General features: G+C 48.9%; 5 protein-coding genes across 7 annotated transcripts; 2 read left to right on the forward strand and 3 right to left on the reverse strand.

Moving 5' to 3' along the window:
• Positions 1–13,877: 13,877 nt before the first annotated feature.
• Positions 13,878–21,765, reverse strand: SMU1 (SMU1 DNA replication regulator and spliceosomal factor). The gene is made up of 12 exons (XM_032096840.1): positions 21,639–21,765; positions 21,194–21,404; positions 20,934–21,086; positions 20,195–20,305; positions 19,688–19,816; positions 18,558–18,677; positions 18,045–18,161; positions 17,721–17,848; positions 16,819–16,945; positions 16,269–16,436; positions 15,830–15,982; positions 13,878–15,188 (listed from the first exon to the last, which is right to left on the reverse strand). The coding sequence occupies exons 1-12, from the start codon at positions 21,662–21,664 to the stop codon at positions 15,090–15,092; spliced, it is 1,542 nt and encodes a 513-aa protein (XP_031952731.1). The 5' UTR covers positions 21,665–21,765; the 3' UTR covers positions 13,878–15,089.
• A 25,762-nt stretch (positions 21,766–47,527) lies between these two features.
• Positions 47,528–75,377, reverse strand: B4GALT1 (beta-1,4-galactosyltransferase 1). Of its 2 annotated transcripts, none has more exons than XM_032096244.1 (6): positions 75,230–75,377; positions 61,899–62,134; positions 54,547–54,734; positions 52,994–53,116; positions 51,393–51,497; positions 47,528–50,814 (listed from the first exon to the last, which is right to left on the reverse strand). In XM_032096244.1, the coding sequence occupies exons 1-6, from the start codon at positions 75,360–75,362 to the stop codon at positions 50,679–50,681; spliced, it is 921 nt and encodes a 306-aa protein (XP_031952135.1). In that variant the 5' UTR covers positions 75,363–75,377; the 3' UTR covers positions 47,528–50,678. The 2 variants fall into 2 exon arrangements, with proteins under 2 accessions (XP_031952135.1, XP_031952134.1); XM_032096243.1 differs by lacking the exon at positions 75,230–75,377 and adding an exon at positions 74,663–74,993.
• A 10,370-nt stretch (positions 75,378–85,747) lies between these two features.
• Positions 85,748–90,687, forward strand: SPINK4 (serine peptidase inhibitor Kazal type 4). 2 transcript variants are annotated; one of them, XM_032097434.1, is made up of 5 exons: positions 85,753–85,870; positions 88,227–88,339; positions 89,343–89,377; positions 89,691–89,803; positions 90,515–90,687. In XM_032097434.1, the coding sequence occupies exons 2-5, from the start codon at positions 88,276–88,278 to the stop codon at positions 90,567–90,569; spliced, it is 267 nt and encodes an 88-aa protein (XP_031953325.1). In that variant the 5' UTR covers positions 85,753–85,870; positions 88,227–88,275; the 3' UTR covers positions 90,570–90,687. The 2 variants fall into 2 exon arrangements, with proteins under 2 accessions (XP_031953326.1, XP_031953325.1); XM_032097435.1 differs by lacking the exon at positions 88,227–88,339 and having other exon boundaries at positions 85,748–85,870.
• A 7,035-nt stretch (positions 90,688–97,722) lies between these two features.
• HEMGN (hemogen) lies at positions 97,723–102,690 on the forward strand. Its single transcript, XM_032097553.1, has 4 exons — positions 97,723–97,883; positions 100,206–100,299; positions 100,639–100,910; positions 102,072–102,690. The coding sequence occupies exons 1-4, from the start codon at positions 97,802–97,804 to the stop codon at positions 102,179–102,181; spliced, it is 558 nt and encodes a 185-aa protein (XP_031953444.1). The 5' UTR covers positions 97,723–97,801; the 3' UTR covers positions 102,182–102,690.
• A 9,799-nt stretch (positions 102,691–112,489) lies between these two features.
• FOXE1 (forkhead box E1) lies at positions 112,490–115,182 on the reverse strand. Its single transcript, XM_032097429.1, has one exon. It carries the CDS (start codon positions 115,130–115,132, stop codon positions 114,257–114,259), a length of 876 nt encoding a protein of 291 aa, XP_031953320.1. The 5' UTR covers positions 115,133–115,182; the 3' UTR covers positions 112,490–114,256.
• Between the last annotated feature and the right edge of the window lie 25,710 nt (positions 115,183–140,892).

The following is a 140,892-nucleotide window of genomic DNA, read 5'->3' on the forward strand; positions in this document are numbered from 1 at the left end:
ACGCTTTTCATACTGCTTTGAAACAAAAGTATCATGAGAACTCGTCTAAGTAGCTGCTGCGTGGCAGTACATGTGTTGTAACTTGAATATCTGGAAGCTCTTACATAAAAACATCTCTAGCTCATCTAAGCGTTAACAGGCTTCATTTTATGAAGACAGCTGGTATGCAATGGGTTTTGTACCTCAAATATAGTCCCTTTTAGATACCTACAGAACTGTGATCTTTCACCTGCATGTTTCACCTACTTCTTGTTTTCTTCCTCAACAGAAATAAAATTCTGTAGGCCAAGTGTTTTTCCAAATTCTACTTGAGTGAGCTCATCAACGAGCTGAAAAATGTGACCTGCAGGCACCTGTGTGCTCTTATCACTAGGATGGTTTCTCTGAGTTGAAGGGAGAAACTGAAAGTAATTACCTTTGGCAAGGGCTGAGTCCTGCACAGCTGTCTTGAGACTTAAACAGCAGTAAAATACACTGCTTCTTTTCAGCTCAGTACCCATCCTTGTTTATTTTTTCCTTAACTATTAGATCAAAACAGCAAGGGCAAGCAACACTCCATTCACAGCCTTGAGGATGACAATGGTTTTGCTTCAGATGACTGCGTATTATAGTAAAAAAACCCCATTCCATAGACTTATTTTCTCAGGAACACTAGTTTTCCTTTCACCACACCCATAGCTGCATTGGTGCAGTTGAGGTCATATTCTTGACTTTGGCGACCATGGACAATTGTGCTTCATTCTTGCTGACACCACAGAGGATGGGCCAGGTCCAGATTCCAGGAGGAGAGTGGCTGACCAGAAGCTGCCTCTAGAAGCCTTAGCAGAGCAGTCCAGGGGAAGATGCTACTGCTAGTGCAGGAAGGGCAGCAGAAACACCACCAGGTTAGTATTCTGTTTTGAAATGAGCTGGTTACTTATATAAAATCTGTGTCCCAAACAAATACTGGCAGCAGTAGAGTAAGCTTTTGGCAAAAAGCACTGGATGGCAAGAGCTAGCAGGAAGGACCCAGGCCTTACAGCTTCAAGTACAAGGTATGGCCTCTTCCAAGCTCCTTTGTTCTGTGATATTCTGGGTATCATACAGTTAGAGAAAGCAGAGGTGCTCTATGCCCCCAAAAAATGAGGATTTTTTTTCTGACTTGTTGCTGTATGTGGGATACAGTTTCCAATTTGGGGAAATGAACCGAATGGACAGCTCTAGAAATTGAGGATACAGTAGCACAAAATGGCTGTTTCTGTAAGTACCGGTGTAGTAACCTGACCTATTGTAATCTGAGTTTGCAATTACTTCCAGTGTTTCAACACCACCTAATTCATATGATCAAGCTTATAGTTTAGTCTATTACAATTATGCTTTTCACCGTGCACCAGGCATTTAGGACTTTATTTTTCTCCCATAAAACTAGCAGCTCCACTATTGCACAGGTTGGCTGTGAAACTAAGAACACCCACTGCGGACTCATTTAAGAACCGACTCCGATTTTTGCTTCTGCTTTCAAAGCCCTTAGACTACAGGTCCTCTCCTTGCCATAGTTTTGAATACGTGCTACCCAGCAGCAGTGGAAGAGGTTGGCTCAACCCAGGGGTGTAAACTCAGTCATCCCAAATCTGCTCTGCCTTTGCAGCGTGAGGCAAGGTCAAGCAAGCAAGCAACTTGCCCTATGACTTTCTCATTAGCAGCTTCACCTGGGAAGAGATGTTTGTGACTGATTCCTGCTCAGAGCATTAGGAAAGCACGCTAAGAAAAGTGAGGTTTGATTTAAGCCACTCTTTTCCAAAACCACACATAAGCAAATGCCAGGCTCATTGTTTTCTTAGTGGGTAAGATGAGCACTGTTAGAGTGCCCAAAGAATGGGGGGACTTCAACTACCCTGTAAAGTGCTGTCAGGAAAACATAGCACAGAATACTACTATTAATACTATTAGTATTAATACTATTAATACTACTATTAATAATACAAGTATGTGGGGTATGCCCAGCCCTTGCCCTGGAGGGATTTCTGCTGAGATAAGAGATTTTGCCCAGCAGGACTCCCTGGAAAGGCAACCACGTTGGTCACAGCGAGGAAAGGCAGACCCACAATCCTTTAGGAGACCCTATGCAGATTTCGTCGTAACCCATTGGTCTGTTCCCATCTGTCTCGGTTTTGAAAGACAGGTGTCTGCTAAGGAAGGCAGAGGCCCCCCTTGAAGTGGCAGATATAACCCCTTTTCCCTCCAAGTTATTATATTTTGAAATCAAGAGCCTTTAGGCGAAGATGTGGGAAATAGGAATAACAGTTCTTTACTATATATATATATGTATATAACCAGTCAAACAAAACAACAACAACTATGGCAGTAACAGCAATCACAAACCCAGTGCCAGCCTTCTCGGCTGTCAGGCTATTTCCCCTCGGGTGCAGTTCCGCTCGCAGCCGGCAGGGGCGCTGGCGGCTCCCGGTGAGCAGGGCAGGTGCGATGGTTCCCCCGCGGCTGCAGGGGGCGCTCCGGAGCGAGCTCGGGAAACCCGCGGCTCTGGTGCCCTGGGATCCCGGGAAGGGATGGAACAAAGGCTTCACAAACCGCTGGGCAGTTGATCCCGGGCTCTCAGGGACAGCAGGCTGGAACGGCAGGGACGAACGCAAATCCCGGGTGGCAGACGAGATGTATCCAGATGGGAAAAACCCACGGAGGCCCAGGCAGGCAGGGCGAGCAGGGCTACAGTGTAGCGAAAGCTCGAAGCAGCAGCGGAGCAGGGCAGCCACAGCTCGGTCTCCAGCAGGGCAGGGAAAGCGGCTTTTGGGGTCCCGGCGTTGTTTCCAGCAGGAAGAAAGAACGGCCAAAAAGAAAGAAGCAGCAGCTCCTTTCTCTGCAGCTTCTCTCCCCGGACGCTCAGAGCGAACTGACCCCACACCCAGGTGTAGACAAAGGAGTAGCCAGGTCCGCCCCACTCCCCTTTTGTCTTTCTTAAGTACAGCTATTTGTCCCCTAGCAACATGCATATGGGAGAAAATTCCTTTAACAGAGAAAAAACAGACTAAACTAAAACCCCAACATTATCCACCCCGAATTTTTTCCCATACTAACATGTTACATGAAACTTAACTTTTTTAACCATATAAATCTATGCATTACCCAAATTATATACAAATATACATGCTGATACTGATACAAGTACAGAGCCATGGGTAGTTCACCCTAAAACAAGGTCCCCTTGAGGTAAGCATCGGGTCTCTCCATCCTTTTGCATCACCCACCAGGTGCAGCCTGGTCCCTGAGCAAAAACAACCCCACGGATGGGTTTGTCTTTGCTCAAGGCAGACTTTACCCAAACAGTTTTTCCAAGCATACCTCTCATGTGCACCACTGGAACCTTATCCCCGTCTGTTGTTTGTAGGGGTTCAGATTGGGCAGGGCCTGCTCGGCTGGTGGAACCTCGAGTGTTAACTAACCAGGTGGCTCTTGCTAAATGCATCTCCCAGTTTTTGAAAGTCCCCCCACCCAGTGCCTTCAAGGTGGTTTTAAGCAGTCCATTACACCGCTCAACCTTCCCAGCTGCTGGTGCATGGTAAGGGATGTGGTACACCCACTCTATGCCATGTTCTCTAGCCCAGGTGTTTATAAGGCTGTTCTTGAAATGAGTCCCATTGTCAGACTCGATTCTCTCAGGGGTGCCATGCCTCCAAAGGACTTGCTTTTCCAGGCCCAGGATGGTGTTCCGGGCAGTAGCGTGAGGCACAGGGTAGGTCTCCAGCCACCCAGTGGTGGCTTCTACCATTGTGAGCACATAGCGCTTGCCATGCCGGGTTTGAGGCAGTGTGATGTAATCAATCTGCCAGGCCTCCCCATACTTGTATTTGGACCATCGCCCGCCATACCACAGAGGCTTCACCCGCTTGGCCTGCTTGATCGCAGCGCATGTCTCACAATCATGGATAACCTGGGAGATACTGTCCATAGTTAGATCCACCCCTCGGTCTCGTGCCCACTTATAGGTGGCATCTCTGCCCTGATGACCTGAGGCATCATGGGCCCATCGAGCTAGGAACAGTTCTCCTTTATGTTGCCAATCCAAGTCTATCTGGGACACCTCTATTTTCGCAGCCTGATCTACCTGTTTGTTGTTACGATGTTCTTCATTAGCCCGGCTCTTGGGGATGTGAGCATCTACATGACGGACCTTCACGGATAGCTTCTCTACCCGAGTGGCAATGTCTTTCCACTCTTCAGCAGCCCAGATTGGTTTTCCTCTGCGCTGCCAGTTTGCCTTATTCCACCTTTCCAGCCAACCCCACAGAGCATTGGCTACCATCCATGAATCAGTGTAGAGGTAGAGCTTTGGCCACTTCTCTCTTTCAGCTATGTCCAGAGCTAATTGGACAGCTTTGAGCTCAGCAAATTGGCTCGATCCACCTTCTCCTTCAGTAGCCTGTGCAACTTGTCGTGTGGGGCTCCATACAGCGGCTTTCCATTTCCGGCTAGCGCCTACAATTCGGCAGGAACCATCGGTGAAGAGGGCGTATTGTCTTTCACTCTCTGGTAGCTCGTTATATGGTGGGGCTTCTTCGGCACGTGTCACCTGCTCCTCTTCTTCTTCAGAAGATAACCCAAAAGTCTCACCTTCCGGCCAGTTCGTAATTATTTCCAAGATCCCAGGGCGACTTGGGTTTCCAATTCGGGCGCGCTGCGTGATGAGGGCAATCCATTTGCTCCAAGTAGCGTCGGTGGCGTGATGCGTGGAGGGAATCTTTCCTTTGAACATCCACCCCAGCACCGGTAGTCGGGGTGCCAGGAGGAGTTGTGCCTCTGTGCCGATTACTTCTGAGGCAGCCTGGACTCCTTCATAAGCTGCCAGGATTTCCTTCTCTGTGGGAGTGTAGTTGGCTTCAGATCCTCTGTAGCTTCGGCTCCAGAATCCCAGTGGTCGGCCCCGAGTCTCACCAGGCACCTTCTGCCAGAGGCTCCAGGACAGACCCTTGTTCCCGGCTGCAGAGTAGAGCACGTTCTTCACCTCTGGTCCTGTCCTGACTGGGCCAAGGGCTACGGCGTGAGCAATTTCCTGTTTGATCTGGGCGAAGGCCTGCTGCTGTTCAGGGCCCCAGTGGAAATCATTCTTCTTGCGGGTAACCAGGTAGAGAGGACTCACGATCTGGCTGTACTCGGGAATGTGCATCCTCCAGAAACCTATAGCACCTAGGAAAGCTTGTGTTTCCTTCTTGTTGGTCGGCGGAGACATTGCTGTGATCTTATTGATGACCTCAATGGGAATCTGACGTCGTCCATCTTGCCACTTTACTCCCAGGAACTGGATCTCTCGGGCAGGTCCCTTGACCTTGCTCTTCTTGATGGCAAAACCAGCTTGCAGGAGAATTTGAATTATTCTCTCTCCTTTCTCAAACACTTCGGTTGCGGTGTTCCCCCACACAATGATGTCATCAATGTACTGCAGATGTTCTGGAGCCTCACCCTTTTCTAGTGCAGTCTGGATCAGTCCATGACAGATGGTGGGACTGTGCTTCCACCCCTGGGGCAGTCGATTCCAGGTGTACTGCACGCCCCTCCAGGTGAAGGCAAACTGAGGCCTGCACTCTGCTGCCAGAGGAATGGAGAAGAATGCATTGGCAATGTCAATAGTGGCGTACCACTTTGCTGCTTTGGACTCCAGCTCGTACTGGAGCTCCAACATGTCTGGCACGGCAGCGCTCAACGGTGGAGTCACTTCATTCAGGGCACGATAGTCCACAGTCAATCTCCATTCCCCGTCAGACTTGCGCACAGGCCAGATGGGGCTGTTGAAGGGTGAGTGGGTCTTGCTGACCACCCCTTGACTCTCCAGCTCGCGGATCATCTTGTGGATGGGGATCACAGCATCTCGATTTGTCCGATACTGCCGGCGGTGCACTGTCGAGGTGGCAATTGGCACTCGTTGCTCTTCCACTTTCAGGAGCCCAACTGCAGAAGGATTCTCAGATAGTCCAGGCAAGGTGTTCAATTGCCTAATGCCCTCTGCCTCCACAGCAGCAATCCCAAATGCCCATCTGAGTCCTTTTGGATCTTTGTAGTAGCCATTCCGGAGGAAGTCTATGCCCAGAATACACGGGGCCTCTGGGCCGGTCACAATCGGATGCTTTTGCCACTCCTTCCCAGTCAGGCTCACCTCAGCTTCCAAAAGGGTCAACTGCTGTGATCCCCCAGTCACCCCAGCGATGGATACAGGTTCTGCCCCCACATGTCCCGATGGCATTAAAGTACACTGTGCCCCAGTATCAACCAATGCATCATATTTTTGTGGCTCTGATGTGCCAGGCCATCGGATCCACACCGTCCAGAAAACTCGGTTCTCCCGTGCCTCTTCCTGGCTAGAGGCAGGGCCCCTCTAGCCCTGGTTATCATTCTTTCCCTGGGTGTACATGCTCGAGGTACCTTCAAGGGGATCCGACATATCATCCTCCCTTCTGTAATGCCTGGCAGCTCGGTCACGGGAGGCTGGGGCTACTTTCACCTTAGCGGAACCCCCTCGGTTAGTGCCTCCCTCCTTGAGTTCACGCACCCGCGCTGCCAGGGCAGAGGTGGGTTTCCCATCCCACCTTCTCATGTCTTCCCCATGCTCACACAGGAAAAACCACAGCTCAGCTCGTGGGGTGTACCCTCTCTCTCTAGCAGGGGGACGACGGGCTCTGACTTGGGGGCCTGTGACTCGCACTGGTGCCACACTGACCCTCCTCATCTCCTCCCTCATCTCCTCCATCTTCTCCTTCATCTCCTCTTTGAGGTCCTGGACCACAGCAGAGACATGAGCTTTTAGCGGGCCATTGATCATGCTGTCATAATGCCTGAGCCTGTTGGCAACAGAGCCCACTGTTTCTCGGGTATTGTCAGCATCAATCGTTGCAATGAAGGTGGTGTATTGTGATGGCCCTAGCCTTGCCAGGTTCCACATCATCTGTCCTGTGCACCTGACCTTATCGGGGTCATTATCATGCTGTCCATCCTTCCCAAAGAGTACCTCTAATATTGCCACCTCTCTTAGCTGTTGGATCCCTTGCTCGAGTGTCTTCCACTGCATTCTATGATGATACTCCTGCATTCTTTCTTTGTGAATGAACCTTTCTCTCACACTCATTAAGAGCCGCTCCCAAAGAGAGAGAGGCCCTGGCTCCCTCACAAATATCTGGTCCACACCTGGGTCCTGGGTCAACGATCCCAGATACCTTGCCTCACCACTATCCAGTTGCACACTTGTGCCCATAAGGTCCCAAACCCGAAGCAGCCAGGTGGTATAAGGCTCACGCCCCCTTCGCACAATGTCGTTTCGCATAGCACGGAGACTGTCGTGCGACAGGGACTCAGTGATGACTTCTGGCTCTGGCTCTCCTGCTGGTTGTGAGGGCCCTGGTTGCCCATCATCATTAACTGGTCGTACTGATTTGGTCTTATACTTCCTCCTTTGCACAGGGGCGACTGCTGCTGGCTGTGGTTGTCCTTGTGGTTCAGCTGAAGCCTGGATGGTTGTAACATCCGTGGGTTCCACTGCTGCACCATCGGACTCACCCTCTTTGGGGCAGGGAGAGGGTTTTTCACTAGCTGAGGAGGTGTATTCCCTTAGCAATTGGCATATCTCCTGGCGCACCTGGCCCATCTCCTGGCACATCTCCTTGCGCACCTGGCCCATCTCCTGGCATATCTCCTGGCGCACCTGACCCATCTCCTGGCATATCCCCTGGCGCACCTGACCCATCTCTTGGCACATCTCCTGCATCCCTTTTGCCAGTACCCCCACCCAGTTTGGGTAGTCCATTTCTGAGGTGGACTGTTGGGCAGTATCAGTCTGTGGGGCGGGATCTCTAGTGTCTGGGGCTGTGGCAGGCTCTGGCTCTGGGGTAGGATCTCTAGTGTCTGGGGCCGTGTCAGGCTCTGGGGCAGGATCAGGCTCTGGGGTAGGAACTCTACTCTCTGGGGCCATGTCAGGCTCTGGGGCAGGATCAGGCTCTGGGGCAGGATCTCTAGTCTCTGGGGCTGGTGTCCGGGTAGATATCCAAGCCAATCTCAACTTATCCTTGAATGCTAAATAGAGTAGGCCTATCAGCAGCAGATGGTTAGTATTCAGAGGGAATTTAAACCCTTCAAAAATTGATGGGGTGGGCCCAAAGAACTGGTTGAGGGGTTGGGAGAAAACTTCTCCTGGTGTCATTTCCTCACAGAAGGTACCATTGTTAACATAACCCCAAAAACATGTGCTCAGTGTGTGATAGCTGTTTATCCATGTGCCCACATTCCGGAGGAAGTTAAAAACCCATGAATTCCTCACCTTCTCGACCCATAACGCAAGCTGGATAACAGCAATGGTAGCCTTAGTCAGAGGACCCATATTCAAGTAAGGAGCTGCAAAGGGGAAGAATATAGCCACGGCTACATGCCACCCGAACCAGGGTAAACTAGACCACATAGTGCTGCCTAACAAGGTTCCAATATCCAGCACACAAAATAAAGTTATCGAGGAACTGTTATTCCTTTTTCACCTCTATCTCTTAATGCCCTTAGGCCCCACGTTGGGCGCCAAGATCTGTCTCGGTTTTGAAAGACAGGTGTCTGCTAAGGAAGGCAGAGGCCCCCCTTGAAGTGGCAGATATAACCCCTTTTCCCTCCAAGTTATTATATTTTGAAATCAAGAGCCTTTAGGCGAAGATGTGGGAAATAGGAATAACAGTTCTTTACTATATATATATATGTATATAACCAGTCAAACAAAACAACAACAACTATGGCAGTAACAGCAATCACAAACCCAGTGCCAGCCTTCTCGGCTGTCAGGCTATTTCCCCTCGGGTGCAGTTCCGCTCGCAGCCGGCAGGGGCGCTGGCGGCTCCCGGTGAGCAGGGCAGGTGCGATGGTTCCCCCGCGGCTGCAGGGGGCGCTCCGGAGCGAGCTCGGGAAACCCGCGGCTCTGGTGCCCTGGGATCCCGGGAAGGGATGGAACAAAGGCTTCACAAACCGCTGGGCAGTTGATCCCGGGCTCTCAGGGACAGCAGGCTGGAACGGCAGGGACGAACGCAAATCCCGGGTGGCAGACGAGATGTATCCAGATGGGAAAAACCCACGGAGGCCCAGGCAGGCAGGGCGAGCAGGGCTACAGTGTAGCGAAAGCTCGAAGCAGCAGCGGAGCAGGGCAGCCACAGCTCGGTCTCCAGCAGGGCAGGGAAAGCGGCTTTTGGGGTCCCGGCGTTGTTTCCAGCAGGAAGAAAGAACGGCCAAAAAGAAAGAAGCAGCAGCTCCTTTCTCTGCAGCTTCTCTCCCCGGACGCTCAGAGCGAACTGACCCCACACCCAGGTGTAGACAAAGGAGTAGCCAGGTCCGCCCCACTCCCCTTTTGTCTTTCTTAAGTACAGCTATTTGTCCCCTAGCAACATGCATATGGGAGAAAATTCCTTTAACAGAGAAAAAACAGACTAAACTAAAACCCCAACACCATCCCAGATCCTCTGTAACCCATTGGCCTTTATTGATCCCCTGTATCCCTATAAAAGCAAGCCCAATGGGCCCCTGTGAGAGAGACGGTTCTCGTCCCTGGCTTTCCCCTTCACCGGAGGGGACCCACAATAAAGCTACCTCTGTGCGGAACCAGCCACACGAGCCTCTCGTCTCTCTCTCCGATCTGGATTGGCCTGGAGGCTGCCCTGCAGAGCTGAGCTGGAATCACGAGCTGATAATCACTAAAGAGCTGACAGCCTCTGCAAGGGCCCTCCTGCCAGCAGCTGAGGGAAGACACCGGACCTCGGGAAGGCGATTCCTTTCGGGACCATCTCCCCGGACCAGTCACCTCTTCCTCGGTCAGAGCCACAGACCCGTCACCAGCTGTAATACAAGTAGATCCACATCTCAGACAAGTGCTAAGTGCTTTTGGTCTCTGCTGTCATGGTGGGCATTCCAGAGCCAAAGCCAGTGTGTCTACTGAAACAGCCCCTGGGAAGCCCGATGCTTCCACTCAGACAGAACTGGTGAGGAAGGAGGTGTCAGTACAGGTGGTAACTTTCAATGGATGCCCAGATACTTCTGAAGAAAAGGCTGGTACCTGCACAAAGCATGCACAGGTGGATGACCAGCTGCGGCAGGTGGCTGGATGGCAAGAGACAGTCAGTTGGCTATGCAGTACTAGAGAGGCTGAAGCAGAGATAGGTATGTGGGTTCAGAACCACATACCTGCAATGGATACCACTGAGCCTGAGGCACCTTGCACCCTGGCACAAAAGCAGGGCTCCAGTTCAATCTCCACCCTTCAACATGCAGACAAAAAATGCAGATCTGGTGCTTTAAAGGCTTTAGCTGTCCATGAGCAAGGCAAACAAAGAGAACCTCACCAGCAGTGCATGGTGATTACTGTAAAAAGAAACATCAAGTAATTTTAGTGGGCATTGAGTTGTCCATCTGCCAGCCTGATAGACAGTCACAAGGGATATCCTGCCATCCAGGAGCTGGGATCCATGGTGTTGCTGAGAGGGTATCCTGACTTGTCATGGACCACTATCTCCATCACTTTTTCATATAGGTACAAACGACACAACACACCAAAAAATAGGTGGGATCAAGGAAGATTATAAAGCCCTGGTGAGGCAGGTGAAAAACATCCCAAGTCCCATCCCAAAAACATCCCCATGCCCATCTCCTCATCTGTCCTCCCTGTTAGAGAAATCGGGACAGCCAGAGGCAGACACACTGTGCATACCAGTGGCTGCCTGCATGGCGGGTGCCATTTGAGAAGGTTTTGGCTTTTATAACAGTGGGTTGTGTTTTTGTGATTGTAGCCTGTTAGGGGGCAATGCATCCTCCTGGCCAAAACAGGGCACGAGAATCTTTGGCAGCACGCTGGCCAGTGTGGTCTGATGGGCTTTAAACTGAAGGACTCGAGGAGTGAGGGCCAAGGTGGCAATGATTGTGCCATTGTTTCCTCCTCGGGAGCAGGTCATAGCAACCACTGCAGAGATAGATATACCTTGGCTGCCCCTGAAGTTGAGGATCAAAGCACAAAACACTTCACTGGTGCTCATGGCTATGGTGAGCCCTCTCACATCTCTTCTAGGGAACCCCTTTCTTTGATAACCCCTGAAGTGTCTGTATATGATGCAGCATGGGTAATAAACAAGAACTAGAAATATATGTGCGATCACAGGGCCATGATCTTACTGCAATGCCTGCTGAGACATGGTGGGATAGCTCACATGACTGGAATATCGTCATGGATGGGTATGTCCTTTTTAGAAAGAACAGAGGAAGGTCAGAGAAGCAAGGTGGTGGAGTTTCTCTTTACGTGAAAGAGCAAATGGTATCTAGCTCTACCCACAGACAAATGAACAAGCTGAGAGTTTATGGGTGAGAAATGCACCATGTGCCCTGGCAACCAGGAGGGCCACCCGTGTCCTGGGGTGCATCAGGCACAGCATCGCCAGCCAGGCAAGAGAGGGGATTGTCCTGCTCTGCACTGGGGCGGCCTCACCTCGAGTGCTGGGGGCAGTTCTGGGTGCCACAATATAAGAAAGACATTGAGCTCTTAGAGAGTGTCCAAATGGGGGCAACGAAGATGGTGAAAGGCCTTGAGGGAAAGCCATATGAGGAACAGCTGAGGTTACCTCAACATGAGGAAGAACTTCTTTTGAGGGTGGCAAAGCACTGGAACTGGACATGGACTCTCCCTCTCCAGGGACATTCAAAAGCCCCCTCCTCTAGGTGACCTGACCTTGGCAGGTGTGTGGATTAAATGATCTCCAGCATTTCCTTCCAACCCTAACAATTCTGTGATAATCAATCCAGGAGACTCATGGAGTGCATCAATGGAAACTTCCTGACCCAACTGATAGGGGAACCAACAGGAGAGGTGCTCCGGTGGACCTTGTACTCAAAACCAAAGAGCTTGTTGGGACTGTCAAAGGCAGCCTTGGCTGCAGTAATCATGAGATGGTGAAGTCCAGGGTCTTGAGAGGAAGGACTAGGATGAAAAGGCAGTTCTCAACTCCGGACTTCAGAAGAGCAGATTAGTCTCTTCGAGGATCTGCTTGGAAGCACCCCAAGGGATAAGGCTCTGGGATGAAGAATGGCCCAAGAAAGCTAGTTAATATTGAAGGCTCACCTCCCCCAGGCTCAAGAGCCGTCCATCTCAGTGAACAAGAAGTCAGGCAAAAATGGCCAGGAGGTCTGTGGGGATGCACAAGGAACTCCTGGCTAAACTACAACACAAAAAGGAATAATCTGGAGGGTGTAATGAAGGCTGGGTAGATTGGGAGGAACACAGATGGGATGAAGATATGGAAGCTAAAGCTTAACTGGGTAACAAGGGCCTCTATAAATACAAAAGTGGGAAAGGGCAGAGAAAATGTGGGGCCATTACTGAATTACATAGGGCATCTGGTTACACATGGAAAGGGACATGGAAATGGTTGAGGTGCTGAGTACCTTCTTTGCTTCAGTCTTATTTAATGACCTCTCAATTGCAGAGATCAAGGGAGAAAGTCTGGAGCAAGAAGGAGGTACGCTTGGTATAAGGATGATCAGGTCAGGGAAGACTTAGGCAAACTGAACATACAGAGAAGCATGGACCCCAATACGATGCATCCACAAGTGCTCTGCGAGCTGACAGATGTTATTGCAAGGCCCCTCTTGATAATCTTTGATTGATCATGGTGACAGGGCAAAGTGCCCAAAAACTGGTGGAAAGTAAATGTCATATCTGTCTTTGGGAAGGGCAAGATAGCGATATCCAAAGAACTAAAGGTCTGTCAACCTCACCTCAATCCCTTGGAAGGTAAAGGTGCATCTAAACATAGAAACCATTTCCAGGCACATCAGGAACAAGAAAACCATCAGAAGTTGTCAGGAGGGCTTCACCAAAAGGAAATCATGCTTAACCAACCTGATAAATTTTACAATGCAATGATTGACCTGGTACACAACAGGAGGGAAGTGGGTATTGTGTCCCAGGACTTCTGTAAGGCCTGTGGTACCGCCTTCCGTAAGATCCATACAGAGAAGGTGTTGAGATATGGGATGGATGAAAAGTGAAATGGATTGAAAACCAGTTGAATGCGAGGCCCAGAGGGTGGTGATGAGTGCAACCAAGTCCGACTGGAGGGCAGTGCCCCAGGGTCAGTACTGCCTCAGCCCTCAGCAAGTTTGCAGATGGCACTGAAGAGGGAGAAGTAGCTGATGCAACAGCAGGGTTTGCTGCCATCCAGAGGGACCTGGAGAGGCTGGAGAAATAGGCTGGCAAGAATACCATGAAATTCAAGGGGAAGTGCAACCCAATGCAACAGCACATGCTAGGGGCCACTCGGCTGAAAACAGCTGAGAAGGAACCTGGGGGTCCTGGTGGACACCAAGCTCAACATGAGCCACCTTTTTGGAAGGAAGTCAATTATTGCGTCCTGGTTGCCAGCAGTGCAGGAAGGTGATCCTTCCCAGCTACTCAGCACGAGTGAAGACACACGTGGAATGCTATGTCTGATTTTGGGTCTTCCAATACAAAAGGGACAGAGTTGTACTGGAGAGAGACCAGTAAAGGGTCACAAAGATGCTGAAGGGATAGGAGCATCTCCCCTGCAAGGAAAGTAGTTAAAAATACTTTGTCAAGATCCTCCCCCTTAACAGAATTACTAACTGCTCAAGGAGCTTATAATATGTATCACTATCACATATTTCTGTTTTTTTCAGGCAGGAAAAATAATCACTTTTTACTATATAAAAACCCCCTCTGTGGATATATCTAAGGAAGTAAAAAACAACCTGGGAATTCAGATGACACAGCTAAACAGAGACCTAAAACACTACACTTGGAGCAAAGGTGCTGTGTGAGAATTCCAGCTGAACTTCTGCATTTCCCCACACCACTAAAGACACACACGAAATAATTAAAGTGGAACTAATTTATTAAGTCAAAGGCAAGTTATTACTGTTCAAAACATTACTGCAATAGGAAAGCATTCTACAAGATGAGGACAGAACACGGTGCAGCAGATTCAAATCTACAGGCGTTTGAGTCATCATTACAGGAAAAGCCTCATTTTTCTGCATCCTAGAAAAGACACAGACTTCAGAAGATTCTGATGTACATTCAGAACAGTGTACATTAGTCAGAATCTCTCAACAAAAAAATCATGTGCTCCAAACCGAAGAGCCTGAAAATATCTTTTTACCATCTTGTGGGACCTAAGTATAACATCAGCTAGGTCCACAGGCATATGAAATTAAAAAAAAAAACCCCACAAACTTAAAAATAATGATTTAAAGCATTATCACAGCACTAGGAACTCAGCCTATGTAAACCAACTTTTGCATGTTTTAAAATATTGATCCCCTGGAGCCTATTTCAGTTCTAGCTGGTCTGAAGACATTTTGCACTTACAGTAAGAGGGCCCCGGTAATAACTCCTTTTAGTCTTGAAGTAAAACAAAAGAAAACAAACAAAACAAAAAAAATCCCCAAACAAAATCAACTGTATCTCACTGCCACATTAGGCAGGTTTACAATCTCTAGTAAGAAGTGCTGGCAGATGGGGAAGGATAGTTTCATTCTGAGGCAGCTGTGTGACACCACTTTCCAATATAATTGGAAAACTGATAGTGAAAACTGAACACAGCAAAACCCAATGGCCTAGAAATGACCCCATCTTCAAGCTCAGGATACTGTATCCTCATCTGCACTCTAGGAAACTATTCCTGTTTCAGCAGCGGGGAAGAGACAACTTCCCCATTCCACATTTCACTCAAAAAGAAGCACTCTAGAAAGTATTCTAGAAGTCAGCAACCACTCAGAAGTGTGTATAGTTGCTGTCTCATAGAACTTTTACAAACATTATAGGAGGAGTACAGACTTCAGGAGACAGAAAAAGCATTGTCACTGAAGCTGCTTCAACTACTCTAGTAAAAATAAAAGTATATCAAATTAAGTGATGCTATATCTATGCATCAATCCACTCTAGGTAGGCAAAAATGTAGTTCTCTGAAAACCTGAACTGAAACTTGAGTAAGTATCACACTCTGCATATTTAGACCGGTGTTAAAGCACAAACACTAGTAACCTGCAACTAACAGGCATGCTTCAGAGCTCGCTGCAAAGTCCATCTATGGCTTCCAGAGCTTGAGGAGGCCGTCTTCACTGTAAGTGGCAATCAGGTTCTGGTGGGGGTGATGAGCAATGCCAATGACATCTTTTTCATGGACCTAAAGAGTAAACAGGAAGATGCATTAGGAGAGTCTTCCTTTAGCGGATTCAAGACAAATACTCTCTTCAAAAAACAACTGGAGAAAACTGGACTGAGGGTTAAGGTGCTTTGTGCATAGAGCAAAAGCAGGGGTACATAGCCCCAACATTAAATTCCAGTCACAACAATTTTTGTGACATGGCAGTTACTTTTTGTTGGGCAAAGGAAGGTTCAGTGAAGGCTTACATCCACTGAAACCCACAACACCTAAGTGTTCCCATTAAATTTAGACATTCAAGCTGGTATTCCTCTTTAGTTCAATCTAAAGCAAATTTAAACCCAACACCTTTAAATCTGACAGCTTGGTCAGGTTCTCCACCAGCTGGAGCCCAGGTCAAGACAAGCTCTCATTCACAGAAGTCTGAACCAATTCACCCTTTGCTTGGTGGGTAAATACTTCCCTAATTTTTACAATTAAATTGTTCTAAAAAACCAAAACACATTCTATGGCCCAATGCCCTGAAATTCATTTGTTACCAATCATGTCCACTAAAGACGAAAGATTCCTTGGTCTGAGATTACTCCTTATGGACTTCATAATAAACATTTACATCATCCCTGTGTTTAAAACTCTGGAAAAGCTCAGAGCTAAAAACTTACAGTCAGAGTTCTCTCCAGCTTGCCTGTCACTGTGCTGAAGCAGTACAGCACAAAATCTTCACCAACACAGTAGATCCATTCACCACGAGGTGAAAGTGCACAGCAGACAAAGTCACCACCTTCTCTCTTACCAGAGCTAAAACTTCTTACAATCTGTAAAGACACACCCCCAAAAACATTTGTCAGGATTAAACAGCAGCACATCAATACCATGTTTAGGGCAAAAATACTGAAGTATTAGGGTTGTTTAGAACACAGATGTGTCCATAGCTGCAAGAGCTTTCCTGTGTTCTATAAACTCAAGTTCAAAATAGTTTGTCATGAAAGCAAATCAGAGAAATCAGGTTTAACCCTGCTAGCTTAGGGCTATGTTTTTAACTAGGTTTTCTGCATTCTTGAAATGACAGAGACTTGAAAGGACACCAATAAGAGCACATACTTGTCCTTGCATATTCATGATGACGACTGTGTTCGATCTGTTGCAAACAACGAAGTGTTCTGGGTTTTTAGGCAGCAGAATGACACTGTTCACAGTAATGTCTGTCCCAGCAGTGCTACCAAGAGACTTGAAGGTGTTGGAACACTCTGTTGTCTTGACATTCCAAACCTAGTAGAAGAAATAAAAAAACTAAATTAGCTTTAAAAGTTTAAAAATAAAGAGCTGATACGCAATTATTTCAGATAAGGTAATCCCCACATCCTAGGAGAAGAGGTGTCACAATCAATTCCATGTCTAGAATAAAACAGAACAGGCAGTAAGCACTGCACTTATGCCCCCATTTCATGAATGCAGCAGAGACAGGCCCTGCAAGACACTGTAAGTGGAGTAAGAAATTTCATCAGTTCTCACACAAATCTGCAGTAGTCACAAGCAGACCCATTACTGCAGATAACCCAGTCTTCTCCAGTGACTGCAACAATTGTAACAAACGGGCTATAACACAGCAAGAGTCTGAAGGTGTTCTTACAAGGGGTAAATGCCATCCTACCTTCACTGTGCCGTCAGAGGATGCACTGATAATATAGTGGCCATCCTGGGTAAAAGTAGCTTCATTGACAAAGGAAGAATGACCACGGAATTCCTTCAGGGTTTTCCCAGATTTTAAACCATGAATCCTGTCAGACAACATAGATGCAAATGAGTGAGCAAACTCCACTCAGTAACCAAGGTGCAGGATCAGAGTTACTGCATTACACAAACAATGACCAGCACTTTCCAGATGCTAAGAGCTACAGGAAAATGGGTTTGATGAGGTTCCTATTGCCTGCTAAGATTATAAAAGTGTTTGAGTATTTTTCTGAGCATATTTATTCTTCTAACCTATCTTGCACTGATATTTAAAGAAAAAAAAAAAAAGGAAAAGAGAGGGGGGATATTCACCTAAATAATTGTAACACCTAAACACCTAAAAAATTCTAACTATTGGGTTACCATCACTACCCAACATGTCTTTACAGAATAAATGGAGTTACACTCCTCAAAAGGTGCACAGCTGAAGTACAAAAGGTAAAGCATACAAGAAACCCAACCCCAACAAAAAGACACCAAAAAAACTCCAGCCAACCAAAAAAAAAATCCAAAAAACACCAAAAAGAACCTAACAAAAAAAGCAGTATCAAACCAACCCAAAATATCTTTTTCTATATCCAAACAGGATTTTCCCCAAGAGAAGCAGCGGAACAACCCTGGAGATTTTGAAAACTCAGCAGGACAAGACCCTGAAGAGGCTGTCCTAACTGAAAGGCTGGCTGTGCTTCGAGAAGCACAGTGGACTAGAGACCTCTACAGGTACCTTCTAGATTACACTATTTTATGGTTAAACTGCTTAATGTGAAAAATCCGTTTTCTTTTTTCCCCACACTAAAGCTCACACATTCTCCGTTTATTTACCTGATTGTCTGATCAAAAGAAGCACTCAGAATTTGGCTGCTGTCTTTAGAGAAACTGAGGCACGTAACACCTTTACTGTGTGCCCGTTCAAATCTTCTCAGACACTGACCACTCTGGATTTTCCACACCTGAAAAGGACACAGCAAGTAAGTGATTATTTTGTTGTGAGATCACATGAGCTTAAGCATCAGAGCCAACACACACCTGTTTCTGAGCCATGCTAAACTTCCTTTGGGTTTTTATGGAATGGGAATATTACTGCTATTGCAAACTAGTCCTTTTGGTCACCACCTCTCCCAACATACCATACAAAAAAATTTGTACCTTGATCTTTCCATCTTGTGCTCCAGTTGCCAGCATTTCTGTGTCTCTACTGAAGCACATGCACAGCACTGCATCATCCATCATCATGAAGTTATCTTGTGCCTGGTACTTCAGATCCTAAACAAAAGCAGATTCATCAGTCAAAGTAGTGAAATCAATGAAATTTATTTTAAGGGAAAGTGCAAAAGTATTAACAGTTTTAATTTCAGTTACATTTTACAATCTATTGTAAATCAGACTTCACAGCCTTATAATACAGGGTACTACCATTATCACCATTTTAAAGGCAACAACAACAATGCAGGAAGGTACCAAAGTTATCACAGAGGAAAATCTGTGACAAACCGAACAACTAAACCCACATAAATATTCCAGACTGATATTTGAATCACCTAAGCAGATAACCCTCTCTGTTTCAATTTCTTAGGGACTGTGAACCTAACAATCTCAAAGAATAAATTCAGGTGCTCTGGCAAGTCAAAGTTACTCTGTGTGAAATAAGGAGTAACTCACCTTCCTAATCTTTCCAGTAGTGAAGTTCCATACTTCAATGAAGCCATCAACAGAGCCAGTAACCAGATACTGTCCATCTGGAGAAAATCGAGCACACTCCACATGTGACTTCTGCCCGAACTGTTTAAAAGTAAAATGTAAGCAAAGCTTAATAAGCAATTTAAAAGACACAACTCATCAAAACAAAACCGTAGTATTATTATGATGGTAAAAATACAGTATCGTCTAGAAATATGTATTCACAAATTTAATGCAGAGGTACAAAAAAAAATCTGTCAATACATACAGAGTAGCACTTTTTTAAAATGGTAGAACAAAAAAAGCCAAAACCTTATTTTGGTCTGCTAATGTCCATGAAACTTACAACAAACACTCCATGGTACAGGCAGGAGCTAAATTGGTTGTCTTTGTATTTTTGTTTTTGCAGTGTATTGTCTGTTAACAAACACTTTTCCAATACTTCACATTTATCCCAAGCAGACTTCAGAAATTTATGAATTCCTGAAGTTGCTTCATTTGGAGTGATGTTTCTCTAGTGTAATTTTTAGAGAACATTTGGTATTTTTTCTAATATCCGATTTTGCAATTTCTAAATTTTTATATACAAGTGGCCATGACAATTCAGTACACAAAAAAAATCTTCAGTAGCCCAAACAAAAATACAAAGTCAGCAATGACAAAAAAAACAAGTTCTAATAAAGCGTTTTTAGCAAGTTGTTACTGAACACCACAAATTGATTTCAGAATTTCCAGCTCATGACTTCTGAAAAACAGTTTAGAACACAAGGATTTCCTTGCACATACAAAGCAGGGGACTATGCAAATTCCTGTAAACTGACTGATTCTGAACTGTGGAAGCAAAGAAACTACACAGTTATCTTAACCACAAATACCATAAGCACACAAACTTGTTAAAAGACCTCCTCTCGGATTCCCAGGAAGAAGTCTTCTGATAAGATAAAGAAAGCATGGAAAAAGGAGGAAAAGACACAGGTGTGTGGGGGGAGGGGGTGCGAGGGAGGAGGGGAATGATTTACAACAAAGAAAAGAAACGTTCAGAAGATTTCCCCTTATCTCGCAACGCAAAACACAGGAAGGACAAGCACCAGAAACACAAAAGCAAACATTACCTTAATATGCCTGCTCAGCTGCGTGGGGAACTTTTCTTCTTCTACATCTTTCACAGCTGCTTTGCCTCTGAACAAGTCAATTGTCATACCGGGAGGAAGCAGGCCCTGGTGCTGCTGCCACTTCAGTGCCTTTAGAGGAGTTGAAAGCCACACCGTTAGCTATCAGTTAACACAGATCTACGACATAGAAAACACTGTCTGCATAGAGTGCCAATGAATACATTCTGACAGTCAGAAAGGGCTGAAAACGCAACAGAAAACGTGTTACAGAATGTTATTCTCAAAGTGCACACTATGTGCTGCGTATTTACTCTACTGGAAGAAATCTACTGCTGGAGTGACACGTTTTCCTACAACTGCAAAATCCTTGACACATGTGAAAAATCTTTCTAACTATACCACATTTAAACTTCAGTTTTACAGAGCTGGAAACTCAACTACATCATAACTAGTTTTATGCACCAACAACATAAAGACATGGCTCCTAAAATACTTTTCAAGACTCACCTGCCCCAACAATGCCATAAGACGAGATGGAGGTACCACACTGACTTCTCCAGCCAAAGCTTGTGCGATAGCAGCTCTCCGTTTCTCTTTGCTACTTCCATCGGGGTATGCCTAGAGAAGTTATTTTTATGAGGTTATTGTTCTAAATAATTATTTTTCTTTTCCCAAAAAGACCTCAATTGTTCTGAAATTGGAACCCCTTCCATATCAATTTTCTATTAGACCTCCAAAAGACTTTTTTCTTTAATACTAACCTTAAAAGCAAATAATCACCAAGGTTGGAAAAGATCTCTAAAATCAGTCCCTTCGCTACGTTAACCATTAACCTAACATGCTCTCACCAAAACTATCAGGCTGATGTAACCAGTCAGAAATAATGCCTTGTTATTATTGTTATTAAATAGCAGTATTTCTGTTCACACAACTCATGTTTTATTCTGCTGCTTATATAACACTGAAAAAAGCAAGCTACAGATGCCATCCTGTGGCAGTACACGGGTACAAATCCCCAAACTCCCAACTGCAGCACACTTCAAAACCACTGCTCTGCTGCCTCACAATCAAGTGTCATGTACTACTTCCCAAACACTTCACAGAAGGTGTAAAATCATCAAACTCTGAAACTACACATTCTCACTCCCAGAGACAAGAAAAAAAACCCAGTGCCGTGAGCCATCAGCAGCTTGTAATGATGCTTAGGGTCATGCAGGAGAGGTCTCTACGGAAGGGAATTACATACCTCACGAGGATCAAAATAAGATCTGGCCAGAAGATTTTCGAGGTGGATATAGCGCTCTGGCTGAGTTTGTTTCAGCATGATCATGGGATCTGTTTGTCTCAGAAGAGACCTGGCAGCACCCAGTTCTCGGAGCTCGATCAACTCCAGCACAACCTGCATCAAGAGACAAATATCTACCTCAGCAAAGGGTTAGTGGAAAACACCACACAAAGGCTTCCACACGGACCAGAAGAGTCCACAGGAACCCCGCGCTCGCTCACCTGTTCATAGAGATCAATGAGGGTCTTGTCGGGCAGTTTCAGAGACTGTATTGCCTGCAGCACCGTGTCCCAGTGCCCGCTGTTGATATCTGCCACGAAGCTCTCAATGCTGTCCACGGTGTTGAGGGACACGGTGGTCTCCTCCTGAAGGGTGGCGAGCGCCCGGTGGAGGCTGTTCTCCTTCAGGTACTGCATGATGAGCCGGATCACGCTGCGGGCGACGGCACAGCGCACGGTCAGCCCCGGACACACGGGCCGCCCTCCCCGGCCGCGGCGAGCACCGTCCGCAACCCTCCGCCCCCTCACGGCCCCGGGGCCGCCGGGTCTCGCCTCCCTTCCCCTTCGGCGCTGGCGCCTGGGCCAGGGCCGCCAAACCGCTCCCTCCCTGACCCCCCCCAGCCGCCGGGGCCGCCGCCCGTGCCTCCCGCGCCGCCGCTACACGTACTCGGAGGACTCGATTTCGATCGACATCTTGAGCCGCCGCTAGTGGTGGTAGCACAGCGGTGTCGGTGTCGCCGCCAGGCCTTCCGCCACGGCTTCGGCTTCGGCTTCCGCTTCCCGTCCCCCCCCCCCCCACGCCTGGCGCGGTGACGTCACGCGGCCGGGACCGCCCATCCCGGCGGCGGCGGGGCTCGCGCGCCCCCCGGCGGAGGAGCGGCGCCAGCGCAGGGCCCCGCGGGTGCGGCCTTGCTGCTTCCCTGTGGGAATGCGGAACGCGGGTTTTCCGGCCGGCTTCCCGCAGAGCCGCAGTACAGCTCCCGCCGGCTGAGCGTGAGCCAGCAGTGTGCCCGGGTGGCCAAGAAGGCCAATGGCATCCTGGCTTGTATCAGCAATAGAGTGACCCGCAGTTCAAGGGCACTGATTGTCCCCCTGTCCTAGGCACTGGTGAGGCCACAACCTCCAGTGTGTCCAGTTCTGGGGCCCTCGGTTCAGGAAGGACATTGAGACCCCAGAGGGCAAGGGAGCCGGCGAAGGGTGTAGAGCACAAGCCTTAGGAAGAGCAGCTGAGGGAGCTGGGGTTGTTTAGCCTGGAGAAAAGGAGGCTGTGGGGTGACCTTAGCACTCTCTACAACTCCCTGAAAGGAGGGTAGAGCCAGGTGGGGATTGGCCTCTCCTCCCACACAACCAGTGACAGGATGAGAGAACACAGCCTCAAGCTGCACCAGGGGATGTCCAGGTCAGGCGTGAGGAAGATTTCTTGACAAAACGGGTGGTTAGGCATTGAAGTGGGCTGCCCAGGGAGGTGGTGGAGTCACCATGCCTGGAGGTGTTTAAGGAAAGAGTGGATGTGGCTCTTAGTGCCATGGTCTGGTGGACAAGGTGGTGTTCAGTCATAGGTTGGACTCAATGATCTCAGAAGTTTTTTCCAGCCTAATTGATTCTGTGATTCCACCCGCTGTCTTTAATTCATAGGGATCTCCGAAGATTTCCTGTGGTGACACAGACATGTCAGGCTGCAGGTGAGGCATTCTGTCAGGGACACTCAACAGTTCCTTGGCCATCTGTTTCTTTGCACGTGCAGGTTTCCAGGTGTAAGTCTGGGGTGTTACTTGCAGTTTGCATGCCTTAAAAAGCCACTGTGAGCTCTTCATCTCAAGAGTGTGGTCACATATGAAAGAATGACAGTGCACAAACCAATACTAGTAGGGAAATTAATAGCACATCTTGGTTGCTTTAATTATGGACTAAGAATTGGAAAAATGCTGCTCTACTGGGCAGAGCCCTCCAGTGGTGCCTGGATGAGCATGAGAGGACAACTCTCCTTTAAACACACTTAAGGTGGCTCTGGCAGTCTATCCATCCTGCTTGGTCTCTGACTGAGGCCAACAGTCTTGTAGACCTGGCTAGTGCTACAAGATGAGTAAAAATGACTGTAACCCTCCTGGCTGCACATAAGGTTAGCTGGCCTTGTCAGGAAGAGAGGCTCCTTGTTCCCTGGGCAGCACTGAGATCATGCTGCTCATGCCTTTCTGGCATGCAGCACTTCCCACCTGCATCCAATGATCCAGTGACACCACCCAGCCTGATACCAGTGCTAGACTGATATATGTGGGGATGTGGAAGCCACGGTACTTGGCCCCTCTTAGATGGACTTTTCCTTGCTGTTTTTTCAGGCGTGTGCGCTTTGCTAGATGAGCCATGGAAAATAGAGCCGTGTGTGAGAAACTGCCTCCCTTTGCCAAGGAAAGCTGTTCGTTGCTGTCTCTGTCCCCAGAGTGCTTAAGAAAGTAATCCAATAGCATGAAGTTGAAAAAACAGTGAGTGAGGCACACGGCTAACATTCTGTGTTCTGTTGTTTCCTCTCTGTGAGCCCAACTAATTTTTTAACTGCTTTTACACAGGTGCAGGGATTACATCAGGAAAGTATTGTTTAATTGTTCCAGGCATATTTGTTTTCAATGACAGGTATATTTATGTTGTTAGAAGTTTGTTTTGAAAACAAGTCTGATCCAGACTTTAACAAAGAAAAGCCGTAAAATCTAAAGATGGAAGCTATTTTTGTGCTGGCAGCACATAGAAGTCTGGCTAAATTCCTCAGTAAACTCAACTGGTGCTCTCTTGCTGTTCTCCCTCCAGTGTTAATGGCCCCTAGCAGGAAAAACCCAACAGGCAGGCTACCTGGTCCTGAACTGTCCCCGTCCTCAGGATGGCATTTTTCTGAGAGGTGAATTCAGCACAGGAACATGCTAATAGACTGGATTCAAAAGTAGTCAGGTTCCTTCTTTCCCCTCCTGTATGCATCCTGCTCTTGCTTCTCTGGCAGAGCAGCTTGAGCACCCAGCCAGGCATGAGGTGTGCCTTATGCCAACCAGGTCACCAGTCTGCAGTGGCTGTGGAGCAGGATCCCCGTCCTCAGGATGGCATTTTTCTGAGAGGTGAATTCAGCACAGGAACATGCTAATAGACTGGATGCATGCTGGTTTATATAGGCCCTCCTTCTGGTCCTCCTTCCCTGATAGATGCAGAGGGAGGTGGACAGCTCAGGTAAGCCTTCTTGTGCACTCCATGAACTTCATCTGAGAAAAGGGTCTCAATGCTCCAAGTGCTATGCAAGCACACAAGAATCAGACCTTGACTTTGTGGCTGGACACAGCTACGGCCAATCTGATCTGGTGCTGGCAGCACTCCAGTGTCTGGAGACCTCCAAAGATCCTTCCAGCCAGCACTCACAGGATGCCAGCTCTGGCAGTGCATTACATAAGGGAAGGAAAGGTTTCTATTTTGGCTCCATAGGGAAGTGGATGCAAAGGGAAATAAATAGTCTTGATGCAGTTAGGCAGCACAGATATCTGCAGTACACTGGAGCTGAACCCAGTCCTCCATTGGTCCCAGGCCCATTCTTTAAATGGAAGCTGAGCAAGCACCTTGAAATCAAAATTTTTAAGGCAAGATGTTTACCTTTCTTTCTGGCAGAAAATTTAATAAAATATTTTTTTGATTCCTCCTGATTCAAAAGTAGTCAGGTTCCTTCTTTCCCCTCCTGTATGCATCCTGCTCTTGCTTCTCTGGCAGAGCAGCTTGAGCACCCAGCCAGGCATGAGGTGTGCCTTATGCCAACCAGGTCACCAGTCTGCAGTGGCTGTGGAGCAGGATCCGTGAAGCAGATGGGGTGCAGAATCACAGCCCACCCCACATCCATGAGGACGTCACATTCCCCGCCAGTCAGACATCTGACTTAATGTGCAACTGTCGGCTGCCTCACAAGCTGCAAGGCGTGTTTCCTATGCACCAGAGCTGTGCTATGGCACCAGGAAGCCACGTAAGCTTACAGTGACAGTGACGTCCTTTCGCTGCTCTCTGATTTACTCTAGTGATCTACAGTGAAGTTTGGCTTTTCTCAGCTTTCAGAGCACAAGGCCAGAAATTAGTCCTTCTGTCAAAGTGCATTTACTGTAGTCTCAAAATAAGATGCACCCCTCTGAGGCCAGCCTCTTGAGAGATGTGCAGGGGAAACAGCCTGCATAGTTTCTGTTTCTCAGTTCTTGAGAATACTTTCGTGGGTCCCTAAAGAAAAACCCCACCCCAAGACTGGTCTGTCTCGAAGGGAGAGACCTGTGAAGGGAGATTGATGTGTGGTTCCAGAGAGTTGTTAAACCTGTGCAAAACCAAGCTTTGTTTGCCATTACTGGTGAGGCAGACCGCGTGCTGGGCCATGTGAGGACACACAGATAAAGGGACATTGTTATCCCTTCTTCTAGGTATCCATTAGGGAAGGATATGGACAAACTGGAGGGGGACCAGCAAACAGCTGCAAGGCAGGAAAGGGCGTGGAGCAGCACATGGTCTGCTGGCAGGAGCTGGGCTTGGGTTGCCTGGATAAGGTGAGGCAGGAGGGAGGTTTAACATCAGCCTGTAAGTGCTGGAAGGGTAATTCCAAATGGCTGAAGGCTCTTTGATAGCCTCAGCTGACCCAAGGAGGGGCAGCAGCCACCTAGCTCTGGGTCTATTAGCCAGCAGCAGTCACCAGCAGCTCTGGGACAAGCACCAGGGAGGTAGGGGCATCGGAGAGAGGGGGGTTTAGTTGTGGAGACATTCCCTGTCCTGGAGACAGGATTTTAGTTGTGGCCACAGAAAGCCTGGAGGGGGCTGGGCGAGCTTTGTCATCAGTGGGGCTTGGACTGAGACATTTCCCCCTCCCCCCAAGAGCTCTGGTGATGCTGGGGGCCTGCAAACTGCAGACCACACTGTGTCTTTATCCGACCCTCAGCAGCACAGCAGGGAAGATTGGTAATTTAGGCCAGGCTCTGAAAGATACCCAATGAAATGTATCTTGGACTAATTAGGCCTTAGGGCTCAGGAACTCAGTTCCAGTTTGCCTGGCCTCTGTTTTGACCCCTCTTTCCTTTGAAGTTCATAGAGGAGAGGGGAAAGGAAATGAGAGGAGAGGCCCCGCTTTTCCTGTAAAATGCCTCATTCCTTATAAAATTGTTTGGCAAAAATCTCTTTCAGCTGGACAAGCTGAATACTTTAATACATGCCTGCAGTCATTTTCCACCCTTGTCTCATTCCCCTGGCTGCTCTGTCACTGTTCTGCATCAGTAAAACTGTAGATGCATAGACACAGATACTTCTCAAAGAGGTAGTAGAGAAGATCTCCAAAAGCATGTTAGAGGGCTCTGAGTTGCAGCATTATTTTATTTCCTGGGCCAGCTGGAAGTGCACAGCACTATGCAGTACAGTGGTGCCTGCTCCAGCTCAGCTCTGGGTTTTGAGACCTTTTTTCCAGGCCAGCCTGCTGGGACACACAGCTTCCAGCCTTTGCCATTCCGTGAAGAAACCATACTGAAAATCCGCATTTCCATGTTAACATTGCATGAGGAGGAAAGCAGCCCAGGGATGGTGAGGGAGAGGCACACAGTGTCTCAGATCTGTCCTAGGCACTAGGGATGTTTCAGAGCAGGGGGAAGCCCAACACTCCAAAATAAGGCAGCTGTATTCCCTGTAATATCAAATTTCCAGGAGGTCTTGGTGGGAAGGCATCTCTGGAGGTCTACAGCTCAACTCCCCAGTCCAAAGCTAGATCATGTTGTGTTCAGCCATGTTGACTTCTGCATACCTCCAAGGACAGAGACTTGACTTCCAAGTCATACCACCCTCAGTGGAGGAATTTTTTCATGCCCAGTTGGAATGCCCCATCCTGAAGCATGTTTGTTACCCATGTCCTGTCCTTGTCTGCCTCTGGAAGAGTCTGTGTCTGTTTCTTCCATGACCACCATTCAGGAAGTGGATGACCCCTGTGAGAAATCCCCAGTAGTCTCTTCCCCAGGCTGGAGAAGCCCAGTTCCCTCAATGTTCCTTCATAGACCCTGTGCTGCAGCCTCATCACCACTCTGGTGGTCACTGCTGAATTCTCTCCAGTTCGTCAGTGTTTTCCTTGTACTGGGTAGGCCCAAACTGCAGGATGCAGTAGTGAGATGAGTCTTTAGCAGCACTAAGTGGTGAGGAAGAATCACCTCTCCTGTGTGGAAATTGGCAAAGTTGCTTCTGGCCCCTTTCTTCAACCTGCTGAGATCTCATCTGGTGACAGGCCTTCTTCCCGAAACACAGCAGCCAGTTGGTATTAGTTATGGGCTTTTTCTTATCTCTCCTTGGTATGGGTTGAAATCCCCTTTCCAACAGATGTGTGTGCAATGGGTTGGCAAGGGTCCTGAGAACTGCCCAGGGTTTCCTCCACCTTTGGCCAGGGATTCAGAAAGAGCAGTCAGAACTACTATTTCCCTGGAAGGTGGCCTTGCTGCAAAAGGTGAATGGCAGAGAGTGTATTTAGAGCTGGAGTCATCCTTACTTCTCCTTTTGAGGGTGAAAAGATGGCCCAAGAGTGGTCAGAGATTTCCTACACCTACATTTAGTGCCCATCTGCAGTCCTTAGGCTGGAGGTTTCATATCCTGTTTCATACCAAGCCCGCCCCACAGCTGCAGGAAAGAGGACTGGATCCGGCCGCAGCAGGGGCTGAGCTCTGGTTTGGGTAAACAGCTGGTGATAGGGAGTCTCCAGCTTGCCTCATGATCCTCAATGTGCCTATATGGGAGTCTGCAGCAGCATGTAAAGGGCCCGTGCTCAGACTGCCCACTGGCTTCACCTGAGTTCATCTGCCCAGCTGACTCATGCCTTGGACATCTTGGAGGCACTGGCACCTTGCCCAGGCTGTGAGGAGCAGCTAGCTGACCTGAGGCTGCTTCATGCAGGTTGGTTTTCTGCTGTTTGCAGTGAGGGCAAGGGGAGATCCAGCACAGCTTGCAGATGGCAGGCAGTTGCTGGGGTTCCCAGAGAGGACAGCTTCCAAGTAGTGTTTCCACATGCAATTAGCAGAAAATGTCTGCAGAAGCCACATATGCAGCTATGCAGGGGCACAGATGCATTATAAAGCCACAAGCATCCCTGCAGAGTTTTCACAGAGGTGGTTGCTGTGGTTCTAATCTGCATGGTTTTGAAGTCCTACACCAGCTTCTGATGCGAGGACAGACAGGGATGGATTTGGGCGCATAGAGAGCAGAGGAGGCCTCGTGAAAGCAAAATGTGGCATCTTGTACTTCGGTTGTATCACCTTGGAGGGGGAGGCCACATTACAGCCTTATTTTAGAAGCTGGATTTTCCAAGCCATTTGAGTGATTTTAATGGGTGAGTCATGTCAAAACTGCTTCAAGGTTAGAAGTGAAATTAAAAATTAGGCTGAAAAGCTGTTATTCACAGGCAAAAATTGATTCAAGAAATTAATCTTTCATTTTTAAGGACTGTAGACAAGGGAGAACTGTGAGAAGACTAATTTCCATGTAACTGTAGACTAATCACGAGTAACGACACTCCCTGGTGATATTTGCTAGGATTGAGTATATTTAACTTGCAGCCTGTGTTATACTTCCAAGCTGTAATCTTGGGCAGGGCCCTTGGATGCTTTTACAAATGAGGCAAGAGGCAATAAAATGAGGAGCAGAAGTAAGGAAGGGACGGGAAATGGTGTTTGTGGCTTGGCAGGCGGCAGCGTTTCTTCAGGGTTAGCCCCAGTCCCAGTCCTTGCCTTGAGATTGTCAGCACCAGCAAGACACTCAGTCTGCACTCCAGGAGCAGTGGTCTTGCTGCTCTGTCACCAGTGTGAAATGCCTTTGCCCATGATGGGGCTTGGCTTTAGAGAAAACCAAACTCTCTGATAGCACGGCGAGGCTGAATCTGCACCCAGTTTGCAGATTTGGCGGGCTGGGGCTTGATAGCACACACTGGCCACCACAATGCCCTGTGCCCCATGACAAGAAAGCATCCAGGTGGCTGGAATTTCTTGTTCTTTTGGGAACAAGAGCTGTCCCTTCAGGCCATTTGTCCCTGGTACTCCAAACAAAAGCAGTCTCGGTGACTCAAAATGTCCAAGCTGCTTGTCCCTCATTTGGCCGTGTCTCTACCTCTGGGTGTTTCTTGCAGGCTTCAGTGCAGGAGACCAGCTGCTGTCCCTTAGGATGGGCAGTGTCCAACTGGAGAAGGGTAGTTTCTCCCAGATTAAGGGAGTGCACAACAACCACAGCTCCTCTCACCTGTTTGTGTAGAAGCCTGGCCCGGGGTGGGGCGGAACTCACCTGGCATTTTTTCCAGGATGGGCTGACAGGAGGGACTGCCACCGGGTCAGAGACAGACCAGCAGCCTGCACTGCTGCTTGGCTGTGAAGGCAGCATGGGAACTGGTGTCCTCCTGCTGCTTTGTGTGTAGCCTCAGAGTGGACAAGGTACAACTGGTTGACTCGAACAACCCTTCAACTCCAAGTGGTTTTGAATCAGGGGGATGGGAAGCAGGAGAATTAGTTTGTTAGGAACAATGCATCCAGCTTGGTCAGCATACCAGGGCAGGAAGATAAGAGACCACTGATAAGGGCAGAGGGAGTCTCAGACAGACATCCTGCCTCATCCCAAAACTAGCTCAAACCAGTCTCGAAGCTTAAACCCAGGCCAGGGGTACAAAAGAGCATGCGTAGGGAAGAAAGGTGAAAAGTTCAGGATGATGAAGACTCCTGACTTCATCAAAAAGACCCTCGGAAGACCCCTACCAAAACCGCCAAACAACACTGCGCAAGCGCAACGCGGATGTAAATGACTTTTGGGTTCATTATAATACGAAGCGAGGCTGGGTGGGGCTAGGTGATGAATATGTATAGGCGTGTTGCGAAACTTAATGAATATGGAACTTGTAACCCGGTAAATACCGAGCTGAATGCAGCTGTCGGCATGCATGATTTTGGAGGAGCGATCCCCCGTGCGTCCCAGCTGGAAATAAACATACCTACTTTACTACTTATTTAGTAGTGGAGTTCTGTCCGCTCTTCAGTTTGTTTGGTTTTTAATCAATACCTGTAATATCATCATGCAGCAGGGTGGCTGGAGGAGATCCCTGAGTATCCTGTCCCTGTCACTGGGAAGCACACACATAGACGTCACAAGGGGCTGAAGTCAAAGTCTGAGAGTCTTGGAAATATCTGCTGGCACCCTCCTCCTGCTGTTTTCACAGTCAGAACCCGCAGCCGAGTGGTGGAAGCCCAGCTCCTCCTGGGAAAGGGAGGAAAGCCAGCTATTTGACTGCAGAAAAAAACAAAGCAGTTGCCTGCAGAATACTTTCTAAGCCAAGGTGGGAACACGCAGCTGCCAGGGGGGTCAGTTTGCACCCATCGCAGAACAAAGACAAACTTTGCAGGCATTTGCACCTAGGCAGGATTTTCTTTAATCTGTGCAATGTGAGAAGCTGTAGGCAAGACCTAGTGATTTAATTTCAGTTGTGTACCATAGACCGTGTTTTACGCTTCATTGAGTAACTTAGTAAAGCACCTTCACCGCTGCTTTTATGACCAATTTGTCTCACCTGACTGCTTTCAGACCCCCAGCAGTGCTGGTGGTGGTGGAGCCTCTGGGAGTCTCCAGTTCACACCCCTCCGTTCAAACTAGGGATGAGTAATGTGAAGCAGCTCAGCTCAGAGGTTACAGGGGCTGGAAATGTCCCTGGTGAACACCTGCGGCAGCCCCCGGTGCACCTCTGTGCGCACACAACTCCTCCTACTGTCACCTGCACAGAATGGCCGGGGGCTGCAGCTGAGCCCAGCGTGACATGTAAGGTCGCATGGGGCCCAGCAGCACAAACACCAGCAGGGCATTATGAAGGTCTCCCGCCCTGGCATACAGCAGCTCTCTCCTCAGAATAAGGTCAGGGCAGCTGTGGCTTTGTGCAGCCATGTCCATGAACCACTCCCCTGGGGTGGAGACCTTCTCCCTCCCTGGTGCACTGTACATTTGCCTACCCAAGTTGTGGCAGCGTGGGTGGTGGATTTCTGTACTTGCAACAGTGGCAATAAGCACACTCACGATGCCTGCCTATGCTGAGGGTATCTGAGGAGGCACACCTTGCAATGGGTGTTGGCTGTGAGTCTGATGCTTGCACTACAAGGAAAGGAGACCTGATGGAGACCTTTGAGACTTCCCAGCTTGGCTATGCAAGTCCTTGAAGCTGTCCTTGCTATGAGCAGGGCTTTGGAGCTGGGCATCTCCAGAGCTTCCTTTCCGACCTAAATTTTCACAGGATTCTGCTGTAATGGCAGGTGCACTAAGGTTTTGTTCATTTTCCTCTAAACAAGAATTTTTTGAGAACAAATTTGACATAGTAGGAGTACTGTTGGGGTGGGAAGGTTGTACAGAGCCTTTTTCATTAACTATTAGAAGAGCTTTACCAAAAGGGCAGGTTGCCATCCAGTATCACTCCTTTGATCACCTGGGGCCTTTTGTGGTTGTTGGCCAAATCACAGCACCGCTCCAACACAGAGGCCATGGAGTTGGCAGAGGACCCAGTAAAGGTCCCAGATGGTTACTGGCATCTACAGGTATGAATCTCAAGAAAACTTTGGCTCCTGTTATGTACTTTTTTTGTTTGTTGAGTATTTTTGTATTTATTGCTTTTAGTGGAAGTATCTCTTTGCCAGGGACCATAAAAAACCAGAAGTGCAACAGTACACGTGTGCAGACAAAAGATTAAGTTCTAGAAGACAGGAATGTTCTACGTCTCTCTCTCACCACACATACATATATACGCAGATACATCCTTACATATCCTTTTTCTGTTTTTTACAGTGCTGGAATAATCATTATGAGGGAGAGGCTGACATGGTGAAAGGCAGAGCCTCAGTCCGAAGGCTCTAAATAGGAGGACTGGACCACCAGGACTTCTACAGAGCTCAGCAAGCAGAAGTGTCAGAGGTGAGGGAGGAATAACCCTGAGCATTGGTCCAGGCTGAGAAATGACTGGTGGATAGGACTTAGAGGTAACTGTTAAAAGAGCTGGAACATGGGCCAAAAGTAATTCTCATTGTGTATAATGCAAACCGCTTACTAAGCTGTGCAAGGAGGACCACAGCCAGCCCAGTGGAGGGGTGTTGGAGACTCTTGTGTAGCTGCAACTCCAAAAAGCTTTTCAAGATTATACATTACAGTAAGGAGAAATGGATAATGATGCTGGCGAAGTTCAAGAGAGATTCTTTAACAGCCCTCTGCAAAACTGCTGAGGTTACAGGCAGTCAGACCAGTGGAAACCCAAGTGTTTAAGCAGGGAGACTGAAGGCAGGCATGCTAGCAGAAAACAGCAGGCAAGATGTCTTGCTGTATGTTAGGCACTGGAATGAACAACACACAGCCTGCTGGCGTGGCCTAAATAACTCATTACCTGGATGGGGCAGCTGTGAGAGCTGTGCCAGGGTGCAGGGTACCAGCAGCACTTTCTGCTTCCTCCCAGGGCCATCACTTCCAGTATGCTGGTGATGTAAAGTTTAGGTTGAGTCTTAGAACACAGCCTGTTCTTTTCTAAGTCAAAATGGCACTTTTTTGGCACTGTCTACTCAGCTTGTTCTTATGTTTTGCTGCTGCTAGGTGGCATTTTCTCTGAAGGCCTGGGGACCTTGGCCACAACGTGTTTCCAGTGTCGCTCTTTCCAATACCACTGTGGTTCCTGCTGGATGGGTTTCTTACTATCATACCATCTCGCGTTGCATGAAGCAGGGCTTGCTGAAATGGCTGGAACAGTCTCTGCCCTGAGCTGTTTGTGCAGCAGCAGCCACAGCTTTAAACACTAGCAGAAGTTGCTTATTTCCCCTAAAGGGGAATCTTTATAGCTCTGCCCTTATTTTCTATTGTAGTCCCAGAACTACTATAACTCTGACAGCAGGGGTTAGAAATTTGATTTGTTAAGACATTGCAATGGCATTATGTCTTGGGCTTTTTCAGAGTTTCCTGGATGTTACTGAAACAGGATAATCACTTACTCATGTGCAACCAACGACCACATGGAAGCTGCTCACAAAAGAAGCAGAAGTTTCTTTGCTAACAAAGGAACTCCTTAATGCTTTATTTTTCCAACAAAAATCCCCCAAACATAGTAATTAAATTTATCCCTTTGTCCCGGTTTTTGTGTTTATTCTCACTTACAAGTCAGCCCAGTGAGGGGATGGAAGATACGGTTCTTCAGTATTATAATAAGAGCCTTGTTCTGAAGTTTTTTCTGTGGGTAATTATTCTTAGCCCAAAAATGCCAGAATGGTGAAGCTTTTTCTTCTCTGGACCCTTTTGTCTAGTGTATTCACATTACCATAGATGGAATACTTCGGAGAAGCTATGAGATTTCAGTTTAATCAGGTTCAGGCACAAATTTTGGACCAAAACCTAATACAGCAGAGCATCAGCAACATCTGTCTCCTCTCTGCACACAGATACAAGAGGACTCAAGAGCTAACTAGGCATTTTATGACAGAAAGATTTGCTTACAGAAGAACCAGCTCCCCTTTTCTCTTCTTCAGTCTTCCTCTTGTTCTCCCAAATGCAAATCAGTAACATTTATTAACACCAGGTCTGAGAAACATTTCTATGTTTGAATGTGAAGACAGATGGGTGTTTGGTTTGGGGGATATTAGTCAACCAGGAATGCATAATCAGCATGGGTAATTAATTACCCTCAAGATGTCCAACGGGTTGGGCATCCTTGGGTCAGGATTCCTAGGACTGAGACCTAAGAAGGAGTAGACCCGGGAGGAGTCAGCTTCCCAAGGGGAATGAAGCTGTGGTGAGCGGGGGTAGAGCGGTTTGCCCATGGGCATGGCTGGAACTGAGGAGATGTGGCAGGAAGAAATGCTGGTGCAGAGAGACATTGCATGGTAGCTAAGCAGGTCTCAGGGACGGGTGGAGGGGCTGGGTTGGGTCTCTGTCCCCACGTAGGTCTGGTGCATGAGCTGGACCTGTGGTGCGGTACAGGGGTGGAGAGTGCTGCCCGGGGATGGCTCAGCTTGGGTCACAGCAACGGGAGGGAGACGCCCCAAAGTGAAGGGCCAGACCCTCCTGGGGCCAGACCACTCTCCTCCTACCGTCATTCTGGAAACGGAGCAGAAAAACGCGTGTGGGGCTTCACCCAGAGTCGCCTCTGCCTATCTCCTGTGTTTTCAGGCAGGACGCAGCACCGCCAGAAGGCATCGGGAAGCAGCGAGAGTGAGGGCAGGGGCGGCATGCGTTCAGTCTTCCCTAAAGGCTGCACCTGAGGTTAATTGTATTGGGAAGTGCCCAGGTTACTTTTTCACAGCCTCAATTCCTGAAGTGATGTTTATGTGGCCTTTTCTTTCTCCCTGCACCCTCACATTTTCAGATGATTCACGGGCCCCTTGCCAGAGGCAGCCAAATCAATCAGGTGTTAATAGTCCACCTGCAGGCTGGACTTTTGCAGCCGCTGTGAACTAATTATCTTTCTGGGTCACATACCCAAACGGTGAAACGTTATGTCATCTGACAACAGCTGTTGTCCCTCTTTTGTCTCTCTGGGGAAGGCAAATATATCTAAATAGGCTAAATCATGAGACCCCCATCTCCAGGTAGGTTTGCTGTACCTTCAGCAGCCACCAGACAACAGTCACTTGAAGGACTGTTAGCCCTGCATCTTTGCAGTGTTAAAGTAGCACGAGCGACTTAACGGTGGGGCATCACAGCATCATGGAATGGTTTAGGTTGGAAGCGAACTTAACAATCAGTCCAGCCGCCCCTCCCCCCATCCCAGCCCCGCCTAGGCAGGAACATCTTCCCCTAGACCCGGTTGCTCAGAGCTCCATCCAATCTGACCCTGAACACTTCCAGAACTGGGGCATCCACAGCCTCTCTGGGCAACGTGTTCCAGTACCTCACCACCCTCACAGTAAATAAATTCTTCCTAATACCTAATCTGAACCTGCCCTCTTTCAGTTCAAAGCCATTTCCCCTTCACCTATCACTGTGTGCTCTTGTAAAAGTCCCTCTCCAGCTCTCTCGTAGCCCCTTTAGGTACTGGAAGGCGCTACAAGGTCACCTCAGAACCTTCTCCTCTTCAGGCAGAACACTCCAACTCACTTGGACTCTCCATAGCAGAGGCGTCCCTCTGATCATCTTGGTGGCCTGCTCTGGAGTCAGTTCAACAGGTCCGTGTCCTTTTTATGTTGGGGTTCCCTGGGCATACAGGGACAGCAGTGAGACGTAAGGCCACAAAGCACTGTGTGCCCACTAGGAAGGAGTCTTGGGGCGGGGAGGCATCTGTGACTCAGACTGAGTGAGGAAGTAGCAAAGAAACTCAGTACTGGAGCCTGTGGTGGGAGCTGGAGCTGAAACAGAAAAAGCCCTTCTTGAAGCTGAGACCAGCCTCGTCTGCCCTCTTACTGTGCCTGCCAACAGAGGGCTGGTGGGAGAAACAGTGGCAAGGATAGGGCTTTCTCACTTTCCCACAGGCAGCAGTGCCAGGGTGAGTCTCTCTCTGCAGTTTCAGCTGCTGCTAGTGGGTTGGAGTTGTGCCTTCCAGTCAGGGGTTTGGCCCACAGCTGACTTTTACCCTGGGTTTTAAGGGTTTGCAAAGGGAGTATGATGACATTTCAGGCATGATGACTATGGTTTCCATAGCAGCCTGCAGGCCTGAGTCAGCACCTGCCTGCTGCCGTGGCTGGGAGATTTGTTCCAGGTATGGCACATGAAAACACAACACTGGGGTAGGAAAGGGTAGTGTGTATAAGGTCTGAGCTACCCTGAGGGCAGGAAATATATCAAAGAGAGGATCAAATGAGTTTTTCTCACAGTTAAATGTGGGGATCCCTTTTGAAGAATGGGGGTTGCCCATGCCCACCTGAAGGATGAGTGCTCTCCTTAGCATGAAGCTCCTTTCAGCTTCTTCCAAGCATATCTGCTTGCACTCTTGCCATGTTCTGGCTGGGGCTGTGCAAGTGTGCAAAATGCTGCGTCCAGATACACACTGGCTCAAACTTCCTGGCTGGCAGGAGAGCTGAAGCATGGTTCTCCCTTAGGCACAGAGATAACTGTGTTTGTCTTTGCAGCTGCAATTTGAGAGCAAACACAGTGAGAAGAGATTCGGTATCTCTGCTAGGATGGCCAAAACCAATCCAATTAGAAATGGAGAGGTAACTCCCCCTCCCTGGTCTGAGAAAAGACATAACTAGTCATTTGAGCACTATCAACCTTTCTGGCATTCAAAATAAAGGTCAGTCTTACCTGTGCAGCAGAACATGTTTTCTTCTGATGGGGCATTCTTCCGATGAATGGGGGAACAGATTCAAATTACCAGCTCACTGTGTCCCCCTGTACAGCACAACCAGTGTCAAATGGCACTATAAGGATGTGGGAAAGCCCCCAGTGTTTCTCTATGTGCTCTATTTTGAGACCAGTAAGCACTTCGTAAATACTGGTGTGCTGGGAAGCAAGCTGTGCTTGAAACATGAAACTCCTCTGAGAAAGGTCATTTGCTGCCTCTGGATGCATCACAGCATTGCTAGCGGGAACCAGCTCAAATTAAGCACAGTGTGGAAAAACCTGTCCCATGTCCATCCCTCAGGGCTCATGTCCATCCCCAAACCCCTGCCTTGTCTGTCTGTACACACTGATGCACAGGACTGACACTCCTGTAATGGGGTTTTCACCTCCAAAACTACCCAGATTTGCCTGGAGCCAGGGTACATCCCTAGCCCAGCAGCCTTATTCTTTGTCCTGTGTTCCAGTGCAAGATGTCTCCGCTGCCTTCTTATGCACAAGGACCTTGCAGAACCACCTGTATGAACAGAGACACACAGGATCCTCAGGATGATGTTTTACCAGGTACAGTAGGCCCAGGGTAAGATACACAGAGATGTTCCATACGCAGTGTGGACCCACAGCACAACGCAGTGTTTGGGCAGGTGAGAGAGAGTGTAGGTATGGCCAAAGGTTTTCAGCTTCTGATCCAATTCCATGCTGTCTGGCTTTCTGGGTGCTCTGCAGGCTGTTTCCCATCTCTTTTTGCTCACCCATTTGGGTCAGTTTGCAGTTCAAAGGACTTGCTCTCTTACTTTAGGGATCTTCCATGTGGATGAAGTGCCTGTTTCTGGCTGAAGCAGAAGTCCACAGTCTGCTGGTAGCAGTACAGCTTTGTAGCAGGCGGATTTTGGGGGTCCTGACAGCAGTGCCCCCAGGCAGTCTGGCCTGTAGACATCTGCATGGTCTTTGCTGGCATGAGGTGTGCGTTCATTGTGTGTGCATAGTGACGGACCTGGGTGTCCCTCCTTCAGCCTGTCCAGGGTCTCAGAGGTGGGGATGAGTTCTGTATGTGCTGCAGCATGGCTCTGTCCTGTGCCTCAGCACATTTTGGGTCTTCTGCTCCCCAGAAACATGTCAGACAAGCCCCTGATCTGTGAAACTGATCTGCTTTCTAGTCATGCAAGCTATTGCTGGCATCAGGCTAAGGTTAAGAGCACATCTGCCCAGTTCAGTGCCAAAACCCCTTTCCCTATTGAGTCCTATTTGGGTCAGGATGTTCCCTGTGTACTTGGCTTGCAACTGTCTCTTGAGGGGATCCGGACACCAAGCAGCTGTCCAGGGCTGAAAAGCATACAACTATGCCACAGCTCCTTTCCCTCCCTTGATATTTGACTTCCGAGAATGCAGTTTTCAGCCCAAAGACTAGTCTTCCTGCCAGCATATTCAAACACAGGCCAGGAGCCCCCCCTTGTCTGTTTTCCAAAACACCCATGCTCACAGACTCACCTGTAACTGCATGTCTCCTCTCAACAAGTACAGATATGAATATTTTAGTGGGCAAAACATGAAATACCATATGGTGGCCACCAGAGAGAGCAAAACATGCCAAAGGGCTTGGCAGCAGTACTGCCAGATCCCTTCTGCTGAGCTGCAGTACTTAGGAGGTAGTTTCTCCTTTGGTTTGCACAGTCCTGAAGCCAAGGCAGAGGCTTGGAGTTGGAGCAGCAGGGTTGGAAGGAGTGAGCTGCTTTGCTGTGCCACCACTGCTGCGCAGCAAGGTGCTCAATCATAGAGGGGCTGTAAGTTATGAGACAACAAAAACAAAACCGACATCCTCAGCAGCTGCCAGACTGTGGTATTGCTTCCCCCAGACACCCCTGTGGGTCCACATGGGCAGGGCAGCCTGTCACACAGATCCAGGGTAAGTGCGACTTCTGACACTAGGCTGCTCCTGCATCCTCCAAGATTTCCAGCCAGAAACTGTTGGGGAGAGGAATTTCCAAAACAAGTATTGCTATTCAAGGAATGCAGCAGGGGGAGGAAATAATCACAACAGAGATAAGGAGAAGTTGGTTGATTTGACAACTGTGCAAGTTCCTGTGGCTCCTGGCTTGTTTAGGATGAGGCTTCAGCCCATCTCCCTCTGCCCCAGGTGACACAGTGCTGCCGTAACATCAGCTTTGCTGGTGGGGCTGGGGAGGCAGCTCTGAGGCAGATGCAAGGGAAGATGAAATACAGCTTAGAGGGGTCAGGGCAGTAGAGGGGCATCTGTTCTCATTCCCCTCTGCAAATGAGCTAGCCGAGCTCCTCTCCTTTGGAGCCATCCACTGGGCTTCCTCTGGCTTTTTGGTCACAAGGCTCTTTCATTAAGAGCACGTGCAGGTTTCAGGCATTTCTGTGGAAAGCCAAGTAGTTGTACTGCACTCTTGCAGGGATTTTGGGGGCTTATCTGCTTTTCTCCCGGTCCTGGGCTATGTTGCTCTCAGCTGCCAAGATTCTCCGTTTCACCACCAATCCCCTCAGGGACCAGCTCTGCTTAACATCTATCTGGCCACGTGGCACTCCTCTGGCAGACTACTGAAGGCTTTGTATAAGTGGTCTGCTATAAAACATCTGGGCTCCAAGGTCTTGTCCCCTCCTCCCAGGGACAGAGAAAAAGCTGCATTGATCTTGGCTTGGAGTTCAGGAAGAATTTGTTTGCTAAAACCAAATGTTTGCATCCACTTTTGCTGACCCCACACTGGGGCTTTTGCACCTGACACTTGCAGAGGGGCTGTTCTCTCACTGACAGGTGGCAAAGGATTTGTCAGAGCCAAGGTTGATATCCCAGGACTGTGCATATCTGTAGCTTGGAAAATAAATTATGTTAAAAAAAAAGGTTAACTGGCTGGACAACCTGCAGAAGGGAAGATGGACAGATAGTGCTCAGGCAGGCGGATGCATGGCATTCACCTGGCTTTCCCCAACACACTCAAGTGATGGGGCTCATACTCTACCCACAGAAACTAAGGAAATGCCTTGAGTATTGAGACAACATTAGGAATTAATAATTTCAGCCCTTTGAAGTGAAATTATCCACCCAAAGGAATGGCTTCAGATCTGCAGTTCTATCTCGGCTCATAGGTATGCTCAGCTTTGCTTGTCCACCCTGTGCCATTCAAGCATACTGCTCACACTGGTCATTTTAACTCACTGCTTTTCAAACTTGCTCAGCACTTTCATCTCTGACAAAACATTGGTAAGAATCTAAAATACAAAATGCAGTTGGCCAGAGGTCATTCTTCCTGACTCCTCCTAGTGTCCAGCTCTGTAGCCTGAGCCCTGGTTTATAGTCTTGCTGCAACATAAGAGGCACACAAGTTTCCTGAAGAGTTGTCAATGCCTGCTCCCCAGAGACATACCCCGTGTGAGGGAGGAGCACAGCAGAGACTTTATTGACCTAAGGCTAGAGGGGACTGTTACAGCCTTCTCCCTTTTGCTGCGCTGCACCTCTGAACAGGGGTTGGAGACACTCTTTCCCTCTTGCACGTGCAGCATAAGGTGAACTTTTGTAGCGCTCCTTGCTCATTTCTGCAGTTCTTTGAATATGCATGTGCCCTTGTTCTTCTGGAAATACAGACAGCAACCAACTGCTTTTCCTACCAGGGCTGTGCAGCCTGTCTGTTTCTAATGCTGTTACCCACTTTTACAGCTGGAGGTTGCGTTATCCTTATTAACTGCAGCACAAAGAGCTCATGGTGTAACCCACAGATACACTTCAATCTCTCGGCAACACTGCTTTCCAAGGCAGATCTCACATCTGACGTTATTTGTCTCCGGGTTACATTTCTGTAATTTATTAAAGTTTATTTCACAAACTGTAATGATTTGGTTCAATCCAGAGCCTCCCGGAACACAGAGACATTATTTGCCATGCCACTATGTTTCTGCCATCTGCAAACTTCTTAAAGGTTTTGTAACAGCTACTTTTTGAAAGGTCACCAGACCATTTTTAAACTCCTGTTTCTTTTGTATAAGACATGGGTCTTACCGAAGCATCATGTGATATTAAGTGAAAAAAATGCTTTGAGGAAATCCGGTTATATAACAGAAACACCGTTCCCTTTATAGGATTGAAGCAGTAATCCTGTGCTGCTTGCTTTTTATTCTTTTATGTTGGTTGTTTTGTTTTGTTGGGGGGGTTTGTGTATTTGTTTTAAGGAAGAAAAATAGAAGAAAACAAGTTTATTTGACAGTACTGTGCCTCATGGGTGACTGTGGTAGCAATCTTCAGCCTCTTTGTTGATCCTGAGTATTGACATTTGTATAAGGGGCAAACTGTTCTCTTGCCCTTACTTCTTTTATCTTCATGGAAATCCTATGCTGGTTTTCTTTATTCTTCAAGGAAAACGTTGACTGGTGTGAATGGAGAGTATGTGGGTGCAGGAGCACCTGCAGGAACAAGTGGCAGGAGCAGCCATAGGGTGGGCAGTCATGGATGGCATCTGCATTAGCTATCTACGAGTTCCAGCTGCTTTCCAGACTACTCCAAAACAGGGATGCTCTCAAATATGTGACAGCCTAAAGGAGGATATACTGAAGCCATTAAAAATAGTGTTTGGAAGACGAGACATGAAGCATCCTGATAAGGAGACAAAGAGCAGCAAGTATTTCTTAATGGTTCCCAGAAGAGGAGCAGAGATGAAGAAAATGGAGACACAAGAGACCACAATCACCATCAGCTCCTAACAGATACCAAAAGTTAAGACTCAAAAGCAGCACACATTTCCTGAGGTAACAACACAGGAGCCATCATAAGCCCTCAGTAGTGAGTGTCCCTTTTATTCTGCATCACCATTCAGTGTCCTTGGACAGGCTGCTTGCATTTTGGTGCTTGCATCCTGGACAGACCGCTCAGATGCTCTCGTCTTGAATATCCTTGTGAAAAAGGAGAAACTGGCTTAGTTTCAAAATAAGTATGCCCTCTTCCCATAGAGTCCCACAGTGAGCTTTGCTGTGTTGTTGTAAGATGAGCTTTTGCTCTGAGATTTCTGATTTGCTTTTTGCCATCTGCTGCTGTCACCTGGGGCTCCACGAGGAAGGACATTGCTGCTGCTGGTAACAGTCCCAGCCTTTACACTAAAACAGTGTATGCTCAGCATACCAAGACCCTGTTGTGGCCTGTTATACATGTTGCCAGCTCCCTATGAGCGCCTGGTGTGTGAACTGGCCTCTGGTGCCAGGTGTCTCTTGTTATTAATGTGTGATGTAAGCACGATAGCAGCAGGGGCCTTGAGAGTTTTGGAACAGGCCAGAAGCAGAGGCTCCAGGACTATAAATAATTCACTGGCAGCAGGTTAGGTGTGCAGCCTCAAAAGCTGGGCAAGAGCCTGTGTTTAGTGTTCCAAAGAAAAGCAGCGGCAGCTGAGCAATGAGAAACACATCTGAGCAACAGGGTCAGGCACCTGCTGTGATGTGGGAAAGCAACACCTGCCAGTGCTGCGCAGGAAAGGGGGTGGAGGACAAGGGCGAAGAGCTGTCTAGAAACTCAGACACCTTGAAGAAGTGCCAGGATGCTGAATGTGGTGTGATTCTGGGGGGTTCTGTGCCACAGCTGTGGGCACCTCTGCTCCACACAGCTCTGCTCTTCTGGGGACCACATGCAGCTGAGGTTGGAAGGGAAGTTTGGAGGTCATCTGGTCCGAGCCCTCTGCTCAAGCAAGGCCACACAGAGCCAGTCACCCAGGACATGTCCAGATGGCATTTGAACATCTCTAAGGATGGATATTCTCATCATCTCCCTGGTTGCAAAATGCTTTTGAGCTGGTAGTAGCGGGTGCATGGTGCCATGAGTGTGTCTGAGCATGGCTTTTTGAGCCCATCTAATGCTCCAGTTCTCAATGAAGCTTTAATATGTATGTGTCAATGTGTCTAATCATGATTTTGGGCAGTATTATAATTAGTGCACGTGGGACAGAGCACTTCCTAGCAAAATGCTTCAAAGGTGGGCCAGTGGCAGTGGTTTAGACATGCTGATTTAAAAAGCAGCAATTTTGCAGAGACCCACATCAGCCAGTCACAGCCCTGCTGCTTGCAGTAGCCAACATTGACTGTGATAGTCAGCAGCCCTTTACATGTTAAAGGCCCTCACCACCTCTGCAATCAGATGGCATCTTGTCCACCAGAAACTCTCACTGCAGTGAGATGACAACTTCAAGGACAGCTAAGTAGATCTCTCTGAGAAATCCCACTTTCCACTCCTGTTCTCTATGTTGTCTGGGCAATCCTTGTTACATCAACAAGGTGTGCTGAGGCCTTGTTTCTACAGGATTCTTGCTGAGTACCACGATGTTCATGTAAGTTAGAGGTCACCAAAACACAGTCAATTGCTGCCTCTGTAATTGTGTTTTCTAAGGGTATGATGGTGGTTTAGAATGATTATGGCAGGGAAGGATCTCTTGAGGGGTCTTGCTCGATCCCTTTACTCAAAGCTGAATTCACACTCTATCATCAGTCAAGGATTTGCCCAGTTGAAGTGCAAGCTGTATTCTTCCTCCTCCTATTGCTTCAGAGACATCCAACTTGTCCCCTTAGCTTCATGCTCCCTTGTAAAACTCCTACTTAGACCGAAGTTTGGAAAACCACCCAGGCCTGGTAAATATGTGAGGCAAATTTCTAGCAGCGGGGTGAGAAAGCAAGTTTTAGAAACACAGGCAGAAAGTCAGTGTTTTCCACCCGCAATGAGCAAAACTTGGTTATTCTGCAGAGCACCAGATACCATCTACCTGAACTTGTTACAAAGAGTTTGACCCTGTTTCACATGATGCCTCTAAAACCTGGAGACACATGGATGCCCCAGTCCTGGAAGTGTTCACAGTCAGGTTGGATGGAGCTTTGAGCAATCTGGTCTAGGGGAAGGTGTCCCTGCCCATGGCAGGTAAGTTGGAAGGTCTTTAAAGGTCCCTTTCAACCCCACCCATTCTATGCTTCTGTGACATTCTGAGGCTGTGTCTGTGGACTTGTTTCACCACCACTTGACACCTCACTCACCTGTGCCATTGATCTCCTTACACAGCCTTTGCTCTTCCTTAGGTCAAGCACATCCCCAGGCACTGCTGATTAGTGAGTGAATGCATTAAATTCATAAAGACCCCAGTGCCAGGGCTGACCATAGCACTGCCTCCTCTGTAAGAACACATCAGCCCTGGTCATACTACAGGCAGAAAGACAAAGAAATTTGGACCATGAGCAGAAGAATAATCTCTTTTCCCTTCAATGCAGATTTTCTCCAGTCCTGGTCTCGTCTCCAGCACATCTCACTCTTCCTTGGGCCTATGTATCTTTGACAGTATTTCTGGAAGTGGGGAGAACAATTACACTGCAGAGACATCTTCTCCCACAATGCTGGAACACATGCTGCTCTGGAGTGTTGTGACCTCAGATCCCAGAGCCCCTTCATCAGTGCTGCTCTTCCCTGTGAATACTTGTCAGCACATTACCCTTAAAGGGGTCACTAGATCCCATGGGAAAGAGAAATGGCGACTATGCCTTCTTGGTTTTTTGTTGGTTTTTCTTTGGTTTTTGTTGGTGGTGGTGGTGGTGGTTTTTGGGTTTTTTTTTTTTTTTTGTTTGTTTGTTTGTTTTGGTTTTTTGAGTTTTGTTTCTTTCCAGATTGTGGTTTGGTAAAAGAAAACAGGCATTTGCTGGGTCGGGTGCTGCTGGAAGGATGACTTTTCAGCCTCTTCTTCACATATGAATCTACCAACGTTTTGCATTTTTTGACTAAGTTGTTGTCAGGTTGGATGGGGCTTAGAAAGTTGGAAGATTAAAAAAAAAACAAACGGTCAGTGAGCTCTTAATGTGATGTCTTATGTGCCAACAGTCAGCAGCACCTCCACATGCTCCTAGCCATGGGCTTAGCATCTGTCTGCCAGCTCTGGATGAGTTGGACACAACCTTGGAAAGCTTCACAGCTCCTCCCTTTCTCTCTTGCAGCATGGCAGATGGTCACAGTGTAAACACCATGCCAAGTTCTGGTTATTAAAATGCAGTGTAAAGAAGGTTTGGAAAGCACAGGCAACCGTGTGACTCCCTGCTCTTTCCCTGGAAGTACCCTGCAGGCTTCTCCAGGCTTGTTGGCATTGTCCATGACCCTGGTGCAGCAGTGTCCCTTCACACAGGGACTGCAGTCCTGCTGCTCCACTGGCTCTGGCTTGGAGCTCCTGAGGGGCTGGTTTATTGCTGTGTCAGTCACACAGCCTGGGAACCACTGATCAACCCTTGAAACCTCCCAAGGTGTCAAGACCCCCAGGACATCGGTATGCTGTCCCAGGGCTACATCACCCTCCTTGGGAAGGGGTTTTTCACAGTGTCCATCCTGAATATCCCAAGCCTTCCCCTCTAGGAAGATTGGGAATTTAACTAGAAGTCCTGCTTGACTAAAAAGGGCACTTCTTGTAGCAAAACAAAAGAAAAGAAAACAAACCCACCAACCCCCCCAAAAAACACCACCAACAACAAAAAAGCAGCATGTAAGAATGGGAAATAAAATAGAAAACAAAAGAACGTAGTAAACATTGCTTGCTTGTGCAGTTAGAGGTGGTATTGAGCATGCCCAAGTTCCACCTACAACTCAGACTAGAAAGCATCATAAAAGGTAGTACAACAGGACCCTACAGGCTTTCTAGAAATTGGGGAAAATGCACATCCACTGACAGATAGAGAAAACACTGTGGTACTGGACAATATGGAAAAAAATACAGTGATCAATGGATTTTTGTAGCATCTTCAGAGGCAAAGCCTGCTCCCAGATCTCTGTATTCACCAGCTTGGTTTTGGAAGTAGGTGGGAAGACCAAATGTGGGGTTTAAGGACTGCTTAGAGAATGACTAACCCAGACGAGTTATCAGTTCATGTCAATGAAGCTGCTATCAGGCATGGTGGAATATCATGGCAACTGGGAAAAGGCTGAATGAAAAACCTAACAATGATGCCCACCTTTAGGGAGGGCGAGGAGAAAGATATGTGAAACAGCAGTAGTACCTCTGTCCTTGTATAGTAATTACAAAAATTATGATAAGCAATACCTCCATCCTTGGAAAAATCAAGGAGCAAGAATTCTTGGAAATAATTTCATGCATGTAAAAGGCAGGAAAGTAGTCAAGAAGAAGTCCACCGGTCCAGCCTTTGGACTTAACCCAAATCCCTTATTTCCCACACTTAGCTCATCACTGCAAGATCTAGTGCAGACTTGGGATGTCAGTCACCTCTGACTCTACAGAGATCTTTGTGCACTCATCTGCATTGCTGGTAGTTATATTTAGAGCAGTGGATAGAAAAGGAAAATGGGCTTCAGGAGTGGGGTTGCTGCCTTGGGTAGACAGAGGTCTCATGTGACTGCATTGTCCCTGAGTATATAGACACGCACATGGGATGTAGTCAAATAAGAACAGATCCAGCATCAACACTGCTGTGCTAAGACAGAAAGCAAGAACAAAGTACAAGCACACCCACTTCAGACTCCTTCCAAGAGGGTGAAAAGGTTTAGCAAACTCCAGCTTAGAATTTTTCTTCCTTCTAACAACAGCTTCTTTTTTGTTGTGGGTTTTTGGCTCTTTTTTTCCCCTGTCGGCTGCAGAACAGAAAGTGTAGGGTAAACATGTGGCATAAATGTAAGAAACCTCTGCTCTCCCATCCTGGCTCTTGGCAGGCAGGTGGAGTATAAGGAGGAAAAAGCTCTGCTAGAGCAAATACAGTCTCACAGCAAGAGTCATGGGATCCTTTACCAGCCACATGCTGATCTGATCCAGGGAAGCCTTGGTAACTAGTGGGGAGAATGGTGAAATCCTGCTGACACTTCTCAGCTCATGGTTTCAGCAAGGGACAAAATTTCCACACACAGCTTCTCCCAGCCACTGAGCACTCCTCCCTCACCCACTCAGGCAGTAGAGAGGAGGAATAGCTCAATACTCTGAGGGCATTAGTATTCTGCTCACAGAATACTCCTCCCTTTTGCAGGAGGAAGTGGAAGGTTGCTCTCAGACTATTTTTCTGCCTGTAGATTGTTGTAACTGCTGGACTCTGCCTAGCAGGCTGCTGCTCCCTGAAAGCTCAGCGAGGGTTTCCTAGGGCCGTGTGATCAGTCGCATCCCGGAGTCCATTTCGGACGGCCCTGCGATCTGGCTCTGGCAGCCAGCAGCGTTACAATGCAGTGGTGGTAAAGAAGGTAGAGAAGGGTCTCTCATGAGGGTTTGAGATGGCTTTAATCACATCTCGTCCCCGCGATGTTCAGAGGTAGAGAGACAGCGTGGTCCGAGTGCGGGGTGGTTTTGTCAGGGGCCCAGGGGCGGTCCCTGGGTGGGGTTGGGATACAGGAGCAAATACGGAGAAACCGAGGGAGTGGCCAGGGCTAGGGAGGGAACAGGGGGAACATGTGAAATATGAAAAGCAATGGATTAACAAATCCCCACAGCAGATGTCAAACTTGGAAGCGTGAGAAGGTAACACTCATGATTCCTGTGCAACATTTCAGAGTTCGAGTCAACAGAAGATGCTACAGGGACCACCCAAGCCTGCTGCAGTACCCCACTTTGCTGGCAACTTCCGTGTGTTGATGGTCCTGCATTGTTCCCAAAGCCCTTGGAAGCAGTTGTGAAGGGACAAAGCAGGCAGAGGCGGCTGCCCTCTTCCAGAGCTCTCTGTCAATACAGAGCACACCCACAAGCAACTGCAGGGGCTTGGGGCTGTCCTGCCCACTGTGCCAGCCTGGGCCCAGAGGCTGGTAGTTGGTCTCAGCTGGAAACAAGCCCACCTTTCCCTGGAGAGCACTGGGGAGCTCATGGCTAGCCTTAGCCACAGTCTGGCCAGAAAGATCTCTTCCACAGAAACTGTTTTTGTGAGAAATTGCCAAGGAACACAGGCAAATATTTACATCAGTTTCCCAGGAATTACTTCTCCATTTCCACACTGTAGCCAAACCCACAAGCACTCAGGGAGCAAGCAGTGGCCTGCTCCCCCAAGCAGTCACAGCCTGAGTGAGAGTTTCATCCCCTGCCTGGTTTCAGGATGGATTGCATGCTGTCCCCCTACCCAGAGGTAAAGGAACCACCCTACCCTACAGTTTTCTGGTGAGATCTGGGGACTCTTAGGTCTCTTTCTGTAATGGGGAAAAATTTTGCAGCACAGAGAAATTAATTCAGGGGGCAGCCAGAGGGAGGAAAAGCTGGAGAAAGTTAATGCAAGGAGATTAAGGCATGGTCTAGTCCACCCTTTGAGCCAGAAACCCACCCAGACAGAGGGTAATCCAGAGCAATTGCTGCCAAATGTTGTAAATGAAAATACTTTTATTTGACATTAATAGTAAAGAAGGAACATTGGATTACACATCCCTTGATATATAAATGATAAGAATGCAAAAGCAAAACCACCTATAGGAAACCCAGAAGCAGTCCAGTATACAAGTAGCATCCTGGGGAAAAGCAGCGTATCACGACACTCTCTCATGCCAACATGCAGACAGTCATCTCAAAGAATCCAAGCATTAGTGTTTCCTTTGGAGCTGTTTTTTCTGGGTTCCAACCGTTAGTTACATCAGTATCACTTTGAGTGTTTTCACCAGTAGGGGAGAGGAAAAAACACCACCCACCCTAGGACACAGTCAGAATTGGCTTCTGTGCAAGGTGTTTGTAGATGCGGCCCCTGAAAATCCCAGGGAGAGAAATTTCATGGCCAGGTCGAGTCAAGAGCATTTAATGAGTTTGACTGATACAGTTTACAGAGAGACAATGAGATCTAGAAATCACAGGTTAGCACCAAAGGGCAATATGAGTACAAAAGGTGGCTTCATTTCTTTACATGGCTTGTGGCTTTAGCACTGGAAGAGAAACTGCACAGCAGCTTCTTGCACTGCTAGTATCTCTCTGCTGAAAAGGGTTTTCAGGTTGCCTGATTTTCCAGTTTCCATTTCTTCCCTCTTTCAAGGCACATGTTGTAGAAACCTTTGATCACAACAGCCATCCCACCTCCATAACATTCAATAATTTCAGCATACAGCCAAACAGTGAGTTGTTGCACCAACTTTTTTCTAATGGTCAAAAAATCCCACTGCAAGGAATGCTCCCAGCGTCTCCCCCACCCGCCTGGTAGCAGGCAGACACCACTACAGCTGAAGGTCCCAATTCTTCAACTTACAAAAGGCTCAGCACAAAATTGAGGTGCTCTCGGCAAAGACGTGGCATTTTCAAGTACAGCCTTGATAAATTTTTGGTGGTGATCTGCTCCTATCTGTGGGAATGGGGCCCTCCTTCTAAGGCAGCTTTGGAAAAAAAAAAATAGTGCTCTCCTGTGTCTCCATTACTGTTATAGACTACACCCATGGCACTGTTTTACAGGTAGACATTTGACCTAATTTCTGTAAAACACATCTTGTACTCCCTTGCATTTTTAAGACCTGGAGCCCGATCTGCCAAAAGGACTACTATACTGTATTTTTTTTTTTAATGCAATGATAAGCACAAAGGATAAGCTCTTAATCACAAGCCTCCTTCCTTGCACTTTGCTCCTGCTCCACGCAAGCCCATCTTTGCTCAGCTCCCAGCATGACTGGAGCAGCAAGGCTAGCCAGAGCGAGCTTTCAACCAAAGGAGGGGAAGACTTTTCCAAAGTGAGACTGAAAAGGCATCTAGTATTTAAAGTCTCTATGCAGCCTGTGAGGCACTGCTGGCCCAAGAAAAAATGCACTGTTCCCTGGTCCCTGCAGGATCCCACCCCTGCAGTGCAAGGGCTCAGCAAAACCTTCAGGTCTCAAAAAATGCAACAAAAAACCAAACTAAACCAATCAAAGGGAAAAAAAAAAAAAAGGCAGTGCTGAAGATGATCCCCAATACAACAAGTGTCCCTGATTTTAACAGCCTTCAGCACAGGCCAAGGAAGTGCAAATTGCTGTGGTCAGAGCTGGTGGCAAAGTACTCACCAGAAGGAATTCAGTTCTCAGTTCTGAGAGCTTTAAGTCACTTAAACCAGCTCCCTGGGTGTCAGCACTCAAGGCTTTCATACACGGTCAAGGGGAGGAAAAGCAGGGTCTGTACAGGTGGTGCCCTGGTGCACTGACAGAAAATAGTACTGCAGAATGTGCATGCCCCTCAAGCCTGAGACAATCAGAAGGGAGGTTCCAGATAGAGGACACACATTGCAAACAGGCTTTAGGCAAAGAAAAATCATTTGGATGTCAGCCCTGCTGTGAGTATCTCAGCACCGCAGGAGATTTAATAGACAAATACGCAAACAAAATACATGGCTTATATATAATGACACACATGAAAAGCTTACTAGTCCAAAGATAAAGGAGGCTTTGAATCATATCCTATTACTGCACCCTAGTTTAATCTGGTATTAAATATACTGATTATGATATAAAAATTACTTTAAAAAGTTATTAAAATGTTACAACAACAACAAAAGTAATAAAAGATTTCAAGTTTTATGCACAACCTTGTAAAAGAAAATTTTGGTTTTAGGAAGCTTCAGACAATACTTAAATAGCGTGGTAACTTCCTACCACTGGTAACACATTAGCAAATTTTAAGGCCATAATTTAATTGTGCAATTAAATTAATCTTTATTTCAGGGAAAAAACCCCAACACCATAAACCCACCACTCTCTAAACTCCCCCACCTCCCCGAAAAAATCCCAGGTGGTGTTGTGCTGAAGCAAATAATCTCTATCATATCCAGAAGTAATGTTATCTGAAGCCAGTGGTTTTTAGAAAGGCCATCTGTATAGTTCCCACCCTATGCAGGGAACTCACCCACAAATTCTGGCAAACTGTCTCAACTCACTCAAAGCCTCTTTTGAGACTAAAAGAAATAATGACATTCATTGAATCCATACTTGATTGTTCAACACCTGCTCTGCACATAGAGGAGATGTTTGTTTTGGTCACGATGAGAAAAAAGTTGTATTATGCTGTCTCCATTAAAAAAATCTAATGCAAAGCGTAAACTTGGACAATTTTAGCAGCATTTTACAATCCTTCATAAAGTAAAACCGGGAATGAATTAAAAAGAATGCTTGCATGCACCTCATTCAAAATACCAAATGTCATGGGGAGTAACTGTTGATACATCACAGTCATAATCAGTAAAATTTGAGTCAAGCAATTAACTCAACAGGGGGAGTACTGCAGAAAATAGATCAGATTCAACATTTTCTGGCTAAGTAACTATTTACAACTCGTATGTACAGCTTCTGGACTTACAAAACAACAAGGAGCTAGAAAGTTGTGTAAAGTCAAGTTTGAAATTTTTAAGAAATTTAAAAAACGCACTTGTCCAACCAATTTGGAGACACTTTGGCATGCCAAAAGAGGCCTTTTTTTTTGGTTCATTGCAACTGTTATAAAACCAGCAGATATAATCCATCAGTGAGGCCAGATATCCTGGGCAATATAGGCAAGTCTCTGTTGTGTCTCTGATGTTAGCTATTGGGGGAGCCAATATCCACTGTGATCTTTGTATACAGAGGGTACTTGTCAGTTCTTAACACCTTGTAGGATAGTGTATTTAAGCCATCAGAATTCATGGTTTCCCTTGTGTGAGCAATTCGGTCAAACCTGCAGGAGGGGAAGAAAAAAAAGTGAGGGAGAGGGTGGAAACAACAAAGAAAGGAAAAAATGTTTAAACAATCTGATCTTTGCATGCCTCTCAGGAAACATCACAGGTGTTTCAAGAACAACCTGAGTATCAGTGCCATAAACATCCCAAGACGTGGCCAGCCTGAGCAGTGGGCCAAGGCATCCCTATGGGGTCAAATTTTAGCTAGAAGAAACAGCCAAGCTTTTAAATCACACAGGTCCTTTTCCAGTTCTGCACTAGAGCAGAGGTTTATACCCCAAAGACAAGCTGGAAACGATTGCTCGGAATCTAATTTCCTGCATTTAAGAAATAAAAACAAGAGGAGAGGCCTTCATGCTGTATTGCAATGCTGGGGAAAAGGTCTATAATCAGGTAATAAACTGGCAAGGGGAAGGTGGTAGCTTAATGGAGCAGGAGCAGAGAGCTCAGTCAGGGAGGATATGGCTGCAGCCTTTCCACATTCCACCTTTGTGCACGGCAAAGAGAAAGTCAAGCAGTCAGAGCAGCAAGGGCAGGAGGCGCCCCTAAACCTGCTGTGTGACAGGATGAGACACACCTCTCGGGGTTGGGTTCATTCTTCCTGTCCCGGGAATGCCGGATCATTCTGCACTTCCCAATGACCGCATCTGGACGCGATATCCCCATGCCTTTAAACACCAGCCTGTAGAAAGCAAGTACATTGAACACCCAATGGATGTGGGATGCTCTGCTGCACCTTCCACAAATAACCATTGGTTTTACCCACTTTTTTTTTGAGGAGGGATGTTACTCATGCACTTCCAGGCTTGCCAACACAAGGAAGGAAAGCCAGTCCTTCTCCACACAGACACTATCTATCATGGGGAGTAGAGACCTCCCCTGCCAACATCAATATAATTCACCACACCCTCACACTTCCATCTCCTCCAACCAACACCCAATGCCCACATTAACCTTGCTCCAGGCTGCAGACTCCAATTTGAGTGGGAGTCATCTACTTTTTAACCCATCTGGATAGGAGCCAGACAGAGCACTTAGTTTTCATGACGTGAAAGCTACAGCACTGGGGAAAACCAAGGTGAATGGTGGTGAAGCAGCATAAAGGAGACACATGGTTGGAGTCACAGTGGTCCCAGCTGGGACCTATTGGGTGAGGGGCAGCCCTTCTTTGTTTGCATGCTCTCTACAAAGCACCTGCACAGTTATTTCATGGATGCCTGTGATGGAAAGGTACTTGATTTCTTCTTTGCCTCTCCCTTTTCACTTCTATGTAGCATCTTCTGTTACTCAAAACCCAAGTGCCCCAAAAAGAAAGGACTGCCACCTTGCTCTGAATGCCCTGCTAGAAGGCTGTCCTTCTCTTGGTTTTTTAACAGAAGTGCAAAATCTCAGGAAGGTACAATTTTTTTTTGGAAGAGCCTTCCTGAAGCCTGGAAGAGCTCAGAAACCCCAGAGAAAAGATCACAGAGTGGTTTTGTCACTGAGAAACATGAAGGCAGCTTCCAAATACAAGCCCTTCATGATGATTTCTCTTAGTGAATGCTGTGGATATGTGAAGCTGTAAGGTACCACAACCCCATGTTCATTCTTCACCCTGGTCTTCGCAGCCTGCCCTGTGAGAACACCTTCCTCCTCTCCTGCAGTTCTGAGCCTTGCTCAGCATCCTTCCAGTCAAGCTCACATGGCTCACAGCATCATACAGAGCTGTTTACAGCCTGACAAGTGGAACTCTCCTGGGAACAAAGGGATCTGCTACAACGCTGCAGAGCCAAACAAATCATGGGCTGCATTGGGCAAGGTGGGTCAAGGTCTCATCCACCCTCCTGAATCTCCTGCTTTGAGCCAGTGCTGGGAGACCAGAAGCACACTGCTCCAGCCCATGCACTGGTGTGGATGCCTGTGAGGCTACAGGGAGAATGAACAATGGGAGGGAGAGGGCACAGGGCTGGGACTTTTCCAACCAGACCCACTCCCCACCGCATCTTGGGAGCTGAGAAATGGGGTGCCAGCACCCAGCAGGAACATGTTCTTGCTGAGCCAGCAGGTTGCCCACACACCACCTTCACCTCCTGGAGAGGTGACACCCCATGTCCCCCCATACCCAGGTGAGAGCAGCAGGTCTGTGTTCATCCCCACCCTGAATGTACCCCAGGGTGCCAAGGAGGAAAATGTATTTACCTGTTATAAATGTCATCATCTTCACCACCCCAGCCCCAGTAATTGTTTGGGAACCCATTGATCTTTGTGAACTGCTCTTTGCTCAAGGCAGACACGCCTCCAAAATACTGATTGTAAGGCAACCTGGAAGCAGAGAAAAGAGCACATTAGAGGAGGAGAGGTGCAAGCCAAGGGGCAGCCTGCCTGCCTAAAAAGGGCTTGCTGTTGCCCTTCACCCAGCCCATACAGAGCCAGCACCCACTGCAAGGCACCTTCCTGCCACAGGGATACCCTGGACTCAACTGAGGGAGGGTGAACTGGGGGCGAGTCAGTCCCAAATACATCTGAGAAGTATTTTGCAACTGGAAGTAGCTGCAACCTTTTACTAAGCAGCACGCTGTCCTCAAAGGACAGGCTGAGATGTGTATCACCTCAACAAAGGCGACATGAATGCCATGCGAGTGGCAAGAGCTCAGACAGCCATTGGATGGGCCGCAGAGCTTTCTCCTCCTGCAGCTCTACCACTCACCTCCACACTCCTTAGTGCCCCAAAAGGAAGCTTGGAGCCCAAAACTGAGCTGGCAGTGTGACCTTGCATACAGACAGCCAACCAGCTCCCACTTGAAACAGGGGACAATTCACCAGGCGATTGGGGAGAGATGAAATTCAGACCGACCCAGAGCGTAACAAGAGGGTTCACACAGGGATTACCAGGACCTAGTACAGACTTGTCTCTGCCTTAACAAGCAGTGGAATCCCCAGGGCCATGCATTTCTGTTTTAAGTTTCACCTTAGTGAAAGAAAGACCTGCAGCTGCTGCAGTGCCAGTGGCAGTCCTGCTCCAAGCAGGGCTTGGGTCTGGAGTGGAGACATGTAGGGACCCTGCCAATACCACCACTGCTATAGCTTTAGCACTACTGGCCACCACAGGGTCACAACCAGTTTTCACTTTGTAGATGAGATTTTAAACTCCCCGTTAGGCATTTGGGACAGGGAAAAAAAAAACAAAACAAAAACCAGAAAGGAAAAGCAAGACACGTTTTTGTTCGGAACAGCTTGCTGAACCCAAATGTATGCTGCAAGAAATTCACTTTGTGCTGCTCTCACATACCAGGGCAGGTCTCTCAGTGGCATGAAACCAAACAGCCAAAAAAATTTTGTCTTGCTCTTAAAATAGTGTCTGATGCAGTCTTTTTAAAGCTGCACATAATCCTCACTGTGTGAGGGCGTCTCACTTTTCAGACAGGGTGGAAACACTAACTGTCTTCCAGCTTCCAGACTGAAACACAAGAAGGGGTATGTGGCCATCTGCAAAATGAAGGGAGCTTAGCTCTTCCTCACCCTACGTTTCACCTTCCAGAAGCTGTGAATTTTAATAAACTGCTCAGCTGCGTTTCTCTGCCTGGCTCCCCTGCAGCCACCCACTCCCTGCAGGGACCTGCACGTTAAGACAGGCTTTTGGGGAGATGCTTTCCCATGCTTTCAGTGGTGGGCGGGGATGTGTAACACTGTGCCTGCCCTGCAAGGCTAGCAGTGATATTAGGAAAAAGATGCCACTCCAAAAGGTGTCTCACCGAAATCCAAATTTATCCATGGATACAGAGAGGTGCCGTGGCTGGCTGTAACATTTGTAGGTGTTCCTGTCATCCATGGGGATGAGGTCTACATCACTAAACACAAAGCAATCATAGTCATACTCCTTCAGGGCCTCTGCAAATCCAATATTCAGCAGTTTAGCACGGTTAAATTCTTCTTCTCCATCCTAATTTAAAAACAAATAAAAACAGTTAAGTGACTTAAATTTGACAGTTGATATCAGCAGTTTCTTACCTGTTGCCAGATGCTGGTGTTGCTGCAGAGGGCTGACATGCCTCCGATGGACTGAGCTCGAGCCCAAGCCTGAGCCCAAGCACTGCTCTTGCAGCACCCATGGCATGTTTGCAGCAGACCTCCCCTGACCCCAAATGCTGCCTGCAGGACAATGACACCTGGGACAGCCACAAACCATGGGGGCAGGAAAAACGGCTGAGGAAAGGTTGGACCCAGCTCAGCTCCCATCTCTTGGTGGGAGCCCCCAAGAAGGCAGTTTTGATACCATACTGAGCGGTCCCTGTGTCCTGCTCCGCGCAAAGCCATTTAAGGATTGAATTTTCTGATACAGGACAAGCAGGTGGGGCTTCCTGGAGCAGCAAAGAAAAGCAAAAAGAGGTGAGCTCCTCTGGAAGAAGAGACTCTTGCTACAGAGAGAAACACTGGCAGTGATTTATTTAGCTTACAGCCATGACAAAGGACCATGGACCAAAACCTTGCTGTGGCCAGAATTTCAGCACCCTCCTCCTAAGCTCTGCCACAACATGGCTGTGAGTGGCTGAGCAATGTGTGAGCACACGCCAGACCTGATCTGCAAAGCATGAGACGGCACCAGGAGCCAAGGTCTGATGCTCTGCTGCTCACCTCTGACCCTCTGCCAAGCCCTGGGCAGCCATGCACGCACAGGAGTAGGATGCTCCCTGGGCCCCGGGAAGCAGGTTCAGCACGTGGCTGAACACACAGCCTTGGTTACTGGATGGCAGGCCAGCACGAGCTGCTGCCTGCAAGGGGTACGGCTCAAGAGATGGATCCTGCCACTGCTGCGGTGGCACATCCCCTTCTTTGGTGCTCTTCCACTACTGTTCATCTGTCCTGCAGGCCTTGATAGAAAAATGAAATCAGGAAGGCTCTCAGCTTGATGGGAAGGACCTGAGCACAGCTGACACTACAGCAGGGCATACTCATCCCAGGGCAAGCAGCTAACAAAGGGACTGGCAGAGAGCAGGGCAGGAAAATCTCCACTTTCCTCCCCAAGCAATGAAGCACCTGAGGAGAACCTGTTTGGCCTTTTTCAGGCAGAAACATATCAAAAGCACATGTGGATTTGGGCACAAGTACAGCTCACAGATTGCTGCGTACTTTGAAAAGCTAAAAAAATCATACCCACAAACTCAGGAATACTGGTGGTTTGAGAGTAAGGATTTTCAATCCAAGATGCCACTCTGCAGCAGCAGCTTCCTACCCAAACCCTGTACAAGGGAACAGAGCAGGTAGAAAGAAACTCATAGGGCTTCGCTCAAATATACTGAAGGTTTTTGCCAGCCTGGAAACCAAGACTGCCAAATCCATTCTACCTTTAGTTCTCCACGCTCTCGGAGCACTGTCAATACAAAGGACTCCCCCACTGTGCAAGCCGTCCCCCCCACCCTGCACTACCCACACCTAACATGGGATGCACATCAAGGACGGATAAAATACTGTGCACAAGGAGCAGCACCTTAAAACACCACATCCTCTGTAAAAGCTTTACCTGGTTAATAAACAATCATTTTGGTAACTGTTTCATCCAGACTGGTTAATGGATCTGCTGCTGAAGAGCCAATTCGGGTTCTTGAAACAGCCCCAAGTATATTCCAAATGAAGGTTTTAAAATGCAAGTGTCAAACCAAAGTTTTCAAAAGCATTAATCACCTGCCTTGGGCATAAATGACTTCACAGGGAGGAGTAAGCTTTCATGGAAGAGGATCTGAGCAAATTCTCAGCATCCTCACCCAAAGCAAAAGGGTTCACATAATAATAAGGTGGTGGGTGGATGATCACCACCATGCAGAAAGTGAGAGCAATGAAAACTTGAGTACAGAAAATGAAGGGAAGTGGAACAAAGAGGCTGGGGAGAGGAAGCGGCTGAGGTCATGAGATAGGAGGGTTTTCTTTCCCCAGCAAAGGGGTTTACCAGCCCTAACTGCCCAGCACCCCTCAGGTCCCACGGTACCAAACTCAAACTTGGCTCCAAGGTTCCGAGGGGGACTAGTCCTGGTGCTGGTGCAAAGTGCTATGTGCTCACACCTCAAAGCAACCATTGGACCAGTCTAGGAACTCATTTCATACCCTTTGGCTGCTCGTTTCCTAATGAAATTCAAGGCAAAGGGCACTTCACACCGATTTTGTTACCAGCAGAGGCTCAGCTGTAATTAACCAGTGCCTTTGGGTAGCCTCTAACTCTTCCGGGTTGACACATGGAAATTAACAGTGCTATGAGGAGCTGTGTTTTTAAACCTCTCACCAAAAAACCTCAAAGCACAGAGACTTTTGCACCAAGAGCATGCGGGATCCTTCCTGCCACTTCACCCACAGGACCCTGGCAGAGTTCACACAGGAGCCCTGTGCATGGAGAGGGATGGGACACAGGGCAGACACTTCACGTGGGCATTGCCACTCTACTCCCAGATGGCCGCACAGCTCCACGCTCCGGCATCCAGAAGACTTGGAAGAAGGGAACCACAACTAATACAAGAAAACAAAGAACCCTCTCCAAGCCATTTCTTAGTAACTTTATAGCGAGCACGTAGCTCATGCAGCAAACTTTGCAAGGCTGTTATCAGCTGTGACTGCTTTGAGGGCAGGAGGGTGGTTTTCTGTCCCAGGAGATACGTGGGGCTTTACTGCACGTATTGGAACACAAAAAGACTGACAAGAGGTTTTGCTTTTTGCAGAAGCTCTGTTTCTTTACCTAAAGTAATGTAGAAGCACTGGTGTGCTTGTGATATCTGAGATTCAGATCTCTCAAAACTCACAGGCACGCTGCAGGCCGCCATCTTTAACTGATCCCAGACATTTTGGAAAAAAAACCCAAACAACAAACCAGAGCTGTGAAAACTTGCTGTGCTGACATTCCTTCCAGGTCAGCACAGAGTGCAGTACCCACAGGTGACCTTTGAGAAAGCAGATAAAGCAGAATTGGAAAAACCTCCATCCCTCACCTCTGCCTGGCAGCTTGTCATCTCATGGATGCTGCTATTTGTCACAAAGAAATGGATTCGTTTGGCCTTGCTTGGACAGAGGAGCATTATCCTGAAGAGCAAGGCAGTGCACAGGGGACTGCTGGTTTGACAATGCACTCAAGCACCAGACATAGCCTCCATGCTTTCATAGGCTTTCAGCCAGAAAAGCTGTAGTCCAAGCACATTTTTGCTATTTTCTTTTTCCTGACAATTTTTTTCCCAATGTTCTTGTTCTGAAACTTCGCCCATGTCTGAGTTCAGTGCTGGTGCCCAGCACCTGCTTCTGGCTCCTGAATTAACTCTCTCTGTCACTCCCAGAACTCACTGCTGCCTCAGTCCTGCAAGGTCTGACACCAACTCCTGCTTGTACCTGGAGGTGAATGATCAGCCTGAGCAGAACAACATCCAGGCTTTTTTACTTCCTATCCCTTACATCAGCTGACTCTGGTTTGTTGAGCCGGACCTACCAAAGGAGGGTTCCTTTTTTTTTTTTTAGTGCTAAACAGAAAAAAATCGAGGTTTTTGGAACAGTTACTCAAACTAAAGGGGATGCAAACCAGTAAGAAGCCACATGTCCTAACTTCGTTCTGCCTTCCACATCCATGTAGGAGGCAGCTCTGTGATTCCTCCTGCAGATGGCACAGATGACCTGTGCCTGCCATCTCTTCCACCCAGATCCTACACTCATCAGGTCTCAGGGAGGTGATGGTGAGGATGCATGTTACTGGCCAAGGAGGAGAGAGCCATTACTTCCAGTGGGGCTTGCTAGCTACATCAGGGATACACCGAGACAGCCTGAACCGCACACGCAATGTCCATGGGAAAGTCCTTCTTCCAGTGGACTTGACCAGGCAGAAACAGATTTCCAGAGCCATAGAGAGATACCAGGAGATACTTTGGTGTTTCTCTGTGGAAGGGTGTTTTGAGCCTCAGCACAATTACACTGGGCAGTGGGAGAGAGCAGCCACAGTGGAAACTTGCCTCCCCCGCCACTGCAAGGCTAAGCAGGGGCTGAGCACAATCCCCTCCTTTGCCCACACACCTGATACCCTCTGCAAAGTAACATGAATAAGAGTGATGCCCCAACCACTCCACACTCACACACACACACATACCTCTCTGGAAAATTGCTACCAATTCACTACAAATAGCACCAGGGGCCAGTGGAAAATGGTTGAACAACTGCCCAGTTTTCAGGAAATTGGCCGAGTCTCCCGTTTCCCAAACTTTAGTCTGGCTGCATGGGCATTTACATGGGCTGAAATGCAGAGAGAATATTAATTTCTAGACCTGAGCATCTGTGTGGCAATGGCCGCAGGTGCGGGAGGGCACACGGATAATGGTGGCAGTGAGTGAGGCTGAGGGAGATGCTGCAAATTCATCACTTGCGTGGCATTGATGGGCGCTGGGCAGAGTGTGCCCAGCTGTGTGTCCTCATTTCAGGTTTACCTGAAAAATCCTACTGCAGCTACTCCACACACCAGATTTGGGTTTTTCTAGGGGTGGAGTGTGCAAGGTGAAACATAATACATATTTTCCACTGGCTCCTGTTACATGCCAGACATTTTACAAACATTATCCCCTTGACTTCAGCCAAGTCCTACTCAGAGGCATTCAGACACACAAGAACAGCATGGTGGAGACACAATGGACTTGTGACAGAAACACATTGCGCTGAAAGGAAGAAGTTTGACATTACCAGTGCAGCAGTAGCAGGGCTCAGCGCTCCTCTTTCTTTCTATGAGATGCGGAGCACAGAAGAGCATGTAGGCAGCGTGTAAGAACCAGATCACACAGTAATTCTCCTTGCTTCAGTGACTGCTTTGATATAGACAGGATTAACAAGTAAAGGTAATATTTCCCCACTAGAAGGAAAAATAAAATAAAAAAAATAAAAAAAAAAAGGAGGGCAGATGCAAAGGGAAGGACAGACAAGAAAAAGAGAAAAGCAATTGTCAAGACAGCAGAGAAATAAGACTGTTTTCCTACTGTATTTCTGGAAGAATTAACACATTTTCTGCATCTCTCTCTATTCAGTGTTCCCCCTCACCCTTGGGAGATGCATCCAGCAGGTTTACTACCACTGACCACTCCAGTCCTTCTAGACACAGCTAATTAGAGGCATTTAGAAGGAGAATGTTTATTTTACAAATCAAGCAGTCTTACCTGCTAACCTACATCTGCTGGATGTGGCCAGGGCATATATACCCTGCATACTGCATTTCATTCTCACTCAAACTATGCCCAAGGGATAGCACCTGAGAAAAAGCATTTACTTCAAAAACTTCTGTGAGAGTTAACTGTAAAGCAGACAGCCCTAGTGCTGGAGAGCAGCACCACAGAAGAGGAGTAGCCAGCAACACAGGGCAATGCAAGCCAGCATGCACTATCACAGCAGCAGCGGGGACTCCAACCGGGCTTCGGACACTGCCTGCCTTTATGGGCACCGGCACTGCTTTCCTCACCCTGGAACACCACCGATGGGGAAACGCCGCACACAGCTGCACTGCCAGCTCTTCGCAATGGAGATGGCTGCTCTCCCCCAGGTGATGCCCCAGACGATGGGCAGGCAGCTCTCACAGCTGGCAGGAGCTACATCCGCCTGGGAAAGCAGCGGCCCCTACCGCGGGACCACTGCTGGAAGCCACACCTCACCCTCCCTTCCGAGCCTCGCTCAGAGCAGGGAGGCACTGTCCAGCCGCCGGCACCACCGGCCCCCCACCAGTGGGGACGCAGCTCAGCCAGCCCTGTGGCACCCACAACTTGCACGGGAAAATGCTGCACGTGCAAGGAAACGCAGCCCGAAGGATGGAGGGCAGCGGCTGGCCCCGCGTTGCTGCACCGCAGTGGCAGCAGCTGCTCCTTGAGTTACACAGGAAGGGTTTCCTTACAGGGCTCAATTCTAGGGCACAGTGTGCCAGTCCACATGCTGCAGAAATGCCTTGTGTCCTCACCAGTGTGGCTGCCAGGCCACAGACACCAAACCATCTTGGCTGCTGCGCTTGGAAACTATTGCTAATCCGCAGAAATCTCTTTTGTGCCGATCTCTGGCACCCTGGAAATGAGCAAAGTAAGAGAAATTGTAGTAATGGAGTACCAGTTTTCTCTCTCGGGATAGGTCTCCCCCTATTTTCAAGTCTGTGATGAAATGCATTGCTTGGGTGACCATTTTAAATATTCATGGTGTTTGATATGCCCAAACACACCAGCTGATCCAAGCAGAAGTTTAAGGAGTTAACATTTAAAGAAGCATGCTATTTCATCTCAGTTCTTACTGAGCTGAGAAAACAGGATATAAATATAGATCTCCAAGAGAGAAACTGCAGTGGGATTGTCCAGAAGGTGCTCTCTGCTGGGGCTCTCAGAACTGCATCTGCCTTTTTCACCCTGCATCCTGTACAAATGCCTGCACATTTTAAACCTTTCCAAGGGTGAACAACACTCACTTATTTAAACACCATTATGCTATAAATTAAGACAGCTTGTCTTGAGTGAAATGTGCATTTTTATGCCTTTTGTTTAAAGGCCACCAGATATCAAGGAAAAAAAAAAACCAAAACCAAAAACCCCAAGAACCTCCCCTTGACTGCTTGTTTCTTTTCTGTTCTGTTCACCGTAAGGCAACCACTTACCTGCCCCACTGCCAGAGCTTTGCTTTCTCCATCCTGACTTTGTGCACTAACATGAATAGAAGGTGCTTGATAAAGTGAAATCCGACACACTTATGGCACATCCACTACCAAACTAGGCATTAATGCCAACTTGTCACCTTAAAAACCTCTGCATGCCATTCTGGCAGCAGCTGGGAAAAAAGGACATTTGGAAAGAAATATTAAATTGGGTTGTGCTATTAGGAATTTTTTTTCCTTCTCATCAAGTGATTTCTTTAAGCAGGAGCTCTTAAGAGTGAATTGTACCTGAGATAAAGAGGGGATCTCAGGTTTTCCATCAAAAGCATAGAAGCAAATTTTTTTTTCTTTTGTTTTTTCTTTTTAAGCAACCTTATCCCTGCCTGCCAACCTACTGCTGTTCAAAGTAAAGCAACCATTCCTCTATTTTAAGGGGCATGGGCACTGTTGTGACAGCTGTATAAAAGGTTGTCTCTAGCATCTTACCTGGTTGATAACATACACTCCATAATCTAGTTGCTGCCTTTGGAGAATTGGGTGCAGGTAATAGAGCCAGTACTTCAGGTGCTCCTCTCGGTTCCTGAATGGTATGATTATTGCTACTTTCTGAAGTGCTATACAGTCCTTCGGAGCAAAACGACCTCCTGCTTTGACCTCTGGGTTTATTCTTGCCACTTCTTCCAGGTTTACGGGCTGGGAAAACTCCACACGTAGTGCACCAACTGGAACAGAGGCATAACACAAAGCAAATTAACACACACTATCTATTTCTCTGAGCACACATCCTTTACACACATTTGGGTTTTGCTTGGGTTTGGTTTTTAAGAAACAGCTTTTGGTCCCAACACAATCCCAGCAGTACATGGAAGTGCTGAAGCTTGGACCATCCATACCCAAAGCAACCTCACACCACCATTCAGAGCAAGCCCACAAACACTGTGACCTCTTGGTATCAGAACCCAGTGGAGTCACTAACACTGAGTCCTGCAAATCCTGTAATCTGTGTGGCCAACCAAGAGCTGTGCTCCCATTGGAACATGCACCGCAAAACCAGCCTGAAGTGTTGCCTTCTGGGCTCTCACCCACCTCAGGCAGCCCAAGAGTCAAGTACTTAAAAAATAGTTCTGCTCTCCTGCCAACAAAATCACCTATGGCTAGTCACATGCTAAGTGAATAAAATCCCCTTCCCATTTTTTTTCCTTAGAGATATTTTCAGTGCTCTGAAGACATGCCCCTTATTTATTAAAAGTTCTGTATTAGAAATACTAAAAAACCCGTATCCAGATTGGCCTTCAGGTTGGCAATTCCTGCTGATTGTTTCAAAAATGGCAAGTTTTGAAACTGTTGAAACAATCTGTGCCAAAACCTATGGTTAAAACTGAGAAGCCCAGGTGGCACCAGAGGGAACCCTCTCAGAATATCCAGGCTGGCCCTTCTATTTGCTTCCAGCTGCTCCAGCACCGACGGAGTGACTCACCACACACTCACCACAAAAGCCTAAGGAAGGGCCTCTCCTGCTGCCACGTCCTGCCCCCAGCACCAGCCAGTTAACAAACTGCACTTGGCACAGGCACTCATCTCTTGCTAAAGCCTCTGCAGCAGGGGGGCAGTTGCTGAGGACCCCCTGTGTAAGGCATAAAGTATTGGCTATAAATACCAGAGTGGGGATCACCCCTTAAGGATTTGGCGGCTGCACCCTCCTCCTCTCCTCCATTTGGGCGTGCTTGAGTGTCCTACAGCTACCACCTCACATTTGTTGCAGAGACCCCCAGGTCCCCAAGGGGGAGTACACTGCCCTGGGGGAGTCCCTTGAAAAGGGGCACAAGTGATTGATTTATGGAGCTCAAAAAGGCAGTGGCTGTCACCATCAACCTTGTGTATTCTGCAACACATGACTACTGAAAAAAGCAGAAATAATGCTCCACACTCATGGCTCGTTCCCTGGTTGTTTAGAAGAAGCAACTTCGGTTTGGTTGTGCTGCTTCACTGTGTGCTCACTCACACTGGAGAGGACAAGGAGGAGACTGGCCAAGCTGACAGCGGTGCTCAGTGTACCTCCAGAGGCAGCAGGGAAGCTTTGCTGCACGGTGCCTGCACAGTGGCAGGATGCAAAGGGATCTCCTCATCTCTGCATTTTGCACTGGTTAAATGGGCAAAAGTTTCCCTCTCACACGAGAAGGCAGTGATTTCTCAGACTCCATGGGCACTGGGATCAGTCTGCCCATGCTCTCAGCACTCCAGGAATTCCCAGCTGCACCGCTGACATGTCTGCCCAGTTCTGCACCCTCTCTGCCCCACGGCACAAGCTGGGCCCTGTGGATGCCTGCCCTGCAGCTGCAGGGCCAGGGCCAAAGCCTCTCTGCTCTAAAGTCTAAATGTGGCTTGCAGGGAGAGCTCAGAAGGTGCTCTGCAGCAGAAGGAAGAGGCAAAAATTGGAGGAACTGGGGCAGGAAGGAACACGCAGTGGAATGACCGGGACTGGGGCTCAGTGGTGTCAGGATCAGGGGCCAGGCACAGCCACCCTCATGCCTATGGGACAGGCAACATATCAATGAGGCCAGAGGTGGCAGGAGGGCGAGACGGTGCATAGCTTCCTCTGAATCTGGGGACTGTTTCCACACCATGGTGGTGAGCATTTTCCCAAAACAGCCTGTTGCCCCAACCCAGTTCCATGCCCACTTCCCCCACCTGTCCCTGTGCCCATCAGTGTCACCTCCACTAGGAGACCAGCACTCAGAGTCAGGATGATGCTACACTTTTGTGATTTTAAAACAGCAGAGGGCATTGCACTGGGCACAGTTCACCTAACTGGTCACAGCCAGCAAACAGCATTATGTTGGGCATCTGTGCCCAGGGACTTTATTTTCCTATCCTGCTGACACCTGGTTGCCAGCAGCAGGGCCAACCCAGCGGGATGCTGCAGGAAGCAGAGGGACAGAAGCAACACGTCCCCCCATGAGGCCCTGCCAGCCTGGTCCACTGCCAGGCACTGTGTGGCTGCTGTCCCACCAAGCAAGCCCCTTCCTGTGGGGACAGGCTGCTCTGTGTTCCCAGTTACTGGATTCTTCTCCCAGTTGCTGCTCCCAAGAAGCAACTGCGAGCCCCATCAGACCAGAGAATGCTTTCTGGTTTAACAAACAAAGGTTCTTTTAATGTCTCGAACCCACTCAGTGTAAGGCGGGAGGAAATGAAAGTCTGCCATTTAGGTGAATTTACTGAGGAAATCTCCCACTAGTGACTTGTGAGCTCCAGCTGGGCAAGGACAGCCACAAGCGTTTGGAACTGCAAACAGCATTTTGCAGGCTGGCATCCAGCAGCCCCTCAAGGCGAAACGTGGACCACTCATCCTGCCAGCACTCACTCTTGCTTGCCTTATGGAGACTGGAACATTGGCAAGGAAAAGATTGGAGTAGAAAACATATTCATTGTAAAAAGCAGCTGCAGAAGGCAGAGATTTAACAATTTCGTAATCTTGAAGGGCATTGGTGATAAATGATCTCTATTGCTCCAACCTCCTCCTTAATAAATCAGTTTTAAGGGCAGCACACCTCGCAAATACTGCCCTAAGGGATGCAGCCAACATGCAGGTCAGTGAGGAGCTCCCAGGCACCAGTGCCATCCATGTGCAGCAAGGCAGCCACTTCTGAGACAGGCTGGACACAAATCACTCAGTTAATACATTCACTGAACACAAAACCAGAAAAAAAGCTGAATAGGCTGTTTTGAAATACAGAATGACTAAAACAAACTAGACTTCATAAAGCCATGTGGCTGACACAAAGAGCAGCAACATACCACCCACTGCAAATTGACACTTTCAGTTCATTTCCCAAGCAGGACAAAGCTAAAGCCAAATCCACAAACACACAGGCTCTCCAACTGGTGAACAGAGTCACAGTTCCAGTTACTAATTTTAAATCATTTTCACTGAAATTTGACTACCTGGATAGCAAGCAGCCCTAGGGCTGTTGTTTCCCAAGGATGGTGACTCAGGATGTAATCTGCAATGCCAAGAAAACATGCAAAGTCTGCTGCAAGTGCTGTCCTGCCTGTCAAAACTGTATCCCTATCTGTGTTTACTAGGTAAACTTTCCAGCTCGATTCACTCCATCTGAATCTTTTCTGCTTCTGTTCAAGCTGACTGCCTGACATAGGAGTCACTGTATACGGAGTCCCTTATAAAAACAGACAGGCATGACAGCACTGTGTGGACTTTTAGCTCTGGTCACCCCTACAGCCTGGCATCTGTAGTCAGATGCCTGTTGGGCTCAGCATCACAAAGCTCCAACACAGCAGCTTCACGAGCCTCCACTGTGTATTTTTAGCAAAATAAAACCTCGAAAACATAAATAAAGCAACTGCAGGAAGCTTGCAAAAGAACACAAAAGCACAGCATCACATCAAAACATTTCAGAGTTTGTAAAAGGAGGCTTTAGCTGGCAGTGGCCGGGTAAGAGAGATACACACACCAAAAAAAGCCAGCCCACTCCTGCCCCTCACCTCTGACACTCAGAAGCATTTCTGCTCACAGGGAAGGTGCACAGGAAAAGCCAGGGGGCATTATGCTGCTCACAAACAGGAAGCAGCTTCTCACACAAAGCAGAAAGTGAGGCTTGCAAAAGGCCAGAGATAGTGCAGTGCTGGAGCCCCAGGAGCCTGTCCCATAGCGCTGGTCATTTTCCCGTCCCCACTTCCCAAGGGCCATGCCTGCCACAACACCTTAACCTCCGGCCATCTGAGGCTGCCAGCACACATCCTTCCTGGTGCTCATCCTGCTGATCCAAATGAGAGGACCCTCACACAAGCAGTCCAGAATCCACTCAGCCTGATGCTATAATAAATCTAGAGACTACTTGAGCCTCCCTAGACCAAAGGGAGCTATCTAGGGAGGCTCTAGGGAACATATTCCCAATACCAGAAGTGTTGGGCAAACGCAGGCAGCAATGTCTCGCAGGGCCAGAAGCATACTCATGCATCCCTACAGGGGCTGCAAACACCACACTTCATCCAAGAAGGTGGGAGCAGGTGATGCAACAGTATGGGCAGCCCTGGGGGACTCAGGCACGACAGAGTGGGGGAACCCTTTTCTTCAGAAGGGCAGTGTGGAGGAGAAGGAGATAGGAAGGAGGGAAACTGGTCTCATGGACAGGCTTGAAGTGATTCAGCCATCTGAATCACCCTCCTGAGAGCTTCACTGGGAAAACAAGCAAAATCCACCTGCATGCTTTAAGCCAGGCATCAGTCTCAGACATTTAATTTAGTGAAAATGAAAGCAAAAACATGTGTCAGCAGTTGGAAAAAGGCTCTCCCAAAGCAGAGCCAAAAAGAACATTTCCATGGCCCTGGCCGAGAGCTGGGCACTGTTCTCCATCTGCTGAGCCGTGTGCACACCCGCACTGCCACACTCAGACAATCCTCATACGAAAGAAAAGCTGGAAAAGAGGAGCAGAGCTCACAAGAGGCAAAAAAACCAAACAACCCTCTCTTTGCAGAGGCCCAGCAGAAAAGGGAAGGAAGGGCTCGTCAGCCACACCAAGCCCGCCTTGACGCGGAAAAACAATATCAGCTCCGCCCCAGAAAATGTGAGAGCAAGTTCCCCCACCCCAGGCTGTGAAGCAGAGCTGGACCCCAGCGCCACATGGCAGCTCCATGGCGGGCAAGCAGCTGCATCCCACAGTTCAGCGAAGCAGTTATTTCCTCTTAAGGTCATTAAAATAATTTCCCATCAGCTAAACTTCAAAGCTGTGCCAGCACCTTTTCAGGTGACACCAGCCAGACTCAAATAATGGCTCAGGCCCATGGTGGGGGGATGGGGCAGCCCCCATGTCCCTTGCCCATCTGGGTCTCCCAAGCAGAAATGTCCTGGCATGCAACCCACTGGCCAAAATGGCCAACTGGCTGGCAGCCGCTGCCTCTTGCTGCCTGCAGCCATCGCTCCCCTATGAGAGCTTAAAGAAAAAATTCCTTGGGTCTTTCTAGAAATATCCCAGTCACAAAAAAATGCCCTCCCAAGGGCTGGGATACATTTCATTTGGCTGATCTACACTTGTGCAGTTGCATACTCCCACAGATGTTAGCTATGCCAAGGCAAGGGAAGCCTGCTACATGGGCTCATCTCCTGTCCTGGGCAGGCTCACACAGTGCCTGGCATCTGCAACTGTGGACCCCAAGGAAACAGGCTGAAAAAAATGAGGATGCATCACATGTGCTAGCAACATTGGGTCTGCATGAGTAACTCAGCAACTACAGCCAGAGAAAAATTTTTCTTAACCCAATCCCCTGCACTGCCTGTTCTAACATAAGGTCTCACACTAGCACATGGCATCTTGAAAACAAAACAAAAAAAAAAAAGGGAGACAGTCTTGTTGATGGAGGGTACTTCTGGGAGAGAAGCAAAGTCCTCCTTGATGGCTCAAATCCAGTGCACGCTCACTGAGGCGGCTTTGAACTGCCTCCCTTCGAGCCAGGCAATCTGCATGTGATTAGCTCTTCCCACCCGCCACAAAATTAAATTCCAGGCTCTCTAACAGCAAGCTACAAACAAACAAACAGGCACGGATCAGAAAAAGGCTGAGCAGCCATCAGCCAGAAACCCCACACTGTGCAGCAGGATGGGATGTGTGGACAGGAGCTCTCCCGGGCTGAGTGGTGTCCCAGGCCCGTATCTCTGCCAGTGGCAGCCCCAACTCACAAGGCAACACCCCCAACCCCTCTCCCTTGCCCCATCCCATCCTGCCTGTGGCATGTGCACCTGGATTCCAGTGCTGCCCCGGGGCTGGGGTGTGCTCCCCATATAGGTGGGGGAGCGCCAGGTGCCAGGTGGGGTGGAGGTGTGTCTGTCTGGCTGAAAGTCTGCCAGGGTTTGTGCGCCCCAAAAGCACGAGTTGCTGCCAGCGTCGGGGAGCGCAAGAGGTGAGGATAGCAGCAGGGTCTGGAGACATGGCTGCTGCTTCATGTGCTGCCCTGGAGCACACAGGTTTGTGGAAACCCATCCTGTAAGGCCTTTACAGGGCCATTTCCAGATTCAGCAAGACAGGTTTGCAGGTAACTTGTCTCTTTGCCCTCAAAGCAAGTCCAGTGACTCCCCAGTCTGGGGAGATGACAAAAGCAACCCTCTTTCAGACAAACATCTGCAGAGGGCTTGGAGACTGAGCTCCCTGCAGCTCAGCTGCAGCTGAAAGACTGTTGGGAAGGCTGTTTGCCACGCCCCTGGCCATGGCCACTGTTCAGTGAAATCAGCACCTGCAGTGCAAATCCAATCAACACCTGGCTCACCAGGCACCTCTCCTTGCAGGCAGGGGCTCTAGGCACTGATTTGCACAAAAGAAAACACTGTCCCAGTGGGGACAGGCTGAGCAGCAAGACCTTCTCGAACCCAAAGAAACAGGAACAAGCTGGACATTGACACTGCTCCATTACGTCCCCCAACACCCCAAACTTTTGGCTGCATCACTGCAGTATTGCTGTGGACTGGTTGGTTTTGTCCCCAAAACCAAACCCCCCTTCTACCCTGCAGAGAAGGGTGCAGAGGAGGGAGCAGAGCAGTGGCTGCAGGATGCTGGCTAGAGAGTAGTGTCCACTGGTGAGGAAAGGAGGTGAGCAGTGCAGCCCAGCAGTGCAGTGGAGCCCAGCTGCCCAGCAGCTCCTGCTTGCGAGGCCATCAGACATAGAGCACCTCCCTACTGAGGACTGTGCATCCCCAGCACCCTGCCCTTTGGGGAGGAGAGGGCCCTCAGGACAGGGAAAATGTCCCCTATCTGCTGAATGAAGTCAGACTAAGATGCTCCACACCAGAGGAGGAAAGTTAAAGAGCTTAACTGAATTCTGCATCCAAGTGCAGTTTTGGAAGCTGCAAGTTAATCTGTCTCTTTCCAAACACAAACTTGGCCTAATTTCCAAAGAAGCTAGCTATTGCTTCAGATCAAGGCTGGCAGAGAAACAAGCATGTTATAAAACACTACATGCACGAGACAGAAAACTTTCCTTTTCTCCTCTGTCTATTGTGCTGTGTCCCTGAAACAGCTGCTCTCCAGCACAGCACAGTACCTTTCCAAGTTATTTTGCAAGCCTAATTACTCCTTGACCTCCACTTTCACCAGAGAAGAGGATGCTAGGGATATTCTCCTCACAGAAGCTGCTCCCTTGCCTGCCAAGAAAGCCTGTGCTTCAGAGGTATGATGTGCTCCCAGCCACACAGATAGATAGCTGTGGAGCTGTTGGTGGCATTGCCAGGATCACACACCTGCTCCCTGCCAAACATCTTAAGCATATTCTTTGGAGAAGTTTTAACAGTTTCTCAAACCCTCTTTTGAAGCCAAGAAAGCTTAAATTTGAGCAAACTGATTCATGTGTTAGCTTCCCCCCCTGCTGCCCTCTCCATGCTCTATTTTACTTTTTCCAGAGGGACACGACACAACCTCCAGCACCAAAGCAGGCAGGAGGGAACAGAGACTGGCTATATGAAAAAGGTTAAAAAAAGGCAGGTCCAGGTGAGAAAGGAAAGGGAGATGCTACATGTAAAGCAAATGTTGTCTCCACTGCCTGGTATTGAAAGTAACCCCACAGATTCAGAAGCCCTCAATTCCTGGGTAGAAACCTCCCACAGCAAGAGAGCCCATGACTGCAGGTGGGCAGCGTGACAGGATGACCAGACCCCAGGCATGCCAAAACTACCAAATCCCTCTGGCACTGCCACCACTAGAAGTCTTCCTAAAAAATGGTGGGTTTAGCATCTCTTAGGTTTTCACCCTCTTGCCCCAGTTTTGCCCTTCTAGGATTCTGCCAGTGGTAAAACATCTTCTACCTCTGCCCACACAATGTCCACATATACAGGGGCCTCAAACTACATTATTTATTAATCTCAGGCAGCACATAACCTCTAAACACTTCTGTAATACAGACACTAAGCATCACCACTGATTTTACAGGCTACCTCAAAGCATCAGAAAACCCTCATCCCTTATCTTCAGCATCAACAGTTTAGAGCACTTGCTTGTACTGACTACAGAGGCATCAGAAACAGTGCATTGAAGAAACAGCCTGTGCCATAGGTCCTCCCCTCCCTGAGTGACAGCTGCTCACCTACAAGCTGGCCAAAGGACTTTTTTTCTTTCAATCCTTGTTTTTTTAAACATGCCTCACTAACATGGAAGGGGGAAGCACCAGTTTATATCTAGAACCCTGACATCTTGGAGAAACAGTTCTTCTTCTCATATGCCCAAGATCCCTGAGCAGGACTTGGGGGTGCTGGGGGATGAGAGGCTGGACATGACCCAGCCATGGGCACTCACAGCCCAGAGAGCCAAACGTGTCCTGGGCTGCATCCAAAGCAGCGTGGGCAGCAGGGGAGGGAGGGGATTCTGCCCCTCTGCTCTGCTCTGGTGAGACCCCACCTGGAACACTGCATCCAGCTCTGGGGTCCCAGCACAGGAAGGACAGGGACCTGTTGGAGTGAGTCTAGAAGGACACCAAGATGGTCAGAGGGATGGAGCACTTTCACTATTGAAGACAGGCTGAGAGAGTTGGGACTGTTCAGTTTGGAGAGGACAAGGCTCTAGGGAGAAAACAAAGCTGGAGAGGCACTTTTTACAAGACAGTGACAGGACAAGGGGCAATGGCTTTTAAGTGGAGCAGGTTTAGATTAGATGTTAGGAAAAAATTCTTTACTGTGAGAGTGGTGAGGTACTGGAACAGATTGCACAGGGAAGTTTTAGATGGCCCATTCCTGAAGGTGTTTGTTCAAGGCCAAGTTGGATGGGGCTCTGAACAACTTGGTCTAGGTAAAGGTGTGCATGCCCATGCCAGGGAGTCGGGATTGGATAATCTTTAACATCCCTTCCAACCCACACCATTCTATGACATCCCAGGAAACAGCCATTTTTAAACCTTAGTGAAAATGAGTACATCTCTAATGGTTTGTCCCTTGGACAATGCACTGGTTCATACGTTAACTTACATTTTTGTTTTGTCAATATCCTTTAATTATTAGTGTTCAGGGTTATTTAGTCTAAGCTTAAACCCGGGCATGAAAAGCTATTAAGACAGACATCTGACTGCAATATTTAGCGCACTTGGATGAACTTTCCCAGAAGATGCTCATGGCAAAAAGGGCAAGAGCACATCTTTTATGTTTGTTATCCCAGCCACACCTGTTGTCTAAATGGGGGTCAAAAATGGCTAAGGAGACAGCTGTACTCTAAAATAACTTCCACAAACACATACACTCAGCTGGGCAGGACTTGAAAATGACATCCCAGAAATACAGATAAGCCTGTCCACGCAATGCTGCTTTGCGGACTTCTGGCTGCTTTAATATGAGCCCTTTTGGAAAGGGATCTTACAGCCAAAGAATCTGACCCCTTGTGCACACCCTCCTTAAACCAGCAGGCATGTAACTACCCCAACACCAAAATACAAAAACCACATGGAACTGGTAGAAGAAACACATTTGACTGTTTTGAAAGCGCTTAGGCCAACACACATACTACTTCTACAGAGCAATTTTTTAATTAAAAAAAACTCAACCAAAACCAACACCACGATACCCTTCTGCAGCTCCTAAAGAATGCAACAATTTAGGGAATGGACACCTGCAGGAAATACCTGGATTTACTTGCTTTTACGATTCTCAGAGAAGCCAGAATTTCTTGGAATTCTTGAAATTTTACTGCAGCAAGCAGGCTCTGCTTCTTGATACCCTGTTTAAGATACTCACTGGCATGCAACTCTAAACTGGAGCATAAATCCAAAATGCTTCTATTACCTTGTATTAGAGAATTTCATAGCTGGTAAGGACTTTCAACTCAAAGCTGAATTATAGTATTAGCCCAGTCCTGATTTATTCTTTTAAATTATAAATAATGGCAAGTGACCCATAAAAGCATATTTAAAATTTGGCAGCTTCTTGTAAGAGATTAAACCTCATTCAGCTAATGCATTTGTTGCAGAGCCAGACAGCAGGGATTGTAAACTACTCTCTGAAGACTGCTAGGAAGAAAACTGTGGGCCTCTGAAATGAGTACCTGGCTATTTTACCATTCAAAAAGCCTGAGCAGTTCAGACACACATATCCTGTGTGAGTCATCACATGCTTCCCAACAACGATGGGGGAGGGGCAGGCAGGAAAGAAGTTAAAAAATAGAATTATGTATGTTTCAATAAACTTCGGTTTATGCTCAGGAAATTGAGCTATTGGAGCTACCTGTTCCCATCAGAGCACTTCCCCACGGCTTTGGGAATACAAGAATCACAGGATGGTTCCTGCTTTTTAAGTTCATACTGATAAATGAGTTTTGAGCTGAGAAAGAAGGATTTCTGAGTTCTGGGTGGGGAAATTAAATGTCAGAAATGCCCACAAAGTGCATGCCACTCTACTCCTCACAGTGGCCTTAGAGACACATGAGATGCTGATCAGGGCAGACTCGGCTCTGACCAACATGTGAGGCACAACACAATTGTTTTACAAATGCTGTTTGCTACCAAAATCTGAAAAGAACAGGGGAAAAAAAGAACAAACAGTTTCTCACCTACATGCTGGCTATAAATCTTGAGGCTGTGACGATGCCAGGCTGCTTGTGACTGCACCACCCCACAAATACTGAAGGTAACACAGCTAGAAAACATTTGCCTACTCTACTGTAAAGAACTATTTTTTACGTGGCCCTGTAGCTCTCGACCATCTGTAACCATTACCAGTAGCTTCATATGGCCTTTGGCAGATTCAGTGAACTGCACTGAAGATGTTACAAAGATGATTTAAAATATCTTAAATGATCCTTCAGCGACTAACGCCAATAACACTTTGAATCTTGGGGTCACTAAGAGCATTTCTCTAAATTCCAAGCATTTCCAAAGCACATGACTCGCTCCTGACAGGATCGGACTAAGTGGAGACCATTCAAAGCAAAGCCATTTTCATAAAGTGCTCCCACATCCATGCTCTGAGGACAGGCTTGCCCAGCCACTTTCAACTTAAGTGATGGAGGGGAAAAAAGTGAAAGATACAAATCAAAGACTACAACACAAAACACAGCAGAGTTTCTTTTAGCGACCTCAAAACCGCCCTCCTAAAATAACAAACCAGTCATTTGTAATTTAGATGCATTGATCCATAAACAGCTGACCAGCAAGCGCCTAGAGAAAAGACGAATTTTTGGGTCGGTTTTGTAAACTGAAAACCACAGGTAGCTTCTCTGAAGTCTTCTCCTCTGTTGTGATCTCTGGTAACAGAGGCACCCATGCTAAAATGGCACACTTGGTGGATGAGGGAGATCATTCCCAAGTTCAGGGGTCCAAGGTGTGGCCAGGCTACTGTCAGCTGGCATGCCAGTAGGTCACGGTAACAAATCCTACCTACACCACAGGAGTGTCTGTTCAAAAAGCAGAAGTTACAAACAGCGAGTTGGGTGAGAAAGTCTTTTAAAGGGATGAAAAAATCTGAAATTCCCCTTGTCCCCAACTCTGCCTTGTGACAAAGCCAGCAGATCAAAACAGGTCTAGGTCATCACGTAATAAAAATGAGACCACCAGCAGGCTACAAACCCGCCAAGATCCTGCCAGCATGCCAGCACCCAAGAGGTTCGGGAAAAGACCTATGGGGAGCATAGTGCATCTACAGTGCAGATAAAACACACGCCAGGCTGCCACGTATCACGGTACTGCATCACAGGACGTACCAAATACGTAGAAAGCGCCGCTGGGATGCATAACAACTGTACTCATGACCCTGCCTCGCAGCCCATTTTAAACCCGTGCCGCTCATTCAGCAGGTCCGCGGACACAGAAAGGCTGCGAAAAGCCTGCACAGCGCAAACAGCCCTCCTGAGCCTTCTCGTGGCATTGCGCAAGAGCAGCACTTCGGGTAGAGTTCCCAGAGGAAATTACCCAACCTCGACGACAACCAGAAAGAAACCTAGCCGGGCGGGGTGGGAGCGCTTCGCGAGAGCGACGGGGCTCCGCTCGCCGCTGCCGTGCCCGGGGCAGCATCCGCGCCGCGCTCCCCCCGCGCACCGGCTCCCCGGGGATTCTCCCACAATCCCCCTCCGCCGGCGGCACACGCGCGAGCAGCCCCGCCGCTGTCACACCGCGCCCGCTCCGCGGGGAGAGCCCTCACGGGCGCACCGGGACCCGGCGGCGGCCGCCCGCGCCTCCTCCCCTGCGGCCAGGGCGGGGGCGGGCACCCCGGGCGGCGGGCGGGGAGGCGGCGGGGCCCCGTGCCCGTCCCCCCGAAACCCTGCCCGGACGGCACTCACCGAGCAGCGGGGAGGGCTCGGGGCAGGGGCCCGGCGGCGGCGGCGGCTCGGCGTGCGGGGGCCGGGCCCGGGCGGCGGGCGGCGGCGGGCGGGAGAGCGGCAGCGAGAGGTTGGCGGGCGGCGGACGGCGCGGCGGCGGCTCGGGGCTGCCCGGCGGCCCCAGGGCGCTGCCCGCCAGGTAGTAGAGCAGCGTGGCCGAGAGGTGGAGGGCGCAGAAGGCGACGAGGAGGCGGCAGGCCCGCTGCAGCGAGGTGCCGGGCAGCGACGGCTCCTTCATGCCGCTGCGCTGGCGGGGAGCACCGCCCGCCCCGCTCCGCGCCGCCGACGGGGGACGGGGCGGTGGCGGCGGCGGCTCCGCCCTCAAGAGGCGGCCCCGAGCCCCCCGCCCCGCCCATCTCCGCCGGGAGCACCGGCGAGACCGCTGGCGCCGCCCGGCCCAGGCGTCCGCCTCCCGTCCCCGGCATTCCGCCCCGGCCCCCCGCCCGTCTCCCCCGAGCCCCGGGGTGGACAGCCCCGCCGCTCCGGCCGGCCCTTGCGAGCGCACCCCGGCTTGGCTGGCTCTCTTACGCGGTGCCCGGTGGCAGTGTGCTGGAACGGTCCCTGGAGCAGCCCCCAGAAGCGCAGAAGCACCCCAGTAGCAGAGGGTGTAAGTGGCAGCAGCGAGCTGCTGCGGGGCAGCGAGGGCTGCGTTTGTATCCATGCCCTTTGGAGGGCTGCACGTTGTCTTCGCTTGGAGCAACTATGCATAAACTGTAGTTTTCTGTCAGCTCGGTGGAGCTTGTTTCAACTTGTTTCCTGCAAAGCAAAAAAAGACCAGGACCACCTTTTTGTTAAACGTATCACAGCATCCTAGCAGTGCCAGTGGCAGGGCCTTCTGGAGGTCTCCAGCCAAACATTCTTCTTGGAGCACGACTATTGCCAGCAACAGGTGAAGTCAGCTGTGGTGTTGTCCCACTGAGTCTTGAAAGCTGCCCAGCATGGTGATCTACACCTCTCTCGTGCCCTGTCCCAGAGCTGTTCACATTTCTGAGGAAGACTTTTCCTCATCTTCGTCATCAAGCCAGTAGTAGTGCCTCTGCAAGCAGGTTTGGGCACCATACGACGTCTGTCAAAGTTACATGTGTTTCTTATAACTAGTGAGTCCGTGAGCCTGGAAAGAAACCATCTTGGTCCCACAGGAAGAAACCTATCCTGCCTCAGCCAGCAGAGATGATGGGGGAAGCTTTATAGTGCTGCCCTGCTGCAAGAGCAGCGACAGTCAAGAAGCCAGTACTAATCTTGCTTTTTCCCTGGGCGCTGCGGGCATTTCACTCGCAGCTGACTGGAGAGTAATTGGTGGGACATTGGTGACTCACAGGGTGAGACTGACAGCTGACCAGGCAAAATCCTGCTCATGGTCCGGCAGACTTGCATGTATCTGGGCTTCAGAGTGCTTCAGGTACTCAACCGTGAAACACTTAAGTGGTTTTCAAGTGCAATAAATAATTCCTGCTAGTAGCCCTTAATGCTGCTGTTCACTTAGTCTCAAGAAAGCAAAGTAACTGCAGGGAGGAAGTGAACCTCATTCTTCTTACTGGTTAAAACTACTTTGTAACACTCACACACACACGTGTATGCCACTCCTACTGTCCTCAGCCTTCGTGGATCTGCTGATTTCAGCGGCCTCTGGTGCTGCCTGGTGGGCTGCCAAAGTGACGAGAATGAGCTATCCTGCTGCCAAAGTGCATGACCAGAGACATCTGCTTCCTCTATTCTGTTCACTTAGATGTTTCTCAATTCTTTCTGACACATTCTGCAAGTCAGTCCAATGATCACCTTGTGCTTTGTTTAAACCTGATGTTGTGAGCAACATGATGATATGCTGGTGTCCATGACGCTGTAGTGACACCATCACTGATGGCACTGATATTCTCAGTCAACATTCAAACAAGCATCAGCTCACTAAGTGCCTTCTTCAATGAGTAAACCTAGCTTTCAAAACCTTCAGGCTCTCCAGACATCTTTTATGGATTAATTGGGAACCCACAATGTGAGCCAGCAGAAAATCCATTCTTCAGAACTAGCAGGTCAGTCCAGAGTTTCCATGTTTTGCTACTGTCAGAAAATGCGTGTACTTGTGCTACTGAAATTTGGCAGAGTCAATTTGATTTCCCATGACACTATTATCTATGTCATCTTTCAAATTTGTCTAGCAATAGCAAAAGAAGTGACAGCACAGTGTTCAGTAAAAACATCAGAGAGTTAGGAAATGCCTAACACATTTTTCCACAGGTCCACTGTAGCTCCCCACCATGAACTTCTGCTATGTTTTATGTGAATCCTATAAAAATATTGCCATTTTTTCCATGGGACCACTGTCTCACTTGGTCTCAACATGGCACTGGAAGTAGAGGAAGGCTTTGTGATTAAAGAAGGCTCTGTTGCTGGAAGGAATCATTCACACTCTGCACCACTCAAGTGTGCAATGATGTGTGAAAGCATAAATATAGACTTACAGATCCAAGCAGGTAACGGCACTCCTATTTTTGGTAAAGAGGTAAGGTGTCCTACTGAACCCATGAACGAGGAAAGAGAAATGTAGGCCTTACAGGGAAAATAAAAATGATCATGTGCTTGTGCAAGGTCTGGCTGCTCACACTGCATGTCAGCCCTCTCCAGCTTTTCACCATTGCAGTCTACACCCCAGCCCAACCTGTAAGGAGGCCTTGGAGATCTCACTTTTCCAGTCACACCATAGTCTGCTCCAACCTCATCATGTTGGTGATGTTCTTTTTTGGCAAAGCTAATTCTTAGTCTTTTTCTCCCTACAAAAAAATTACCGCTTGACTATAATGCTTTGCTACACATGAACACATCTGTCCATCCATCATGCCTAATGACTTGTAAGTCTGGCAGCTGGAAGATATTGTAAACATCTAAAACAACTGCTGAAACAAGCCATCAGGGTGCAACAGAGTGAAAGTTCACTGGTAATGTGGCAAAACATTTGTAGTTAGGCATCAAAGTGTGAGGAGAAAGAAGGAAGTTATAACCTCTGTATTCTTAGAAGAAAAGCAAAGTTCTCAAGGAGCATGGCAGAATCCAGGAAAGGGCATGGATCAAATTGGGGGTTCTCAATCAGGCAGCTCATGCAAGGATTAGTTTCCAGCTTTCTAGGTCTGTGCTGGGGTCAGTATTTTAGCCAGAGTGATAGCATCATGTACTTCCACTGGGCAGCCACACCTCACCTGAAGAGCAGTGTGTGGTCACCACCAGCACTGCAGGGATGTATCCACATGAAAATGCGCTGCCCCACAGCAAAATATGGCCCATCTGCGTGTGTGGTCTTGTGGAGTTGAAAGTGGCTGGGACAGTGGTGGTGCAGTAGCTGTTCTAGCCCTTCTGAGTCAAACCTCAAAAGCCCCTTTCTCTGGGCCAGGGAGGGCTCAGTCCCACAGCAGCTCTGTCTGCTTATTCCAAGCTCAGCATGCATCATGTCAGCTTCTCCAGGAAGAGTGGGATTTGGGCTTGTGACTCTGCTCTTCAGTGGGGTTGTGGCAGCCCTGAGCATCTGTGGGACAAGAGTGGGCCCCACATGTGTGAGCAGACCTGGATTGTGCTGGAATGAAGCCCACAGCCCTGAGTCACTCACAAGAGCAAAAAATATGCAGTGCACATCCCCAGGGCATGAAAGGGGTGCCTGGGATGAGCACAGCTTGGGCAAGAAGGAGGCAAGAGGAGAGGTTGGAAGGTAATGTTGAGATTTGGGGCCCAGCCAGACGGAGAGGGCTTTTGGAGAGTGGTGGATGGCAGTAGAGCCATGCACCCTGCGGTGTGTGGGGGTATGTGCCAGGGTACCCTGGGTCACAGGTGTCCTCTGCCTGCACTGTGCTCCTGGGTGCTGGCAGGGAACCCGGGTGCTGTGCTGTGCAGCTCCCCAGAAAATCCCGTGCAGCTCTCTCAATAGAAATGCCTCCAGGAATGCCAGCAGGACAGAAATATGCTCCCTGTCCAGTGGTGTGGGCTGGGGGACACACACCCTCTGTGACATCTTCACATCTCACACTTAAAGGACCTATTAAAGTGGTCTGATAGCTTTAAGGTATAGCTTTCCTTAGTATCAAAACAGGAGTTTGTTTTGGCTTTATTTATTTTAGAGTGTGCTTGCAGCCCAGAAAGCCAGCTGTATCGAGGACTGCATAAAAAGATTTGTGGCCAGCAGGTCGAGGGAAGTGGTTCTCTGCTTCTGCTCTGCTCTGGTGAAACCTTACCTGGTGTGCTGTGTCCAGCTCTGGGGTCCCCAGGACAAGAAAGATGCGGACCTGTTTAAAGCGAGTCCAGAGGAGGCCATGAAGAAGATCAGAGGGCTGGAGCATGTCTCTTATGAAGACAGGCTCAGAGTGTTGGGGTTGTTCAGCCTGGAGAAGAGAAGGCTCCAAGGAGAGCTTGGAGCAGCCTTTTGATAGTTAAAGGCGGCTTTATAAGAAAGATGGGGACAGATTTTTTTTTTTTTTATCGGAGCCTGTAGTAACAGGAGAAGGTACAAGGCTTTTAAACTGAGTGTAGATTTAGACTGTACATGAAGAAATATTTTTCAGTGAGGGTGGTGAGACACTGGAACAGATTGCCCGGAGAACTTGTGGATGTTCCATCTGTGAAAGTGTTCAAGGCCAGCTTGGATGGGACTTAGAGCAACCTGGTCAAGTGAAAGGTCTCCCTCTTCATGCCAGGGTGTTGGACTAGATAATCTTTTATGGGTCCCTTTCAGCCCAAATCATTCTATGGGTTTTTTTCTGTTGCTCCCTTCAAGGCCTGAAGAAGGCCAGGGATATGCCCAGTGTCTGTCTCTCGCTCACTGCCTCTGTGTGGATGGGTGGGCGGCATCCCTGCTGCACAGTGCGGCACCATTCAGGCACGTTCCTGTTTTTCTTCTAGCGCCGTTGTGGCAGCAGTGAGGAGCAGTGTACTTCCGCAGGGCAGGGCCCCGAGGCACAGGCATGGCTCCGTGCTGCCTGCAGGTCACCCTGCTGTGGCGACATGAGCCTGAGTGTCCCAGCACAGGCCCCTGTCCTGGGATCCTGCTCCACAAGGTCACTGCTCGCTCCTGTGCTGAGGAGCTTTTCTGCCAAGGTGCTGGTTTAGGAGGAGGATTGTGAAGGGCTGACTTCATCTGGAGGGACAGGTAGCAGGCAAGGCAGATAGAGAGGTACAAGTAAAGAAAGAGAGGCAGAAAGCTCTAGAGATCCAATTGCAACATCCAGTTGCCTTTTGCTGAGAGCCCAGAAGAGTCAAACCAGGAGCAGCACTGTCTCCTTGGGAAGAAGTCTCATGAGAGACAAGGCCACAAGCTTTGTCTCCAATTTGCAATGATCATTACTTGAAATAAAGACTTGGAGACCTGAACAAAGAAACTTGAATCATCTTACAAACCTGCAAGTCTTTTTGCACAGTTCTGGTGCCAGCAGTGAACTGGTTTTGTGGGGTGGTTTTGCACAGTGCAGCAATTTGGGAGGGGTCCCAAGCAGCCCTGATACAGAGAGTGCTTACATAGACCATTTCCTAATCCTAATCTCCTTGCCTCCTGAATGGTGCTGGCCGGTCCTGTTGTGGACTGAGAGTGTCCCATACTTGTGACAGGAAAGACGCTTGAGCTTGTACCTCCTCACCCAGCCCTACCAGGCTTATTCCCCCTTTCCTCTCAGTTGCATCCAGTCCTGTAATGTCTGCATCTTTTTAACCACATCATGGTTAAGATGTGCCTCATGTCTCAGGCCCCGTTTTGTGTGCTTTCCTCAGAAGCGAAGTGACAATAATCTTCTGCATGAGGCATAGAGTCAGGCCTGCCAGAGCAAAGGGAGGTGCCTGCAAAGCTTTGGTTGTGTGTAGGTTGAGAACAAGAGAAAAAAATAGCTTCCTCTGCAGAGAAATTCATCACCAAGCAAGAAGACATGTTCTATACATGCAGCTACATTCATCTAAGTGAAGAGAAACTTTCACCATTCCTTAGTTATAGCTTGATAGCTTTCAATCTTCAAGTTTTCTTTATCTGTTTTGGGGGTTTTGGTGTCATACACATCTTTTTCTAATCACTAGAATACGGTTAAACAGGCCTTGGCAAAATTTGACTCCAAAGCCAGCTCGGATTTGGTTACTGCTGGACTTTCCCAGTTCCATGCTCATCTTCTGTTGGTTTGGGTGGCTCCTGTTGTAGTGCCTAAGATACAGCCTGATTATTTGTCACAGAAATTTAATATACAAATCACACAAATCCATTCATTATAAGGGTGCTCAGCCTTTGTCCCTATCAGCAGTGCATTTCTTCTTTATGCACTGCTTTGCCTCCCTGGACAGACAGCAGCAAAAATAGCATCTGTCCAGAGGTGCCAGGACCTGGCTGGACCCTTGGAGAGTGTATTTTCTGGAGCAGAACCTGGGATAGCAGTTATGCTCAAAGGTAGGGTTTGTAGCCACTGTTGAGTTGATTCTGCCTGATGGTTCCTAAAGGAGAAACTTCGCATAATATCTGGCTACACAAGAGTAAGCTGCTTTCAGTACTTCTAGTTCTGCTCTGATCTGCCAGCACACATCTAGATTATCACAGTGTTGGAGTGAAAAACAGGGCTTAGAGAGTTAACAGAGGTTATCGCTATCTCAATGCAAAGGAATGTGTTCCAAGAAACACCATGGGTTTGTTTCACTGAGGGTGACGGTGCCCTTCTGTTCAGTGATATTTGTTGTGGCTCCCTCCTGGTGTTAATTCATACACACCCAAGTAGTTAATAGGTCATTTGGAAAAAATTACACCTGCACAGTAGGTGGGCTCTGAAGTCAGAAGTAGCAGGCAGCATCAAGGACACACATTTCTGCTCTTAGTGTCTGCGTATAAACCTGCATCTTCCGTCTCTGGCAACTTAACTAATGCGGAAGTGCTGAGCAGTGTGTGTGCCTGCACATTCACTGGATAAACAGAACACTTAGAGAGCTTTTTATTCCCTGTTTCTTCTTCATAAGGATGATGCACCTGCAGATGTGTACGAGAAAGTGGAGACGTGAATGTTAACTGGTGGCAGTGTGGAAAGGCAGCCAGGCATGAGTGGGTGATGCCCTGAGAGGCCTCCTAGAAACAGAGACTAGACAGGAGTAGAGGATTAAAAGAAGTATTTATTTGAAAGGCCTTCAAAGGTACCCCCTGGGGACCCTGAAGCTATTCTCAAAGTGGACCCCAAGATGGACCCCGGGTCACGAATTCTTCACCCTTTTATGGGTTTGGTTCATTTGTATAGCAGGGTTAATTCTCCAATTAAAGCTTCAGTTTTCCCCACAGCTTACCCCCCCTTATAGGCCCTTTGGTTTATACTTTTGGCCTAGAACAGTCTTGGTGTCCTTGGAAAGCAGGGCCGGAGAGGCTTTGTTATGTCTACCTAGCATGAGAGAGCAGAAGTTAACAGTCTACAAGAAACTTCAGAGTCACACACCGAGCAGTACAGAATTTGAAAAATATAAAAGTTAAAACCTAAGGCATCAGGGTGACCCTGCTGTCAAAGATCTATGCAATTGCAGTGTCACAGAACAACATCCCCTCAAAATGCAAGAAGAAAAAGAAGGATTTCCCTGATTCTCTTACACTGTGTCCCTAATTACATCAATTCACTCTGGGCTATCTTCAGGGACTTTAGCAATTGGCAGACTGGGCAGAGCAGGCCTTTCCTGCAAAAGTCAAGGGACCTCCTCCACAAAAATTCACCAAGAGCAGCTGTCACTTTGAAGGGGGGAGCTGGCATATGTGCTACCCATTTTTCTCCAGTATGGTGCTAAATGCAGGGTGATGACAGCATTCAGTCCCACACAAAATGGAATTAGCAACACTGTTCTCAGAAGGTACAAAAAACTGGGGCCCAGTACAGATTTGTTCATTCAGAAACAAACTCCAGGGAAAAAGAGACTGAGAAATATACAATTTTTTGTAAATTACAGTGGGTGTGAGCTCCCAGATAAAAAGATTGAACATCAGTATGCTGGGGACAGCATACCTACCACTGCTGACAGCATCTGGGTTATCTTTGTCAGCTCAGAGCAGGAGGGGACTGTACCGCAGCAGTGAGGGAGTCTGCCTACCCAGCCCAGCCACAATGCCTCGTCCCATCCCTGGCACCAGCACTGGGGCTCTGTGTGCCTCGTGACAAGCATTTACTGGGTAGAAAGTAAATCTGTGGTTTTCTGCTGTTTTATCTGCTGCACTTGGAATTTGGTCACCTAGCCCTCAAGTGCGAGTATGTGGGAAAAGGCAGGTCAAGGCCATCCTTAAGCTGTCAAGGAGCTGCAGAGCATTTGCAGATGCATTTAGAGTGTGTCTGCCAGAACAGAGGTCTGAATAGGCAGAGGTAAACACAAGGGAAAGGGGAAGTTGCAGCAACTTCTGCCCAGCTACAGCCATAAGCTGCAGCAGGGGAAGAAGATGTACAATGGATATTCCCTTAGCCTGTTGCACTTCTGAGGTCCAGTGTACAGCCTGGCTTGGCAGGAAGCTGTAGTCTTCTCCAGATTGATGCTGCCTTGGCCTAGACTGCATCTGGTGAGAGTGTCAGCAGGCAGGATTAGTCTGTGTACTCACCATCTTGTGTACTCACAGCTGACAGTGTCACAGGGAAATTTTTCTATCATAAAAGAAATAACGAGCACTACTCACTGCCTGACATGCTGCAATATTGTCTTGGGGTGACTTTATGATGTGTATCCCCTCTCACTGCCCTATGCCCAGAAAATAACTTTGTGCCTTTCTGTGCCTTTAAACTGACCCTAAGAGTAATAAAGTAATTCACAGTATTAAAACGGAGGAAGGTGGCTAAAGGTGTGATCTGAATCCTGGAAGTCTGGCAAAACTGCTGGGAAATCGTGATGGCTGGTCCCTGCCCCAGTTACAAAGGGTGATTTCAGGTGTCGGGTTTTGGATCCATGGTATATCCAAAGACAAACTTCTGGTGGTCACTTGCTTTTCTGGTGTTGGTTTTGGTTTTTGGTTTGTTTTGGGGTTTTTTTTTCCATACAAAGGAGGACAAATTGCTTCTTCTCTCTCTTACTTGTGTGGAGACCTCAGAGTGGTCAGAGGAACAGAACAGAGACTGTTCTCTCTATAAAAACCATCTAGATGCAGGGAGTGAGCTAAAGATGACAATAAGCATGGCACTTGCCCTCCTCTTTTTGCCTTGCCCCATTGCGCAACAGGAGGGTAGATGGTGGGCTCTGGTTTGGGCTGCACAAGCAAGGCAGCGCTCTGCTCTCAGGGTACTGCAGTATTTGTGGGACCCCGGTGTCTACTGGTACACCAAAACCCTGGGAGAAGCAGCAGAACAAAAGTTAAAATATCAGTGTAGGTGCAGGATGCGGGAAGGCTGAAAACAGCCATGAAATCCAGGAAAGGCAACAGATAACAGCAAGGAAACAGCAGGTGCTGGATGGAGTGCTGACAACACCAAGGCCATAACACCGGTAAGGCCACCAGGCAGATGTGGGGCAAGAGCACTGTGGTGCAATCTGGTCTGGCCAGCTGCCCTCTGTGCCCACTCAGATGGAAAGCCTGCAAACAGAGCTGCAGTCCCCTAGGAGAGGACAGGTGTAGCAAACCTGGATGAGCGCACGGATGTGGGCCCGTGAGTGCCGCAAGTGTGGCGACAAGCACAAAGGCAGGGGCAGCACTGCAAGGGAGCAGGCCTGAGATTGGTTTTGTAAGTAGAAGTCTCCTTGCTTGTAGCCACTGTCTCCAGCAGAGTTTATGTGTCTTGCTGGTGGTGAGACTAGGTCTGCATCTCCTCAGGCAAACCCAGAGCCGTCACATCTGCCCATCCTATATCTTGAAGCCTCCTACATCACCGTCGGGCTGGTGAAAGTGCAGGGAGAAAATGGCAGAGCCAGCTGGAGCTGCACAGCCAATATGAGGGAAAGCAGCCGCCAGAAAACTTCCTGCCCCACCCACGGAAGAATTTCCCCTCCTCTTCTTCAAGGGGTGCAGTAGGCAGGACTTCCATTAGGGGCTGCAAGTTTGTGCTTGGCAGAAAGGCTTGAAAAAACAAAACTAGTTTGCAAGAGGTCATTTACCCTTTCTCATCTCTTAGTGTATCATTTTAATTTGCTTTGTGAAGGCAGTGGACTGTGAACACCACTGAGGAATGAGGTGAAGAAAGATCAAGCCTTATATCAGCCAACAGCTTTGCTACAGCACCGCTGACCTTGGTGCCTCCAGTACAGAGGGGATGCAGACATTTCCTGCCACCCTCTGTCCAAGGAGAGTGATCTGGAGCACACCTGTCCCAGCAGCACAGCCCCAGCCTGTTGCTCCTGCACTACTGCTTTCATGACCAAAGAACCAGGCCATGCTTGGAACCAGAGGCACCAGAGGTGGCACCAGAGGCAGTACAATCAGCATTTGGATGTTTTTCTTGGTAGTAAAAACTTTGAAGAAGACTTTAAAGGCCAAAGATAGCCCTCATCTAGTGCTGTGAAGTGTGTTGATGTGCGAGCAGTTTGCAGGAGGGGGCTACCTGTGTCGTTCATGTTGTTGAGTGTTGGCTAGGACCAGATTTGCAAGATGTGACTCTAAGGACATATATCCATCTGTGCTGGAGACTGACAGCTGCTTGTCCCATGGACCCAGCCTACTGGTGGCAGGGCCCTTCAGGGCTCACCCAACAAACCTTGTGCACAGCAGGGCATGGTCAGGTACATGTCCCGCTGAGGATGGAGATGTGCCGCCTCTCTGCTGGTTTGGGTTGTTCACCCTCTGGGGTAAGGCTTCTTTCCTGACTCCTGACCTGATCATCTCAAGGCTGCAGTTTGTGACAATTGCTTTTTATTCTGTCATCTGTCACCACCAAAAAGAGATTGGCTCCATCAGCTTCCCTTCCAGCAGTTGTAGGCTGCTATCAGATCCCCCTTGGCCTCCCTTGTACTAGACTAAACAAGCGTAACAGGACCCCATGTGCCTCAGGAACAACTGCTAATGCAGTTAAATATTTACTTTAGTTGAGGTATTTCCAAAGTGGAATAATAATGAAAGCCAAAGGTTATTGAACTGTGTAAACTCCGTGAAGAGGGAATATAAAACATGTGCACAGCTGCCTCAGCAGAGCAGAGGAATGATTCTGCAAGGGCAACCCTGAGCTGGTTATGTTCCCGCTTCCCAAAACCTGGTCTCAGCCCTGCTGTATTGCATGGATGGAGCTCCAACAGAAGGAGGTAAGCAGACCCCGTACCTCTCTGGCCACAGGGGATGCTCTAGCTGTCCCCTTTTGTCTCAGACAGACAGGGCCAAGGTGTACCTTCCTCTGGGAAAGAAATATCTCAAGCACAGTCATAGTCAGGTCCTCAGCAAGTGCAAATGTGAGAGCTCCATGCATCTGGAGCTCTCCCAGCCTGCTGGTGGGAGGGCACCTACCCCCTGCTAACCCCTTGTACACATGATACATCCCATCTGCTCCCCTGGGAAAGGTGACTCTCTGTCCCTTCTGGCCCAGACATTTCAGCAAGTCTGACCCAAAGGAGTTTTTAGTCAACATTGGTCTTACACTGACTTTATGACCAGTGGTCCTCTTTCCCATCTTTCACCCTTCACCAACTGATTTTGTTTCACCATAGGAAAGTGGGGACAGATGTAGAAAATTGAGCTTCTGAGAAAGAGCAGATAAGGATGCTCACACTGATATCAAGCATCCAGTCTTGCAGGCAAAGCATCTAGGATATTCTGGGGTCACGATGCTTGTTGAAAAGACACTGTTTCTTACCACTGAGGATCATCTCCAGCCTCTCTGTCACCTCCCTCCTCTGTGTGCCACCTCTGTGTGCCACCTCTGTGTATTTAATTTGGGTATTGATGCACACAGCCCCCTTCCAACACACTGAATCTTACAATAAAGATAATTTTGCTCTGTCAATCTCATCTGCAGCCAAAGTGGGGAGTGCAGTAAGGTATTAAACTGCCTCTGTCTATGTGGCTCCTCTGAGCATAGGCAGTGACTGCATCTGCAGCTCCCTGCTCCCAGGCAGATGAATTTTGTGCCCTCCAGACCCTCTGCACCCCAGCCTGTGCCATCCCACCCAGTGGCTGTGTGGGCTTGCTGCAGCATGGTGGCAGGCCTCCTGTTGTGTTTGGGATCCTGATCAGTGTATCAGGCACCTCAGTATCCACCTGGCTAGGTCTGGGATAATGCCACAGTGCCACCACCCAAATCAGCCTGAATTTCCTGGCTTTTCTGTCTAGTCTCACAACTCCAGTGGAGATACCTGTCATGTATGAAGAACAGCAGCTGCAAAGCTGAAGGGATGGTTTGGATGACATATATTCAGAAGTAGCTGGCTGGGGTAAGCAGAGAAGAGCAGCGTTGCCCAACCCTGATGTGTTGGTTTTGCATGGCCTGGTTTTTGGTAGCAGGGGGCCATGGAGGTGGCTTCTGTGAGAAGCTGCTGGAAGCTTTCACCATGTCTGGCAGAGCCAATCCCTGATGGCTCTGAAGATGGATGTGCTGCTGGCCAAGGCTGGGCCAATTAGAGATGATGGTAATGCCTCTGTGATAACAGATTTAAGAAGAAAATTAAAACAAGGGTGGGGGTGCAGTTCCACTAATTCCAGCCAGAGAAGAGGAGGAGGTGAGAACATGTGAGGGAAACAACATGGCAACACCAAGGTCAGTGGAGAAGGAGGGGCAGGAGGTGCTCCAGGAGCCAGAGCCGAGGTTCCTCTGCAGGCCGTGGTGCAGACCATGGTGAAGCAGCTGTGCCCCTGCAGCCCATGGGTCCATGGAGGATGTAGAGATCCACCCACAGCCCGTGGGGGAGGTGCCCACGCTGGAGCAGGTGGATGCCTGGAGGAGGCTGTGATCCAGCGGGAGACCTGGTGGAGAGAGAGGGCCCTGCTTCCAGGCTGGAGCAGCCTGTCCTTGGAGGACTGCACCCCGTGGAAGAATGACCCACATCACAGCAGTCTTGGGAGGACTCCTGTTCATGAGATTGGAACCATGCTGGAGAAGTTCACAGAGAACTGTCTCAAGAGGGAAGGGACCCCACGGTCTCAGATCTCGGTGATGAACTGACCAAACCCCCATGCTCTGTCTCCCTGTGCTGTTGGTCAGAAGGAGGGAGGGGTTGGGGAAAAAGGTGTTTTTAAGGGTTTATTTTACTTCTCAGTATCCTCTTCTGATTTTGTTAGTAATAAACTCACTTTGTACCTCTAAGGTGAGCCTCTTTTGCCCTTGGAGTGTTTTCTCCCGGTCCTTATCTCAACTCATGAACCCTTTGTTAATTTTTTCTCTCCTCTGCCCAGCTGTGGCAGGGGAGGGTGAGTGAACAACTTCCATGGATGCCTGGTGTCTGGCCAGTGACAAACCATGACACCTGACTGCAGTGCAAGGGATTGTAAAGCAGCCTCCAGTGCTGCCACCTGAAGCTGACAAGTGGAAAGCTTCAGGAGAAAGCTTATCTTATGCCTGAGAGTGCCTAAGTGATCCCTTTGGGTGTATGGTCCAGCTGCTCCCAGCACAGATCAAAACACTGCTTTTCCCAGTGTTCTTGAGATAAGGCTCTGCCCTCCCCTATAAAGGCAGGCACAAGCAGAGCGAGGTGCATGAGCAAGTCTGCCTGAACTGACCATGCCTGCGAGGGAGCTGCTGCTGCTGCTGCTGGCGGCAATGGTGACTCTCATTGCTGCCGGAGGTAAATCTGCTCTGCTGCTGGAAGCTGTATCGTCAGTTGTAGGTTGGGAATGACAGAGGGGCAGTGGAAGGAGGGAAATGCACGATAGGGTAGAAAGACCCAGAAATTCTGGTTTGGAGAGGAGGTGAGGTGAGGGCAAACAAACAGTGGCAGCATGGTGAGGAAGAAGGACTGGAGCAAACACATCGTGCCCTCCTTACTAGCAGTTTCTGGCAAAGGTTACAGGCTGGTTCATCAAATATATTGCACTTGGGAGAGTTCTGGAATCGGGGAGAGTCCACAATGTGAAGAGGAACCAGGCCCTGGGAGGACAGCATGTACACTGCTGTGGCAGCTGCTGTAGTTCCTGCCTCCATGAAAACTGGCAAGTCTTTGCAAGAACACTGTGTGCTCAGCATATTTATGTAGGAAGCACCTGTTTGTAGGCACTGGAAAGCCATGGCTACCTACATGCAGGTAGTGGTGGTTCTGCAGCTGCCTGTGTGTGAGCCTTTGTGCTCCCAGGACGTTTGTGCACTGCACAGGTGGGCTGTGAACTGTTGCTACTGCTCTGCTTGCCTGAGAAAAAGGAGCCTGCCAAATGCTGCTCTGCCTAGAGGTGGCAGGTGTCCAGCTGTGCAATATCACCAAGCCTCATCCTTCTGAGGATACCCCATGACTCATACTGCATTCCATGGTTTCCCATTTCCTGAGATGCATTGGATGCTCTGTGGAGCTTCTGACCCAGAGACTGGGGGAGAGGGTTGTTGGGAGAGGGTTTAGGGGGTGGGAACAGCCATTCACAGCTTTGTCCCAGCCAGCTCAGCTGTGGATGGAAGCTGTGTACTGTGCTGCTGGCAGGGAGGGTGGGAGTGGCATGCAGCAGCAAACTGATCCCCCCTCATGAAACCCACAGAGCTGATTCAGTCCTGAGTGTGCTCTGGATGTGATCCTCTGCCAATATCTCGTGCTTCTGCCATCAGGCACAGGTGTGCCACACTCACGGGTCTCTGCTCTGTTTCAGGGGCAGAGATGAATGAAGGGAGTGGCCTGAGAAGGGTAAGAGGTTTCTGGTTTTCCTTGCTCATGGCTTGATATGGGTATGCCTGGTGTGCCTGGGAGAAAGACTGTTCCCAGCAATCATCCCCAGCCTCCTGGGAACTGGTGGTCCAGCACCAAAGACACACCAAAGCCCAGGCCATGAATCCCACTGAGGGATTCAGCAGCTCCTGCTCCTCTATGGGCATGCCTCGCTCCATCTGAGACAGAGGGAACCAGGTTGCCAGTGGCACTTGCTCCTGCCTGAGTGTTCTGGGGAGACAAGATGGGTGCTGCTGGGACTGAAATGCATGCTGTGGTTTCTCCTTTCCAGCCGGCGTGTGAAGACCTGGTTCACCTGCAGGCCTGCCCCCTCCTGTACTTGCCCATTTGTGGGAGCGATGGGAATACCTATGCCAATGAATGCCAGCTCTGTGTGGAAAAAATGTAAGCTTATGCCCTCGGCAGAGACCTTCTGGGTCTAATTTTGGCTGTCTGAAACTGGGTACCTGTGAAGTACAGTCATTCAGGCTCCCCAGAGCCTGGGAAAAGCCATGAGCAGGCTGCACTTGCATGGCAAATAACACAAACCATGTGCTGGGCTGCAGCAGGGGAGGGATGACCAGCTTGTCAAGTGAAGTTGCAAGGAAGTGCAGAGGAGCTGCACCCAGCCAGTCTGAGGAAGGGAATGCCTGGGGGTATCCAGCAGCAGCCTGCAGTTGCAGATGGGATGGAGCCACAGTCTTCTTGGTGTGGGCAATACAACATGGGGCAACAGCAACATACAGCAGCCCCCAAGAGTGGAAATTTGACAGAGGCATCAGGTCAAAAGGGTGGTGCACCACAGAGGTGTAAGGGGGGTCTCCATTCTTGGAGGTGGTGGTTAGGGCTCAGATAGAGCCATGGCCACCATAACCTCACGCTGGGGACAGCCCTGCTGTGACCAGGTTGGGCTGCAGATGGACCACTGGTGCCACAGGCCCTGGGAGGGCACATCCATGAGCCAGGGTGTTACAGCCACCTCAGCTTTTTAGACAGGAAAATGAGCAGGTCAATTTTGTAATAGTCAGCTCCATTCCACTTGATGGAATGCAGCCAAAGTATGACTCACTGAGTTGTTTTTTTGATCTCTTACTCTTTTTTCCTATATTATTCTAGGAAAACCAGGCAAGACATCCGGATTTTGAAACACGGGGAGTGTCAAGATACCTGAGTTTTCTGATAGTTTTCCTGAGCCTAGAAACAGGTGATTAATTGATCCTGTATGCTCTGTGCTGATTGGACATTTATGCTACCTATGGTGAATAATAAAATGACATGCACGATCTTGATTTCAACAGCACTTTTTTTTTATGCATGGCTGGGGGAAAACAGCATAAGCCAGTTCCCATCAAGGGCTACTAAAACTGTGCAGTCAAAACAGTGATTTCAAATCCACATAACAAACGAGGGTGCTCTGCATAGAGTATTATCTCACCCACACTCCTGTGAGAAAGACCATGGGGGAGTAGCAAGAAACACACAAGTCCTGGTGAAGAAGATGCTGAACAAGCACAGCTTTTTTCTGTAGGAGGCAATTTAGTGAAGGGAAAGTAAAGTTTCTCTGGCACGGGAGAAGATGAGTCCCTGGCTCCCTAGTAAACTGCTTCACTGCTACCAGAGCAGATATAAATTGAAAATAATAACATCTGCATTTCCCATATTAGGTGTTATTCTACTTTTTATCTAAGGCCCTTTAACACAGCAATCAGCTCAGATAACACATGGGAGCATAGAAAGAGCGTGAGCAGAGATGGTGAACACAGGGGATACCAGATGTCTGCTCTAGCACTTGAGAAAAACCTTAAGCTGAAGAATTTTCAGGTTGCTCCTGGTGTCAGGGCCATCTTTGAGATTGTGGCAGGACTCAGTTCCACCAAGGTAACAATGTCAGTGTGCATCAGCAGTCTTTGGTGCTTCCTCTGCTCTTTCGTCTCCCACTTCTAGCACATAGACACAACTCACCTTTCACAAGGTATTTCACAAAATACCTGCAACAAGTCCATACAACTTGGGCATGCAAGGGCCCCCCTTTGCTCAGAGTGGCAGAGATCAGAGGGCACTGGCTGATGCAGGACTTGCCTCCGGAGTTCAGTTCAGTCTCACACCAGATCTTGCACTTGTATAGAATTACTGGCTGAGATTTCTGATCAGCTTTGAAGAATGCTTCAGGGTGAATTGAAACCTTCCAAGGATAGGTCTGTGCTCACCCTCAGGAGATCATGCTGCTCTGACCTGCTATTATATTAGTATCCTATACAGCTCTCATTTGCAGGCATCTGAGTAGGAGTCCAGGGTCCATCATGTGGTCAAGTGAGATCCCTGAAGTCAGTGACCATCCTTGGAGACTGAGAGATGTGCCAGTATCATGACTATTGTGCTTGGTCATCTGGAATTTACCCTCTCATCCAGTTCTGCACCTTGCTGGAGCCACCAGGTGGGACACCCATAGCACCACAATACACAACAAAGCCACTGCTGACAGATTCAATGCTGCAGCTGGAAATAGTATTGAGGAGCATAAAACAGCTGTGCTCAGTCAGATGGATTGCATGCACTATTTTCTGTCCCAGAGGCAGCTGCTGTCATCAAAAGCTTTATTCTCCTTAGAGAGCTCTCTCCCAGGCTGAAAAGTCCTAGCCTGACTAGTTGCTCAGAGTTGTCCAGAGCTTTGATTTTCCCTGTTTTCCTTTCCTGGACCCTTTCCACTTCTGCAGAGGAGGGGACACCTGTAATAGCTGCTGCTATTACACCACCTGCTCATTTGTCCCAGGGCTCTGCAAGCCTGTTTGTCCTCTTCCAGTCCCCAGACAGCATGGAAGAGGTGGTCTGGCTGTGTGCTACTCTCTGTGTTGCCAGTTCTTCTCTGCAGACCTTGTTGTCTCCCCTGCCACATCACAGGGAAGGGCTTTGGTAGGGTTATGAACCCCAAAACATATCCACGGTGAACAACACAAATGTATTGCTCACTTCAGTCCTGAGGTTTTCTGCTCCTGCTGCTGCCAACTCAGCCACAAGCAGGATTTATTTGGGCAGCTCTATCCCAGTTTTCTGCCACAGCTGAGGGGAAGGTTATGCCCAGCTTAGCACAGTGCATAACTGGGGTGCATTCTCCCCCGGAGTGGGCAAGTGTCACCAGCATCTCCTCCCCACTCCAGGGCTCGAGCTGCACCAGCAGAGTGGCTGCAGCCCAAGAGAGTGTATGCCCTGAGAGGCACAATTATTCATGTGCAGAGGCTAGGAAAAAACAACACAGACGATCCAGAAGCTCTTCTGAAGAGGGAAACCACATACCTCCAGCACAAAGTGGAGTGTTTATTCAGAAACTGCAGAACTAAAGCACAGTTTAATAGGCCAGACCTGCAAGGTCAGAGCATGGGCAGCCACAGGACAGGGTCGGTGTTGACTCTACACACAGCAAATTCAGAGATGCTCATCCTCCCCAGGGACTTGTGGATTTGGCTGTTTATTTCACATGGCTCAAAAGCAAGCGGCAGACCAAGGGAAGGGTGAAGGCAGTGACTGAACACCACCACAGACCTCAGGGCCTGTGCAAGAGCAGCCAGGTGCAGAGAGCCTGACTGAAGCCCTGCAGATCTGTGTCTGGCAAGGTCAGGTGAGACTCAGGAAGCAGCTGGTGGACAGCAAGATGCCTCCAATGCCCTGATCTGTGCCAGAGAGTACGCACATGAATTTGCACTTTTGCATATGCTTTTCCTGTTCAATTTATCCATCTGTTTCTCATCTTTTCATGGTTCAGTCAAGGCGGGGAAAGAAAAGGATTATCTGCTTTCACAGGCACCATAGTTTGTCACACAGAGCAATGAGTAGTCCTGCTACCAGAGCAGTGTGTTGCAACCAGGGAAGTTTCCTCAAGTCAGTGGAAGGACAAGCCTGCAAGTTGCTTCTCTGTCACTGCCATGTGAGACAAGACTGGAAGAGGTGCCCTGACACCCTGTAAGAGTGGCAGCAGCGTAGCTCCCCCAGCTGCCCATGCTGAGCAGGGCTGCATCCATGACTGCAGGGAGGGATATGTAAGTCTCTGGATATTGCTTTGCAGTAGCCTTGCTGGATAGGAGGAACACATACCCTTGTTTTTGTTGAGGCTCCCTTTGACTTACACATAGATCCAAAGCCTGATGTTGTGTCTACAATGAAAGCAGTCCCACCAATGAGAGAATCCAGCCCTAGGAGTGTTTGTCCCTTGAACAAAACTTTCCCAGGATATTTATGTGTTAAAGCGTGTGGGGGCATGGTGAGATGTACCCAAGGTTGGTGATGTTCCCCTACCAAGCAGTTCCAGTGGCATTTGAGGAGTATGTGAAACTGGAGATGCTCAGGTTGCTGAACACTCAGCTGACACTTTCCAGGGCCTCACCTAGGAAACTGGATGCATCAGTGAAAATGGCCCAGGGCTAGCTGAACTGAAATGTGGAGAGAAAGGGGAGGGAAGCAGCACTTGGCACACTGTAAAGTGTCCAGCTACAACAGTTCATGTAGCCAAGACTGGCCAGGAAGTTTAACCTACTTGCACAAATTCCTCTGCAGCAAAGGGGGTGCAGCTTTGGCCACATCTGCAGGGGAGCTCTGCTTGAAGAAGAGTTTGCTGCATTGGTGGTGCTTGTGGGGCACAGTGTTCCTGGCACTGGGGGCGAGACTCTGACTCTCAGTCCCTCTGCTTCAGAGCATAGACAACTTGAAAGTAGGTGGTGGGGCCTGTAATTTCCATGTTGCTAACCATTACCAAAGTTTTCCTGGGGGATGCTGAAATCACTTCCTTGGCATTTAAAGTAATTTACACTCAAGAGACAAGTGTCTTACAGATATTTCCTTCCTGAGAGATGCAAGTGGAAGCTCTGTAAGATTTTAAAGTCCATCTATTCCATTAAACACCTCTAAAGAACCTGGGGGGCACAGTGACTCTTTCTTTTACAAATGCCCCCTTCAAGGTTGAAGACAGGAAATGGAGAAACATTCACAGTACCAGCTCTGCAGTGTCTTATGGCAATGTTTTGCTGAGTCAAGAGTCACTTATCAGCCGTCACCAGGCTTTGGGGTGACTGAGTAGATGGTAGGTGTGAGAAGCTGAGTTAGCCACAGCCTGAACATGCCCCCAGTTCCTGTGGAGCAACACACAGGAAACACACAGGGATTTCCACCCTTTTTTCCATGTTTCATACCACCTGCAAGCAGCCCAGAATATAGAATCATAGAATCATTTAGGTTGGAAAAGGCCCTTAAGACCATGAAATCCATCCATTAACTGCCATGTCCAACAGGAAACCATGTCCCTGAGCACCATGTCAACACATCTTTTAAATACCTGCAGGAAGAATGACTCCACCACTGCCCTGGGCAGCCTGACATCCAACCTAAACCTACCACAGAGCAATTTGAGGTCATTTCCTCTTGTTCTATTGCTTGTTACTTGGGAGAAGAGATGGACCCCCACCATCTACAATCTACTATCAGGCAGCTATAGAGAACAATAAGGTGTCCCCTCAGGTTCCTTTTCTTCAAGCTAAACACCCTCAGCTCCCTCAGTCACTCCTCATAGGACTTGTTTTCTAGACCCTTTGCCAGCTTCTTTGTTCTTCTTTGAACATGCTCTAAGCACCTCAGTTTCTCCACCTGGGATGGGGCAACTCTGAATGTGTGTATAGACTGGGGAATGAGAGGCTGGAGAGCAGCACCACAGGAAGGAAGCTGGGGGTCCTGGTCAGTGGCAAGTTGAATGTGAGCCAGCAGTGCCCTGGCAGCCAGGAGGGCCACCCGTGTCCTGGGGTGCATCAGGCCCAGCACTGCCAGGAGGGTAAGGGAGGGGATTGTCCTGCTCTGCTCTGCACTGGGGTGGCCTCACCTCGAGTTCTGGGGGCAGTTCTGCGTGCCATAATATAAAAAAAGACATTGAGCTCTTAAAGAGTGTCCAAATGGGGGCAATGAAGATGGTGAAGGGCCTTGAGGGGAAGCCATATGAGGAACAGCTGAGGTCACTTGGTCTGTTCAGCCTGGAGAGGAGGAGACTGAGGCGAGACCTCATCGCAGTTACAACTTCCTTGTGAGGAGGAGGAGCAGACACTGATCTCTTCTCTGTGTTGACAGTGACAGGACTTGAGGAAACAGCATGAAGCTGAGTCAGGGGAGGTTTAGATTGGATATTAGGAAAAGGTTTTTCACCCGGAGGGTGTTTGGGCACTGGAAGAGGCTCCCCAGGGAAGTGGTCACAGCACCAAGTATGTCAGAGTTCAAGAAGAATTTGGACAATGCTCTCAGGCTCATGGTGTGATTTTGTGGTGTTCTGTGCAGGGACAGGAGTTGTACTCAATGATCCTGCTGTGTCCTTTCCAGCTCAGCATATTATGTGGTTTTGTGATAATTTGTGATAATGTGTTTTTTGCAATGAGGGACACAAAAACAAAAACAATGTTCAAGGTCTGATATGTTTTTCCCCCTCCACAAGCAATGCCTTTTCACAGGAAAGTATCCTGCCAGGACACAGTTTTCAGATGTCTGCACGACCAGGGTGTCTCTAGGGCTGTGCAGAATCACACAGTGCTGGAACATGGACACCCTCACCAGCTTGGGACACCTTGCCTTCATTTGTGACTGAGCTACAAGAAACTATTCTGTGAATGACTTGGTAGCCACACATCTCCTTATGCCATCCATGCTCCTGGCCCACCCTCCCATATCAGAGCCTTCCCATATCTGCTCTGCTGCCACCACCCTGTTGCTTCTTTTGGGGCTGTTAGCCCTACCCCACCTCTCTGGAGGTACCATGTAATCTGCAGTGGACACAGGGCAGGAGTCCTAGAGCAAAGTGGTAACTCAGGGGGTAAGAAGAGTGGCAGCAGAGATGACCAGGGACCTCCAAGGTTACCTCTTAAGAAATCCACATGCATGAAGTTTCAAGCTTTGGACCTTCCCAGGGACCTAGAGAGAGATCCTGCTGAGAGCAAAGGATGTACACTAAAAATAAAAAAGACTGGCAAAGATTGGAGGCAGCCAGATCTGCTCATTCCTGAGGAGCTGCTGTGCCTCAGGGCAGGTCCTCAGACTGCTCAGGGAGGGGGGATCATCCCTGCCATGAAAGGCAATCAGGTCCCGGAGGACCTGGGGGTAGACACATTGTCAAGTTCTTCTACCAACCTTTGAACCACTTTTGAATTCATGGGGGGCAGGGAGGGAAGGGATTAGGGGCACTAGCACCTCACCGGTGCATAAGCAGTTGAGTGTCTCATGGAGAAAAGTGCTGGTAGCAGCTGAGTGCACTAGAAACTGGCTGAAGAGATGTCTCTGGTCCATCAGAGTTGTTATACACAATATAAGCTTGAGCTTTTCTGTGCTATTCTGGCATAAGAAACTATGAAGGCAGTTTTCAGGAGAGGCCAAGATTACTCCGTCATCCCATATGCACTGATCTAGGGCCCTGGCCATTCCCACAGAGCAAGGAACAGGCTCTCGGCATCAAAGCCATTGTACCAAGCAGCAGCTTCCCCTTTGCAGCAACACCAGCCCCACAGATGGTCCTGCGGAGGCTGCATGAGTCTGCAGGCTGGGCAGGGCTGGAGCTGCAAGGGGCCATCAGCAGCTAGGAACAGCCACTAAAGGAAGTCATCCTATGGGAGCAATTAGAACGGCTGGGTCTTCCCACTGGTTTTACTGGGGCTGCCCATTGCCAGCCTGCTGCACGAGTGAAGTGCTTTGTTCATAGTCCTGATCCACCAGGGACTGGACCAAAGAATCATTGGGAAGTCCTCAACATGCACAGATAGGCTGGTATGGATTTATTATTCTGTCGGGATCCCAGGAAAGTGGTGCAGCTCTTGGACAGGTAACATGACTTTGGCAGTCTCCGTCCTTAGAGTTTTCCAAAGAATATGACAACACAGCAGCCAGTCCTGCCATGAGGGAAGCTGGAGGATGTCCCTTCCCACCAGCACTGCTAGGATCCTATGCAAACACCTTCAGGCAGCATATGTCCCATTTCAGACCTCTCAAGGGGTCCTTAAGGACTAACAACACGTCCCTGCATCTCACTCTGGAAAGCAGCAGTGAGGCAGTGCCGAATCCTGCCCTGCCATGCAGCTTCTGTCCACTGCAAAGGAGAGATTTTGAGTCACAGTTTAGCAGCTGTGAGTGTAAATTTCCTATCTGAAGTGGAATTATTTACAGTATAAAAGCACTAACATGTTTTTCAATCCACACAGTAGATCCTGGACAGAGACTCGTACACCTTTGCACTCTGATAAGGAGAATATTATTACCCTCCTAGTGGCCTGGCCAGATAAGAGGTTTGGGGCGGGCAGTCTGCATTTTTTTCAAGCTCTCATTATGCTGCACCAGTATCTTCAGATGCTGTTTCCAGGGAACTAAGCTGCTTTCTAATTAAAACTGCAAAGAGCAATGGAGAGTTTAGGCAAAGACCATGCTTCTTCGGACTCTTCCCTGCCACCCTCTGCAGCCTGTGAGGAGTATGCTGTGCCAGGTAATGATGAGAACATTCCTAACTTGAGTTTTCGGAGAGAGGAGAGAATGATTTTTTTTACCAGTGTTTCTTAAAAAGAAATAATAACTACTAGTTTATGTTTGGGGGTGGAGGATGCACATTTAACTGCAAATACATCTGTCTTTTTACATGTTATACTTCAGATCACAAAGGCAGAAGCACATATAAAGGTTTTTCAACTAAAGTCCTTCAGAGAGCATCAGTAGATTGTCTGCAGACTGGCAGTACTGTCTCATTGTTTTTATAATTTAAAATTTTTCTTTTCATTTCTGTTTCTTTGTGTCCTCTAGTAAATATTTTTTCATCAGGATGCATATGTTTTACTGTGATCTTTCCTGTTTAGTGCTGGCAGGTGACAGACAGCTTTGGAGCTGTTGTGGGAGTGCTTTCTCGGACCAGTTAGAAGCAAATGAGGGGTGTTTTCTTAGAATGGACTGGGAAGGAGACTGATTGCAAGCAGCTAAAATTGCTCTTACAGCTCACAAGACATTTTGAAAGGAAAACAAAATTACCTTGGCTGCAGACAGGATGTGCAAGGGGTAATGTACTTCAGCTTCAGCTGAACTGAAGCCCTGGGCAGATCCTGCTACTGCAACTTGTAACCTCATCTTCCCAGAGAGTTTACTGCCTTTTTCTATGTGGATGGCAGAGTCATCTCCTGCTGGCTGAGCCTTACTGTCTCTGTTACCGTTTCATGTCAGGGAACAACCTCCCATTTGTCCTGGAGTTATTCTCAACTTCCCTGGACAGGGTCCTGGGCAGTCTGATGTAATTTTAAAGTTGACTCTGCTTTGATGAGGACATTGGAACATAGACCAACACAAATGCTTTCCAAGCTAAATTTCTGTAACATTATTATTAATTATCACAAGTGTCTTCTACAAAAGTCTACTTTGGGTAGAGACTGGCTCTTGCTGTCAGTTTTGCATTGTCCTGTCCTGGACTACAATTTTTCTTGCACTTAATAAACACCTGGGATAAAAGAGCTATAATCCGAGCTCAGCCTCAGAAGTTTTTCTCACCTTGACACTTCTCCCATCTGATCAAGGGTACAACAAAATGACAATTTTTCACTGATTTCACTACTTTAGTGTAAGCTGAGGCTTTCTGTGAAAGGAGCTGGATCTGATTACATGTGGAAGGAGCAGATCATAGTTTTGCTTTTCCATTGTGTGGGTTTTGTTGAAACTGAAAATCAGTTCTTTTGTGATCTCTTCAGTGTACATTTGGGAAGAATTCCCTCTCCCTCAAGGCCTCAGGGCAGTAGTGTTGCTCCTGAACAATACCCTTTGTCTCTCAGGATTGGGTCTCATGCTGCTTGATTTGAGAAATTTTTATTATCACAGCTTAGAGTCTAAGCTAGAAATCATCAGGGATTGCTGTCTTTTAGGACAAAGACATAGAGAAGTGAAGTTCAGACCATTTGCCAGGCTGGTCTTTGCCTGAGGAAGGCATTTGTGGCCCTTTGCAACCAGTGAAATGGGCTCTGCTTAACCTGGCCAAGGAAGGCATGTCAGAGGGTGACTGGGATCTGGGGAGTGCTCCTCTCTGCTGGTGGCTGTAGGCAACCTGCACATCCTGGCCAAATAATAAAGCCAGCGTTGGAGCTTTCTCACATCACTTAGTCTTTCTTCAGCCCTGCCATGGTCTTCCTCACAGCTTCAGACCAGCTTGAGGCTGTTTTTGTGGTGTTTGGGACCAATCTTCTCATCCCCAGAAGTGTGTATGAGCCCTGTCTTGGTCTCTGGTTGGATCACCATCCCCCCACAAAGTCTCAGCCTAATGCACATGAGCAACTTTGTAGGGTAAGGCTGTGCCCTCTGGCTCATTCTTGCCCCTACAGAGCTGTTCCTTTTGTTGAAGGACTGTCTGTTCTACAGGTCAAGGCTTTCTCCTTGGTTGCTAGATAAACATCTTAATTTTAGCAGTGGCCAGTTCCAGCTATCTGGGAAAAGGGGTAGCAATGGAGCAAACATGAAGAATTGTCTTGCGGGCTGTACTGATGTCTGACCAAAGGCATCAGGTTGGAGTAGGTTGGACATGGGTTCCCCCAGGGAACAGCAAGTGGAAATGTAGAGTAACTGTCAGGCTAGGAGCCTGGGAGTGTTGGGTGCTGTGTCATCAAATCCTACCCACTGAGGCTTCGCTGGAAGTACAGCCCTCAAGTAATTTCATATCAAGACCCTCTTTGTGACAAAAAAACCCCATGGCCTCTTGCATCAGTGCTCTAGCATCAGGCAGGGAGGGATCAGATTGTCCCTTGACCAGAATGTCATGTTAGCACTCGCTTTATCCTTGTAGATGTCATCATAACCCGTCGCTTGAGAGACCGGGAGTTGCTCAGGAAAAGAAAGGCGGAAGCCCTGGAGAAGGATTCAGCTCAGTGGGTTCTGAGGTAAAGCTTGCTTTTTCTGTCAAATTGCTTTTGTGATGCACTTAACCTGAGCCCAGGCATGGCCCAGCCCCTCTGTCTTTCACCCAAGGACAGAGCCATCAGTCTTCAGTGGGAAAGGTGACCTGCAGCCAGTAGCTGCTCAAGGTCTGTGCAGGCACTGGGGGGCAGAGATGGATGGGGGGGTGTAGCAAGCAAATTTCAACCATAGTGTGGAGCTGAGGGCTTGTTGCCCAAGCTCCTGCCCACGGGTGCAGCGGACCCAGAAAAGCAGCCTTAGGGCAGACGGGAAAGTCCTTTGTCCTATTCCCAAGTAATCATCCCTGTGAAATCCCCTGGCAGAGATTATAAGAGCAAACAGCAAAGGAGAGCCAGGAGAGCCAAAAGAGGACGGGGCCGTCAGACAGTGGTCAAGGCTGTCCTGGAGTCAGAGCCAGCAGTGGACGCCCAGCCTGACACACAGGAGAAGGCTGAGCCAGTGCCCTCTGAGCCAGCACTGCCTGAACCAGTGTATCAACAGCAGCCACCTATGCTGACCATCCCCAACATGGTCAGTGGGATGCAAGCGGTGGCAATGGATGGGGAGCTGCCATCCAGGAGCTTGGACCCTGCTGGTGAGTTGCCACAGAGCTGCTGGCCCCATGGTGGCTCGGGGGGCAGTGCCATGCTGCCTCTCGAGGACTGTCAGCCAAGGGTGCCCACCTCATCAACAATGATCCCACAGCATCTCCCTGGCATGGGCCCCTACCCCATAAAACCTGGGTAGCTGAGAAAGGGTGGGGGGATGGTGGGACTGTGGGGACAGACAGCCCTCTCCAAGTCAAGGGGAGTGATAACAAGTCCACTGTTATCAGTACAGTCACTGGGATGGGGTTGTGGACCTGGTCTTTAATAACTCCTTGTCCTAAGAACACTTCTGTGGCTCTGCCAAGAGCCATATTAGTGCAGAGGGATAGCTCTGTGAAGATCTCATCTCTGTGGAGAGATGTGGTTTTTTGAGGTCAGAGCTGGCTGGGGAGCCAAAGTCCAGACATGCTCTGTCCACAGTCCATCCAGTTTCAGAACTGACACTGGGTTGGTGGGAGAGCAAAATGGGCACTGGGGCAAGGGGTGGTGTCTGCAGGGAACCACACCTTCAAAACCTGCCAGGACTGAGGCATGGAGGGCGCTAAGCTGATCTGAATGGCAGGCTGGTGTCTGGGCTCAGAAAATCCATTTACAGCTACTGCAGCAGGAGTTGCTCCCAGATCTGGCATGGGAAGAGTAGAGCACATTCACTTTAGCAGTCAGTGGGTTAAACATGCAGGTTGCTTCAAAACCAGGAAACCTTGGGATCTGCTTCAGAGGAGGTGAGAGTCCTCTGATGCTCAACTACTGCATTTCCAGCAATGTCTGTGCAGTGGGGAAGAAAAGGCCTGTTGCTGCAAGACACGTGGTGCCCTCATGCCATGGAAAACAGCCATTCTGTGTCCTGGGCTCTGGGGCTGACTGGGGCACATCACACCAGTCCAGCTTCCAGCCCTGAAGTCTTGAAATGGGCAACCACCAGGGTTGGGGTTATTGCCTCTGGCTTTAAACCCAGCAGTGCTTTGCCTTCTCCAACTCCCCTCCACAGCTGGGACTGCTCTTGAAAAGCAGGAAATCCACTCAGGGCTACCTAACAGCTTCTCCAGGCAATTGCAGGAGACTGGCCACGGGGGCTTTAACACAGGACAGAGGGGTAATGCATGAGAGCCCCCCAGTATGAAATGATCTGTCTCTTACATGCCTTATAGGTGAAGAGGATGTGCTGAAACCAGCAGATGCAGATATACTAGAAGAGTTGAATACTCCTCTGGAAAATGACCACCAGGATAACGAATTCAACATACATGTTCTGTATTAACTTTCTGATTGATTGGGGATATTTTTTTTATTTTGACTCCTGCCTCAAAAACTTGATAAGTATGGCACAGTGATTTTCAGCAGCTGCTTTCTTGGGAGTCATAAAGCCTACACCCTCCTTGTCACTCTGCTTTTCTATGCTTCTTCCAGGTTAGAGAGGCAGCCCCTAGGGCATTGCCTGTGGCTTATGAGCCACCTGCTCTCTCTGCAAACAGGCTGTTTTATTTGGGTCCATGGAATACTTCACAGTGCTCTGCCACACTACAGTTCAAGAGTACAGTCCAGCATCCATCTGTGTTTCTAAAAGTAATTTCTTAGTTGTATAAATGTGAGTGGCATTGTAAAGCTGACACCCACTGTGAGTTTCAGCTGGCTGGAGCAGTCCAGCTTGGGCTTTTTACTGCACCCTATAAGCTCCAACACCCTTTGCACTATTATTTTTAGTCTGAAAGTTTTTCTCACAGCCTGTTTTCCTTTGCAATAAACATCTTGCTTTCCTAAAGCTGGAAATATCTTTTGTTTTTAGTTTCTGGGCAGCTTCCCTCTGACCTTGTAAGACAAACAAAAGATGGTTGAAAACAACTGAGCGCATTGGGCTGAAACTTGGCTGAATTATACACTTTTGTCAGGAAAATGCCATTTGGGGCAAAGACAGGAGACACTCTGCACTGTCAATGTGTTCCTGGCTCCCCAGTCTTCACACAGGATTTCTCCCAAAGCCAGGAGGTAATGGAGCACCCTGTCTCTGTCTCTCCACATTTTAGACCTTGTGGTCCTTGTTCCTGTGCGTAGCAAGGGAAGTGGCTCTCCTACACTCCTGTAATATCCTGACACAGAGAATCCTTCTCCTCTTGAGGAGGAATGGAGGTCATATTGTCACTATCTGACTTCCCAAGCACCTGTCTCCCAGAGCACAAGGCTGACTGGGCCCTGGGGGCACCCTTAATTTGGGGGATTTTTTTTGGCTCTGGACATGTTTCTGCTGCTGTCCCAGAGCCCTCCAGGCTCTGTGTCACAGCATGTGTGACATCTAACCAGTGACACCAGTAAAAGTCTCTTCAGTGACAGAATGGACACCCTTGACATCCCACCCCTGCTTTGGTCTCAGGAGTGTCACATGAGGGGCAAGTGCTTGCCAGCTCTTTCAGCTCACGCTGAAATCCTGGGGTGACCTCTACAGATAACACTGCCAGAATCTCTAAAGCACCTGGTGGGTGTCAAAGCAGAAAGCATTCAGCAGCAGCACACCAAAGCAAATGCAGCCCATTCCCCACGGGCAGCTCCTGGAGGGATGGGGTTCCCTACACAGGGATCCTGACACTGTTTTGGTCTCCACAGACGGATCAGTTAACACAAGGTTTTGCTCTCCCCTTGAGTCACTGATACCGGCAGCAGTTGAACAAGATCTCTCAGCTTCTGCCATGAACCACCCAAACCTCACCCATTGCCCCAAAAATCTAAGGTACAACACAAGGGCCTCGTGGAAGCCCTGCAGCATGGAAGGAGCCTCTATCTGGGCGGTTTGCTCCTAGACCAAGGCACTGGGGAAAGGCAGCTGAGGCTGCACTGGCCTGGTGGTCATGTTATGGTTGAGCATCATCACATGTGTGCAGGAGCCTGCCTGCAGGTGTGGTGCCCACACCATGATGCAGAAAGGCTGGTCTGTGGCTGCTGCCAGCCAGGCCAGGAGACCCTTCCACCTGGTGGAGCCCCACATGTGCCATAGCAGAGACCAGCAAGAGCCAGCGGCCCTTCCCAGCTCTCCAATCCTCTGTAGTGCTGACCGTGAGGGGGAATCAGCCATGCTGCCCACTCCACATCTGCAGACATTTACACTCGCCTGGCTTCCAGAGTCCTTTAGATTTTGGGGAGAAGAAACTTCTGGGGGGGCTTTAGACTGATCTTACAGCTCACATCAGTCAAGGAGGGCACAAAACAACCACTTTCCACCTTGTCCAGTGTGAACTGGAACTATAGGAGGTGGTGAGGGCCTGGCGGAGTGAGGTGTCCACAAACATGCGGTAACACTCACTCTTGAAACACACATGGGGAGCAGTGCTAATCCTTGCACTAAAAGGGCTGGGGGGGCTCCCTGCAGGCAGAGATGTGCAGGAACCAGAGCAAGCACCTCTGTCCATCTCTGTGGAAATGCCTTTGGTGGCTAGGAAGTCCTGGAGACATCCCAGGTACCGCACACTCTCTCTTAAAGATGCTCTTACTCTAAGTGTCTTCTTTGCCAGACAGTAAGGAAGGTGTGTCTGCAAACAAATCTTATCACAAACTAAACAAGGGAAAGATAAAGCCCTCCTAATCAACACTTTAACTCACCATGCACTGCTTCCTTCTCTGTTGAGAGGACAGGTAACAGAGCTCTTGCTTATACAGATGGGGTTCAGCTGGGTGTGAAGCTGGATGCATGGTGGTCCACGTGTATCCCTGAGGTAGCTGCCTGAATGGAGCTGGGGACAGGCCGGCAAGGGCAGCTGTATCTAGGATAGGGAGGCTGCTGTTTTGCAGGTGCAACAAACCACCTTCTCCCTCTCTTCCCTCCTTCCTGAGCCCAAGACGGATGTCTTTACCCAGGGCTCGACAGAGAGTCCAATAAAGTAAATTTTCACCCTCTGGGATGACAACCATGGTCTGAGTCTGACATGAAGGGGAAGTCAGAGACCTTTAACTGACTGCAGCCTTCTTACTGGCAAAGAGCAGGATACAGGTGCAGGGAAACAGCTTCTAAGCTATGGGGCCAGCACAGGGAGCCAGGTAAGTGCCTGACACAGTGATCCTTGCTGTGCTGTGAGGTGATAGGGCTGCCTGAGGCTCCTCCAGGATGCTCTGACCTGCTCCCTGAGGCATACAGACCTAGGCATTTTGTGGTACACAATGGACACAACCACTGTGGTTGTCTCCTCACTGGTGGGATTCAGTGGGATATTGGTTAATGTCAACTGGGCTGGACTGAACACGTTCCTGTGAACTTTTCTCAGGGCCTCAGGTCCTGTCCCCCCATTCTGCAGAGCACAGGAAGCCATCCTGAGGGCTGACAGCCATGACATGACAGCTAAGGAGAGGAAACCTAACATCATATGCTGGAGAACCAGACTCTCTGTGGTCCATGCCAATTACCTTTCAATATTCTTTCAGGAAACATGCTTCCAGCTCTATGGGAGAAGGGAAGGTGTTTGGTTTGTGCACCCTGGCTTCCCACTTCTCAAATTACTATTATACAGGGTCCCCCACATTTGCTGAAAGTCAGGGGTGATCTATGGCAGGCTGTTGCTCATGGGTGATGTTTTGAACCAGAAAGATCTTCCCGTCCTTAGCAGAAGTGGTGGTAGCTAAGCCTCAGCAGAAAGAAGTGCACAGGCAACTTAGAGCCAGAGGCCACTGCAAGTCAGTGAAAACCATTCCACCCCATAAGTGCCCGGTCTTGCAGAGATAAGAAAAATTTGCTGATTAATTTACTAATATTGACTTTAAGCAGTAAATCCTGGAGATGGCAAACACCCACTCCCTCTTTGGCCACCACTTCCTGCTCAGAGCTTGTTAGCTCTGCTCCTTCCCATCCTGTGTTCACCATTTAAATAAATACCTCTGTAGTGCTGCCAGGGCTGCCACAGACTGGAGCTGTGTGTCCAGCTGGGCTCATCAGTGCTCCACCACCTGGCTTGACTCTCCTGTTTCACCGGAAATCATACAACTGTAGAAAAAGTTAAGAGAGGAGAGATTTCTGGAGATCTTGAATCCATCCCCTGCTCAGAGCATGGCTAAGTCTCACCAGACTGCTTTGGGCTTTCTCCAATCAAGTGTTCACCTTCTGCAAGACGTGAGATCGTCCCTCTCTTGTTCCCATCCAAGGGCTGCCCCACTTTTAAGGAAAGAATGTTTTTCCTTTATGTCCCACCAGTCTTTCCCTCAGCACAGCTTTAGTTCCTTGCCTCTTTCTCTTGTCTTGGTGCACTTCAGAGAAGACTCCAGCCCCATCTTCTCTGTAACCCTCTTTCAGACTGCAAGTTAGACTCCTTGCTCACCTACTCTCCCTGAGAACAGCCCTGATTCCTTCAGCCTGTCCCATGCACAGCTCCCTGCCTTGATATCTCAGCTGAGCTCCAATATAAGAATGACTTTCTTGCTCTGGGTTACCCTAACTGGATCCAGAATTCCTGGTGAGGGCTCCCATAAGACAGGGGGAATGGCTACCGGCTGAAATTCAGTCCATCCAGATAGGCTTGGAGTGTTGAGCATGAACTGTGCCTGTGTCTCCTTCGGGCAGCCTGAGGTTTTCACTGACAGGACGCAGAAAATACAAAGAAACTAGGATAGAGCTTGTGTGGTAAACAGCGTGATCTGAACTTCGCAGCCTTAATAACGACGCTTTTATCAACTGTCTCCTCTAAAGACCCTGGGAACTCAAGAAAGCACTAAATCGGAGCTTGGGTGCAGTATTCATCACATGCCCCTGGACAGGGCTGCTTGCTTGTCCGAACTCGGATCGCGGGCTGAAGGCGCAACTCCCGTGTGCGCCTTTGGAGCCCGGCGCTGCGCCCGGGGACAGGAGGAGCCTCCGTCCGCAGCGACCCGCTCCGGCCAGCGCGGCCGGCAGTGCTCCCTAGCGGCAGCACCCAATAGCTCGGGTTGGAAAGGACCTGAAAAGGTCCTCTCTTTCTTCCCTAGACCGCATTGTTCAGAGACCCGTCCAGCCTGGCTTTGAACACTTCCAGGGATGGGGCATCCAAAGCTTCTGTACGCAACCTGTGCCTGTGCCTCACCACCCTCACAGGAATTTCTTCCAATACCTGATCTAAAACTACCTTCCTTCACTCTGAAGTCATTGCCCCTTCATCCTAGCACATGGCTCTTGTCAAAAGTCCCTCTCCAGTTTCCCTGTAGGCCTCCTTTAGGTAGTGAAAGGTTGCTCTGAGGTCTCCCCAACCGCCTAAGGTCTTCCTGGATTTGAGTTCCTGTTGTGGCAGAGAGTACTATATCTTATATTCACTGAAGTTGGAAGGCATGAAACCATTTTCCCTGGTTGCTTCAAGAGGGCTTTTCTTTTGCCTTTTCTCTAGAAGGGAAGGGTGGAGAAAACCTCCACGAAAACAAAAGAGAAAAGAAATTATCCAAGAAGGAAAACTTTTTTTTTTTTAAAACAAATGTTTCTTGCATAAAAGTCAAAGCCCTGAATCATCCTCTGCTTCCTCTTTGAAAAAGCCACCAACATCAACAATAATACCCAGGCACAGCCTCTCACACCATGACAGGGTGGCACTTGTCACTTAGGCATTTATTCTGTGTGGCTTGAATTGTCTGTAACTCCAAGGTCCAAATCTATTGCAGTGGTCAGTCACTCATTGCTGCAGAAATGCAAGCCCACATTTACTCAAGTAAAGGCAATTTTAGAGAAAACAAGGAGAGCAAAAAAACAAAAAAAAACCCCAAACCACTAAAACTATTTGGGACCCACTGAAAAAGAATACACATACAGAAATAAATTCAAGTGTACCCAAAGACAGAGAAGGAAAAAAATCGATACCATCAGTATAATGTGCCTCCTCATGAAGAGAAGGAAACCTCCTCTGCCTGTTGAAGACATCACAATGCTGATACCCTGTAAGTCTTCCTCCCCCACTATTCTTGCAGCCATAAATCTGAGGACACATGAAGGGTGGCCAGGGAAGCCAGTATTTAATTGGCCAGTTCTAGGGCCAGCACTCCAGTGAGCCTGATGACAGGCTATGTGCTAAAATGTATGGCTGTAGAAGTGATATGAGGCCTAGGACATAGTTTGTTAACCTCAGGAGGGGACAGCCTGGATTCATGAGCACCTTTTCCCAAATGGAAGAGGTCAACGTGAGATGCAGATGGTCTCCTTGCAACGGCTAGCCGCAGGGATAATTGACTCAGAGTGGTTCATGCATCAAGCAGGCTGTGTCTCAGTGATCAGACTAAGAACTCTGGTGCTGGCATTGAACAAAAAGGGTCAGAAGCTGTTCCTTAATCAATTAGGATCTCTTTGTACAGTTCACATCCAGAAAATAGCTTGCAAATTCTTAAATGGCTAGTGAATCTTAGCTTCCTGGCATCAGAGAAGAGATAGCAGTGAGCTCAGTAAGCTCCTCTGAGCCAGCCCGCAGCAATTATTCCTGCTTCCTCCATGGCCATTTTCAGCCAGACATAGGGCCCTGAGTGTACAACGGCCCTGTGGACTTCCTATCATCAGAAGAGGCTAGGATGCAGCCTCTTTTCGTCTTAGCCCAAGCAGTGTGGCCAGGGTACTTCACATTGGCCAGCTGCACCCTGTGTTCAAACGCTGCAGAAGCGGTGAGAGTTCAGTCTGGCAGCCCTGAGTTGGGCCTCCCTCCCCCATGTCTGCCCACATAAAGAGGGGTTGGATGAGTGCACCACACCCAAAAGTAACTCCCAAAAATAACACCAGCTTCCAGGTATAGCAGATGCCACCATCTCCCTCCTTGACTTCTTGACCTTGGACACGGAGAAGACATAAATTCCAATTGGACTGAGTTAAGAAATCAGCTCTGCTGTCTAGAGAAGGCTTCCAATGAATCAGGGCTTCAGGATTACACCAAGACAGGTGTGTAAAGCTGCTCTTTGTGCTAACACTTGCTGCTGTACTCTCATACTCTGTAAAGTCAGACCCCCATCAGCCTTCCTCTGCTCATGTTAGTTCACATCCAGGTGCTGCATGAGTGGGATGCCCTCTCTGATCACTGGCACTGCTGCTCTAGGTAACGGATACAGCTAAAGCCCAGCTCCAGCTACATAGACTGCTCTCCAGTTACAACTCACAAAGCTCTGGACTCCTTCCAAGTTACTCCCTCCTGGCCAAATGGCAGCTGCCTCCCCCACCTACTCTTTCTCATAGATTTGATCCACTTCTTGTCACTCTCAAAGGCAGACAAATCATACTTGGGGGTCCCAAAGCTATCGAAGAAGACTTTCCTATCTGCTCTTTGGTAACTTGGCAGATTAAACTACCTGTTCCCATCTCATTTATAGCCCTCCAGGCAGCTTGGGCCGTTTTCAGGGCAGCAGCTGCAGAATTCACTATCCCTCAAATAGGCTCAGGAAGCCAGTCACCACCCTCTCAGCAGGAGAAGGGGCAACATCTGCCATCATCTTACCCACGTGCAAGCCAGCTCATCATCCTGAGGTGTGGAGTTGCCCCTCAAGGCCTGTTACACCCCCCACTAGCTATGGTTATTGCTTGATGAATTGTTCCCACAGATGTTGCTGTTGCACAAGGTGAACAGAGTGTCAGCCTGCGGCTGCGGGAACTCCATCTCTGCAGCCAAAAAAACTAATCGGCCTGGGGTATAGGAGGCAAGACCAAGCATTTCTGGTGCTGCTGCCACAGGACAGGCAACATAATGTTTGCAGCGGTAACACCTCCTCTAGCTGGCCCAGCTCCGTTTTGCAGCAGTCAGGGAGTAATTCATGCCAAACACGGTCCCCTTGCCCATCCTTGAGCTTCTGTTCCTCTCACAGGTAGTAGCCTTCCCTACCTGTCCCTTTTCCTAGCAGAGACACATGGCTGGGATGGAGCTTTGTGCAGTGATGTCTGGGGTGTGCATGGCCTGTCAGGAGACCCTCAGAGCAGACTGGTGACTCAAGGGGTTGCAGAAGTTTGATATTCCACCTCTGGCCTGGCCTTGCTGACCCATCCCTCCTCCTTCCCTCTGATGTCTTTAGCAACCCAGGAGACCAAAAAAAGCCAAGGTAAGACAGACAGGGTGAAAAGCAATGAGCAGCACATGTCATGCATCTTGCTCTGTATCTCTCCTAGTCTCAGGAGTACAGGGAAGGCTTGAAAGGATGAACTCAAGAGACACTTCATTATAAACAAGACAAAGATTTATTTCCATTTCAAGTGAAGTAGAAGAGTAAAAACAAAAAAAATCTCCAATACAGAATATAATATTCTCCTAGGCTGTCCAGTCCACTTCTTTCTCAAAGTCTGCTCAGGGCCTGATTATACCAGAACTCAGGCAGAACAGGAACTGAGAGGCTCCATCCTTTGAGGAATGAGCACTTTCAAGGCCCCTCTCTCTTCTCATCAGTGCTTACAGTTAAAAGAGTTTCCTACAGGTTTACGATCCAGATTTATTGGACTCTTCTCATAGAAATCAAAAGAATAGTTTGAAACTTAGACTAACTTTGCTAAAAGGAAGGCTCTCAGGTATTTACAATAAAACTTACAGAAATCAAATGTTTTTTCTTATTCTTGGTGGTGCCTGAGAATTACAAGCAACATGCCAGCCAAAAATACATTGAGATCCAAATGTTTAACATATCCCCATGGCACAAACGTACATTGAGATCCAATTGTCTAACATATCCCCTTGGCATATCCCCATATCCTCACAGAGAGACCCAACCCCATGGCTCCCCAAGGACACAACAAGTGTATCTTCCTCTGTCAGCGGTCAGGCAGTCCCATGTCACACATGGGCAGCACATCTCACCACCATAAGGCACAGCCTAGACAGAGCCACCCATATTCAGCACACCCTTGGCATCTGAGCCTACACGACAGCTCAGAGAGGTTGGAACAGCCAAAACCACAGCAGTGCTGGTGGGAAGGGATCACCGGAATTTTCAGGCCTGCTGCAAGCAGGAGGTTGGAGCACTGCCAGTACTAGCAAAGGGCAGGTATAGCTTTGTCTGGTTTTGCCTCAAAAACCTCAAAATGCAGACCTCACACAGACCTAGAGTCCCTTGAATGGTCACAGTAGCTCTTCACAGTTCTGCCCAGAGTTTCCAGCTGTTTGTGACAGAAGTTTAGGTGGTTTTTGACCATATCTCACGTTCTTGATGCAGCAAGCTCATCACTGTACCTGCTGCAAAAAAATTACCTTCTAGATATGCCCAGTTTCTCTAGTTTGTAGGTATAAAAGCTCTGGAGAGAAACAAGAACAAGCATCTAGACCTTCTCTGCAAACAACATACAACTGAACCTACCCAATCTGTGCATTCTGAGTCACCAAGATCTATCAGGTGTGTCCTCCAGACATTAAGTTTTGTTCCCTGAACTGCCTACAGATGCTATCAGAAGCATCTTCCACAAAACCTCTATCATCACTAGTGACCTTTTTTTAGACTGAACCCTAGACTAGCACGAGGGCTGAAGCAGAGAACAAAACCAGAGGAACAAGGGCCAGAAGACATCTAGGCTCTTCACTCTCGTGACCAGTGCCAAGATTCGTGGAGGCATGAAGGGACGTTTAGGCTGAGTATCACCTCGAGGGTAGCTGAGCACTGGAAAAGGCTCCCCAGGGAGCAAGCACCAAGCCTGACAGAGTTCAAGAAGCATTTGGACAATACTCTCAGGCACATGGTGTGATTCTTGGGGTGTTCCGTGCAGGGACAGGAGCTGGGCTTGATGATCCTGATGACTCTCTTTCAACTCAGCATATTCTATGATTCAGTGAAAATTATCTGGTCCACACTGACAACTGCTTCCACAGGAGGGAAAGAAAGCATTAAAAGGTAGGACAGCTCTTCTCCCAGCTACCCCCAAATGAGCAAGAGGCTGGCATGGCTTGTCAAAGTGACACAGTCCAGTCCTTGCAGGCAAGGAAAGCAGAGCCAGAAGCTATCAAAAATACTAACAGCTGGCACAGCTAGGTGTACAGATCCTCTTCCAGATGGTGAAAGAAGAGTCGGGAGAGGTTTTAGCACAGCTGCTGAGGAGATCTGCCCCTGGCTCAGCCAGCCAGGCTGCAGACAGAACTCTGCTCTCTCCAGGATGGTAGCAGCTTCTGGATGTGCTGGGACCAGGAAGAACAAGGAAGATACAACACAACTCTTCCGAAAGGATAGGAAAGGAGAAATCTGACTGACCTCAGCACACCGAAGAGCTGAGTGGTGCTTACACTTGCTGTCTGTGCCCACCCCCCATTGGTGGCAGTGCAGCCTCTCGAGCTCTGTATGGACAGCAGCTTCCTGCAGTGCCACAGACAGGTCTACACGGACATGGGGCAGTGCTCTCAGGCCAGTCTCAGCCTCCCAGCCCAAGAGGTGGCTCACCACACGCCATCCCCGTGCACTCTGAACCCTTGAATCCAAAACTCATCTCCGACTTCACAGCCCAGGGGAAGGCAGACATACAACTTCTCCTGCCCAGCTGCTGCAGATGGCTTTACTCTTCTCCACACCAAGCTGTGCTGTGAGAACACTGAGAACACCCAACCACCTTTCTGCTCCACTCCATCTCCTCTCTCATGTCCCACCTGGATATGTGGACCGTAGCACCCAGAGAAAGCAAGGAAGCTGCCTCTACACAAATTTCATCCTGCTGAGGACCTCATCAGAAAAATACTCTGTGGAGCAGAAGGTACTGGTGTCTTCATGGGATCAAAAACTCTTTGCAGCAAAGCACAGCATTAGGACAAGAGACAGTAGACATGAAATGAGGGTAGAGAAGTGCTAAATGGAGGGTACAAGGAGGAACTCCTCCCCCACGAGGACAGCCAGGTTGCCCAAAGAGACTGTGCCGTCTCCATTCTTGGAGATGATGAAGACTCGACTACATAGGGCTGAGCCTACTGGTCTGAGTCATAGCTGACCCTGATTTGGGTACCAGATTGGAAGAGAAACTTCCCAAGATCTTTTCCAACCTGAGTTATACTATGATCTACACCCTTCTCCGGTGAGAGACACTCTGGTCTATGTGCACCCTGTCTGTTCTTCCAAAGCTCCTGTTGAGGCTCTGGCTGCACTTTCTCACTCCCTCTCTCCATACAAGGCTCCACGACACTGCAGGATCTTCTCACCAACCTCCTCCTGGCCCTGGATACACAGGTTCCCCACCTCCACGTGAAAAAGGAGCTGTATAAGAAGATCTGGGAGCAGGGCTGTGTCAGTTCCCTCTACATCTACAGCCCCAAGCAGAGCCCTGGGTTACCCACTACTGCTCCAGGCCCTTTCCAGGGTGGTGGGATCTGCTGGGAGGGGTATGTCTGAGTTTCAAGCCTTTGCCTCTCACAGACATTCCTATTAGTTGTTCCCTCTCCATATCTTTCTCTAGTCTCTTTTCCACCCTAGGAAAGCTTGAAAGTGGAGCAACTGAAGATGAAAAGGCACCATGTGCCTCTTGTGTTCCAGAAAATAAAGTTTTCTCCTATATAAGCCAATTTTTCTAGGCTATAGACAGAGCTGAGCTGACCTCAGGATCAAAGTAATTTAGGCTGTAAGTACCTCCACAGACCTCAGGATCAGGTCTCCACTCAAAACAGGTCCAAATTCAACATTGGTTACAACTTCAGAGGCAGATCAGGCTCCGTCCAATCAAGTTGGAAAGACCTCCAAGGGCAGAGGTCCCACAGCCTCCCTGTGTCCCTCTTCCAGGGGCTGGGCATGCTCATGGTAGAAGTTTTTGTAGTTCCAATCCCACCACGGTTCCCACCCCTGAAGCACAGAGCACAATACTGGAAGGATGTGACTTGATGCGTTTTCCTGCAGCCCTGGCATCCAAACCTTCTCCAGCCTTGGTCACACTGCTGGTGTGAAGCCTGGGGCTAAAGCAATAGCCATCAGGGACATGCCATCACATTAGTGCCATGCAATCTGCTTTTGCAGCTTTGCCTGCATGAGGCCAGGGAATGCTTCCTCCTGCCTCCCTCCTTCACCTCACCAACAAACACTTAATTCTCTAAAAAAAAAAATCAACAGCAGAGAGACATTTAAACGTGAAATCTTCCTGGGTAGACCAGAAGGGGCCCAGTTGGGTGTGCCGGGAAGGTGGGAGCCTGGCAGGAAGCTTTGAGCACCTGCCCCAGGAAAGGCTGCAGAAGAGGAATAGACTGTTTGCCCCATCCAGGCACTTGGGAGTCCCCAGGACTTTTCTGCCGAGAGCAGACAGGGCTGGGTAGGACACCCCAGGTCCCCAGGGCTGACTGCGACACTGCTTGCCAGGAAGCCCGGGCAGATGGGAGAATGCAGAGGTGCAGCCTAAGGTTCTTCAGCATCTTGCGGCCCCGGGAACAGCGGTGCCGGGCGACCCCCACAGTCCGCCCTCTCCCGGGCTCCGGTCCGCGCTGTCAGGCCTCTCCGGGATGGGTCAGAGCGCCTGGACGAACCTGTCGGGGCCTCCAGGGTAGGTGCCGTGCCGTGGTGCGGGCTCGGCGGCGCCCAGCTGCCCTCCGGCGCCGTAGGCTTGCGGCAGCGGCGGATAGGGCGCGGGGGGGGAGCGGCGGCCGTAGAGCGCAGCGGGGCCGGGCGAAGAGGCGGGCAGCACGATGCGCCCCGACGGCGCGTACAGCGGCCCGTGGCCCGAGGGCGCATAGGGCCCGGGGGCGGCGGGCAGCGGGGCGTAGGCGTGGGGCAGGGCGGCGGAGGCGCAGCCCTGCGCGGGGAAGGTGGCGGCGAAGGCGCAGGAGGCGGCGGCGGGTGCCGGGGGCAGCTCGGCGGGGGGCGGCGGGGCGGGCAGCGGGACGAGGCGGCAGGGAGCGGCGGGGCGCTCGGCGAGGAAGGCCGGGTAGGTGGAGAGGTCGCTGCGCTTGAAGCGTTTTCTGCGGCGGAGGAATGACCCGCTCTCGAACATGTCGCGGGCGTGAGGGTCCAGCGTCCAGTAGTTGCCCTTTCCGGGGCGGCCGGGCTCCCGTGGCACCTTGACAAAGCAGTCATTGAGGGTGAGGTTGTGGCGGATGCTGTTCTGCCACTTGCGGGGGCTGTCGCGGTAGAAGGGGAAGCGCTCGGTGATGAAGCGGTAGATGCCGCCGAGCGTCAGTCGCCGCTCGGGCGCCTGCCCGATGGCCATGGCGATGAGGGCAATGTAGCTGTACGGCGGCTTGCCCCGCTCCGCCGGACGCTTGCGGCGCCGCCGCCCGCCCCGCGCCCCCGCCCCCGCCGCCTCCTCTCCCGGCGGCACCGCGTCCGCCTTCAGCGGCGGGGGCGGCGGCGGGGGGCCCGGCGGCAGCCGGTTCTCGGCTGTCATGTGGCCGTCGGAGCGGCTCCGCACCGGACCAAGCCGCGCCGGACCGAGCCGAGGAAGCGCAGCGCGGCGCGGCCGCGGCTTTTATGCGGCGGTGTCCGGCGGCTCCGCGCCCGGGCGGCCGGCACTCCCCCTGCTACGCCCCGCCGCCCGGGAGGCGCGGGCAGGGCCGGGCGTGCCGCCGCTGCCGCCGCGGGTAGGGGCAGCGCCCTGCCCAGCACCCCACGCCCGCCCCTCTCCGCTGGTCCCCCTCCCCAGTGCCGTCGGGGCGCCGCGGACCCGCCGCCGTCGGGAGCGCACAGCTCCGAAGGACTGACGGGCACCGGGCGGAGCGGGGGCATCTCCAAGATCCCGGTGCGGGGGTCCGGGCACGGGCATTTAACGCGCCTCCCCGCAGGGCTCGGTGCCGTCGGGGCCGGTTGTGCTGGCGGCCACGGGGGGAGGTGGAGCGACGAGCGGCCGCCGCTGTCGGAGGGGATGCTGCCGGTCCGCGCGGGGCTGTCGGCCCCGGGCAACGTTGCCCAGGGAGCCCCACGCTCCTTCGCGGAAATCAAGCTGTCGGAACAGACTAGGCTGGAAAAAACCACCCGGTGACAGATCTGCGTGGGGAGCGATAGTAAGTGTGGGCTTAGGCTATGCGGCTTGCGTGCAGAGCTGCTACGTAGAATGCACTGAGGCTACGGCCCTCATCGCTGGTCCCCAGCAACGATTTGGCACGGGGCTGGGCTCCCGTGCCCCTGCTTTATCCCTGACCTGCTGACCTGCTCGTCCCTGATCCTTATGCCACAGGACCCCAGAGGTCCATGGTCCAACCGGGAAGGATGCCAGGCTCTCCACAGTTTAATGCCAGGACATACCTGCTAGCTCCCTCATGTTTGCTCAGATACTTGGGGCTGAGGGTCAGACCCCAGATGAATGCTTGCCCAGGACTTGAACCCTTGTGACACACACCCACAGGCCTGGGGACAGCACAGGCTCCTCACCTGTTCGCATGATATTCCTTGCAAGCCAGAATATAAAGGAGATGTCAGGGTGTCCTAGAGATGAGATGGAAAGTGTGTGCAGGTGTGCACAGGCGTGTGTCTGCATGGAAGGGTGTGCGTGTACGGGTACATGGGTGTGTGAGGGCACTGGTGTGGGGGTGAGGATGTGAGTTGAGAGTTTGTGGGTGTGCACTGACAGGCATGTGTGCCTACAAACAAATGCCAGCACACACAGGTATGTGGCTGGAGCCGACACTTGCATGTGGGCACATAGGGAAGAAACAGATGTGGGCAGATGTATGTGCAGAGAGGTGGATGTGCACAGGTGTACAGGTGCATGGCCATACACCTCATCCTGCCCATGTCTTGGCATCTTCTGGCAGTTCTTCCAGAACTCAAGTCACCAGTGCACTGCTGAGTCTATCATTGTAGGAGAAGCTTTCCCAAAGCCCTCTTGGGCATTGCACAAATGATTTTTAAGGGAGCAAAGGGAGGTAAGAGTTGTTTATCCTGGTGAAACACAGCTCCCTTGGAGGTGTCCAACAGAGTTGTTTATCTGCTTGGAGAAAAATCAGTATGTGTGCACATGTGTGTGTGTGTATCCATTTCCATGCAGCAAACAAACCCCAGCCCTGGTTTCTAGCTAAATAAGGAACCCAGGAGTCACTGGCCACCTGCTTATTTGTGCAGCTTCCAGCAATCTGGGACATAGCAAAAAATCCTGTGGAGCTAGCAGAATAAACCATGAAGTGCCACTTGCTGAAGACCCACGTGTGCGTGTACTGTGTCCAGTAGCTGGATGCACACACGGGGCAGTATTTCAAATCACATGCTGCAGAGTTTGTGTCAAGAGAAAAAAATCAACCTCCTGTACCAACACACTTCGTTCTTGAAGTGCACAGCAGACAAGGGTAGTATTCCCCTGCACCAAAACCCCAAGTCCTTCAGTACGAAGCTGCCTCACAAGTAATGCTCTGCCTTCTGACCCGTGGGAAGCTGCAGCTGTGAATGGATTTTCCTATCAGATGTTTCAGAAGGCAGTGTCGTAGTTCACTCACCTCTGGGGCTGTGTCTCTCTGTGCCATGCCAATTCCATGCCTCCAGAGGGCAAAGTCAGATCGTGCTTCGCTTTGCACTTGTAGAGGATGGGGAATGAGAGAGGTGTGTGCTGAGGAGGGACGGTGTGCTTAACAGCTGCTTTTGCCCTCCCTGCTGGTGATGAAAATCCTTTCCCAAGTAAGCACTTTCCTTGGCAGAGTCCAAAGCAGAGTGAAATGGATACCCAAACAGCATGTGCTGGCTCTTGTCCCTTCTCCTTTCCACATCACACAGCTTAAACTGTGGTGCCAGTATTTGTGAGTTAAGTGGGAGTTGTATAACATGGTGCGCTGGAGACTATCCTCAATTTGACATTATCATAAACCTATTTAAAAACACTTTTAACTCTCTACTTTGGGAGCAGGAGTATGTCCCATTTAAGGCATTGGTGTCTTTTTTGAGTACCAGTTCCCATGGGGAGGGAACTATGGAGAACATGAAACTCCAACTCACCCAGGTGGATCTTAGACTGCAGATCTCCTCCACCTGTAAGTCAAGTGGTGCCTGTTGCTGGAGCAGAACAGTTGGTGCTTTTCATGCTTGTGAAGCATTGTTTTCTCTTTTGATTCAGTCATGCTGGAGGAGGGACAAGGGTAAGTAACATGGAAAACACCATGCATTGATTAAACCTTTGGAGTTCACAATGCAATCAAAAATGTATGGTATCTACATAGTATTACCCATACAAAAATCTATCACTTGAACTTTCTTTTGGTCTCTGAGACAAAGTTTAGAGTCAGCATTTTTTCTGTCTAAATTTCTCCACTCAGATCCTGCTGACACTTAAGGTCTGTGGCCTTCAACTGGGCAAAGTGGTCATTGATTGTGACACCACTGCACTGCAGAGGGTGCCCTGCACAAGGGCACTGTGCCTTGGCCTCTCAAGAATGGAGTTTGTTAGTACTGGTAGGTGCTAGAGAATTACCCCAATGAGAATCCCATCTGCTTGGATCTCCAAGAGTGATTTCCACCCATGGGAAAAAATCCAGTTCACTCCCCACTCAGTTGCCATGTTACAAACCACACCAGTGAGATCCCTCAAGGGTAGACTGCTGGGACACCCTGCTCTTCCTTAGTCCTGTGGCCTGAGCTGCTTCTTCCACTTCAGCCAAACAAAGGGAAGTGGACATATTAAATGTGTGGACAGTCCCTTCATGTGCAGCAGGTTGATAGCTTTGGTTCCACATCAGAATTCCTCTCCTCTCTGAGGTGAGGAAAAGTTTTGCCTCTGTGTCCCAGGAACAGCAGGGCTGTAGTTAATGTGCTCCAAGTTAAGGATCTGGCAGAGTCAAAATCCCAGACCATATTGGCTGAATGCAAATCAAGTGAGAGCACATACCCATGGCACAGCCACCACCCCAAGCTCAGATGCATCTGTGATGGAATGGCAAGTTTGGCTTTTTTATTGGCTGTGTGTTTGGTGCCAGGACTTTGCTGTTAGAAGTGTGGAGAGCATCACAGCCAGTCACTTCACAACACTTTGTGACAAAGAGCTTAACCCTACCTGCAGCTTGTGCTTAAGATCTGAGTAGGGACCATAGGCCTGAGCCTTTTGGAATAGGACAGGTGATGGCATGACATCATTCATGCGCTTCCAGAGCACATTCCACAAAGAAGTGTTCAAAGTGACTGAGCTTAAGATGTTTTGCACCTAACTGGAGTTAGTAGGAGACAAGAGCAGGGAGGTGATTGCATGGATTTTGGAAACACTTTGTGGCTAGATTGTGGTATGGGGACAAAGGTGAAGCCTCTGCGGGAGAACTGATGTGCAGCTGAGCATGGAGTATGACCACATGGCAGAAGAGAGGCTGGAAAGCAATATACTACAAGGATACTACATATTTTTACCAGTGTTCACTTGCGTTGTCTAGCGGTGGCAAGGTTTCACCCTCCATCAGCGGCCTGGTTGTTTAGTGTCAGTGTTGTTTTTCCAAATTACTGCAGCTTCTCATCCCTTGGTTGAGTTTTCTATGGGAACTTGGTGCTGGAGGGGAGAAAGAGTTGCTTGCTGAGGGAATCACACAGATGTAGCCAGGTTCATGTGGGAGCGTTGAGTTAGCTGTTGTGGTCATTCTTCTGTAGAAAAAAAACAAACATCATGGTAGCTTTAAAATAGGCCATGTCTCAGGCCAGAAATGGGGGCAAGAGCCATAGGCAGCCTTAGCCTCCATTCAGCTGGGCAGGGCACCGAGCATGCTTGCCAGACAGCCCAGCAGCTCCACAGGACCTGCAGCGGGTGAGCTGCAACAGGGGCAGCTGCAGGTGGGCAGGGCAGGCTCTCTGCAAGCAGAACACTACCTCTGATCATTCCCTTGGGACCCTACTCCACTTGGGAATTCAGTATGTAAAGGTAATGGCAAAAGGATTGGCCGTACGGCACAGGAGATGTGCAGGGCCGGTACTCTGGGGTGAGGGTAGCACTGAGCTAGAGGCAGTGGCTGACGCAGGAAGAGGCAGGAAAGACAGGAAGAGGGGCCACCACAAACAGGAGCAGGCGACTGCTGGAAAGTTTGGGAAGCCCAGCAAAGGAAAGATGCGAGTGGTGCCCTGGGGCAGCAGTGCCCTGTGTGCCAGTCCCAGCTGGGGCCCTGCTGCAGAGGCTCCGGGGAACGCCGTGCATGAGGCTGGACACGGGCCAGGAGTGACTCTTGCCACAGATGAGGTACACTCCATACTGGGTTTCCTGAGGAGCAGCACAGCTTGTCAGGCAAACCAAGGTCTGTGCCAGCACTCCTAAACAGTTAAACATGGAAACTCACTGTGCACACTGGCAAGAGCCCCATTTAGCTAAGACACGGAGCAACAAAACGAAGCAGTAGATAACACCACATGTCCACATGTGATGTGGGCAGCAAGGAGCAGGCACCTTCTTGGTGGAAGCTGTGTGGATGCAGCCTGAGCTGGATGGGCTGTGTTACATTCATTTGTTCCCCTGCCGAAGCAGATTTTAGAGTTGGTTTCCAAGAGAATAAGCTGCCCATTCTTGCCTTTGCACCACCAAGATATCACTGGGAGTAGTGCAGATCTGTCAGATGCTTCAAAAAGGAGGAGCTGGCTTTTTCTGGAAACATGCAAAGCAGAGTCAGGCTCTATAAGGTGAAAATCACTTACTATGCTTTTTGGGGTTTTCTTCTTTTTTGGTGTGCAGGTGTTAGGAAGTTTGCATGGCTCTTGCTCCCCTGAAGCCTGTGAATTTCAGCACCTCATGAAAATCTTCCGGATGGGTATCTTTGAATAGCCATCAGACACTGTTGGCATGGAAATAAGTTCTTTCTGTTTTGCCTATCAAATGCCCTATTTGGGTAGTCATTCAACAGTTTTGAGAGGCTTAATCTCCGGCAGGGTGAACATCTCCTACTCAGTATTTCCCAGGTGCCCTGCTGGGACCTGTCTGCTCTGCTGGCTCTCAACAGGTGTTAACTGGCATCTGACAGAAGCTCCTACAAAGGACCCATGGGGTCAGAAAGACCCTGAGTCTTGTGGACAGGAAGTGTCACCTGGTGACAAATTTTTTATAAGACAAATTAGCATTTGCCAGAGTAGTAATTCAACCCTTTTCACAGCTACAAGTAAAACCTGATGCTTGATAGAAAATGATAGAATACAGTAGTTTAAAGAGAATTATTTATTGCTTGCTTTGGAAGCTGGGAATTTTATTTAAGTGTAATTATTTAATTAATTGCCATATTGTGAACAAAATATGTTTGCAAATATCCTACTTTTCTTCAGTAAGCTATGTGGAAAGAAGTATTATTTGTTTTCTTTTTTCTTTGTTGCAGACAGAACCACATTTTCCTGGACATTGGCTTTTTCTAACTCACACTTAAGCATGGGATGGAGAGGGGACAGGTCATTTTGGCCAAACTGTAGAGTTAAGAGGTAAATTTCCCAGTGCAGGTGAGAGAAATTTCTTGGTGTTCTTTGGTGGCAGTGTTCTTCATGTTGTTTCACCAAAATACGGATATTTAAAACTCTAACAAATTGCAGTGGAGTTGTTCTATAATTTACTAACCAGTTTCCTGTCCCAAGACATGCTCTGCACTGTGGATTGCTGAACACTTTCCCTGTGGCCACAGACAGTACCTGAGCCAAGGAGGGAGATAAAGGGGAGCAAAGGTGTTGGGAGCTAGTAGATGGGAGCAGTGGGTAAAACTGGCAACACATGAAGGAGGGGAAAGAGAAGTACCCTGGAAAAGCAAGGAATGTGGAGAGAAAGGGTTGGGGGTGGAGCTGGAAGAATATAAAGAGCCTTTGCTGGAACACTAGTTGGGAGGTTTGTTTTGCAGAGAGAATCTTGTACGGGAAGACAGAATAAAGCTCACCTAAGTTTCTTCTCCTCTAGGTCTTGATGTGGAATCAAAGACTCCCAGCATCACTTTGGTACAAGCAAAAAAACCCATCAAAAGTAATGTCACAGCTTTCTAGGACTGGTCCACACAGACCACGAAAAGGTGCTTTTCATCCTTATTTTTTTCTTTAAACCAAGGGAAATCACTGATTAAACTGTATTACTGAGCATTATTAAACAAAACACTTGTTGCCCTTCCCTGGAAGCTACAGCTTTTAGCATGCTTTGCGTGACTCTACTTGATTAACAAAAATAAGCTGTTTCAGTAGGTAGGTTCAGGCACCCAGCCCTTTTGTGCGCCAGGTTTCTGTCTCTTCTTCGGGGTTTTCTGGGGAAGCCCTTAGCGACAAAGCAGGTCAGAGGCCGCAGAGCTGGGGAGAAAAGACATCGGGTCAGAGCCTGCGTCGGATTGCAGGGAGAGACAAAGGCACAGCCACGGCGTGGCCCTGCGGCTGGAGGCAAAACCCCCAGCCTGAAAATAGCTCCCAGTTAAAGCTGAGGAGCCTCTCTGGGCTCTTTCCTGCCCTTGGGCACAGCCAGGTGGATGCCCAGGCTGGGGAGTGTGTGTCAAGCACTGATCGAGGAAAGAAAAATTGTACTTAAAGAGGTATATACAGAAAGTGCAGTGTTGTGTTGTGTGTGCGTGTGCCCGAGCAATGCGCAGTGCACCGCTGGATGTTAAACCGCGCCTGGCTCACAGCAGGGTGAGCTGTGAGCCCCGCTGCCGCGGATGCATTCAGCTGCCGAGTTGATGCCGATGGGGGATCGGTAGGACCCAGCACTACCCTGCTGTAATTCCATGCCTGCGGGATGTAAATAGTCTTCATTTAAAAACCGAAGTGTAAAGTGGGGATAGTTCGAGCTTATTGGCACTGGCAGACAAAATCTGAATACTTTTACAAAGAGCTCCTGTTTTTTTTTCCCTAGGCCTCTTTGTTCTCATTGCCTCTCTCTGACCCTTTAGCAATCACCATGGTAATTACCAAGTAATGCCCTATTTACAAGTACCTTCCGAAATCTGCTGGAGTTTTGCTTGAGCCCGTAGCAAAAATGTCTCTCCCCAGATGAGAAAATGGGTTATTTCTCAAACTCCAAGCTTTTTTTAACAAGACTGAAAAGGCAGTGAATAGCTGGCATCCTGCTGAAGTTAACAGATCTGTGGGGGTTTACACTAGATAAGCATCTGCCCAGCGTTTGCCTGAGGCAATACCTCTAACCAAAAGTGTGTAGGTCGTGGTAATCCGGAGAGAAAGAAGTGGTTTTAAGTTTTTTGCTGCTAATAGAAATAGGCACTGCAGTGCATGTATTTCCGGGGACAGCAAAAAGTTTCAGAAATCTCTTTCTGATTTTGGACAGTCTGGTCTTACTTGTTCTGTGACCAGTCCATATTTATTTTGTGAAGCCTGTGCCATGGGACAAAGACATGGTGGGATCTCTGTTGGGCTTTTTAAAATTTGGCTGGTCGCGGCCCTGAGAAAGCTGATCTAACTTGAGGTATAACCATGCTTTAAGTTTTTGCTGGAGCAGAAACCTTGTGATTTCTACAGTTTTCCCTGTTCCTGTGGTAGAAACACAATTTCCAGGAGTTTCTGTCAAATCAGCTCAAGTCCTGTCAATGATACAGGAAAGGGATCTGAGAACACAAGCAAGAGGATTTCTTAAAATGCCAGGTGCTCAGATTTTCTTTCTTCCAGCTGGCTCTGATAGTTTTGCTTATGCAGTTTGGGTATTCATATGCAAATCACAGATTTGCCGGCCATGCTGGACCATTATCAGAAAACAGATCTTCCAAGTGATTTAACAATCACTTCCAGGATCACTTCATGTTTTGGGCCTGGAAAGGGAAGGAGAGTGGCACCATTTTGAGACCTTTGAGATTCCCTCCCCTTTAGTCTGCTGTGAGACAATGCAGTGTTTGCTATGTGAGAGCGGCCTGGTTTTGGCTGGGATCGAGTTAATTTTTTCAGTGGTGGCTAGTATGGGGCTGTGTTTTGGATTTGTGCTGAAATAAGTGTTGGTAACACAGGAATGTTTTTGTTGCTGCTGAGCAGGGCTTACACAGAGCCAAAGCCTTTGCTGTTGCTCAGCCACCGGACCAGAGAGGGGGCTGGGGGTGCACACGGAGTTGGGAGGGGACATGACCTGGATATCTGATCCCAACTGACCCAAGGGATATCCCACCGCATATGGTGTCATGCTCAGCGTAAAAAGCTGGGGGAAGAAGGAGGAGGTGGGGGAGGTTCGGAGTGATGGCGTTTGTCTGCCCGTCACTGTGAGGCGTGAGGGGGCCCTGCGGTCCTGGAGATGGCTGAACACCTGCCTGCCCGTGGGAAGCGCTGAATGAATTCCTTGTTTTGCTTTGCTCGTGTGTGTGGCTTTTCCCTTACCTCTTAAACCGTCTCTATCCCCGTTTTCTTGTTTTTGCTCTTCCAGTTCTCCCCCCTATCCCACCGGGGGGAGTGAGTGAGCAGCTGCGGGGCACTCAGTTGCTGGCTGGGGTTAAACCACAACAGAGTGTGTCTTTATTACTTTAAAAAACAGAGAACAAGGGAGAGGTGGAAAATTAAATGTGAAAACAATTTTTTAAAATACTTTTTCTTCCTGTAAGAAGTGTTTATTTAGATGTGAACTTAAGAAAAGGTCTGAGGGCAGGGACAGGCTAAGATCTGCTTCCAGTGAGTGAGGAGGAGACTCTCTGGGTCTGGACAAGGTGCTAAACACAGGAGGTACAGCACTGACCTCTGCAGTCAGCAGAAAGAGGGGGCTTCCAGAAGGTACCTCCACCCCGAAGGCAGGAGATCAGAGCTGGGCTCATTGCAGCCCCCCTGATGCTCAGAGAGCAAAACCAGGGCAGTGCACCCCATGGGCAGCACATGGTGCCCCCATTCCTTCCTGAGGGCCCTTGCAGGTCATCCTTGGGACACCCGCTCTGGGGTGCGGAGCAAACCAAAATCCCTGTGTGGACCACAGCAACAAGGGGGAATAACCCCAAGGAGGGGAGCAGTGGTGCATCCCCTTAGCTGGAGCTGCCAGCCCAGTGCTGTCAGCGACCTGTGCCATGCTGAGGGCTCGGCTGTGGTGGAGAGATGGGGTGGTTCTTGCTGGTTCAGTGCAAATAGCTGAGCACTGAAGGTAATTTCTTTCATTCACTTCTTACATATCCTGAATAGGGCGTGTCAATTTTCTCTCCTCAGAACTAGTCTGGGCAACACTGAGAGAGGAGTTGAAAAATCAGAGCTAATCCTGCAGGAATGACTCATTTTGGCATAGGATTTGCAGAGCAAGATGAGAAGTTCAGGTAAAACAAAGGGAAATGGAGGCTGTAGTAAAACTCTGTGGTTTGGAGCACGACAGTTAAACTGCTACGAAGTCAGAGTTGGAAACCCCCTCCCATCAAATTGCTGTACTCAAAACCTTGGCAATGTCTAGAGCAAGTCAATATTCAAGCACACTAGTTGCAGAAACGGAGGCTCTTTCCCATGGGAGCTGTACGTTGGATTGCTAATTACTATGGGTCTGGAAAACAATTACTATTATTTCATTATTATTTTTAATTAAACACAAGCAATGGCTGCCCCTTTAAAGTTGGACTTTGAAATATTTTCTGCATTTTTTAGCCAGGGTTACACTGGCCAAGTCCAAACAGAGAAGCACTGGAGTTTTGACGAAGGTTTAAGGTAATTTCCAACCAGATTTCTCTAGCAAAGACAATAGAGTAGTTGGGGTGAAAGCACAAGCCCAGCCTAAATATCTGGGCCTGGGAAAGGAAGGTTGGATTTCTTGAATCTATAATAGACATAGAAATAATTTTCCCCTGCATCCTTTCCTAAGTCTTTTAACTACTTTAGCTTGCTCTCTTCACCTGGTATCTTTGTAGACACATCCACCCAATTGCAGATCACTAGCTCAGGAGAGCTCACCTCCAGAGTGTGAGTTAGAGAAAGTAATTTTTCCATTATTACTTAAAACATTTTACCTGGTAAAATAAATATGTTGGTGTGGTTATAGCAAACAGCTAAAGCATCAGGGAGTCACAGAGAAGAGGACACTTTTCCATCCCAGCCTCTCCCACTCTTGTTTGTACACATGTGACACTTGCAGGAAAATGGTACTTAGACGAGGACAAAGACTAAGTTTTGAAGGAAGATATTTCTGAAATGCCCAGAACATTGGCAGAAGTGCGGCAGCCTTTCAGTAGGTGTGGGTCCTGTTCTACAAGCCAGGACAGGAGAAAGCCAACTGACCTTTATGGATAGACCAGCTGAGACCTGCTTGACCTCTTGGTGCTTGTGCCTGGCAGGCAGTGAAATGCTGGAGTCCCCTTGGCAGGGCTTTGGCAGGGACTGTCTGTGTCTTGCTGCTCTTTAAACTGATCTGAGCTGCAAAAGGGTCTCCAGCAGTGGCAAACGGGACAAGGCTTGCTGGTGCTGCAAGCCTGGTGGGGCTGGGGCCGGCGCCAGGCGAGGCCAGCACAGGCTCAGCTGCGCCTGTGGCCAGGCTGGCGCAGCTTGGGGCTGCTGTGCATGCCGGCACATTCTCCCGAGGATTAGCCCTGCAAGGAATGTGGTGCCGGAGGAATGTCCTCCTGGTGCAACCTGAAACCCTCGGTCTGCTACAGCCTGAAAAGCAGGGTGGGCTGGGGCAGCTCTGATAGTGCCATGACCCCTGAGTCTGAGGCTGGGGGATGGTTTCTGGTGTTTGGACTCCTGGGAATCCGGACCAGAGCAGTGGCCTTCCATGCTGTGTGGCTGGGGTGGAAGCAGCATTCCCCAAGAGCAAAGGAACTCAGGTGAGGGCACTCTTGGCAGGCTTGGACTCGTCTCCCAGTGCATTCTGCCAGTTTCTGTGGCATCAACAGTCACTGCCACTGCAGAGCGAGCTGGACAGTGGTTATGGGGAAATGGGTTTTCACTTCAACACTCTGGGGCTTGAGGCTTCTCTCTGCTCCCTCTTACACCCAGCTGCTTGGCACGGCTGTCAGTGTAGATGCTGACATGGTGCTGGAACCTCAAGTGCCCTTATCAGTGTGGTATCAGGAGGTGTGTGCTGCTGTGTGCCCTTTCCTACAATACCCCTTAGGCAAAGAGGGTGTGACTGTGGCCAGGAAAGCCATGTTAGTTCATGTTGCTGTTTTAAGGCCAGCTGGCAAGTGCAAAATAAAGCTCTGTCCACATATGATGCTCATCCCAATTGATTCCATCACAAGAGTTCAGCCTCTCCCCACAGTGCTTGCTTCAGATACTGACCACAGCTGTCTTTCTGGTCCCAAGCTTTCCTGCAGCACCAAATATCACGCAGCTTGCACGGCAGTCAGATGGTGCTGCCTCACCTCTCCACCGAGTGAGGGGTGTTTCACACTGCATGGGCCTGCGGGGCCATGGCTGGGTGTGGAGGGAAGCGTATCTCATGCGGCTGCTGTGCACAAAGCTGTTTTCCAATGAACTCATGGAGGGGTCAGCGCCAGAACGAGGGCAAACGGAGCGTAAAGAGGGTTTGCTCCCACATGCTGGCCCCATGCAACCTGTATTTGGTAACTGGGACTTAAATCCTGATCAAATTCCTGCCAGGTTATTGCTCAACCTCCTTGTAGGGGCAGGAGCTGTGTGCACTAGGTGAAGGCACTTGGCCTCATGCAGCTCTAAGGCAGTATCTTTTCTGGCAGCTGCTGCTTTGGGTTTTTTTCCTTCTCCTTGTCTGGAGGGGCTGCCAGATCCCACGGTGATGACTGGGGATCCTCTCCCCTTATGGGTAGTTCAGCACATTCCTGGCAGCACCCAGCTTTACCTGTGGCTAACCCAGCAGATAGCTTGTCCTGCTGCATGAAGCAGAGACTTAGGAGCTAGTCCAGCATTAAATACACTGGGACCCTAAAGCTCAGAGCTTCCTTGTACTCCTGCTTGATGTAGCCCTATGAGATCTCTCAGCTGCCCAGCTCCTGTCTGGGCAGCTAAACAAGGAAAGTCCCAGCTAACAATTTAGAGACTGTGTGAGATGGAAAGCTGCACATTTGGCTCATGATTTGTGTGAGCTCACCTGCAGTCCTTTTGCACTACAAAGACCTGGGGGCAGGTGAGCCTGCAGAAGGAGGTGGGAAGGGAGAGAAGGAAGGAAGCTCTGAGGGCACCACAGAAGAGCCACAGCAGACTTAGGGAGTACCATTTCTGTCATGAGTAGATAGAAGAAACAGAGTTTGGTTCTCCCTTCCTTGAAACACTGAAAACAAATGTTGCACATGGCCATGTGCTCCGGGTTGACCCTGCCCCTCAAGCAGAGAGGTTGGACCATAACACCCACTGTGGTCCCTTCCAAGCTGACCCATTCTGTGATTCCATGAATTTGAAGTACCAGCCAACACAGGTGGCCCTGGGACCTGCTGGTGGCAGGAGCAGCTGGACTGAGCTGCCCTCTTACATACCTGTGGCCCAGGCACGCCAAGCACTGCCAAAGTGAGGCTGACTCACACTGATGAGCAGAACAAAGCCTGATAGGGTTGGGGTCACAGCCACAGGGAGGCTGAAGCAATGGAACAGGATGGCCCCCACAGGCCTCAGACAGGTCTTCCAGGGCAGATAATTGTTCCTTTGCTCTGCCCTCATTCCTTTACTATTAAGAAAAGGTTCTGCATCAAAAGCATGGCATCAACCTTCCCTTTTCACCCTATCTTCCCTTCCCTGCAAACCAACAGAGCAGCAATGGCTGTGGGATTGCGATGATCAGTTTTCCATCTCCTGCATCTTATGTCCCAAGGAGCTTGAAACCTGTAGGTTTTCACCCAAGACCCTCAGCCAATTCCTGGCATTATCCTAGGCACATATTCCTTCTGCTCAGCTCCTGTTTCCTTTCTGTGAAGCGGGGATAATGGTTTCCCTTGTCCTTCCCCGAGAAGGTCTGGCACACTGGACAGGTACTAGGTAGGAAACATGTACCCAGACCTCAGCACTGACTCATTACCACTCAGGCCCTTAAAATGTTCCTGCACAGTGGACTTTTCTCCCAGAGCCTTTCCCAGCCTTCTAGGCATTAAGCATAGATGGCACAGTGCCGGAGGAAGGAAGACACAGTACTTTCCTAAATGGTGCCTGAGGTTCTTCTCCATTTTTTTGGTTTTCATCATATTCCATTTCTTTGATTTTTTCCCTTTGTTTGTTTGTTTTGGAAGCCTAGAGGGCTTTCAGGGGAGGTCACTTAGGGAGAGAGGCAGCAGAAAGACAGACATTTCTTTCTGGTTTTATTCTGGGTCAGAATAGCAGGTTTGATGCAGAGATTTATGAAAGGACTTGGGATATACGTCTACTGCTCAAGTAACTCTCGTGGTCCTATGAGCACCTGGAGCTCGTAGGCATGTCACTTCTCCCAGGCAGCTATAGCCTTTATTATGGTGCAGGGCAGCTCTTGGGCAAATAGCGCATTACCACTACTTGAAGTCCTGGAGCTGAGGTGGGAAAGACCACCTGCTCCCAGTGCTCAGACCAAGTTCACTGGGGGTGCCTGGCACCTGCAGCCCACCGGCTTCTCCCCCCGCACCTGCAGGAACAAGGACAGGAACACACTTGGGCTGCCAGGGCTTCTGGCCTTGTGGGTGGCTGGGATTGATGGCAGGTCCTATGGCCCCTGGGGTCCATGTGGACTCAGGGCACAGGGGGTGACCAGATCAGCAGCAGCACCATGGAATGCACACCCCTATGCATAAGGATGAGCCCAGCAACAGTTCAGCTCTTGCCATTTAGCAGGCATGGGGGACAGCAGCTAGCACTGCTCTGTGTACTCACAGACCACAGTGGTATTAGTGGCCGGTGCCCAGTCCCTGAAATGGCTGGAGGAGTACAGGAGTGCCTCTTCTGGACTGGCCACCATCATCCTCTTGACCAGGCAGGGCTAATGTCCACTGCAGAGGAGCCAGACCACCCCACCATGGGCTGTGCTGTGTGCTGCTCTGGGCCTGGGAGGACCTTCAGTCACAGTCAAAACAGCACAGGGCTCTGAGGGGGGGTCACCTGGCAGCCACAGCTGCCCCTCCCAGAAGAGATCCATTGTGCCTGTCCTGCTCCAAGGACTTCTGGAGTCCTGTAAATGGAACCGCCAGTGCATGAACTATGTAAATACTCCTCTGAGCAGTGATGCTGACCCTTGGTCCCTTTCTGGCCCACTGATCTTTAAATAGTTTAGCCTTAATGGAAGGGGGTCTGACACGACCTCCTAATGCCCTCCCACTCAGAGGGCAACATGTAGCCTGGAGGAGCAGGAATTGCTCTGTAAAGGGGGTGAAGGAGGGAAAGCCCAGGGTTGTCCATGGGCAGAGAAGGGGTTGGCATGGGGGGCCCAGTGCACGGGGTTTAGGAGGGAGAGTGCTCTTTGTTTAGGAGGCAGAGCAGGAGTGCCCTGGGAAGAGGGTTGGTGTCCATGTGACAGGCTGCAAGTTTCTGCTGCAGGTGTGTTCCTGGAGTTCTCCATTGCCCAGCAGAAGCTGGGTCCACACGTCTGCTCACACCAAGAGTACCTCGAGCACCATGTGCCCCAGCAGCTGCAGGGGAAAAGGCCTGGTTTGGGGCTGGGCTGGGCTTTGACAGAGGAATGTATGCACAGATCAACGCCTGAGCTTCATCCGCTGTGCTCAGGCTACATTACCAGCAAGCTGCTGAGTAACTTCTGGGTAGCATGAAACAGTATTTCCCAAACCAGCCCTGCCGTGATTCATCAGAAGAACTCTTATCTTCGTCTTTCAAAAGCTTTTGTCATTTTAACGAAGAAACAACTTCCTGCTGGCTGGATGGGCGATTACCCAACACAAACTGCTGATATTCAAAGGGAAGGGCCTGTGATCCATTAGTTCGCTAAGGGCTATTCTTCAGCCCAAGAGCCAGGATAATCCTAGGTGGGAACATCCACAAAGGGGTCAGCTGTTAAAGGAATTTAAGTGCCTTTACACTGGCATCTAGAGCCCTGCTGGGAAGCTGAACTCTATGGAAGACCTCCCGTGACCTTTTTCACAAGTCTTGGGGGAAGGCTTCTAAATCACTGAGGCACGTCTGAAGGCTTCGCTCTCTGTTTTCTCCATCACTGGGCTTTCAAACAATTGCATCCTTGTCACACATTTGTCAAAGAGAAAGGGGGGGTTGAAGAAAGAAATTTCAATAGTCTCAGGGCTTTGCTTATGGCTGTGTTAATGCTGAATAGCACGCGGAGGTGGAAGGGATATCCTGAACAATGTCTGGTCTCCAGGCAGAATCCGTTTCCCATGACAGTGCCTTTCTGAAGCAGGAATGCCAGCATGAAGCAAAACTTGTTAAAGTAGTAAAAGAAGAGGTCTCTATTGTGTCCTGTGTGACAGAATAATCCTCCCTCAAGAGCAGACTGCTGTCTTTTTCCCTCCCATCTGTGAATTTTGGCTTCACTCAACTTCGTGATTTTCACAAGGTATAAAATTAAAGTCCTACCCCTTAAAAGCAACCAGCCAACCTTGCAGGATCTTCCCACAGACATGCCCACAACTGTGAACGTAGTTTTCCTGTACAGACTCTAAAATGTCTGACTGCATTTACTTGAAATAAGGTTTCCTGTTAGGAGTTACATTTGATAAGAAGAAACAAACAGTTTCAATATCTCCATCCATTGCAGTAGTTAAACATAATTTCCTTTTCTCAATGCTTTATTCACAGGTTATCACTGTGTTCCTCAATTTTCTCCTTAATTTTCTCCTAAATTTTCTCTTTAAAGCTTTCCCTTCTGAAGTACCTGTGAAAACCAGCAGAATATTATTTAGACTTATCAAATGCGCAAAGCCATTTTGCTCCTGTCTTTCCAGCTCCTTGTGCCCTGTGCTTGTTCCACCTTTCTCTTCTGTGTTTGTAGCCTGGACAGAGGTGTCTCATCTCACAGCTCAGACTCTTAAGGGTTGTATTAATAATTAATCACAAGCGTCATCAGTATTGGCAGTGTATCTATATAGGAGCTGAATATACCAAATTAAAAGTGAAACAAGGCCTTAGCAGGGAAACAGGCTTGTTCCTTCCCCCTGTTTTATTTCAAAAAGTTACTGATTGTCATGTCCTTTCTGCTTACCTTCTCTTTTAATTCCAGCAATACTCATTGGAGGCTGTTCATAATATGCCTGTGATTTTGCCATCAGTGGAAAATGGATTTTTTTGTTTGTTTTCTGGGGATGGAGAAAATCCTAGTAGTGAGTCTAGTACTGGTGTTAAACAGTCTTCACTGGAACAGAGCATCTCTCCAGGTCCCTGAGCACAAAGGAAATGATGCATGTAGGGGATGCCCAGCTATTGGAATCCATGCTCTCACCTCAGCAGACTTCATAAAGGATCCTGGAGACAGAGGTTTTTAACTTCATGTGCCCATGGTGAGCGCAACCCTTGGACACCGGCCACCACAGGAAAAGGGCTGTCAGAATCAGCCTTGGGACCTGGCTGGGCTCATGTGCAGTCCCTGCCTAGGAACCACTGGGCAGGTGTGTTGCATGCTTCTGGTGTCCTCACATTCCTGTCTTGTGAGATCAGGTGGGGGGGATCTGTAGCCTGGCATATTTGGAGGGAAGTTACCATGTCTAACACCAGTGCCAGTGTTGGTGGGACCTTCGCATTGCTGGTAAGTGCCACCCAGATTTGGCTCTGGCACTTAAGTGACTTGTTACAACCTTTGCACACAAGCAAAACAATTCCTTCTAACTTTCAAAGCTATACATCTCCAAATCTGATTACAGCTCTGCACTGTTTACTTAGGGATTTCTTACGTTTTTGAAACAGAAGTCTGTCAGCAAGCTCTCAGAGCATGGATCTTGGTTACTAGTTCATCAATAATTTAACTATGTAGCCTAAGTTTCAGACTGCCTCTTTCTGAAAGGTCTGGTCTAGCTGAAGCAGGTGGGTTTGGTAAAGATGATCCTGTACCACAGTCGAAACTGGTCCATTTAGCTTCACTTATAGTGATGCTCATAAACAACGCGCTCACTGCACACACAAGAGCAGCATGATGCCACACAAGCAGGGTCCACACCACAGCTGGAGTCTCCAGATGCACCCTTCGGACTGTAAAGGTGTGCTTTGGTGGCAAACTAAATTATTTATTGAATTTGATCCAAACTGACAAATGGCTTTAATTTAAAAGAGGGAAGTAAAAGTTCCTGAAAGTGGAAACAACACATTTTGACATTTTCCAAAGGAATTCCTTTGCTTGCTTGTTTCCTGTGAAGCTTTCAGTTTGAAACTGTTTTGTTCTGACCCTAAACTATTTTGTTCTTTTTTTTTTCTTTTTTCTTTTTTCCTTTTTTTTTAATTAGTAAAAAAAACCACCCACAACCCTCTGAAGGGAAGAAAGAGGAAGGTTTCCTTTTGGTCCAGGTGAAGTGGAATAAATACTCTGGTTCACGTGCTGCCATGCCCAGTCAGAAACTTGCTCTCCCTAGGCATTTGCATGCTGAGATTAAGTGTTCTCTTCAGAGGGAGAAGAGAGTTCAGGAGAAGCATGGTGAGATGGGTGCACAACCTCTCAGGCAGGGTGTTGTAAAAATTGTTCTTTAAAAACTCTCTAATTGCCAGTTTCTTCAAAGTGTGGAGGAATGCAGTTTCTGTTCATAATCCCACCACCACTGTACTGTTACAAGTGGGCTGGTCTATCTGTAATGAAGAGCCCATCCATGATACTCTTAATTTGGAGCTGCTCAGAGAGGAACACCCGCTCCCTTGGCTTGCCTGTGGGCTGAAGTAGTTTCACTGAATCCTTGTTATGCATTTCAGTGAGTCCCCACTCTCCAAAAATTGCTGACAGTAGTGCATCCTCCATGTGTGGGAAGTGTGGCACAACACGGTGTGTTTGCGTAGGTACCAGTCCATTTGTGCTTCCATCAGCTGTAAAATTCACAAGAAACAGTATCTTCTCCTACCTAGATCTTTGGCTACTTTACTTTGGAGCAGTGCACCAAGAACAGATGTCTGCTGGATCTGTGTCAGGAATAGTCAGAAAAAGAACTTTCCACAGAGTTTCATTTTATCAGTTGCTTGCTTTTTAATCCATGTGACAAGTAGATCACAGATCTTCAAGGGATACTAATTAGGCATCTAAAATGAGATTAAGTGGACTGGCAAAGCCATTTGGCTGCTATAATTATCATCCTCCTATTTACATTGTGCCTTTAGCTGAAGTTTGGGCAGGACTGATGAGAAACCAGGATCACTCTTGGGTGTTAGTTAGCATTAGTCATATTTCCCTGATTTCTGCATGGCTGCTGCAGATTTCAGATGGGAGCCAAGCGGAAAGGAGGTGAAGCTTAGTGGTGCTTCCTCCAGCCCAGGCTCTCTTACACAGTCAAGATGTTTCAGCACTTTTAGGGTGGTCCGTGTGTCATTGGGATTGTTGTATGTCTTCGTATGTGACCTCCTGGCCACCTTCACAGCACTATGAAATCTGCGGTTCCTGCAGTTTCTTTTCAAAGGATGGGGAACCCATGCCCTTCTGAGGAGTATGCTGTGGGAATAAGCTCAGATAGCAGTTGCTTGGCTCAGTTTATGTGAGTAAAATGCCATGCATTGTGATGGAAGAGATATCAAATAGAATCTCCTTAACAGATTCCACTTTGACAACGTTAGGTGATGAGATGAAAAGTGTGGTACTGAAACTTAGTTATAATTTACAATTCCTTTCATGCTAAGACACAGTTTTGTTTGAAAGGAGGTGGGGTTGCAGTGCATGGACACAGTCCCTATGCTACCATCCTAAGGATCAACAGTAATGGGAGTTCAGTTCAGGAGGCAGTTCCTAAAATCAGTGGACTTACCGCACTTAGGAGAACGGCACAAGACTGGTGCCAAGCTCCACTTAGCTTAGTTAGCCCTGGATTTAATAGATAGATACAAGAGTTCTCAAAATTTGTCCAGAAAAGTTTGCATTTGGAAACAGAGGCCTTGACTGGAAAAACGGAGATGTCTGACAGAGAGTATGTCAGCAAGCAGAAGGGATGACTGCACATCCATGGGGGTGTGTGCATAAATTTTCCATTTACATAAGGATGGTTGGCAAAGGCTCTCTGGGCTCTAGAAGGAGAGAGGCCCAAAAGCTCTGATGACATTTGCTGGAGAGAAGAGAAAGGAGCTTGTGGGCAGGCCTCAAACACATGCAGTGTACTTAGCTTGTCATCATCATTTCTGGTGCATTTTGGTTGTGAGGGAAGAAATCCTGGGGAGTGGAAGGCAGCTTGTGCTTTTAATACCAGACAAAAGTGAAAGACAGCTAATGTACTGAAGTATGTGTAGGTGGGTCATCACCCTAAATTTGCTTTGGGTGCAAACTCCCTAAATTTAAGAAACAAAAGAAGTGAAACAATCTGTTCAATACAGACTTTGTAGCGGCAAGGATTACTCTGTGTGTGTGTGCCACTGTGCCAGGAGAGCCGACAAAGAGAAACTGGCAGCAAATCTGCAATGACCAGCAAGAACAGCAGCCTGGGATAAGGCAGCATCCAGCCCTGAGGACTCCAGGAAAACAGGTGAGGAGAGCTTGGAGTTACTTCACTTCAGGAGAGGACTTGTTACTCATTGTGTCCTGTCTCTCTGTTGTCCACTTCCTTTGTCTGTTCTGGGACATGGCACCATAAAGATTTGGAGTTTGATTTCCCTGAGACCGAAGCCAGCATAACATCAACAATCCTAAAATCTGATTTTTGTCGGTGTTGTTGCAAACAAGAGATGCCAGCTGCTGGGTGCTCCACACACCCAAGCAAGGCAGTGGACCACGACAGACTCTGCTGCAAGAGAGCTGTGGTGAGCCTCTCTGGCAAGGTCTTCAGATGCCCATTGCCCTGCAGTGCTGTACCACCTATGGCTGCTGTCCCCGGGAAACCACAAAGTGATCCTCAAACTCCTTTGCTCCAGTTTCTGTCTCATGGGGCTGAGATTAGAACATACGTTTCAGCTTAAGATCCTGCAACTTTGCCTGGCTTCCCTCCCAAGGAAAAGGGGTGGAACAGACATTCAGAGAGGTCTAGGAAAGACTCAGGCAGAGGGGGAGCAATCCATCACTTTGTTGAGAGGGGAGTTCCTCTCAAAAATGGCAAATCCCGTGTTAAAAAGTGATAAACTTCAGGTGTGGGCTTTTTTTGTTAAAAATAGTTGAGAATTTTTGTGCAGAATTCAATAAAAACCATTTACAGTTGAAAGATAAATGTTTAAGGACTAATTAAAAAAAAAAAAAGGTCTTCCAGTGAAGCTTGAATTCAGTCTTACACACTCATGGAGAGCCACATCCCAGTGGACTGAGCTAGCTGCAACTAGGTAGTGCCGGATGACACCCCACTGGTGCTGTGCTCTGCAGTTTCACAGGGACAGCTCACACATAATTCTGCGTGGGGGGATCCTTGCCTGAGCTGTTCCTCCAGCTTACTGGTGACTCACAGGCATGAAAGACAAAACTGAGAAATTTTGCCAAAATTGAGCCAGCAACAGCCTTCATTACATCCAGACCATCTCCATAAGCCTCCAGACCTGTGTCATCCCAGCCATGCTTGATCTCTCACTTGTCTGTTTACCTCCATCCTTCCAGAGGCATGCAGCAATGCCATTGCTGGCCAATAGGCTGCTAAAGCCTTATCTTTTTTCCATCTGGGTTTCTCTTCCAGGAAAAAGGATTGCACCCAGTTCCTTCTTGAGGAGGCAGGGAAAGCCAGGCCCCTCTGCCAGTGCTTCTCACACCACATAAGCCCAGGAGGAGGCCATCTCTGCCCTGAGGTAGTCCGTGGGCTCAAGAGCTTATTAAATAGTAGAGGAACAGAAGCACACACCTATCACAAGGTTTCATATTCAGTCAGTTAGCTTGGACAACAGCTTCCACCTGTGCTCTCTGCAGCAGAGACAAAACCTGCCTAGGTTTCCTGATTTTCATTCCCTATGCAGCCCGTAGTGTAGCATCCTGCTGCAAGCTCAGTGGATCATTTCCAAGTCAATGGAAACTTCCAGCTGAGCCATGCTTAGCAACTTCACTGCTGCCTTTCCTGCTCTGCAGAGCCCTTGTTTCTCTGCATTCTTCATGCCTCTTCTCACCTGCGCAGAGCATGGAGAAATCACCAGCAGCTGAGATCCAAGGCTGTTTTGGCTGCCACGTCATGGCTGTTCCTCCAACGATCAGTGATGTGACAGGCTTTGCTATACAGAAATCAAACACCATTAGCATGCATGACATCTTTTTTTTTTTTTTACATATGGTCATTAGGCATCTGTGGTGAAAGATTTAGCTTTGGTTTCTGAGGCCTTTGTAACAGTCATCAGAGGGTGATGGCAAGGACAGCGAAGGAGGAGTGTGTGGCACTTCCCTTCTCCGCAGGAGGCATGTGCACACCTACATCCCAGATGACAGCAGCTTGGTACCCTCTTGACCTTCTCCTCTCCAGGCTGAAAAAGCCCAGCACCCTTCTCTTCTGCCCCTTACTGTTTATTAAGCTGTGCATACCCTCTCAGACATCAAAGTGTTTTCTTTTTTGCTACTTCTTCCTTGTGTAGTTATCTCCTAAACGCCTCTCCCATCATGGGTCACTCAAGTGCAAAGGAATTGCTTCTGACCACTTTCAACGAGAAAGTGAACCACCCTGAAGAAGCAGCCCAGAGACCCAGCCAGTGTCTCACCATCCAGATCAATGGAAATGTGCTGCAGAGAAGTGGTAATCCCAAGAAAAAGCCCACTTAAACTCCCTGTAGGTCTCTTCGGTCTTTTTTTATTGTCCTTCTCAAACTCCTCTTGCTGGTGCTTAGCTCTGAGGAGACGCACTGCTCACAGGGCAGCAGGCTGCATTGCCATCCTAAGAACACTCTGTCTCCAGCAGATCCTCTTTGCAGTCTCCACTTGCATGAGCTGTTGAGTGGTTAAGTGTGGATTCAAGCCTCCTTGTCATAGCCGGCTAGGCAGGCATTTCCCTGGTGACACCTGGTGCTTCCTGCTGGAGAGGTGAAGGCCCTTGAGCCAACTGGAGTGGGGGAGCACACAGACCTAGGGGACTTCTCTTTGCCACTGTGCTTGACTACAAAATGTGCTGTGGCCTTAATCACACACGGCTTGTGCCTGTGACACAATAGGATACAATGTGAGACACAGCCTTTCCTGAGCCACCGAACAGCAGTTAAGGCTGTTTCTCTGCAGCTACTTCTCCAGGATGAACCACAAAATATACCCTAGTTAGTGAATGGGAGGATTTAGCTGGTTTCAGTGCTTGGGAGCAACTAGTTTCTGCTGAAATCATTGGAAATCCCTGCTCCCACATGAATCAGGCATCCAAAGTCCATGGTTCTCCACACTGAGATGCTATAACAAACTATCCTGATGCATCCTAGCAGCCTAGGTACCAGGCCACTAAAAACTGCATGCTAAAAAGTTCCAAGTACTTGCTGATGCCAGTCTCATGTCCAAAAGCTGCCAGGCAAATCAGTGGAAATACCTGAGAAAGACATTTTCATGTAAAAATCTTGCCTTTCTCATCACTTTTTTATGCAGGCCACATTTTGTGTTGCTTGATTGTCCAAGGAAAGAAAAGCACTGAACATTCAGTGAGTAGATCTAATGTGAAAAATGGGATTTGGGGGGTGCTTAAATAAAATTGAATAGGGAGGTGGACATGCTCTGCAGTGTGTTGAGGATGTCAGAGGCAGTTGCTGCAGGTTTCCTGCACATGCTGCAGAGAAGGTGATGCAGGACTACAATGCACTACAGAGGGACACAGCTTTTCTGACTTCTCTGTTTCCTAGGCTCCGTCCTCTTTTCTGCGTTCTTTTGTTTTGTGACTGCAGGAAAGACACTTTCTTTAAGAAAGTCCTGAAAACTCAGAAACATGGATCTTTCTAAACTTTCCAGTTAAATATTTACTGTCCCAGACAGAAAACGCTTCATTCATCAATTGTCTGAATGCCCCCACCTGGAAAAGAGTTACAGAGCCTCAGAGATCTTTCAGCAAACAAATTCCCTCTCATTACTGACTCTGTGGGCATGACTGCTCTCAGAAAACTTGAAAGTCAAGCTGCTCAGGAGTGCTGCCCATACATGTTTACCTTGTACTCCAGCTTCCCTCTTCAGACTAAATCAGGTACTTTTTGTCTGGTTTGCCTAAACAAGTACAGCTGAGGAACGAATGCTGGAGCATTCCTGGGGGTTCAGCCAGGCTAGCCCCAGGTTTCTGACACTCCTTTCTGTATGATTCCTGTAAACTCCAGGTTAAGCAGCAACACCTGCATGCTCCTCAGCACCACACAGAAATATCAGAAATGCTTATATATGTATATTTTTTATGTGTACTTGACCTTACTCCTATACCTTGCTTCAGGCTTGTTCTTTCACATGAAGTACAGCTGACATCTGCAAAAAGCTAGTTTTTAACCCAAGGTCAGACTGTGGGCTGCCCTGCCTGTGGAAGCAGGCATTTTAGGCCTTGAACTTGAGCTGCCTGCCTCTGAGAGGCCATGGGGCTAAGCTGAAAGTTGCAAAGGTGGCCGTGAAGGGCAAACCATTTCCTCTGCAGCCTGGACTGGTCCTGTCAGAGCTTCACAGGAAGGAGCACAACCCCACGATGTTCCATGGAGGTGTGGTAACCATCCCCCTGAGCATAACAGGCTGAAAGACGCCACGTTCAGCAGGAGTAAATAGCTTTGCAATGTGCTGGGTGGAGGACATGACTGCAGTGTGGTGAGCTGAAATCAGTGCAATAGTCTAAAACCACCCACACCCCAGCTAGTGAACTTGTGAGCAGTGAGTGTGCTGCGTTTTAACAGTTTCAGTGAAATTTCAAAAACTGATACCAAATGTTTTTCTTTCCCAGCAATTCAGTTTATTTAATTCCTCAGATATTAAGTATTGACATATTTCAGAGCATCACAAAGAGAGCCTTCTGCTCAAAGGATAATGTGAATTCATACCTGGTATGATTACTGTGCTGTTGGCTGGTTGGAGTAGCCCTTGGGAAAGATCTGGCCTACAGATTTTGCAGCATTGCTCCACAGTTATTGTCTGAAGCTTGTACCTATACTGGAAAGCAAATGGCAATACTGCAAGCAAACAGTCATTTGCCTAAGCCAGACAGGTTTCTCTGCAGCTGAAGAGAAAGTAGCCAGAGCATTATGTCTCCAGTGGTCAATGCCTATTGAAGAAATGTATGCAAGAGCATTTTGTCAGTAAAAAGAAAATAAATGGTAAAAAAAAAAAAAAAGAGAGAGAAAAAGCCAAACTAATAAAGGAGAGAGCGGAACATATAAGAGAGAAGTAGCATGCTTTATTTACACATTTGTTCAGTACTGACATGGAAGGGGGTCAGATGAAGGTGCTGCCAAATGCCAGGATGAAATCCTGCCTCTAAGTATCATTCTCTAACCTGTCCAGAGTCCAGACATTCACCACCACCTGACCACAAGGTCCTGCGCTGCTCACACTCCTGCTGCTTAATGCCTTGCATGGCAAACAGCACCTCTTTCCCGTGTGGGCTCCCACTGTTACCGGTGTCAGTCTCACATGGGAGAGGACATGAGCCATCATTGCAGGGACCAATTCTAGTCTGTGTGAACAGACTGGTACATACAGCCATAGAAGCATTAGAATATCATCAGAAGAAAACTTATGTTCCAAGGGTGGCCACAATTCCTGTGTACACAGCGGGGGTGGAAGCAGACATCATTTGCTGGCAGATTGAAGAGTGATCAGTGCAAGGCCACGGAGATGGTGGGTGGGTCTGGTGCACCTGGTGGAGAGAGGAGAGATGGAGGGAATCAGGCTTTGTCAGCATGGAGAAGGGATGTCTCAGGGAAGCCCTAATTGCAATGTCCTCTGACTTACAGACAGTTACCAACCTTCTCTTACAAGTTCACAGGGATGCCTTGTTTTAAAAAGTCTTGTCCTAAGGGACAAATGGGACACATTGCTGCATGGGTAATTCTGTTTGCACATAAGGAATAAAACAACAGTGGGAATGGGACAGGGCCAAAAGAGGTGGTGGGAAGTCCACTGCTGGACATGTTCAAAATTTAGCTGCTCAAGGCCCTGACCAAGCTGACCTTGCTTTGAAGGCAGTTGAGCTTGGAAAGGGGGGTGGGAAAAAGACCTTCAGATGTGCCTCCCCACCTGGATGTTTAATTCTGTGTGCACAGCCTGCAGCTCCCAGTCATGTGTTTATCATGCCTTAAAAAATAATTTCTGAGTAATCCTGAGGATTATTTACGTGACCCTGGGGCTCACTCATGTGAGTACCAAGTGTAGGACTTGCTCTTAATTGAAGAGCTAAATATAAATCAGCAGCCCAACAGGATTACTCAGTCTGCAGCAGTGTCTGTCAAATGGGCATGTGTGCTTTCCATTCATTTCTTTCA

Source organism: Corvus moneduloides, chromosome Z (genome assembly GCF_009650955.1).
Source record: "Corvus moneduloides isolate bCorMon1 chromosome Z, bCorMon1.pri, whole genome shotgun sequence".
In the NCBI taxonomy this organism is placed as follows: Eukaryota; Metazoa; Chordata; class Aves; order Passeriformes; family Corvidae; genus Corvus; species Corvus moneduloides.

What these genes read in the sequence shown, in the direction of transcription:
- SMU1 (XM_032096840.1), bottom strand. Translation starts at nt 21,664, where the DNA reads ATGTCGATCGAAATCGAGTCCTCCGA. An exon ending in TTATGGCATTGTTGGGGCAG is followed by an intron (nt 19,817 to 20,194) that starts GTGAGTCTTGAA and finishes ACTCCTCTAAAG; the next exon opens with GCACTGAAGTGGCAGCAGCA. An exon ending in TCTTTTGATCAGACAATCAG is followed by an intron (nt 16,946 to 17,720) that starts GTAAATAAACGG and finishes GTTGTCTGACAG; the next exon opens with GATTCATGGTTTAAAATCTG.
- B4GALT1 (XM_032096243.1), bottom strand. Translation starts at nt 74,939, where the DNA reads ATGAAGGAGCCGTCGCTGCCCGGCACCTCGCTGCAGCGGGCCTGCCGC. An exon ending in CGAGCCCTCCCCGCTGCTCG is followed by an intron (nt 62,135 to 74,662) that starts GTGAGTGCCGTC and finishes CCTCTGTTCCAG; the next exon opens with TTGGTGCACTACGTGTGGAG. An exon ending in GATGATGACATTTATAACAG is followed by an intron (nt 51,498 to 52,993) that starts GTAAATACATTT and finishes TGCTTTCTACAG; the next exon opens with GCTGGTGTTTAAAGGCATGG.
- SPINK4 (XM_032097434.1), top strand. Translation starts at nt 88,276, where the DNA reads ATGCCTGCGAGGGAGCTGCTGCTGCTGCTGCTGGCGGCAATGGTGACT. An exon ending in GACTCTCATTGCTGCCGGAG is followed by an intron (nt 88,340 to 89,342) that starts GTAAATCTGCTC and finishes GCTCTGTTTCAG; the next exon opens with GGGCAGAGATGAATGAAGGG. An exon ending in AAGGGAGTGGCCTGAGAAGG is followed by an intron (nt 89,378 to 89,690) that starts GTAAGAGGTTTC and finishes TCTCCTTTCCAG; the next exon opens with CCGGCGTGTGAAGACCTGGT.
- HEMGN (XM_032097553.1), top strand. Translation starts at nt 97,802, where the DNA reads ATGGAGAGTTTAGGCAAAGACCATGCTTCTTCGGACTCTTCCCTGCCA. An exon ending in TCAGCTCAGTGGGTTCTGAG is followed by an intron (nt 100,300 to 100,638) that starts GTAAAGCTTGCT and finishes ATCCCCTGGCAG; the next exon opens with AGATTATAAGAGCAAACAGC. An exon ending in CAGGAGCTTGGACCCTGCTG is followed by an intron (nt 100,911 to 102,071) that starts GTGAGTTGCCAC and finishes CATGCCTTATAG; the next exon opens with GTGAAGAGGATGTGCTGAAA.
- FOXE1 (XM_032097429.1), bottom strand. Translation starts at nt 115,132, where the DNA reads ATGACAGCCGAGAACCGGCTGCCGCCGGGCCCCCCGCCGCCGCCCCCG.